At 38.5% G+C, this 118,760-nt stretch overlaps 4 protein-coding genes and 1 long non-coding RNA gene across 5 annotated transcripts; 3 read left to right on the top strand and 2 right to left on the bottom strand.

Annotated features, from left to right (window-relative positions):
• The first annotated feature begins 18,147 nt into the window (after window positions 1-18,147).
• Window positions 18,148-23,939, top strand: LOC123666012 (zinc finger protein 649-like). Its single transcript, XM_045600225.1, has 3 exons — window positions 18,148-18,339; window positions 20,819-20,932; window positions 22,711-23,939. The coding sequence occupies exons 1-3, from the start codon at window positions 18,148-18,150 to the stop codon at window positions 22,933-22,935; spliced, it is 531 nt and encodes a 176-aa protein (XP_045456181.1). The 3' UTR covers window positions 22,936-23,939.
• Window positions 23,940-27,769: 3,830 nt separating this feature from the next.
• Window positions 27,770-29,905, top strand: LOC123666146. Its single transcript, XR_006745156.1, has 2 exons — window positions 27,770-29,348; window positions 29,697-29,905. It is a non-coding gene; the product is annotated as an uncharacterized LOC123666146 (long non-coding RNA).
• Window positions 29,906-35,559: 5,654 nt separating this feature from the next.
• Window positions 35,560-49,232, bottom strand: LOC123666249 (E3 ubiquitin-protein ligase Rnf220). Its single transcript, XM_045600423.1, has 9 exons — window positions 48,884-49,232; window positions 47,831-47,850; window positions 46,043-46,249; window positions 44,802-44,933; window positions 43,889-43,960; window positions 43,071-43,175; window positions 41,969-42,034; window positions 36,733-36,807; window positions 35,560-35,765 (listed from the first exon to the last, which is right to left on the bottom strand). The coding sequence occupies exons 1-9, from the start codon at window positions 49,230-49,232 to the stop codon at window positions 35,673-35,675; spliced, it is 1,119 nt and encodes a 372-aa protein (XP_045456379.1). The 3' UTR covers window positions 35,560-35,672.
• Window positions 49,233-51,683: 2,451 nt separating this feature from the next.
• LOC123666010 (dynein axonemal light chain 1-like) lies at window positions 51,684-61,726 on the bottom strand. The gene is made up of 6 exons (XM_045600224.1): window positions 61,706-61,726; window positions 58,756-58,934; window positions 57,329-57,440; window positions 54,257-54,403; window positions 52,327-52,497; window positions 51,684-51,763 (listed from the first exon to the last, which is right to left on the bottom strand). Exons 1-6 carry the CDS (start codon window positions 61,724-61,726, stop codon window positions 51,710-51,712), a joined length of 684 nt encoding a protein of 227 aa, XP_045456180.1. The 3' UTR covers window positions 51,684-51,709.
• Window positions 61,727-63,528: 1,802 nt separating this feature from the next.
• LOC123666248 (zinc finger protein 235-like) lies at window positions 63,529-69,132 on the top strand. Its single transcript, XM_045600422.1, has 7 exons — window positions 63,529-63,805; window positions 64,190-64,248; window positions 65,342-65,503; window positions 66,374-66,547; window positions 66,885-66,955; window positions 67,544-67,721; window positions 67,989-69,132. The coding sequence occupies exons 2-7, from the start codon at window positions 64,195-64,197 to the stop codon at window positions 68,568-68,570; spliced, it is 1,221 nt and encodes a 406-aa protein (XP_045456378.1). The 5' UTR covers window positions 63,529-63,805; window positions 64,190-64,194; the 3' UTR covers window positions 68,571-69,132.
• The last annotated feature ends 49,628 nt before the right edge of the window (window positions 69,133-118,760 follow it).

The raw sequence follows: 118,760 nt of genomic DNA, 5'->3' as shown, positions 1-118,760 counted from the left end.
CTAGACCACGTTAAACATTTTTATGGCCAATATAAACGCATACCATGTGCGGGGATCGAACCCGCAACCGCCAGAACAACATACACAAGCTGTAGCCGTTGTGTTGTTGTTTTTATCATCAAAATATTTTTTATTATCTGTGAGGTGGACATATTCTCTTGTGCTCTGAATGAATTCACAAGGGCTGCTTTATTTATTATATGTTATGGTTCGTGGTTGTTTTTGGTTACGATATTTTAGTATTATATGTACTATCGCATTAGGTAATAAGCCTGCAATGGTAGTATATTTATGGCAATAAATAAATAAATAAAATGATATAAATTTACACAACAAGCAATGAAACAATAACTAATTACATGTGCCTTACAGTAACTAACAGAACCCAACCGGATTGCAATTTCGATATCAAAATACACAAAAACCATCATCCTGAAAATATTTTGTGCACTTGCCCCTCAATCAAAACAGTGTTTGTTACTAAATACCTGGGTATTATGGTCGATCATAGATTGTCCTGGCTACCACATGTAGAATTAGTGTCTGGTAGACTTAGAAAGCTTATGTGGATTTTTAAAACTCTCAGGCATGTGGCTTGCCAAAGGCTGTTGAAACAGATACTACGCCTTAGAACAGACAGTCATTACATATTGTATTACAGTATGGGGTGCTGCCTCGAAAACTCATTTAATTGTGTTGGAGAGAGCACAGCGAGCACTTTTGAAGGTTATTTATTTTTAAAAACGCCAATATTCGACCACTAGCCTTTACACAACATCGGAGGTATTATCAGTCAGAAAACTTTACATTCAGCATACAGTTTTAAGGAAGCATACCTCCTCAGATTACAATATAGTAAATTTTAAGAAGAGAAGAAAGGATAATGTTTTTGCCACTAAACGTACTCACTCACAATTCGCTCAGTGTCAGTTCGGATATATGTCATCGTTTTTATATAATACTATCAATAAATTCCTAAATATTCATCCGTTGACACGTAAATGTAGAAATAAGTTATCGAGTTGGCTTAAAACCTTAGATTACGACCAGATAGAAAATCTTCTGAATAAAATAAAATCAGGCTGAACCATGTACACGCACACGCATACGTTCAATTACGCACATACAAGCGCGCACGCACGCGCACACGCACACAAACACCCATACACAAACACACACACGCACACGCACACACACGCGTACACACACACACATGTATATTTATGTATGAATATTTAACTACTTCTTTATTTCTTTATTGTATATATATGTATTGTATGAATTAGCGCTAAGTACTGTTTTTCCTTGTATTTAGTTTATAATGGAAGAGCGACTCCATCTGGCTCAGGTGCTTTCTGCGCCTAATTGAGGGAGTCAATCACAATGTGTAAAATAACTCGATGGTACTGAAATAAATATTTTTTTTCATTTTCATTTTTTTTCATATCATTTTTTGAAAATTGAAAAAATATCAAACTTAAAAAGTAACGGAGGATCAAAAAAGACTTAAAGTAACACACAAATAAAAAAAAACAGTCGAATTGAGAACATCCTCCGTTTTTAGTCATTTTAAAATCGGTTTCTTTTAACGTTTTAGATGGTTATAAATGTGAAAGGTAAGGGTGAATAATTCTAAAATTCGGTTTTTATAAAAAAAAGAAAAAAAATCTTTTATATTCGCCAAACAGCAGTGAAGCAGCGTTGTGGATTAAGCTCCGAGCCTTCTCCTACACGGAGCCTTTGCCCAGCGGTGGGATGTTACAGGCTAAAGCGTAAAAGATATATTTTTTTAATCAATTTAAAACCTAAATGTAAGAGAGAGTTTTTTTAAGAAAATGTTTGAGCAGAGGAATTAGCTAGGCAGTGAATCGGTATCATAATTAAGAATACTAGTAGTCACCCAGTAGTCGAAATTCGACCATAATTAATTTAAGTTATAAGTTTGAACATTATTAAGGTTCTGTTGTCAAAGACTACTTCTATAATAATAAACAAAAGAGTATAAATGCGTGTGTGTGTCAAATACATAGTAGTGTGTGTAATGTTTTTTTTTTAAATTGATTAAATGTTTTTTTATCTATAATTTAAAAATTATCTTAGCATTCAGCACTCCTATATCTTAATATATGTCGGCGCTTGCGCTGTTGTACGCAATCAGCAAGGAATTTATAAACAAAAGATGCACCGATCATGCCACCTAGCACATCGTTAGATAGTCACCTACCCTCATACTATTACTCGAGTTATTCTGACGAGTATAAAACGAACGGTGCAAGCGCTAAGGCAGTCTTGGCTCTGGCTCGGCACGGTGCACTTGTTGTATCCTGCAAGTAACTTAACCTAGACTCTTTCAATAATTAATTTGTGCAAACGAATTAATTGTTTGATATTATATTACGATCTATAATTTGGCTAGGCGTGGGGAGCAACTCGAGCAGTGAATATGAGCGTTGATTTACATCTCAAAGTCACAAGTCCTAGGAACTGCTCTGAGTTTCTCCCTCTGCAACACGATGGACCCGGCACCCACACGGTGAACCCATCGAATGCTAAGAAGTTCGTCTCCGAAGGAGCATCCGCGCAATTTTCGTAAAAATTGGTACAAAGTTTTTGCTTCACAAAAACCTGTATATATATATATATATTCACGTAATTATATATATATTATATTCTCAACTAATTAATGTTTGGTCAAGTTTTGATTGACAATCAAACACTATGTTTCACAGATAAGCGGACCACATGAGTGCAAGCTATGTCACCTCCGCTACTTAACACTCAAATCCCTAAGGGCTCACACCTCCTCTACTCACTCGAGACGCTACTCCTGCAATATCTGCTCTCACCGCTCTCATACGAAGTAAGTTTTATTAATACCCCCCCCCCCCCCCTCCTTTAACGGTATACAAATATATTATGTTTGTGGTCTATAGATGTAAAACATACGAGTATACGTGTACACTTACAGAAGATCACAGCTTAATAATACTGCTCTCAAAGTGTGAATTGTACCTATTTATTTCTAACCCATAAAATACTTTTTGGAACGAAGTTCCTTAAGGGACGTTGCAGAAGGGTACCCTGGCTGGCAAAAAACCGTCCGTAAACGTCAAAAAAGCGTAAGATTATTATATAGTATAGTCATGTATGATGGCTGTACTTAATGTATGTCTAATGTATAGTCTACGTGAAAACTGTTATTATTATTGTAGTTTGATATGATTTTATTATATATTTTTATAAATTATTGTTAATAAAATAATGGTGTTAAGATAATTTTGTAAAGATTTTTTTTTAATTTTTATCGATAAAAAATCGTAATAAAAAATGTATACCCGAATAATTATTTTCTTTGTACCTCGAATAGAACTTGAAATTAATAGTGTTACGAACACACAAAGAAACTAGCGCCATCTAGCGGCAACCATTGAAACCACACAAAGACAGCGATAGCATAAAACTCTCTACTCAATACTAGATGGCGTTAGAGGAAGTACTGTGCAACTATATAGAAGTATAGTCTCGAAAACCGGGTACATGCGCGAACTTTCCAGAATGGTCTGGGCCTCGTGTCAGCCGATATAAATAGCCGCAGGTAGGCGAGCGAGTGCAGTTCAGTTTGAGCGATCTTCGAGGCGACTTCAAGAGTGAAAACTAGTGATCAAGAGTGGTACCAGTGAAACCTACGACATTGGCTACGACTGAGGACATTGTTAGTGTTTAGTGATTGAACCTAGTGCTTTGTGTTGGACCTAGTGCTTGTGAATAAAGTCTTGTAAAGAGTCAGCAGGTCTTTCTCTCCAAATCCTTCGAACCCTAACACGTAACAACTGGTGTCGGAAGTGAGATTTGGAGATGCCATTGACTCCGAGAGAAGACTTTAAGGACTTCAAGGGCGTCAGGACAAGGGCGCAACGAGCTGCGGAGACCACACCTACTGGGGACCAAGCTCCGCCCACCGTGGACCAAGCCCCGCCCACTGACCCCACCTATCATGCCCCGCCCACTGACCACACCCACCAGGCCCCTCCCACTCGGGGTCAGGCTCCGCCCACTCAGAGTCAGGCCCCGCCCACTCGGGCTCAGGTCCCGCCCACTCAGAGTCAGGCCCCGCCCACTCAGACTCAGGCCCCGCCTACTCAGGCTCAGGCCCCGCCCACCATGTCTCAAGCCCCGCCCACTGGATCCGCCCACTGGATCCGCCCACCTTACCACGCCCACCAGCGACACCGTAGCTTCTACAGACTCTCAAGTGGCTCTTCAGTTAGGAACTTTAATTAAATTAATGGAGCTGCAAAGGGCTGAAATACGTGCTCTTCAAGAATCACAAGAGCAAACAAGTTTCAAATTGCAAGAATCACAAGAGCAACAAAAGGCTGAAATTCGTGGTGCTTTGCAAGAACTACAAGAGCAACAAGTTTCAAATTGCAAGAATCACAAGAGCAACAAAAGGCTGAAATTCGTGGTGCTTTGCAAGAATTACAGGAGCAAACAAGTTTAAAATTGCAAGAATTACAAGAGCAACAAAAAGAGCTCCAAGAGAAAACGCTTTGGGCTGTAAAAGATGTTAGTGACGCGGTGACTAAGCTTCGAAAAGATGACGACGTAGTGGAAGAACGAGTTACCGGGTTAGGATTGGATGTTGAAAATGTGAAAACCGTCCTCACTGAACTAAAGAAGAGAGTAGTACGCCTTGAAACCATAGGAATTGCGATGTCTAGTGGAACTACCGGAGTGGCGCAAGGACCAAAAGTGAAAGTGCCGCCATACGACGGCATTACTTCGTGGAACGCTTATCGTCGACAATTTTTTTTTTTTTTTTTTTTTTTTATTATTACCATACAAACATGTAACAAAAGTACAATTTACACATTCACAAAAAAAACCAATTAGGTTTACATAGGAATATGTCGTTCAACAATCATTCGCAACACAAAAATCACAATGCAGTTCTTAATCAAAACAAAACAACATAATTATGACGGTAGTATTAAAAGAAATCCGACTCAGTAAATACAAAAAAAAAAAAAAATTTACATATACCCACAAACATGTTAAATATACAAAGACAATATTGATACAGGCTGTTATAGCTTTTTCAAGAAATGCATCTTAAGTATGTATTTTATATTTGTTGGAGTTATATTATTTCTTAATTCTAGATCAAGATCGTTGACTAAAACCGGAATGAGATAGGCGCTGGTGCGTTTGCCGTATATATTTTTGATTTTAGGTATATTTAATTTTTTGTTTGTGACTTGACGTGTGGCAATTTTGTGTTCCTTTAACTCTTGAATATCTTATAATCTTGAATATCCAAATTGAAGAATTGTTCTTTAAGTAAATTGTAATTTACAAGGTCGTGAACGGGAAGTGTTTTACAGATTTTGAATAATAGATTATCATTATTAGCGCAGTCCATTTTAATTTTAGGCGGTACAATGTTTTTAATTATTCTTATTTGCAATCGATGAATACTATTTAGATAAGTGCGATACGTACGTCCATAACTACTGAGCCCGTATGACAAGACAGAGGTTATAAAGGCATTATAAATAAGCAAGCGTGTGTGGAAAGAAATACGGTTTTTTATTATTACGATGTTGGCTAAAAATGCTCTTAATTTTTCACATATACGATTAATATGTGGTTGCCAGTTTAAGTTGCGATCTATTACAAGACCAAGATATGTGTGGTTGTCTACGACCTCAATGGGTTGGCAATCATTCGGACAAGTCATAGATAATTGATGGTTATGAAGGCAGGAGTGACAACGGGATATTAATTTTTTTTGAAGAATGTCTCTTTTATGAGGTGAGCTAATGTGGACTAATTTTGTTTTTTGCGCATTTAGAACCAATCCTGCATCGTGGCACCATCTGCAGAGAGCGTCGAAATCTATCTGTAATTTTTCCATTGCTTCATTTATATTACTATCGGCAACGAGTAAGCAGGTATCATCCGCAAATTGAAAGGTGGTGCAGTGCGTCAGCGTTCTACTAATATCATTGACGTACGCCAGAAAGTGAACAGGCCCGAGGACTGAGCCCTGGGCTGTACCCTCAGTAACTTTCATGTCCTTGCTATACCAATTTTGTATCTTAACACTTAAGTACCGCTCCTTCAGATAATTGCTACACCATTCCAAAGGATAACCCTGTATTCCTGTATTATTTAAACTTTTAATGAGCTTTTGGTGGTCAAGGGTATCGAAAGCCCGAGAGAAGTCTATGAAAAGTGCAAGAACCTGTTTCTTATCGTTAAGATTATAATTGATATAGTCTGTGAATTTGGACAGAAGCATCGTTGTACTCTTACCTGGCTGGAATCCATACTGATGTTTGTTGATTATGTTATTGTTTTTGTAGTAGGTGTGAATCTGGTCGCAAACAAATTTTTCGACAATTTTATCAATAGAAGACAATAGGGTAATGGGCCGATAGTTACTGACGTCGTCTTTTTTACCCTTTTTAAATATTGGACGCACACAACCTTTTTTTAATTCATTAGGGTATATTTTTGAATATAGTGACGTATTAATAAGATTGGCTATAGCTATTGATATCTTGTCGCTGATATTCTTGATGTCTATCATTCTAACTGCGTCTATCCCAGGTGCCTTATGTGCGTTCTGCTTCATAATTATTTTATGCACTTTAGCTGGAGTAGCTTTTATAAATCGAAAGCATGTAACGGGTTTACTCTTAGAATAGTCATCAGGCATTAGTTTTGAGCTACATTTAGGAAGTATATTTTTGACCGCGAGACTGAATTCTTCTGCAAATTTATTAGCAATTTGTTTTGGTCGGAGATTTTGAGCTTCAAATGCTTTCAATATTGCCTGGTCCAAAGACAAGTTTATTCTTCCATAGATCTCATTAATAATTTGCCAAATTTTGCGACTATTATTAAAATTGCTTTTGATTTTATTCTTGAAATACGAATTTCTATAGTATTCCGTCACCTTATGTAACTTATTTCGCGTTTTTTTATATTCGTTTAGAAGAATAAAGTTTTTAGGATCTTTTTTCCACCTGTTGTAAAGCCTATCTTTTTTATCAGATAGTCGAACTATATTTTTATTGACCCATGGGGCCACTATTTTATTTTGAATCTTGTTGGTTTTATGCATTTGCGACTTTGCATAAGCAACCGAAAAAGCGTTTTTTATAAAAAAATAAATTTCATCGGGAGATTGCATTAAGTTAGTTTTTTTCCACTCGACCTTTTTTAATTCCTCTATTAATACTTTATTATTAAAAAATATCGTACGACTTTTGCTTTTATAAGAATCACGCTGTATAATATGTTTACTATAGCAGGCAAATACAATTGCGCGGTGGTCGGCCAGTGTGGTGTCGACAGCCGCAGTGACTGGTTCCACTGATGCCGGTCGCACGAAAATATGATCGATACATGACATTGTTACTTTGTTTAGACGTTTTTCAATACGTGTGTAATCGGTTATTCCACATAGTAATCCGAAACTACTAAGCATGTCGAGATATGATTCTGTTACAGTAGATGAATTTTTTAGATCTATATTCGTGTCGCCTAACATTACGAGATTATCATCTTTATTAATTTTGGAAAGTAATGAATGCATTTCTTTGACAAACATTGACATGTTTGTGCAGGGTGGTCTATAAACAGCACATACGGTTATGGTTTGATTGCAGAGTGTTTTAATTGTACCGGTTATGTTTTCAAATGTATATGACTTTATGAGTCGTTGAGTGAATTTAAGGTAGTTTTTAACGTAAATTATAATTCCACCGCCTTTTTTGTTAGTACGGAGATGTGATTGTATTCTATAGCCCGGAATATTGAACAAATGGCATAATGAGTTTGATATACCCACTTCGCTAACAATTATTATATCTATGGGATGTATAGCACAATGCACAATAAATAATAGTTTCGTAAAGTTTTTTTTAATGGATCGAATGTTAATATGAATACAAGTTAGACTAATTCTGCTTAATTTAAGTTGATCAAAAAATGAATTGACTGTTACACAATTTAATAATTCGTTTACTTGAGTGAAAGTTTTCATTTATTATTCAAACGGAAACAAAAACAAATAAAAGCTTAACACCTTACTCTAATAAAAAAAACAAGACAGTTAATGGTGATTCGTAACACAGTTCCTAATGCTCTGGTTCTTGGTTCTTATTACATTTTAATAATTTTATGTCTTCCATGGAGCGAATAGTGTGTATTTTACTACCACTAGACTGACGAGCATAGATTCTGCCTTCTTTACACCAGATAAATTGGAATGAGTCGCTTAGAGCTCGTTTGGTATTGTAGAGGAGAGACTTCGTCTGTAAAGTAAGAGACTCGCGGATAAAAATGCTATCACAAGCATTAGAAGAAGGGGCATCGCCGAGAACATCTCGAACCTTCAGTTTAAACTTTCTACTCGCCGCAATCCATTCCTCTCGGGATGCTTTGGTTTTCATTTCCACTACAATCGGGCCGGGTTGATCTCTGCGGGCTGGTAGACGTCTAGCGGTTTGTATTTCTCCGACGTCTACCTCCAGTTTTTCACCTATATTTTTTACCACTTGCAGTACATTTCTATCAGAAGTTGATTCCGGTAGGCCTGATATCTCAAGTGTACTTGCCAGGAATTTTTGATTAATATCCTGAATCTGCTGTTCCAGAGAAGCAACTCGGAGTTCGAGATTCTTGTTTTTGTTTATGAGGTCTATGTTTTTATTTTCTAATAATTTAATTTTGTTTTCCTGTTTTTGTAATGATTGTTCCATGACAGTAACTTGTTCGTTGGTAAATTCTATGGATGAATGTATATTTCCTAGTTCAGCCCTGATGATTTTTTGCATCTCATGACCTAAGTCGTCCAGTAGTTTTTTAACGTCGATTGTCGCGGCTGGAATTTTTGACTCGGAACAGTAGTCATCTTCGCTGTCGGACTCTTCTCTAGGAACAAAGAATGACGAGCGTCTTGATATATTATTTAGGCAGTCACTACAGCTCCACTCCAGTGCATTTGAATTGCGTAGCGAAATAATTTGCTTATTACTTAGTTTTGCACAGTCGGGAGTAGCATGTACAATTTTGTTACATCTACTGCACTCCAGACCTGGTTGCTTTTTCGTTATATTTTTATTGCAACTTTTGCACTTTTTTAAAACCATTGTTAAAGATCTCACTTTAAGTAGGTAGTCGTATTTCACTGTTATAGCTGCGCGCAAACTAGTGTCACCAACGGCGAATGACAGTGAACTGAAATGAATTCCAGACTGTTGCTACTGCCAACGGATGGACGGAAGAGCAATGCCTGACCGCTCTCACTGTTGCGCTCAGAGGGCAAGCTTTGTCTGTCCTGGAAGCACTGCCAGGAAATGGGTTCCAAGACTTGATGGAGGCACTTGAATCCCGATACGGGGAGCGACACCTGGAGCACGTATTCCGTGCCCAACTGCGTGACAGAGTCCAACGTTCAGGAGAAGGACTACAACAATGGGCGTTGGAAATCGAAAAACTCGTCAGGAAGTCATACCCAGGAGCCGACACCAAGATGGTAAACACGAATATTGTTCAAGCATTTGTCGACGGAATCAAAGACCTGGAGGTCAGGGCTGCAGTGAGGCTTCGTCACCATACCTCGATAAAAGAAGCATTGGCGCATGCTTTGGAGGTCGAAGCTGTTCGCCATGACATACGGCAGACCCATAAGATCCGCGTGGTCTCTGAGGAAGTCAAGGAGGTTAAGGCTCCTACGAAAAAAAGTGCTGGAGTTATGTGCTACAAGTGCAGCGAGAAGGGCCATCTTCAGCTCAACTGTCCGCAGAAGAAGACCCAGATAGCAAGGATGAAGAGGATCGAGGAACAAATAGAGGAGCTGAAGAAGCAAGGGGCTTCGCCTCCTGCCCGGGATCAGGAGTATGACTTCAAGACGAAACACCACAGCGGTAAGATGCATGGAAATGCCGACGCACTCTCACGAAGGCCGTGTTCGGAAGTCTGCAAACATTGTATTAAGCAGGATTCTAATGAAGTAGCATTAAAACTAACGAGAACAAGTGCTTTGGGTGTCTGGGAGAATGATGCTATGAGGGAAGCTCAAGAAAGAGATGAAGACCTTCGGCACATCATAACATGGAAGAAACGGGGTGACGTAAAACCAATTTGGAGTGAGGTTGCACCCACTGGCGCTGTCACTAAGGCGTACTGGGCTCAATGGGACAGTCTGATACTTCAAAACGGAATACTCTACCGGGAATGGGAGAAGACTAACGGCAGAGAGTTCCACCTTCAGATAATTGTCCCAAGAACGAGAGTACCAGATGTTCTCCGTGAAATACATGATGGCGTATCAGGAGGACATCTAGGTGTCAAGAGGACGTTAACAAAAGTGCGAGAACGATTCTACTGGTTGCATTGTCGAGATGATGTACAGGATTGGTGCCGCAAATGTACTACTTGCGCTGCTGTAAAAGGACCACAGACCAGGAGCCGTGGGAATCTGCGGTTGTATAACGTCGGTGCACCGTGGGAACGAATTGCAGTTGACGTAGCGGGGCCATTTCCTGTAACGGAATCGGGAAACAAGTATTTTTGGGGTCGTCATGGACTACTTCACCAAATGGCCCGAAGCGTTCGCCATACCAAACCAAGAAGCTACAGCAGTCGCTTCTAAGTTAGTCGCAGAAGTGATATGTCGTTTTGGCGTGCCTCTAGAAATCCATTCCGATCAGGGCAGGAACTTCGAATCGCAAGTATTCCAGGAAGTGTGCAGAATTTTGGGCATGCATAAGACGAGGACCACCCCGTACCATCCACAGTCTGATGGAATGGTTGAGAGATTTAACCAGACCCTTGAGAGGCATTTGGCGAAATTGGTAGACGACAAACAAAAAGATTGGGACAAGTATATACCACTCTTCCTTCTGTCGTACCGAACCGCCGAGCATGAGAGCATAAAAGCTACCCCGGCGTATGTCAATTACGGTAGAGAATTACGAATACCAATAGACCTATTGACTGGAGGGGCACCGGAGGGACCAAATACCGTACAAGACTATGTCAGCGATTTAAGGGAAAAATTGCACTATATACACGCCTTGGTTCGGGAAAATGGGTTACAGTCAAGCGAGAACATTAAAACCAGATACGACCGGAAATCGAACACGAGCGGCTACAAGGAAGGGTCACTGGTGTGGCTGCATAACCCAACCCGCCGGAAAGGGAAATCTCCAAAGTTGCAGACCAAGTGGGAGGGTCCTTACAAAGTGGTTACCCGGCTGAATGATGTGACTTACAGGATTCAAAAGCAACCAAGAGGGACATTCAAAGTGGTACACATAGACCGTCTGGCGCGTTACCATGGCAGTAACAACGATGCTCGGGACGAGCATCTCTAAGAGGGGAGTAGTTTTACGAACACACAAAGAAACTAGCGCCATCTAGCGGCAACCATTGAAACCACACAAAGACAGCGATAGCATAAAACTCTCTACTCAATACTAGATGGCGTTAGAGGAAGTACTGTGGAACTATATAGAAGTATAGTCTCGAAAACCGGGTACATGCGCGAACTTTCCAGAATGGTCTGGGCCTCGTGTCAGCCGATATAAATAGCCGCAGGTAGGCGAGCGAGTGCAGTTCAGTTTGAGCGATCTGCGAGGCGACTTCAAGAGTGAAAACTAGTGATCAAGAGTGGTACCAGTGAAACCTACGACATTGGCTACGACTGAGGACATTGTTAGTGCTTAGTGATTGAACCTAGTGCTTTGTGTTGGACCTAGTGCTTGTGAATAAAGTCTTGAAAAGAGTCAGCAGGTCTTTCTCTCCAAATCCTTCGAACCCTAACACGTAACAATAGTTTATAATAAGGAAACTCGTTCCTATCTGGTGTCCCACGACACCACTCGGTTTTTATTTTTCAAGTAGTGTCGTGCTTTTGTGGTGAGTAAGGTAGCTTTTTGTTCTTTATAGTGCTACAAGGGTCTACAGACTAAGGTATCAGCTTACCATCAGGCGGACCGTTCGCTTATCAGCCAGCTTTGTAAATATAAATAAAAATTATTTTAATATTTCACAGGCATCAAGCGAAAGCTCACGAACAATGGCACAATGGACACACATACCCTTGCAAGCCCTGCGGGCGAACCTTCAGGTAATTATAATATTTATTTCACGTTGCTAACTTCTTCGTCGATAAGCTAACTTCAGGCTGTCGTTTTGTCGTGACGGTGTGCGCGCGCATCGTAAAAATGTACTCTCATCATTTTTCCCTAACGCGCCAAATGAAGGATAGCTTAAAAAATTGATAAAATAGTACCTAATTATTATATAACGATATCTTAGGATCTTTTTTTATATCACCTTTATTATTTTTTTATTTTTTTATATCACCAGGTCGGCAAACAAGCGTTCGGCTCACCTGATGGTAAGAGATTACCGTAGCTTATAGACACCTACAATACCAGAAGCATCGAAAGCGCGTTGCCGACCCAATCCCCAATCTACTACTACTAGAGGTACTACCCCAGTCGGGCTGCTCCATATTTTGAGCAGGAAATTCCTGCTGTGCCCTACCTCAGTTTATTATGGTTCGACTTTTGTACATTAGAACTGTGAACCAGACTGTTCGCAGAGTTCGCTCGCGATCAGAATAAATAGAACTGTTGATTCATAGAAATAAGGGAATTCTTTTATTAAACGGATGCGAACCTTACAGTCGAATACCAAATTTATAATAAAATATGATGAATAAATACCTCATTATCGCTTCGCTTTAGCCTATAATATCTCACTGCTGGCCATATGCCTCTTTCCACATGTACCACGCTACTCCAATACAGGCTGGCGGATCTATACTATGAGTAACGACGCTATCAGGTGTACACGATAACAACCGAGACCGACGGTTTAACGTGCTCTCCGAGGCACGGCAGGGAGACCCACCAGGACTGCACCGTTTTGTGTTATTCTTTATTGTTAAAAAAAAGTCACATTTTTCCTTACCCAGACCACGGCACCCAGACCACGGCAAAAATCTGTATGGCCAATAGAGATATTTGCCATGTGCAGGGATCGAACCTGCTACCGGCAACGCAACAACCACAAACCAGTGCTGTGACCGTTGCGCCAACGCGTCGTCAATTTATTTATTTATTTTCATGGAAACAGTATATAATATGTTTTAATAAATAGCACATATTTAGAAAATTATCATCGAAACAGTTTCCAAATATTGAAACAGTCCCAAAGATTGAAACAGTCCCAAAGATTGAAATAGTTTCTAAAGATTGACACATAGCACGATTAAAATTTTGAAACTCCCCGATATTTCGGCGTCACGCTGGCACCAAGTGTGGCAGTTTAAAAATGAAAATCGTGGTAAGTTCAGTGGATATAAAGGTGTTCAAAACCTGTCCCCGGTGCGCAGCAAGCCGACGTCGTACCTGTCGCACGTGCGCGCGCGGCACGCCGGCGACCACGTGTGTCGCGAGTGCGGGGACAGCTTCGCGCGCCGGCACGGCCTGCTCATGCACGTCGCCAAGACGCACCGGAGCGCGCCCGACGTACGTACTACACTACACACTACACATACACACTACACACTACACGCCGGCGACCACGTGTGTCGCGAGTGCGGGGACAGCTTCGCGCGCCGGCACGGCCTGCTCATGCACGTCGCCAAGACGCACCGGAGCGCGCCCGACGTACGTACTACACTACACACTACACATACACACTACACACTACACGCCGGCGACCACGTGTGTCGCGAGTGCGGGGACAGCTTCGCGCGCCGGCACGGCCTGCTCATGCACGTCGCCAAGACGCACCGGAGCGCGCCCGACGTACGTACTACACTACACACTACACACTACACGCCGGCGACCACGTGTGTCGCGAGTGCGGGGACAGCTTCGCGCGCCGGCACGGCCTGCTCATGCACGTCGCCAAGACGCACCGGAGCGCGCCCGACGTACGTACTACACTACACACTACACATACACACTACACACTACACGCCGGCGACCACGTGTGTCGCGAGTGCGGGGACAGCTTCGCGCGCCGGCACGGCCTGCTCATGCACGTCGCCAAGACGCACCGGAGCGCGCCCGACGTACGTACTACACTACACACTACACATACACACTACACACTACACGCCGGCGACCACGTGTGTCGCGAGTGCGGGGACAGCTTCGCGCGCCGGCACGGCCTGCTCATGCACGTCGCCAAGACGCACCGGAGCGCGCCCGACGTACGTACTACACTACACACTACACATACACACTACACACTACACGCCGGCGACCACGTGTGTCGCGAGTGCGGGGACAGCTTCGCGCGCCGGCACGGCCTGCTCATGCACGTCGCCAAGACGCACCGGAGCGCGCCCGACGTACGTACTACACTACACACTACACATACACACTACACACTACACGCCGGCGACCACGTGTGTCGCGAGTGCGGGGACAGCTTCGCGCGCCGGCACGGCCTGCTCATGCACGTCGCCAAGACGCACCGGAGCGCGCCCGACGTACGTACTACACTACACACTACACATACACACTACACACTACACGCCGGCGACCACGTGTGTCGCGAGTGCGGGGACAGCTTCGCGCGCCGGCACGGCCTGCTCATGCACGTCGCCAAGACGCACCGGAGCGCGCCCGACGTACGTACTACACTACACACTACACATACACACTACACACTACACGCCGGCGACCACGTGTGTCGCGAGTGCGGGGACAGCTTCGCGCGCCGGCACGGCCTGCTCATGCACGTCGCCAAGACGCACCGGAGCGCGCCCGACGTACGTACTACACTACACACTACACATACACACTACACACTACACGCCGGCGACCACGTGTGTCGCGAGTGCGGGGACAGCTTCGCGCGCCGGCACGGCCTGCTCATGCACGTCGCCAAGACGCACCGGAGCGCGCCCGACGTACGTACTACACTACACACTACACATACACACTACACACTACACGCCGGCGACCACGTGTGTCGCGAGTGCGGGGACAGCTTCGCGCGCCGGCACGGCCTGCTCATGCACGTCGCCAAGACGCACCGGAGCGCGCCCGACGTACGTACTACACTACACACTACACATACACACTACACACTACACGCCGGCGACCACGTGTGTCGCGAGTGCGGGGACAGCTTCGCGCGCCGGCACGGCCTGCTCATGCACGTCGCCAAGACGCACCGGAGCGCGCCCGACGTACGTACTACACTACACACTACACATACACACTACACACTACACGCCGGCGACCACGTGTGTCGCGAGTGCGGGGACAGCTTCGCGCGCCGGCACGGCCTGCTCATGCACGTCGCCAAGACGCACCGGAGCGCGCCCGACGTACGTACTACACTACACACTACACATACACACTACACACTACACGCCGGCGACCACGTGTGTCGCGAGTGCGGGGACAGCTTCGCGCGCCGGCACGGCCTGCTCATGCACGTCGCCAAGACGCACCGGAGCGCGCCCGACGTACGTACTACACTACACACTACACATACACACTACACACTACACGCCGGCGACCACGTGTGTCGCGAGTGCGGGGACAGCTTCGCGCGCCGGCACGGCCTGCTCATGCACGTCGCCAAGACGCACCGGAGCGCGCCCGACGTACGTACTACACTACACACTACACATACACACTACACACTACACGCCGGCGACCACGTGTGTCGCGAGTGCGGGGACAGCTTCGCGCGCCGGCACGGCCTGCTCATGCACGTCGCCAAGACGCACCGGAGCGCGCCCGACGTACGTACTACACTACACACTACACATACACACTACACACTACACGCCGGCGACCACGTGTGTCGCGAGTGCGGGGACAGCTTCGCGCGCCGGCACGGCCTGCTCATGCACGTCGCCAAGACGCACCGGAGCGCGCCCGACGTACGTACTACACTACACACTACACATACACACTACACACTACACGCCGGCGACCACGTGTGTCGCGAGTGCGGGGACAGCTTCGCGCGCCGGCACGGCCTGCTCATGCACGTCGCCAAGACGCACCGGAGCGCGCCCGACGTACGTACTACACTACACACTACACATACACACTACACACTACACGCCGGCGACCACGTGTGTCGCGAGTGCGGGGACAGCTTCGCGCGCCGGCACGGCCTGCTCATGCACGTCGCCAAGACGCACCGGAGCGCGCCCGACGTACGTACTACACTACACACTACACATACACACTACACACTACACGCCGGCGACCACGTGTGTCGCGAGTGCGGGGACAGCTTCGCGCGCCGGCACGGCCTGCTCATGCACGTCGCCAAGACGCACCGGAGCGCGCCCGACGTACGTACTACACTACACACTACACATACACACTACACACTACACGCCGGCGACCACGTGTGTCGCGAGTGCGGGGACAGCTTCGCGCGCCGGCACGGCCTGCTCATGCACGTCGCCAAGACGCACCGGAGCGCGCCCGACGTACGTACTACACTACACACTACACATACACACTACACACTACACGCCGGCGACCACGTGTGTCGCGAGTGCGGGGACAGCTTCGCGCGCCGGCACGGCCTGCTCATGCACGTCGCCAAGACGCACCGGAGCGCGCCCGACGTACGTACTACACTACACACTATACACTAAACTGAAACTAATTGAAAAATTTCTTCAAAAATCGCGACAACTCAATCATATATACTAATACGCTAAAATTAAGATGTTTGCCTCCCTTTTTAGAAAAAACCTCACAATTACTCCACATAAATTATACATCATTTTATAGATAATTGCTTCATCATCATCATTCAGCCTACTACAGTCCACTGCTGGACATATGCCTCCACAAGTTCGTGCCAAAAAATGGCGTAAACTCGTGTGTTTTGCCCATAGTCACCACGCTGGGCAGGCGGGCTGGTGACCGCGGGCTGGCTTTGTCGACATATATTTTGTTTTATTTTATTTTATAGCCCTCTCCTATAGATGTTTCACATCTTTTTGTACATATTGCTAACGATCTTTCCAGAAGCCTAAACCAGAACCCGCCCCGGACGGATTCTGTTCAGAATGCAACATACAGTTTTCATCATCCGAAGCGAGAACAAGACACATTTTGATATCAAAACGACACGCCATTTTTAAGGATAATGAGTAAGTATTTAATACCAATAGAAGAATAGTGACCACCTGGGAACACCGCATGACGGCTTTTTGTTTTTTTCAATTCGTTTTTGTTTTTTTTTTATTCAGTTTGCCAATGAAGTTTCAATTCCGACACGTGTACTTTGTACGCACGCTAATTTTTAACCCCCGACGCAAAAAGAGGGGGGTTATAAGTTTGATGTGTCTGTCTGTCTGTGGCTTCGTAGCTCGCGAACGGATGAAGCGATTTCAATTTTTTTTTTGTATGAAAGGTGATATACTGGTGAGTGTTTTTAGATATTTTGATGAAAATCGGTTTAGTAGCTTAAAAGTTGTGGGAAGTGAAAGTGGTGATGAATAATCGAATGTATGCAAATATAATCTAGTGGGGTCTCAAATGAAAGCGCATCACGTGCACATTACAAAATAATGTGTTAAAAAAAAAGTTCAACAAAGTTTTTTCAGGGCTCAACCGATGTTGAGCCCTGGAAAAACTCTGGGGGTAAAAGTAGGGAAATACCCAATATCTGCAAATATATGTGGTGGGGAGAAACAAAATCTACATTATAATAAGTGTACCTGTAAAAAGTATAAAATAAAAATTTAAAAAAACCCCGACGCAATAACCTGAGCTGCCTTTAAAAAGTAAAATATAATTAAAGAAACTCAATCTTAAAGTACTTAAGTATGAACGAGTATTAATAATTCTAAAAAAAAATACATCGCGGTGGGGGACCGCTCACGACACCCGCGGGAACGCGGGCGTCTTAAGAGGCGACTAAGGGACAACACAGTTCCACTACCACTTTGGAATATATAAAGCCGACCGATGGCGGGATAACCATCCAACTGCTGGCTTTGAAATACACAGGCCGAAGACGGGCAGCGTCTTCAATACACATGATTTCACGCCATTTTTGGCGCGAACTTCTAGAGACCTATGTCCAGCAGTGGACTGCGATAAGGCTGAAGTGATGAATTATCCAGAGACTAAATCGTATCGAAGAGATACACAGCGAGTCCACGATCCCCGCAGGCCGCAGTGCTCGCTGTGCGGCGCGGCGGTGCCGGCGGCGGGGCGCGCGGAGCACGCGCGGCGGCACGTGCGCGCGCTGGCGGCGCCGCGCGCCCGCGCCGCGCCCGCGCTGCTGCTGGCCTGCGCGCAGGTAACGGGCTCGGTACTGGGGGGGTGGGTGCTGGGAGGTGCGGCTCTGACGGTACTAGCCACTGGTAGGTACGGTACTGGCGGTACTGGTCACGGGCGGAAACGATACTGACGGTATTGATCACTGGTGAGTACGATTTTTTTTTTTTAAATATATAGACTAGCGCTTGACTGCGATCTCACCTGAAGGCAAGTGAAGATGCAGCCTAAGGTGGTGCGCGCTTGCCTAGAAGATGCCTATTCACTCTTGATTTAAAGATACCCAAGTTATAGTTCGTTGGAAAAACGGAAGCCGGAAGGGCATTCCAAATTGGAGACGGTACTGACCACTGGAAGGTACGGTAAGATGGTACTAATTACTGGTAGGTACGGTACTGAACGCTGGTAGGTACGGTACTGACCGCTGGTAGGTACGGCTCTCTCTCTCCGCGCGCAGGTAACGGGCTCTGGTAGACTGGTACTGTGGGTGGTGGGCGCTGGGAGGTGCGGCTCTGACGGTACTAGCCACTGGTAGGTACGGTACTGGCGGTACTGGTCACGGGCGGAAACGATACTGACGGTATTGATCACTGGTGAGTACGATTTTTTTTTTTTTTAAATATATAGACTAGCGCTTGACTGCGATCTCACCTGAAGGCAAGTGAAGATGCAGCCTAAGGTGGTGCGCGCTTGCCTAGAAGATGCCTATTCACTCTTGATTTAAAGATACCCAAGTTATAGTTCGTTGGAAAAACGGAAGCCGGAAGGGCATTCCAAATTGGAGACGGTACTGACCACTGGAAGGTACGGTAAGATGGTACTAATTACTGGTAGGTACGGTACTGAACGCTGGTAGGTACGGTACTGACCGCTGGTAGGTACGGCTCTCTCTCTCCGCGCGCAGGTAACGGGCTCTGGTAGACTGGTACTGTGGGTGGTGGGCGCTGGGAGCTGCGGCTCTGACGGTACTAGCCACTGGTAGGTACGGTACTGGCGGTACTGGTCACGGGCGGAAACGATACTGACGGTATTGATCACTGGTGAGTACGATTTTTTTTTTTTTAAATATATAGACTAGCGCTTGACTGCGATCTCACCTGAAGGCAAGTGAAGATGCAGCCTAAGGTGGTGCGCGCTTGCCTAGAAGATGCCTATTCACTCTTGATTTAAAGATACCCAAGTTATAGTTCGTTGGAAAAACGGAAGCCGGAAGGGCATTCCAAATTGGAGACGGTACTGACCACTGGAAGGTACGGTAAGATGGTACTAATTACTGGTAGGTACGGTACTGAACGCTGGTAGGTACGGTACTGACCGCTGGTAGGTACGGCTCTCTCTCTCCGCGCGCAGGTAACGGGCTCTGGTAGACTGGTACTGTGGGTGGTGGGCGCTGGGAGCTGCGGCTCTGACGGTACTAGCCACTGGTAGGTACGGTACTGGCGGTACTGGTCACGGGCGGAAACGATACTGACGGTATTGATCACTGGTGAGTACGATTTTTTTTTTTTAAATATATAGACTAGCGCTTGACTGCGATCTCACCTGAAGGCAAGTGAAGATGCAGCCTAAGGTGGTGCGCGCTTGCCTAGAAGATGCCTATTCACTCTTGATTTAAAGATACCCAAGTTATAGTTCGTTGGAAAAACGGAAGCCGGAAGGGCATTCCAAATTGGAGACGGTACTGACCACTGGAAGGTACGGTAAGATGGTACTAATTACTGGTAGGTACGGTACTGAACGCTGGTAGGTACGGTACTGACCGCTGGTAGGTACGGTACTGACCGCTGGTAGGTACGATCCATACGAAACTAATCTTCATTTATTTATTGATTTATTTAAGTAAATTACATTTGCATAGAATATACAGTATTTGCTAGTAGGACCCAAACTAAGCTACGCTTGTATTTTGGGCCGACATAATAGCTACAGGTTACCACGAAAATCGACGCATGCAGGATACATTTTGATAATTGAGTGGATATACATAAATACATAAAAGTATAACTAGTAAGGGAATATAAATTTAAAGAATCTAACACGTAACAACTCACAAACACTATTACTGATGGAAGTAATAACACTTGCTTATTATTACTATTAATACTGGTGACTGTCAATGTAATACTGAAAAAAAAAATTATAATAACGTTTTCAAATCAGAAAACATAATGAAAAAAAACCCTAGAGTCGCTATTTGGTTGTCAATAATTTTCTCTACTGATCAGTATCATTATCATTACATAGTATAAAAGAAAATCGCTGTCCCTATGTATGCTTAGATCTTTAAAACTACGCAACGGATTTTGTTGTGTTTTTTTTTAAATATATAGAGTGATTCAAGAAGAAGGTTTATATGTATAATACATGCATAATATGGTAGAGAAACGCTGATAATAATTAGTAGTATCAGCATTGCATCCGTGTGAAGCCGGGGCGGGTCGCTTGTAAAAAAAATGTAATTTACTTATATTGGAACCAATAAACAATATCTATATTTCCAGTGTGAAGCCACATTCCCTAGTCGAGCTAAACTACAGAACCACGTCAAGAGGATACATCTGGGTTTGAAGTACAACAAGAATATCGTATGTGAAATATGTGGGAAGAATTGTACCGTAAGTATAACAGACGACATTTTTGTACTACACGGGTGGTAAGTAGGTTCGCTGTGTGGCTACGGCAGTATAGAATATAGCCACCCTCTCTCTTGCCGTAGGTGTCGTAAAAGGTGACTAAGGGAGAGAGGGGGAGAAAAAAAGTTGCACTACCACCCTGGTACAAGAAGGTAAAAGAATAAAAGGCTTACACTCAGAGGCGTCTCATTGGTTAATATGTTTAACACCGGCAGCGACCACTGGCTATTGTGGGGCACTCTGAACATATGCCTCCGAAAAGAGCGGGCCCGCTTGATAAAATCTACTCTCTCACTTCCCTTCAGCCTGTAATATCACACTGCTGGGCATAGGCCTCTTTCCCCATGTAAGAGAAGGATCAGAGCTTCATCTGCCACGCTGCTCTAACGCGGGTTGGCGGATATATTCCCTATTACGAGTAACGATCGCTATCAGGTGTACGTGATAACCACCGGGACCGACGGCTTAACGTGCTCTCCGAGGCACAATGGGGAGACCCACAATGTCAACCCACAAAGTCATACCGAGACCGGTATTGATCGATAGTACCCTTCTCGAAGTTATGCAGGCTTATGTCTACTTAGGCCTTACCATCCAAGTAGAACGAAATAACTTGGAGAAGGAAGCCGATAAGAGAATTCAGTTTGGCTGGGCGGCGTTTGGCAGGCTTCGTTGAGTCTTACCTTCGAAGGTTCCGCAATGCCTGATAACAAAATCTTCGAGCAATGCGTCCTGCCTGTTCTAACATAAGGTGTCGAGACGTGGACACTAACGAAGGAACCAGTCCACAAGCTTCAAACCGCTCAACGTGCAATGGAACAGGCTATACTTGGGGTCTCTCTAACCGATAAGATTAGAAATGAGACTCCGCGAGAGAACGAAAGTAACCAACATAACCCACAAAATTACCAAGTTGAAGTAGCAGTGGGCAGGTCACTTGTGTCGCAAAACCTGTGACTACTGTAATAAACGTGTCCTGGAGTAGAGATCGCGTGTTCGCAAACCTAGTTTGGACGTTCTCCGGTCCGCTGGACCGACGATCTACGTAAGATTACCGGTGGTGAATGGCTGAGGATTGCGGAAATCCGGGATGTTCTGGCGCAAACTTGGGGGACATATGTCCAGCAGTGGAGTGCGATAGGCTGAAAAGTGTGAGACAGAAAATGGCAAACAAGCGTACAGTCCATCTGATGATAAGTGGTTGCTGCAAGTCAATGAACGCTTGAAACATAAGGATCCTACTCCCGTTGTCCACACACCAAACCCCGAGGGTCTCTGACTAACTTACTCACCACAGGAACACAACACTACGGTGTTATTTAGATGCGATCTTTTGTAAGGATGTGTATTTACAGTCAGGCTGTTCCAGATTATGTGTGAGGTATCTTCGTATTTGTCCTGTAGGATTCGTTTGTGTACTATTTCGATGACGCGCTGACGCAATGGTCACAGCATTGGCTGTTGCGCTAGCGGTCGCGGGTTCGATCTCCGCACATGACAAACTTTTCTATAGGCCATACAGATGTATGTCGTGGTCTGGGCGTTTTTACTTGTTTATTGTGTGTGTTTCTGGATATAGGAGTAAATCCTACTGGGGGCCGTTGAGTGTGAAGCGTTTATTTATTTTTAGCAGCATGGAAGATTTAGCTCCTTCACTTCTTTTACATGGAGAAAGTGAGAGGCTGAATCGTGTAAATTTACGAAACACGGACAAATAAACCTATTCCTATTGAATCGTAAATCGAGTTGTGTCTCCCCAGTCGAACGCGACGCTGCGCTACCACCAGCGCCGCCACACCGGCGAGAAGCCCTTCCCCTGCGACAAGTGCGCCGCGCGCTTCATCAGCCGCGAGCAGCTGCGCATCCACGCGCGCACGCACTCCGGCGAGCGGCCCTACGGCTGCGCGCTCTGCGGGCAGCGGTTCAGTCAGAAGCCCGCGCTCAACAGGCACTACCGGGTGAGCGCTCTACACACAGACAGATAAGTGAACACACTCCGGCGAGCGGCCCTACGGCTGCGCGCTCTGCGGGCAGCGGTTCAGTCAGAAGCCCGCGCTCAACAGGCACTACCGGGTGAGCGCTCTACACACAGACAGATAAGTGAACACACTCCGGCGAGCGGCCCTACGGCTGCGCGCTCTGCGGGCAGCGGTTCAGTCAGAAGCCCGCGCTCAACAGGCACTACCGGGTGAGCGCTCTACACACAGACAGATAAGTGAACACACTCCGGCGAGCGGCCCTACGGCTGCGCGCTCTGCGGGCAGCGGTTCAGTCAGAAGCCCGCGCTCAACAGGCACTACCGGGTGAGCGCTCTACACACAGACAGATAAGTGAACACACTCCGGCGAGCGGCCCTACGGCTGCGCGCTCTGCGGGCAGCGGTTCAGTCAGAAGCCCGCGCTCAACAGGCACTACCGGGTGAGCGCTCTACACACAGACAGATAAGTGAACACACTCCGGCGAGCGGCCCTACGGCTGCGCGCTCTGCGGGCAGCGGTTCAGTCAGAAGCCCGCGCTCAACAGGCACTACCGGGTGAGCGCTCTACACACAGACAGATAAGTGAACACACTCCGGCGAGCGGCCCTACGGCTGCGCGCTCTGCGGGCAGCGGTTCAGTCAGAAGCCCGCGCTCAACAGGCACTACCGGGTGAGCGCTCTACACACAGACAGATAAGTGAACACACTCCGGCGAGCGGCCCTACGGCTGCGCGCTCTGCGGGCAGCGGTTCAGTCAGAAGCCCGCGCTCAACAGGCACTACCGGGTGAGCGCTCTACACACAGACAGATAAGTGAACACACTCCGGCGAGCGGCCCTACGGCTGCGCGCTCTGCGGGCAGCGGTTCAGTCAGAAGCCCGCGCTCAACAGGCACTACCGGGTGAGCGCTCTACACACAGACAGATAAGTGAACACACTCCGGCGAGCGGCCCTACGGCTGCGCGCTCTGCGGGCAGCGGTTCAGTCAGAAGCCCGCGCTCAACAGGCACTACCGGGTGAGCGCTCTACACACAGACAGATAAGTGAACACACTCCGGCGAGCGGCCCTACGGCTGCGCGCTCTGCGGGCAGCGGTTCAGTCAGAAGCCCGCGCTCACAGGCACTACCGGGTGAGCGCTCTACACACAGACAGATAAGTGAACACACTCCGGCGAGCGGCCCTACGGCTGCGCGCTCTGCGGGCAGCGGTTCAGTCAGAAGCCCGCGCTCAACAGGCACTACCGGGTGAGCGCTCTACACACAGACAGATAAGTGAACACACTCCGGCGAGCGGCCCTACGGCTGCGCGCTCTGCGGGCAGCGGTTCAGTCAGAAGCCCGCGCTCAACAGGCACTACCGGGTGAGCGCTCTACACACAGACAGATAAGTGAACACACTCCGGCGAGCGGCCCTACGGCTGCGCGCTCTGCGGGCAGCGGTTCAGTCAGAAGCCCGCGCTCAACAGGCACTACCGGGTGAGCGCTCTACACACAGACAGATAAGTGAACACACTCCGGCGAGCGGCCCTACGGCTGCGCGCTCTGCGGGCAGCGGTTCAGTCAGAAGCCCGCGCTCAACAGGCACTACCGGGTGAGCGCTCTACACACAGACAGATAAGTGAACACACTCCGGCGAGCGGCCCTACGGCTGCGCGCTCTGCGGGCAGCGGTTCAGTCAGAAGCCCGCGCTCAACAGGCACTACCGGGTGAGCGCTCTACACACAGACAGATAAGTGAACACACTCCGGCGAGCGGCCCTACGGCTGCGCGCTCTGCGGGCAGCGGTTCAGTCAGAAGCCCGCGCTCAACAGGCACTACCGGGTGAGCGCTCTACACACAGACAGATAAGTGAACACACTCCGGCGAGCGGCCCTACGGCTGCGCGCTCTGCGGGCAGCGGTTCAGTCAGAAGCCCGCGCTCAACAGGCACTACCGGGTGAGCGCTCTACACACAGACAGATAAGTGAACACACTCCGGCGAGCGGCCCTACGGCTGCGCGCTCTGCGGGCAGCGGTTCAGTCAGAAGCCCGCGCTCAACAGGCACTACCGGGTGAGCGCTCTACACACAGACAGATAAGTGAACACACTCCGGCGAGCGGCCCTACGGCTGCGCGCTCTGCGGGCAGCGGTTCAGTCAGAAGCCCGCGCTCAACAGGCACTACCGGGTGAGCGCTCTACACACAGACAGATAAGTGAACACACTCCGGCGAGCGGCCCTACGGCTGCGCGCTCTGCGGGCAGCGGTTCAGTCAGAAGCCCGCGCTCAACAGGCACTACCGGGTGAGCGCTCTACACACAGACAGATAAGTGAACACACTCCGGCGAGCGGCCCTACGGCTGCGCGCTCTGCGGGCAGCGGTTCAGTCAGAAGCCCGCGCTCAACAGGCACTACCGGGTGAGCGCTCTACACACAGACAGATAAGTGAACACACTCCGGCGAGCGGCCCTACGGCTGCGCGCTCTGCGGGCAGCGGTTCAGTCAGAAGCCCGCGCTCAACAGGCACTACCGGGTGAGCGCTCTACACACAGACAGATAAGTGAACACACTCCGGCGAGCGGCCCTACGGCTGCGCGCTCTGCGGGCAGCGGTTCAGTCAGAAGCCCGCGCTCAACAGGCACTACCGGGTGAGCGCTCTACACACAGACAGATAAGTGAACACACTCCGGCGAGCGGCCCTACGGCTGCGCGCTCTGCGGGCAGCGGTTCAGTCAGAAGCCCGCGCTCAACAGGCACTACCGGGTGAGCGCTCTACACACAGACAGATAAGTGAACACACTCCGGCGAGCGGCCCTACGGCTGCGCGCTCTGCGGGCAGCGGTTCAGTCAGAAGCCCGCGCTCAACAGGCACTACCGGGTGAGCGCTCTACACACAGACAGATAAGTGAACACACTCCGGCGAGCGGCCCTACGGCTGCGCGCTCTGCGGGCAGCGGTTCAGTCAGAAGCCCGCGCTCAACAGGCACTACCGGGTGAGCGCTCTACACACAGACAGATAAGTGAACACACTCCGGCGAGCGGCCCTACGGCTGCGCGCTCTGCGGGCAGCGGTTCAGTCAGAAGCCCGCGCTCAACAGGCACTACCGGGTGAGCGCTCTACACACAGACAGATAAGTGAACACACTCCGGCGAGCGGCCCTACGGCTGCGCGCTCTGCGGGCAGCGGTTCAGTCAGAAGCCCGCGCTCAACAGGCACTACCGGGTGAGCGCTCTACACACAGACAGATAAGTGAACACACTCCGGCGAGCGGCCCTACGGCTGCGCGCTCTGCGGGCAGCGGTTCAGTCAGAAGCCCGCGCTCAACAGGCACTACCGGGTGAGCGCTCTACACACAGACAGATAAGTGAACACCACTCCGGCGAGCGGCCCTACGGCTGCGCGCTCTGCGGGCAGCGGTTCAGTCAGAAGCCCGCGCTCAACAGGCACTACCGGGTGAGCGCTCTACACACAGACAGATAAGTGAACACACTCCGGCGAGCGGCCCTACGGCTGCGCGCTCTGCGGGCAGCGGTTCAGTCAGAAGCCCGCGCTCAACAGGCACTACCGGGTGAGCGCTCTACACACAGACAGATAAGTGAACACACTCCGGCGAGCGGCCCTACGGCTGCGCGCTCTGCGGGCAGCGGTTCAGTCAGAAGCCCGCGCTCAACAGGCACTACCGGGTGAGCGCTCTACACACAGACAGATAAGTGAACACACTCCGGCGAGCGGCCCTACGGCTGCGCGCTCTGCGGGCAGCGGTTCAGTCAGAAGCCCGCGCTCAACAGGCACTACCGGGTGAGCGCTCTACACACAGACAGATAAGTGAACACACTCCGGCGAGCGGCCCTACGGCTGCGCGCTCTGCGGGCAGCGGTTCAGTCAGAAGCCCGCGCTCAACAGGCACTACCGGGTGAGCGCTCTACACACAGACAGATAAGTGAACACACTCCGGCGAGCGGCCCTACGGCTGCGCGCTCTGCGGGCAGCGGTTCAGTCAGAAGCCCGCGCTCAACAGGCACTACCGGGTGAGCGCTCTACACACAGACAGATAAGTGAACACACTCCGGCGAGCGGCCCTACGGCTGCGCGCTCTGCGGGCAGCGGTTCAGTCAGAAGCCCGCGCTCAACAGGCACTACCGGGTGAGCGCTCTACACACAGACAGATAAGTGAACACACTCCGGCGAGCGGCCCTACGGCTGCGCGCTCTGCGGGCAGCGGTTCAGTCAGAAGCCCGCGCTCAACAGGCACTACCGGGTGAGCGCTCTACACACAGACAGATAAGTGAACACACTCCGGCGAGCGGCCCTACGGCTGCGCGCTCTGCGGGCAGCGGTTCAGTCAGAAGCCCGCGCTCAACAGGCACTACCGGGTGAGCGCTCTACACACAGACAGATAAGTGAACACACTCCGGCGAGCGGCCCTACGGCTGCGCGCTCTGCGGGCAGCGGTTCAGTCAGAAGCCCGCGCTCAACAGGCACTACCGGGTGAGCGCTCTACACACAGACAGATAAGTGAACACACTCCGGCGAGCGGCCCTACGGCTGCGCGCTCTGCGGGCAGCGGTTCAGTCAGAAGCCCGCGCTCAACAGGCACTACCGGGTGAGCGCTCTACACACAGACAGATAAGTGAACACACTCCGCGAGCGGCCCTAACGGCTGCGCGCTCTGCGGGCAGCGGTTCAGTCAGAAGCCCGCGCTCAACAGGCACTACCGGGTGAGCGCTCTACACACAGACAGATAAGTGAACACACTCCGGCGAGCCGCCCTACGGCTGCGCGCTCTGCGGGCAGCGGTTCAGTCAGAAGCCCGCGCTCAACAGGCACTACCGGGTGAGCGCTCTACACACAGACAGATAAGTGAACACACTCCGGCGAGCGGCCCTACGGCTGCGCGCTCTGCGGGCAGCGGTTCAGTCAGAAGCCCGCGCTCAACAGGCACTACCGGGTGAGCGCTCTACACACAGACAGATAAGTGAACACACTCCGGCGAGCGGCCCTACGGCTGCGCGCTCTGCGGGCAGCGGTTCAGTCAGAAGCCCGCGCTCAACAGGCACTACCGGGTGAGCGCTCTACACACAGACAGATAAGTGAACACACTCCGGCGAGCGGCCCTACGGCTGCGCGCTCTGCGGGCAGCGGTTCAGTCAGAAGCCCGCGCTCAACAGGCACTACCGGGTGAGCGCTCTACACACAGACAGATAAGTGAACACACTCCGGCGAGCGGCCCTACGGCTGCGCGCTCTGCGGGCAGCGGTTCAGTCAGAAGCCCGCGCTCAACAGGCACTACCGGGTGAGCGCTCTACACACAGACAGATAAGTGAACACACTCCGGCGAGCGGCCCTACGGCTGCGCGCTCTGCGGGCAGCGGTTCAGTCAGAAGCCCGCGCTCAACAGGCACTACCGGGTGAGCGCTCTACACACAGACAGATAAGTGAACACACTCCGGCGAGCGGCCCTACGGCTGCGCGCTCTGCGGGCAGCGGTTCAGTCAGAAGCCCGCGCTCAACAGGCACTACCGGGTGAGCGCTCTACACACAGACAGATAAGTGAACACACTCCGGCGAGCGGCCCTACGGCTGCGCGCTCTGCGGGCAGCGGTTCAGTCAGAAGCCCGCGCTCAACAGGCACTACCGGGTGAGCGCTCTACACACAGACAGATAAGTGAACACACTCCGGCGAGCGGCCCTACGGCTGCGCGCTCTGCGGGCAGCGGTTCAGTCAGAAGCCCGCGCTCAACAGGCACTACCGGGTGAGCGCTCTACACACAGACAGATAAGTGAACACACTCCGGCGAGCGGCCCTACGGCTGCGCGCTCTGCGGGCAGCGGTTCAGTCAGAAGCCCGCGCTCAACAGGCACTACCGGGTGAGCGCTCTACACACAGACAGATAAGTGAACACACTCCGGCGAGCGGCCCTACGGCTGCGCGCTCTGCGGGCAGCGGTTCAGTCAGAAGCCCGCGCTCAACAGGCACTACCGGGTGAGCGCTCTACACACAGACAGATAAGTGAACACACTCCGGCGAGCGGCCCTACGGCTGCGCGCTCTGCGGGCAGCGGTTCAGTCAGAAGCCCGCGCTCAACAGGCACTACCGGGTGAGCGCTCTACACACAGACAGATAAGTGAACACACTCCGGCGAGCGGCCCTACGGCTGCGCGCTCTGCGGGCAGCGGTTCAGTCAGAAGCCCGCGCTCAACAGGCACTACCGGGTGAGCGCTCTACACACAGACAGATAAGTGAACACACTCCGGCGAGCGGCCCTACGGCTGCGCGCTCTGCGGGCAGCGGTTCAGTCAGAAGCCCGCGCTCAACAGGCACTACCGGGTGAGCGCTCTACACACAGACAGATAAGTGAACACACTCCGGCGAGCGGCCCTACGGCTGCGCGCTCTGCGGGCAGCGGTTCAGTCAGAAGCCCGCGCTCAACAGGCACTACCGGGTGAGCGCTCTACACACAGACAGATAAGTGAATACACTCCTAAATTGCGAATTTTCGTAATCGGTTTTGCGCTTCTAGAAAAAACAACAAACCCGCGATCAAACTTTACCTCTGTATTGTCAAGTCTTAGATGGAGCTAGTATATCATGGTTTATAAGACATTCCTATGTGTCACTCGTAATCACGCCTATGTATGACAACACTTATCTTGCCATTTGATGATTCCCAAAATATTCAATTAAAGTAGAAGATACAAATTGATTTATTTACAACTACCTTCCATTATTCCCCCAATATTTAAAGAAATTTTTGAATAAGTCCTAATGATGAATTTTGCTGTCACTTTAGGTCCACACGGGGGCGAAGCCCTATGAGTGTCACGTCTGCAACAAGCCCTTCAGTCAGTCCAATTCGCTCAAAACACACATACGGACGGTGCATTTGCGACTGCCTCCGAACAAAAAGAAGAAAGATACTCAAGATGCAGAGAAAGTTAATACAGAAGTTTTGTAAATATATTGTACCTAAATGTAAATAAATTATTTTATTGTATGTAACTTATTCGTTATTATTTGAATCCTATAATTTTCGCGCAAAAAATGTCGCAATGAAAAACTTCGTTTTTACCCGACTGCAAAGGGTTTTAGATTAAGCTATTTAGCTGGTGAAGTAATGATAAGATCTTCGCTATCTCCACTGACTCTTTATTAAAGAATAATAATAATATAAAAATAACAACATGTACCTACGTAGTAAAAAATAAAATAAAATAGAATTAATAAATTGTATAATAAAATAAAATATAAAGAAGAATTCTAAATACAAATTCTTGATATTTATCATAAAATATTTTTATAAACAAAATAAAAACTAATTATTTCCATATAAAAAGTATATATGTAGATAGGCCACAGGGTTATTTCTTACTAATATTACATACAATTATATAAATTAATTAATTTAATTATTAATTTAAATATTAATATTACATACAAAGATATAAATGTTTGTATGTAATATTCTTTATTACCTATATCTACATAACCGCTGAACGAATTTACATAATTGAGGTATCGTTAGATTCGTCTTAGCAGCCCAGGTGTTCTTAGATAGGTGACGTTAAAAATCAAACAGCGCAACGACCATGCAACGACGCATATTTGGATGTTGTTGTTATTATGTTAATAACCATGCTATAAGCTAGCTTCACACTATAAAAATCACGCAATATAAGTAACTAAGCCGATAAACATAATTAAATGAATATAAGTAGACAAGACAATCTTAAATCAGCGCAATCTATGAGATTTTTCTGTAGATATGAAATGTAAAGAAGAAACGGGTAAATGAATGTTGTTTTAAAAGGTATAATCGTAGGTATTTTTGGTGCTGTATAGCGTTCACGCAGACGACGTCGCGGGCAGCAGCTATTTATTATTATTTTGTTTGATTTATTTTATTTTACGGTATTTGTTATTTTCTAAAATACTAAATTTCCTAAATACTTTTTTATATAAAAAAAATCAAGAACTAGAAAATATATATAAATACGACTTTTTTTTAACCGACTTCCAAAAAGGAGGAGGTTCTCAATTCGACTGTATTTTTTTTTTATGTATGTTACATCAGAACTTTTGACCTGGTAGACCGATTTCGACAAATTTTGTTTTAATCGAAAGGTGGTATGTGCCAATTGGTCCCATTTAAATTTATTTGAGATCTAACAACTACTTTTCGAGTTATATCTAATAATGCGTTTTTACTTGACGCTTTTTTCGTCGACCTACGTTGTACTATACCGCGTAACTTTTTACTGGATGTACCGATTTTGATAATTCTGTTTTTGTTGGAAAGGAGATATCCCTAGTTTAGTACCATGATAAGGAAACCGGGATCTGATGATGGGATCCCAGAGAAATCGAGGGAATTTCTTGAAAATCCGCAATAACTTTTTACTGGTTGTACCGATTTTAATAATTTTTAATTTAATCGAAAGCTGATGTTTGTCATGTGGTCACATATAAATTTTATCGAGATCTGATAACTACTTTTTGAGTAATCTTTGATAACGCGTAGTTGCTTGACTATTTTTTCGTCGATCTACGTTGTATTACTTGTCGATGTAATTGAAGTCGGTTTTTTTTTTCGTTTGCGAGCAAACACAATTATTTCAAAGAATACTTGGGGTGTGATCTAAAATCCATACCGAAGCCAAAAATATGTAGAATTTTTGTCTGTTTGTCTGTATGTATGTCCGGGATAAACTCAAAAAATACCGCATGGATTTACTTCAAATTTGGCACGAATATTATTAAGAAGTCGGGTCAACATATAGGCTACATATTATCATGCTATCACCTACCGGGAACGAGCAGTGAACCTTTATTTCCTCAACGCATTCTGTAACAACGTGTAATCTAACGACGCATATTTGAATGTTGTTGTTATTATGTTAATAACCATGCTATAAGCTAGCTTCACACTATAAATAAAGACATTCTGTAGTTTATTTAGTATCAGCATTGCACCCGTGCGAAGTCGGGCTCGCTAGTATTATAGATATATAATGCGTTTTCAATTGACTATTTTTTCGTCGACCTATACGTTGTATTATATCGCATAACTTTTACTAGGATTACCGATTTTAATGATTTTTAATTTAATCGAAAGCCAATGTTTATCATAATTATGGTCACATTTAAATTTCCTCGAGATCTGATTACAACTTTTAGAGTAATCTTTGATAACGCGTATTTACTTGACTATTTTTTTCGTCTACTTACCTTGTATTACTTGTTGATGTAATTGAAGTCGGATTTTTTTCGTTTGCGAGGAAACACAATTATTATTGACTTAAGCAATCACCTATTTGCTTAAAGTCAGGGTTACGTTGCGGTGATCAGATCTCTCTCTGGGCTTGCTATCAGTTCTCTTGATCCTAAAAAAATACTTAATCAACCAAATGATGTAAACTCTTTTAATAAATTGAACCGATAACGTCAATTGTCTAACTAATGAGACATAAATAAAATAATTAAAAAAAAAAAACCCGCCTGCGTGAAGAACAACTATTATACTAACAACTTCTATTGAAAATCAACTGAAAAGGCTGGAACAAGATAAAAATTCAATAATTACACAAAGCCAGCGAAGTAAATCGAAACAATATCAAACATTATGTACTGTACCCTTAAAAGTATCAATACGATAGTTCTTCGAAGTTTTATGCAACATCGTACTTAATATGCAGCCTGAGGCATGAAATTGAAGGATAAGTCAAATCATTCTCTCTTTGTGCACGACTTGTCCATGTAAATTGACGTCTGTTTTTTTGTTTTAGACCAAACACAAATACTGTCACGTATTTGAGTTGTTTTTAGGGTTCCGTGGTAAAAAGGAAAAAACGGAACCTGTAAGGGGCCTTAGACTAAATGAGAAATAAAACGAGTGGACTGTTAAGTAGGTGTATATTTTGCCGTACAAGAATAAATAGAAAAAACGTGCGTCGCGGGTGGTGTCTCGAAGCCAGCTGCCGTGCTACCAGATTCCGCCCGCCACCCGCTGTACCCCCGTCGCAGTGCGCGCGCAATATCGCTCGAATAGAACCCTTATAGGATCACTTCTTGGTGACGGATATTATGTACAATCGAGGAGTGTAATTTATGGATAGGTTAGTGTACTTTTTTTTTTTTTGTATAACGAAACTGTCGTTAAACGTTGTACTTTTTAAGTTAGATAGGTTAGGGTTAAATTACACTCCTCGATTGTACATTACCATGGTGACTGGTACAGGTCTTTTATACCTTTTTTGAGCACCAGTCCTTCGTAGTTATATCATTAATAACATAAAAATTGTATCAATATGATTGTGATGGAAATCGCTTCAGCCTGTAATATCCCACTACTGGGCAAAGGCCTCTTTCCCCACGTAGGAGAAGGTTCAGAGCTTAATCCACCACGCTGCTCCAATGCGGGTTGGCGGATATATTCCCTACTATGAGTAACGATCGCTATCAGGTGTACATGAGTACACGATAACAACCGGGACCGATGGCTTAACGTGCTCTCCGAGGGACGGTGGGGAGACCCACTAGGAGTGCAGAAACACCCAGACCACGGCAAACACCTGTATGGCCAATACAAATGTTTGTCATGTGCGGGGATCGAACCCGCAACCGCCAGCGCAACAGGAACAGCGTGATGGAAAATAAATCATTATTTTTACTCGTACTTTGTTGTCCGTCTGTCTGTCAGACCCTTTTTCTCAGGAACACGTGGAGGTATAAAGCTTAAATTCACATCAAATAATCAGATACTATCCCTTGGAGCAGAGAAAAAATCAACTTCTAAGCCAACTCAATCAAAAGACAGCCGTTTGTGTTGCTAATTTTCGACACTCGCAAGGGAATCAAAACCTACAGGTTACTTCCCGTGAACTCAGAATCTTTAAATTTGGTACAAAGCAACTTCTTATAGCACAGATAAAGGAAAAATTGCGAAACGCATAAATTTGTAGTTACATCGTATAATAAAAATATTTCTAAAAAAAATTTTTTTGTACGGTACCATCGGTGCAAGAGTCCGACTCGCTCCAGTCTAAATACTAACACAAAAGCTAGAACTAAATTAAAACAACATAATTAAATAGAAAAAATACCATTTATTTACACAGTAAACGATCTAACCTAACTTATTATATTATTGTACATACCTTATCGCAGGCATATTCTCAGAAAAGAAATCAATAAAATGGCCTGAAGTGATAATAGTCTGCAAACTACGTGATATTTTAATCGGCCCATTATTTTGTCGGCCTGTGTATTTCAAAGCCAGCAGTTGGATGGTTATCCCGCCATCGGTCGGCTTCTTAAGTTCCAAGATGGTTGTGGAACCTTGTTATCCCTTAGTCGCCTCTTACGACACCCACGGGAAGAGAGGGGGTGGCTAAAAACTTTAGTGCCGTAGCCACACAGCACACAGCAGCAGCAGGCCGAAGACGGGCAGCAGCGTCTTCGGTGCGACAAAGCCAGTACTGCGGTCACCAACCCGCCTGCCCAGCGTGGGGACTATGGGCAACACACATGAGTTCACGTTGTTTTAGGCGTAAACTTGTGGAGGCCTATGTCCAGCAGTGGACTATAGGCTGTAATGATTATTTTGTCGTCAGCATATTCATTGTAGGATCAGGCTGAATAACGTCTAAACTTTTTACGTTACAGCGTTTTTTAAAAGGCCCGACGTTTCGGATACTTTACAGAAACCACGGTCACGGGAGAATTATTATTATTGCAAGGCATACAAACGTGACTTTTTTGTTTTTTTTTCCTCGTTCTGAACAAATCTGTCGATAATTTATAATTTACATAACTCGTTTTTTCGTTGTCATCATTTTTAATATTTCACTCAATCTTTAGGAGTGTAAATGCTGACAGTAGACCAAGATATAATAAAATACCATCTGATAGTCTGAGAATACTATCACACTCAAAACCACAACTTATAAACTACAGATACAAATAATATTTATAATATTATGACCTACAAAAAAAAATTTTCCACAAAAGGCATTAAATTAGACCATGTATACTATATACCATTTATACTATATGTCGTCGGTGCTGTCTTTTCTGTACTTCTCTATGGCGTGGAAGCTTGACGCTGACAGGAGCCATGTCTAAAAAACTGGAAGCGTTCGAGATGTGGGTGTACAGACGTATGCTAAGAATTTCTCGGAGGGACCGCGTACGAAACACCACCGTGCTACAAAGAATGGGGAAGGCCACAGAGATACAACCATAAAGAGGAGGAAAATGGAATATTTTGGACACGTGATGCGCAACACCAAAAAATATGAACTCCTTCAACTTATCATTCGGGGGAAAGTAGCAGGCAGAAGGAGGCCTGGCCGCAGAAGGATATCGTGGCTAAAGAACTTGCGCCAGTGGTTCGGGAAGAGTACAAGATCACTTTTTAGAGCAGCGGTCTCAAAAGTAGAAATCGCTCTAATGATTGGCCAACCTTCGTAAGGAGACGGAACCTTAAGAAGAAGAAGATTTATAATATATCTTATATATAAAATAATCATGTCACAAGAAATGTAAAACCATATAAGAACAACAATATGTGCTTAATGGAACATATACATAAGGAAAGTATGGGTAACTAGGTGACTCGTTAATGGGGTGGTCTAAACCATGTCTTACAAACAGTATGTAGTGTATGTGGCTTAATTTAATTCCTATCGCTTGTATACAATCTGTATAATATACAAATAACATATAAAACAAATATTAGAGTCATAAATTGAGCTATAAGTACTATGTTTCACATGTATATTCTTCTCAGATGGTCTGCGGTGGTGATAGCGTTGCACTGCGGACATATTTTCTTAGCACGCAGTGATTGTAACCAGCACACCTGCAAAATTATTAATAAAATATTGGTTATTTATCTGCCAGAACGCAGTGGAGCAGCCTGGTGGATTAAGCTGCGATCCTTCTCCATGGAGAAAGAGGCCTGTACCCAGCTATGGGATGTTACAGGTTTGAATAGTTAATAATTTCTTTTGTAAGAGTTTTCTGGTAGAAATATATTTGTCTAGGAAATAATGTGTAAGATTTGCGAAAATTGTGATTTTTTTCCATGGCCTTAGAATGTCGTCACATACTTAAAAGCCTATTTAATAATAAATAAAAACACATTTCGAAATAATAAAATGTTCCAAAGGCTTTTTCCCATTATGTTGTTTTTAACCGACTTCCAAAAAAAAGTTCTCATTTCCAATATTTTTTTTATATATGTTATATCATAACTTTACTGTGTATACCGATTTTAATTATTCTATATCTAATCGAAAGCTGGTGGATAGTTATGTTTGCGAGCAAATACTATATAAGCTTTTTTGATGTCATATTTGTTGGGGAATCACTGAAAGTGTGACCACGTGACGTCCCTCTTAGATGGAGGGGTATAAAAGGGTAAAATGTGTCAGTTATTGTCGGTATGTCGATACAAGCGACCTCTGTCCGTTTATATTTTTTTAGTAATGACCAACATATCATATAATAAATAAATATATATATATAGCTCCATTCCATTATAATACACATATAAATAAATATATATATATATATATATTACACCCAGACTCGGGGTCGGAATTGAACCCACAACCCCCGAAGCAGAGAGCAGTGTCACTACAAACTGCGCCAACGGGCTAGTCAAATAAATCAAATATACTAAAACCTTCTCCGAAATAAGCTGCATCTACGTACGAGTATAAGTATTATTTCCGTCGGTTCAGTAGTTTTCGCAGTATAACCAAACAAGAAAACCAGCTCTCTATTTGTTAGTATAGATATTTAACTTTAAACACACTCCTTACCTCACAGTATACATGCCAACACTGGATCGAGACAGCTGGGGATACATATGGCCCTAGGCATATGAGACATTTTGCCTGAAAACAAAAAAAAAATTAATATTTATATATTCTTTATGACATACAAATCACATATACATTAAAACGAGGAAGAATATGGTTTTCTTGGTTCTTTTGTATTGAAAAAAATCACAAAAACTACTAAACGGATTTTGAAAATTCTTTCACCGGGATGTCTTCACTCCCAGGGGAAAGCAAGGGGTGAGAAATGGACTTTGTAATGAGACTTTATTTATTGTACACCACCACCACACAGAGTATTTTGATACAAAATTGTGAAGTAAAAAGTAAAGTGCTAAATGAGGCGGTCTTATCGCTTGATATTGATTTCTTTCAGGCGACCTTAGTGTTAGAATTTAGAGGAAAAACAGTAGGTAGGTGTAATATAAACGTTAATCACACAGAAAAGACACATACTATAAAAAAGTGTGGGTGTGTACACACGTAAGAAGACTTCATTGCCTAGCTAACTTCTTCTTCGTCGACTAGCTAACTTTAGGTGTCGGTTTTTTTTCGTGACGGTGTGCGCGCGCACAATAAAAATCTACTGTCATTATTTTTCTTATCGCGCCAAGAGAAGTAGAACTTCAAATATACAACTATATCTAATATCAAGAGACAGATAATAGGATTAGAAAAGTTTTTTTAATAATACTTTGAACTTAACAAATGTGTAAGGGTGACGCATCCCACAAAATAATCGCCTTAAAGGAAAAAAACGTCTATAATATTTGGTTTTATCACTACATAGTATAAAACAAAGTCGCTTTCTCTATGCTTATGTATGCTTAAATCTTTAAAACTACGCAACGGTTTTTTTTTTAAGAGGAAAGTTTATATGTATATACATGCATAATATAATAGAGGAACACTGATAGTTTTTGCAAGAGTGCGAAGCCGGGGCCGATCGCTAGTTATTAATAATAATTAGAACTATATTACAATGATAATGTGGCAACAATATCAGAAGTAACGAGATTAGCATCTGTAACCGAACTAGGCATAGCCTGTATTTTGGCTATCAGCACTATTTCCTCCCAGTAATTATTTATTATACAATAATAGGTGCCAAGAAATTTATTATTAACTAGCTGACCCGGCGAACTTCGTATCGCCTAACAGTGACTTTTAAGTATTATTACAAATCTTTTGTATGGGAGTATAGAAAAGTGTTATTTTTAGACTTTTTCAGGAAATTTAAATTTTTTTTTTTTAGAATTTTTCTCTCCGTAAGAACCATCCTCGTACTTCAAGGAATATTTTAAAAAAAGAATTAGCGAAATCGGTCCAACCGTTCTCGAGTTTTGCGCTTAGCAACACATTCAGCGACTCATTTTTATAAGAAGATATACCATTTCCTCTAAGCTAAGATTGCCTGTAAGAGACCGCTCTTTAGCGATAAAGTCGCCTTTTCTACTTATTTTCTATTTTTTTTTTTCTTATTATGTCCCTTATTTTGGTGTACATAAAGAGTTGTCATATATTCAACTGAGGTAGAGTACAACAGGAAATTTCCTGCTCAAAATATGGAGCAGCTCGACTGGGGTAGTACCTCGACCTTACAGAAGATAAGAGCTCAATAATTCTGCTTTCAGGCAGTTTTGTGTTCCTGTTGGTGAGTAAGGCGACCAGAACCCCAGGGGGAATTAGAGATAGGGTCGGCAACGCGCTTGCGATGCTTCTGGTGTTGCAGGTGTCTATAAGCTACGGTAAGCGCTTACCATCAGGTGGACCCTACACTTATTTGACGACCTAGTTATATATATATATACTAGCTGTGCCCGCGGCTTCGCCCGCGTTGAAATCAGTTTGTCACAAAGTTTTCCCGGCAAACTTCCAGTGAAACTCTCATCAAAATCGGCTTTGCCGTTCCGTAAACCTTCCTCTTGAAGCCCTCTCTCCATTTGTGAAACCGCATGAAAATCCGTTAAGTAGATTTTGAGGGAATCGGTCACATACGCTTTTGGGAACTTTGTTTTATAATACACTAACTGTTGCCCGCGACTACGTCCGCGTGGTTATGAAGATATGCATTACTATTAAGATGCTTAACGCAAATTATTTTTTTATTTCAGTCACTTGAAATGCTTATCACTCTGAGTAACATTTTCAAAGGCACAATTTAGTATAATTTAATAGTTATTTTTATAAAACCTCTCTATACACCACATTTTTAGTTTTATTTTCAGGCTGCAGTATGAATAACCTATCAGGCGAACTTGTTGCTACTGTATATGTTTCATACAAACTATCAACCCCAATTAAACCCCCTTAGCGATGGAATATCGCAAAATCCGTTCTTAGCGGACGTCTACTAACTATAATCTGCCAAATTTCATCTTTGTCCATCTTGGATGGATGGACCATCCAGCGGTTTTTAAACGGTTTTATTTAGCTCACCCCGTTTGTTTTATTTTTTATTTATTTATTATTCTTGGGTACAAATTTAGTAATTCAAATTTCACCCTCTTCCTGTCAACCGATTAATCTGAAATTTTGTATACACTTTGGATTTTGGTGACAATACAATTATGTTTATTCATTATCATTATAAATTCAAGATGGCCGCCGCTACAAAATGGCGGATAATTTATGTTTTATTAATCCCATCAATATGGGTATCACATGAAAGGGCTCAACAAGCAGAATACAATATACTATAAAAAATTAAAATCCAAGATGGCGGCCGCTACAAAATGGCGGATAACGTAGGTTTTATCGATCCCATCAATATGGATATCAAATGAAAGTGCTCAACCAGTATAATCAATGTACTATATAAAATTAAAATCCAAGATGGCGGCCTCTACAAAATGGCGGATAACTTAGGTTTTATCAATCCTATCAACATGGGTATCAAATGAAAGGTCTCAACAAGTAGAATACAATTTACTATGCAAAATTGAAATCTAAGCTGGCCGCCGCTACCAAATGTCTGATAACAATTTTTTATCAATCCCACCAATATGGGTATCAAATAAAAGGGCTTGACAAGAAGAATACAGTGCACTATACAACCTCAATATTTAAGATGGGCCTTGCAATAATGAAGCACTAAATGAATTAAACAGAATGCGAAATAAAAACTAAAAACTAGAAAATAAAAATAAGTAAAAAATCTTTTTAAGTTAAACGGTTTTATGTTAAACATACATTGCAATGTTTAAGATAAATGTACTAAAAACCAAAAAATAATAAAATAGATACAGTCGTGGGAATTATAAACATATGCATAGACTAGACTAAAATAAAACCGTGGGGCACGTCAATTGTCCTATCTGCAACCAAACCTATCTGCAAAATTTCAAGTTTGTAGCTGTTATAGTTTCAGAGATTTCGTGATGAGTGAGTCAAGCTACAATACCCCATTTTAACCCCAAAAGGGAGTTGATTTCTAAAGATACATTATTTGAACACCTTCTCAACATCTATAGAGCATACATTTTAAACTTCAAGTCTCTTACTTCAAAAACATAGGACTTTCATACAAACTTCCAACCCCCGTTTTATCACCTTAGGGGTCGAGTTTCATAAAATTCGTTCTTAGCAAATGTATATGCCCTATAAGGAACCTACTTGCCAATTTTCAAATTTGTAGCTGTTATAGTTTCGGAGATTTCGTGATGAGTAAGTAAACCTGCCATCCCCCGTTTTAACCCCAAAAGGGAGTTGATTTCTAAAGATTCATTATTTGAACACCTTCTCATCATCTATAAGGTATACATTTTAAATTTCAAGTCTCTTACTTCAAAAACATGGGACTTGCATACAAACTTCCAACCCCCTTTTACCCCCTTAAGGGTCGAATTTTGTAAAATTCGTTCTTAGCGGATGTTTACGCCCTATAAGGAGCCTTTCTGCCAAATTTCAAGTTTGTAACTGTTATAGTTTCGGAGATTTCGTGATCAGTGAGCCGACCTACTATCCCCCGTTTCAACCCAAAAAGGGGTTGATTTCTAAAAATACATTATTTGGACACCTTTTCACCATCTATCTATAGAGCTTACATTTGAAATTTCAAGTCTCTTACGTCAAAAACATGGGACTCTCATACAAACTTCCAACCCTCATTTTACCCCCTTAGGGGTTGAGTTTCGTAAAATCCGTTCTTAGCGGATGTCTACGTCCTATAAGGAGCCTACTTGCCAAATTTCAAGTTTGTAGGTGTTATAGTTTCGGAGATTTCGTGATGAATGACCTTTCGCGTTTATATATATTATAGATATATATTAGCTGACCCCGCAAACGTTGTTTTGCCATATATGTTATTAACCCGCTTAATCCCCCCCCCTCTTATAACTTAGAGGTATGAAAAATAGATGTTGGCCGATTCTCAGACCTACCCGATATGCCCACAAAATTTTATTAAAATCGTTCGAGCCGTTTCCGAGGAGTTCAATGTTTAACACCATGACACGAGAATTTTATATATTAGACTACCTGACCCGGCGAACTTCGTATCACCTAACACAAACTTTATCGTATGGTATTAAAGTTCAAATTGACTTTTAAGTATTATCACAAATCTTTTGTATGGGAGTATAGAAAAGTGTTGTTTTTAGACTTTTTCAGGAAATTTTAATTTTTTTTTTTTAGAATTTTTCTCTCCGTAAGAACCATCCTCGTACTTCAAGGAATATTTTAAAAAAAGAATTAGCGAAATCGGTCCAACCGTTCTCGAGTTTTGCGCTTAGCAACACATTCAGCGACTCATTTTTATATTATAGATAGAGATTATTCAAATTTGTCCTTCGAGTATAAAGAACCAGTTGGTATAAATAGTACACAGTACACAAGTTAGAGAATGTGTGGACTTTGTGTAGATGTAGTACTCTATTATTACACCTCTAAGTATTTTCGTCGAATGGCTGGTGGCTTTTGAAATGAACAAAAGGTAAAATTTTTACACACCCTCAGACAAGCTATACTTTACACTGTGTAATCTACGCGGGCAAAGCCGCGGTCTGAACGCTAGTCTAAATCTCGAAACTACTGCACCGGTTTAAAGGCTATATTTGACTTCGATTAATGAACGTGATATTTTTATTGCAAAATAAAAATAAAAAATATGGCGCTACGACGTTCGCCAGGTATCTAGTAGATGTGGTTTAATTTATTGTGACTTTTTTGTTTGGTAGATTCATCTGTAGCATGCCAATGTTTCGCCTTGAATACTTACTTCTAAAGAGGAATTCTGCTTCTTTTCTAGTTCTTTAATTTTCTCCTTTAGCGCTTGTATTCTAGTCTGGAAAAAAAATATACATAATTTTCAATACAGTTAAATATGCTAGAATTCATATAATTTTGTATGATTGAATACACTATATTGATGAAATTCTCATTTTATTACTCATCACTTCAGCCTATCGCAGTCCACTGCTAGACATAGGCCTCCCCAAGTTCACACCAAAAACGGTGTGAACTCATGTGTGTTACCCATAGTCAGCACGCTGGGCAGGCGGGTTGGTGACCGCAGGGCTGGCTTTGTCGCACCGAAGACGCTGCTGCCCGTCTTCAATCTGTGCATTTCAAAGCCAACAGTTGGATGGTTATCCCGCCATCAGTCGGCTTTTTAAGTTCCAAGGTGATAGTTGAACTGTGTTATCCCTTAGTCGCCTTTTACGATACCCACGGGAAGAGAGGTGGTGGCTATATTCTTTACTGCCGTAGCCACACAGCATATTTTTTTACTTGTCAATTTAAATTGCATTTTTTTTTTGTTCGATAACAAATACAATTTTTTTTATATGTATTTTGAATTATATGAATTTAATTTACTTTATTTATGTGCACTGTATATAATATGTAGTTTTAATAATTAATTTTATCAATATTTTCTCTATTTTTGGAATTTGTCTATAAAAGAACAATATCACTGATAGGCAGCCTTTGCACTTTTTTAAGTTATAATATTGTTATTTTCCTTGTGTGGTGTAAAATGCTTAAAATCATCATAAGGACCAAGTTTTATGAATGAAAAAATTAATTTTTGATTTCTGACATCAGCATAGTCAAAATGTCTCGCTCAAATCTTGATCAGCACAATGTTCCTTAACTTGACAGAAGATCACAGCCAAATAATATAGCTCTCAACGAGTGTTGTATTTTTGTGCGGAGTAAGGTATCCAGAACCATGAGAGAGCCAGGGGTAGGTCCTGTATTCATCAGTTACGGTAATGCCTTACTATGTGGCGTACTGTACATCTGTTGGTAACCCTAATATAAAATGACTCATGAATTGAGCATTAGCAATAATTTTATTAAAGGTTTGTGTATTTTACCTCAGCACTTGCTTCTACTATTCCATTTGGTTTCAACACTGGTACATCTATACTATTATCAGTAGGTTGTCCGTTCGTCTCATCATCCGCAGCCGGTATTACAGCCTGAAATATAACAAAAACATTATACATTAAAAAGGGACCGTCGATAAAAACTTCAAGCGGAATTTTACCGTTTTGGGCCAGTGACCTTTCAGTGACCTCTAACAAATATTACGGCACAAAAGCTAGACTCTCTCCTATACAAGATATATGAAAAAATCTTCCCTGTCATATATCGTCACGCTAAGCTAAGAACCCCAACATTTTGATATTAATTTTATTAATGTTTATAATAATGACTATTTATGTAAAAAGCGTCATCCATGACATGATCTTAAGACGAAAAATAATATATTTTTATTAATCACTTGACAAAAAGGAGAAGTGTTGATAAGATTGACGATAATTACTTGTCTATGGAATCGTCGACTTGGAGAATAAGCTGGTGAATGCGTGACGAGAGCGTTGCGAAAAGTGTGACGCAATACGAACGGAAGTTGAGAGAGATATAAGTTAATGAAGAAAGAGAGTTACGTTTTGTAAGTAAAACTACTTCAGTCGTCTGGTCTGAAGCACACTAGTTTTTTTTTTTTCGTTGTTACATTTTCTGTATTATCTGTCTTATTTTCTGGTTGTCCTGTCTGGTGTCCGTCGTGACATATTAAATCTGACAGAACAATTCGCTGCGGTCGTTCAGAAGCTATGCGCGTACATACATTTCGGCGAATAATTTTTAATAGTTTATATTCATAAAGACGAGTGTTTAGACCACTTACATCAGGCGCTATCCTCGATGGCGAGTATTGCGGCGGTCCGTACAGCTCGGTGTCCTCGTCGCCGTCTACCACCTGGAAAACGATCATAATTCATAACCAATTCAAACTAAATACAGGAACGATGAGTATTTGTGAATGTGAGTGTTACGACGTGTTGGCACAGCGGTCACAGCACTGGTTTGTGGCTGTTGCGCTGGCGGTTGCGGGTTCGATCCACACACATGACAAACATTTGTATAGGCCATACATATGTTTACCGTGGTCTGGATGTTTATGCACTTCTTGTGGGTCTCCCCACCGTGCATCGGAGAGCACGTTAAGCCGTCAGTCCTGGTTGTTATCATCAATATCTGATAGCGATCGTTACTCATAGTAGGGAACATATCCGCCAACCCTTATTGGAGCAGCGTGGTTGATTTAGCTCTGATCCTTTTTTTTATGTCACTAGGTCGGCAAACAAGCGTACGGCTCACCTGGTGGTAAGCGATTACCGTAGCTTATAGACGCCTGCAACACCAGAAGCATCGCAAGCGCGTTGCCGACCCAATCCCCAATCCCCCCAGGAGCTCTGGTCACCTTACTCACCAACAGGAACACAATACTGCTTGAAAACAGTATTATTTAGCTGTGATCTTCTGTAAGGTCGAGGTACTACCCCAGTCGGGCTGCTCCATATTTTGAGCAGGAAATTCCTGCTGTTCCCTTCCTCCTAAGAAAGCAAAGAGACCTATGCCCAGCGGTAGGATATTACAGGCTGAAGCGTAGCGCATGTGAGCGAGCGTGCAAGCGCGCATGTGTTCATGGGCCGGGACGTGTGTTCGTGTGCGAGTGTCACGTGTGTGTCGCGTGCGGGTCACGTGCGGGTCACGTGTGGGTCACGTGCGGGTAACGTGCGGGTCACGTGTGTCCTCACCAGCGCTCGGTCGCTGGAGGCGCGGCGCACGGCGGTGGCGGGGCGCGCGTCGGAGCGCTGCAGCGCCGCCGCGCGCACGCGCCACTCGCCGCACCACTGGTACTCGGCGCCGAAGCCCGCCGGCTCGTCGTTCTGACCACACACATTCGTAAGTTACTCCTTCAGAAACGATAAGGCGTAGCCGTGGTGTGAAATAAGTACGGGGAGTAAAACGGAGTGAAACGGTAACTTAAACCTGCCTTAGAGTGGCCGCGCAACGTCTCTTGCGAGATGCTATATTTTTTAATATCACAGCATTGATTGCTGTTAATAAGGAGTAAGCTCCGATCGAACTGTGCTCTAGACTAGAGCCTGCTTCAACCCGCAAATATAGCACCAAGAAGACACAATAATCAGATTTCACTATACAACACCAGACTCTTCAAGTCCGAACTTGCAGAGCACAACTTAACTTTGACCAGCGTGCCTGAAGAGCCGAAGGCGGAGGAACTGGAGAGGATGTAAAGCGTCTCCATATCGTTAAATAATCAAACTTGCGAACGCACAATACTTCAAAAGGGGGCGTGAAAAGACGACCCACAACCACCTTGGTGGTTAACGGACCTGGCTAGGATAATATTAAAAAAAGATGATTCCACATGGTAATAACTATGTCGTCCCTCGTCACATTTGGGCTGGCTTTGTGGCTGCTACTCGAAAAAGGACAATAATATAAGAAAAAAAATTCTCAAGTTGTGGGGGGTACAGATTGATATATCCTGCTCAAAATCTGAAGTTGGCCGTCTGGGAATGTACCTTAACCTCACAAAATATCACAACTAAAGAACACTGCTTAGTGCTGCTAGTAGTGTTGCGTTCCTGTGGTGAGGAAGGTAGCCAGAGCTCCTGGGAAGAGTCGACGGTAAGGTCGGAAACGCGCTTGTGACGCTCCTGGTGTTGCAAGGGTCTGCGGTAACCGCTTGCCATCATGTGGACTGTACACTTGTTTGCCAACTTAATTGTCAAAAACAAAAAAACCAGTGTGCTTTATACCACACGACCGAAGTAAAATTTACGAAACGTAAATCTCTCTCCTTCTATCTTCACTACATTTCACTCTCAACTTCCGTTCGCCTCACCCGATCTATCGGGTGAGGCGAATTATCACTATGCGTAACGCTCTCGTCACGCATTCACCAGCTTACTCCCCAAGTCAAGAGTGTGTAATTTTACTTTAAAAACTTTATAGATTGCGCAATTACCTCAACATCAATACTGCCTTCTTCAGAACTGGTGTCCGGTATATCCTCGTCCATCTCAGCGCCCGTTCGTTTAAGGCAACGTAACGCATGCCTATGAAGTCTGGACACTGGCAGTGAAGCATTGCAGACAGGACACTCGCCCTGCTGCGGAGGAGGACTCGAACGGCGTCGCGCTCGGAGTCTCTTTAGACGATTTGAGTGTACCCTCTGGAAACAAAATGAATCACGTATCATTCAACTACACGAATTTATTATGATGTTCTAGATATTTGAATGATCAACTACTATTTGTTAATTTTGAAAAAGTTGATTGTATAGATTTTTTATTCCTGACACAAACTGAGGTAGGGCACAGCAGGAATCCTGCTCAAAGTATGTAGCAGCCCAACTGGGGTAGCACCTCGACCTTACAGAAGATCACAGCTAAATAATACTGTTTTCAAGCAGTATTGTGTTCCTGTTGGTAAGTAAGGTGACCTGAGCTCCTACAATGCTTCTGGTGTTGCAGGCGTCTAGAAGCTGCGATAATCTCTTACCATTAGGTGAGTCGTTTGCCGACCTAGACAAAAAAAAAATGGAGGGTCTTGTGTCTGTCTGTTGCAGTATCAATTTCATATTGTTTACAATATTACCTACAACATACGTAAGGATAAGCCATTAGAATATAAGTAACATTTTATTGAGGTAAAATAACACACAGCAGGAATCCTGCTCAAATCTGGAGCAGCCCATCCGGGGTAGCACCTCAACCTTACTAAAAATTACAGCTGCACAACACACACACTGAACTATTGTTATGTTCCTGCTGTGAGGAAAGTGATCAGAGCTCTGAAGGAGGTTCAATAATTTCGGAGCGTCTATTGCTTGTATAGGTTACAGTATTTGCTTACTATCAGGTGGGTTGTACTATTTTTTGCTGACCTAGTTTTATAAAAAAGTAGAGGAATACAATTTATGTACTTTTGCACTTAATATCTGAGTATTGGCTGTTGGCCTAAATTAGCAGATATGTATACGTTCACTGTACACACTAATACTACTTTTTATATAAACTTTACTCGCAAAAGAAAAAAAAAACGACTTCAATTACATCTACAAGTAATAAAATGTAGGCTGATAAAAAAAAAATTTAGTAAATCCACATTATAAAAGATTACACAAAATGTAGTCATCAGATCTCGATCAAATTCAAATGGAACCACAAGACACGCATCAGCTTACGATTAGAATAAGAATCAATAAAATCGGTGCATCCGTTGAAAAGTCATGCGGTATAATATGACATAGCTGGATGAATCTGTTCGACTTCACAAAAAGAGGAAGTCCTCAATTCAATGGTAATTATTTATTTTTATGAATGTTTTGTGTAAATTTTTTTTATCAAAAGGTGGTGCTTGTCATATAGTCCCATTTAAATTTAATTGAGATTTGACAAGTAATTTTCGAGTTATATTTAATAATGCTTATTTTCTTGCCTATTTTCTCATCCAGCTACATAGTATTATGCCTCATAAGTTTTTACTGGTTGTACCGATTTTGATGATTCCTTTTTTAATCAAAAGCTGATGCTGGTCATGTGATGTCATTTAAATTTGATCTAGACCTAATAAGTACTTATTGAGTAATCTTACATAACTATTTTTACATTTATCGACGCTGTATTACTTGTCGATTTAATTAAGTTGGTTTTATTTTTCATTAGCGAGCAAACACAATTACTAATAGATATTATATATCACGCAAAAAAGGCGCACCAAGACGTCGAGTTACGGAAAAGAGCCCGTGAACAACAACATAGATATTATATTGTACTAACAATATCAATTTTAAACTAAACATTTTACATATTAAATTAGACTATTCCTCAATGTATATACATTATTTATCCATTACATTAAAAAAAAAAATATGATGAATATAAAAAAAAAAAGAAATAACACAAGCATTCAGTTTGTAACCTTAGGAACGGACCGTAAATGTCTTAGAATGTGTTTTGATGTATAAAATGTATTTATGGTGTACAATAACATAAAAATAAAACAGACTGCATGTTATTTTAATATTCATCTATGGAACTTCAATCCTTGTTGAACTCAATAAAATGAAGAAATAATTGGTAACTAATATAATAATGAAGAAAGAACTAATATAACTGCAAGGGATACAGGAGTTAATAATTGTTTACAGGCAAACGAAGAAAAACCGACTTCAATTATATCGAAAAGTAATACAACATAGGTAGATGAAAAAATAGTCAAGTAAATATGCATTATCAAGGTTACTCCAAAAGTTGTAATCAGATCTCGATAAACATCGGCTTTCGATTAAATTAAAAATCATCAAAATCGGTACACCCAGTAAAAAGTAATGCAGATTTTCGAGTTTCCCTCGATTTTTCTAGGATCCCATCATCAGATCCTGGTTTCCTTATCATGGTACCAAACTAGGGATATCTCCTTTCCAACAAAAAAAGAATTATCAAAATCGGTTCAGAAAAGACTGAGTTATCCCCGAATATACATTAAAAAATATATATATATATACGGTCGAATTGAGTAACCTCCTTTTTTGAAGTCGGTTAAAAAAAGAAAAGCTATGTTTGAACTATAAATTATTCATTTTAATAATTATATTTTATAACATAATAATAATATGATGTAGAATTACTTTTAACAAATTATTTCCTAAAAATATTCACTACTAAACTAAAAATAAAGATTTTTATGACATTTGTTTCAATCCAAAAATAATATGTACTGATAAAGATTTAGTAAACACAGAATAATAAAATTAATTTAAGAATGTACGTGTTTTTTTTTTTTAGTATAATGGGTTTGTTTACCTGATAAACATCGCTACCCAAACAGCCACTCACGTCCACATCGCCTTGATCCGCACTAGAACTAGATCCAGGCATCGGATTAGAGCTGCCCGGGCTATTAGCGCTCAATTTACGCTTAGAACCACCACAAGAAAGTTTATTTAGTCTATCCACTTCCAAACCTAAGTGACTCTCTAATTCGCCTTGACGTATAGTACAGCTACACACAGGACAATTAGGCAGTTCAGATACTTTCTTCCTACTCCTAACACTATTTAAAATTATATTATCGTCAAAAAGCAAACCGAAATTCGAATTTGGAACCGCATTCGAACTTCCTTCCATGTTATACATAACTACGGGTAGCATTTCAAATGTTTGTTGTTGGTTCACAGTTGAAAATCTAATAACATCACGATTTACGGCGTATTAAATTATTATTGAATGGTTTAACACTGTTTATGAGAGTTCGATGGTGATGTACGAACTCATCTTGTTTGCACCGACGTCATTATTTACGTAATATAGCCTAATTATTGAAAACGAAACAATAATAAATAAACGCTAAGTGGTTTTTTTATTGGACGAGAATTGACATTTCGTAAAGACTGTCATCTGTCATTTTAGTACGTCCACAGACGTACCGTTCATTTCTGCTTTTGTCTATGATTTGTCTTTAGAGTAAAGCCTGTCCAAAAACGTATTACATATTGTAAACGTATTGTAAGCTCTTTGTATTTGTAAAAACTTATCTTGTTAATAATTATGTTGCTGATTTGATTCAAACTATAACTACTAAAATAAACGACTTTACAAGGAATGCTGGCAATTTTTTGTTTCTATTACACGTACTATATATTTACAAACTATGTGTAGGTCAATTTACTTACAGAAAAAAATATTTATTGTTATCCCACTAAATAAATGGCCGTAATAATTATCAAAAATATTTATAATTATTGAAAAGAAAAATAGTGTCGCTGTTGAATCACATTTGGATTACCTGAACATCACTTATTAAATCATGATGCTTTAAAGTACTGTAGTTTTAATATAAATTTCGCTGATTGCGTATATATCACTTAAATTTTAACTGGCTAACAAAAATGAAAAATGTCGTCGACTCGTATAGACCTGTATATTTCTCATAAGCTAATTACTTAACTTAAAATATTATCACATGGAGTTGAGTTTAATTGTGGAACAGTAAAAATTATATCTAGAAACATATGAAAAATAAAAGTTACAAAGTAGTTTAATTCAGAGTAGTCTGTACATTTACAGCCGTTTTAAGTCTAGCGAGTGCGACACTTTCAATAAATTTGATTAAGATTTTAGAAGAGTATGTATAGTAAATAATAATGTATTGCTTAATCTATATATTAATACGCGACACAAAAACTTTGCACCCCTTTTTATTAAAATTACGCGAACGGAGGAGAATGTAAACGCAAGCTTATAGTTTATATAGATGGAGTACAGAATGCCAATATATTTTGTTTAATTCCTGGAAATCTATACCTTATATTTCAGATATCGGAGCTGGGGAATCATTTATACAACATTAGATATGCCCCGCAATTTCATCCACGTTAATTTGAGGATGAAATTATTGAACATTACTGTAAAACTCGGGCGACTTACATCTCCATGAAGAATAATATTGTTCATAAATAAATCCTTGTGATTAATAACGCTATTATTTAGATAAAGTCATATCATGTCTATAACACTACCTTCGCAAATAGTACATTATTTTAGAACAAACTTGATTACCATAAAAAAATGCTATGTATAATAAACTAGCTGACCCGGCGAACTTCGTATCGCCTAACACAAACTTTATCGTATGGTATTAAAGTTCAAATTGACTTTTAAGTATTATCACAAATCTTTTGTATGGGAGTATAGAAAAGTGTTGTTTTTAGATTTTTTCAGGAAATTTAAAATTTTTTTTTTTTTAGAACTTTTCTCTCCGTAAGAACCATCCTCGTACTTCAAGGAATATTTTAAAAAAAGAATTAGCGAAATCGGTCCAACCGTTCTCGAGTTTTGCGCTTAGCAACACATTCAGCGACTCATTTTTATATTATAGATTAACCCTTGTAGATAGAAATATGCTGGTGCGGACTTTTTTTTAGAATTTGTAATTGCGATCAACTCTATTACATAGTTTTTGGGTAGATTTAACCATTTATGTAAAGGACGCAACAGAAACTCTCAAAAAAAAAGTGCGTGCGTACAAAGTACACATGTCAGAAGTGAAATTTCTTTGGCAAACTAATTTTTAGGTATCGTTTATATTTATACATATCTAAAGCTTAAGATTTCCGTTCCATCGCCATCTAGTTAGTTTGCAATGTAATACTAACGATATTAATGTAACGACCTTTGTAGTTTCTATAGTGTACGCTAGGTGGCTCTGTTGTTCGACAAAAAACGTTGCACATCTTCGTGACGCTAATATTATTATTATTGTTGCGTTTCATCCGTAAAAAAATTACCCTTATGCGCCTAAAGAAGTTTCACTTCAAAAATATTTTTTTAACGTCTTCGTGACATTTTCTAGAAATGCTCAGCTCCTATTGTCGCGAGTTGATATATACTGTATAGCCTTTCTCGATAACGGACCATTCACCATACACAGAATTTCTCCATTCTCACTAACAGTTATGAGTACATGATGAACAAATAAAATATATATTATTTATATTAAAATATATACCATACCATATTTTTAAAAATTTTAAATTCCTTTTTCAAATACATTTTATCGTACTTAATGGCGTAAAACTAAGATTTAGGAAATAAAACACTATATATCTTAACAATTTATTATATAACTTCTAATCATTTGTTTCTGCACTTACAAGAGTTTCAACTGCATCTCCTCCATCGGGCTGAAAGTAAATATTAGTTATCAAGAAAAATATTCTCATCAAATTCAAATACGCATGAAAATACAAAGGATGAAAGTAAATAAAACCAGTTAAAAAAAAAACTACTTTTGCTCTTCAAACTATATCAATAACATTTACTAGTTTCAATTGTAGATTTTTTGACGATTTTTGTGGCAACGATACAAATAAATAAAATTGGAGTGTCTGTTTGTAATATAAAAATAACCGCTTATCACTAAATGCATATGAATGTATACACAGTACATATACCAAAAAAAAAAAGTTTTTACAATTTTTGTCTGGCTGTCTGCCTTTTTGTTCTGGCTAATCTCTGAAACGGCTAGACCGATTTTGAGGGAACTTTCACTGGCAGATAGCTAATGTAGTAAGAAGTAATTATGGCTATTTTATTTCAGAAATATATTTATTTTATAACACTGCGAACTGAACAATAACTTTTTTGTTAAATTCCACGCGGAAAGTGTGTTTATGTCATGTGTGTTTCTAGACGCGGGACATTAGTCCTATTTAAGGTCATTAAAAATATATGTTAGTGTAATCACCTCCAAATCAGCAACCGTTAGGGGCGGTTCATCTTCTCTCAATACAGTTTCTCCATCGAGCTTTTTGAGTGCTGGTAACCGTCTCGCCGCTTCCGACCTCCATACCTCTAGTTCACATCCATCGTAAAGGGTATTACCGACGAAGAGCAGGTCTTCGAGGTTCGGCAATTCCTGTCATATAAAATTAGCAAAAACTACATATTCACGTAAAATAGATATGGCCGTACGAAACTTGTCAAGTCAGCTAGAATCTACATGTTAATACGTAAAGCAAAAACTTTGTACCCCTTTTTACAAAAATTGCGTGGATGGAGTTGTGTGAAATTTCACACACTTATAGTTTATATAGAGAAGGAGTTCAGAATACTAATATATTTCTTTTAATTATGCATAAAAATATATTCAATCGATAAAAAAAAAAAACATTACACATTACCATGTATTTTACACACACGCATATTATAGTCTTTTGTTGATTGTCAAAGTTGAACAAAATTGAAATTTTTTAAAAAAGGTTCTTTATTTTCATTATTTTTTATTTTCATAATTTTGTTTATTTTCTTTAATTTAAATTTTTAATTATGGACGAATTTCGACCTCTGGGCGACCACTAGTTTGCTTAATAAGGCTATCGTTAGCGTTACAAATAAGGCCATCCTAATGGTAAGCGGGTACTGTAGCCCATTTACGCCGCAGTTGAACAGAAAGACTGATTAAATTTCGACCTCTTCTCGTATGGGAGTAGTCGAAGGTAGTTTTATCAGGTCGATTCGCAGTTACAAACCACCGTTTAATCCACCTGATGGTAAAAGATCACTGTAGCTTATGGATGTCTGCAACACCACCATCATTATAAATCTGGAGCAGCCCGACCGAGGTAGTACCTTACAGAAGATCACAGCTAAATAATACTGTTTTCAAGCAGTATTGTGTTCCTGTTGGTGAGTAAGGTGACCAGAGCTCCTGGGGGGGGGATTGGGGATTGGGTCAGCAATGCGCTTGCGATGCTTCTGGTGTTGCAGGCGTCTATAAGCTACGGTAATCTCTTACCATCAGGTGAGCTGTACGCTTGTTTGCCGACCTAGTAATATAAAAAAAAGCACGCTTCCGACCTTACTAACCTACCTTACAGGAACATAACACTACTTAAGAGCGCTATTATTTAGTTTCCTCCACTTCCCACTTCCCCAGACTGGCCGTAGACTTTGAGTACAATATATCCTGATATACCCTACCACAATATAATTATTTTACATACAGGATGTTCGACTCGTAACCAGGGCTTCGTAACGATACGATCGAATAAAAATAAATAAAAGTAGGTACCAACTTTTACGTACCATACAAATACCGGATAGCGTTATAAATTAATGCCACGTCCTATTGCCGGTTTTATCAATCGGCAAGAGCGGCAACACCTAAGAGGTGACGGTAAATCATCTTTATTTAGTGACGTCAGAGGTAACGTTATCGGTATCGTTATCAAGCCTTACTTTTAACTACGTTCCTTCAAATAGAGGGACGTAAAAAAAATTTTTTTTAACCATTTGTAAATTTGACTTTGTTCAAATAGACGATGTACTAATAGACTCGTTCTGAATGATATCTTTTGTAAGCACATAAACACGCCAACGACGAAAACAGCTAAAGAACTGCGTATTGGGAATATTTTTTTTAATGTTATTCATTATAAATAATACAGCTAAAGAATTGCGTATTGGGAAGAATTATTTTTCTCATAGAATGTTATTCGTTATAAATTTTAGCCGTGATTACGTCCCTATTCGACGGTTATGCAGTAGTAATTTGTAAGATATATGATGTAGATATATATTTAGAAAAAATAAAATTTTAAAAAGCTAGGAATTTTACCTCCCATTTGAAGGAACGCACTTAGGAGTCGAATACCCTATACCTGTATTTTAGGTACCTGTAATTTATTGAATTCGCTCCATTCTTTAACTAAATTGTTGCTCATGTATAAAACTTTCAAATTTCTCAACACGTTGATCCCCTTCAATTTTTCAACTAAATTGTATGAAATCCATAATTCCTCCAGCGTGTCTCCGAGTGATTCCTTAATTTAAAGAATAGATACATATATTAGTATATCAGTGAATTATTAACATGGTCGAAAAATGAAACTTGGTAGTGTCCGGTGCATGGCAGCACCATCGAACAATGTAGGTAATGAACCAAGACATAGCGAACAAATTATTAAAACGAACATTATGGCAGTTGTGTGGTATTTCTTTATGATTCACATGATGTCTAACGACAGTGATAATAACGCTGTCTTCGACAAATATACATCTATACTAATACGTATTATAAAGCTGAAGAGTTTGTTTCTTTGTTTGTTTGAACACGCTAATCTCAGGAACTACTGGTCCGATTTGAAAAATTCTTTCAGTGCTAGATAGCCCATTTATCGAGAAAGGCTATCGGCATATATATATATATATATATATATATATATATATATATATATATATATATATATATATATATTATCACGCTAAGATCAATAGGAGCAGAGCACCATTGAAGAATGTTTCAAAATCGGGATATTTTTTCCTTTTGAGAGCTCTCCCTGCGTGCGCTGCGTAAACAGTTAAAGTTTCGCAAATGATTAAAGTAAGCGTTAGCAAAAGTAGCTATTCCATGCAGACAAAGTCGCGGGCAGAAGCTAGTCAGTTATAACGTGTTTCGATAGCGTGGTTAGGAAAATTAGACCCTGTTTCACTATTCGCTGATAAATCTATCCGACATATAACAGGATCCAACGGTTAACAATTAAGTAACATAACAGAACAGTAAACCATCCAACTCCACAAGAATTTTATTTATATATATTTAAAGCATTAAAATAACTTTATTGAAAAATGAACTTTACTAAATTTAATTTTTATTACACATTGCAATGATTACACTTTGTTTACAAGTTTATGTGATTCAGGGGGCATCCATTAATTACGTGAGCTCAGAATGGGAGGGGAGGTTCCGATGAAATCTTACCAAATCTCATTTAAACCGAGGGGGGATAATCGAAAATCTCTCGTCAACGTTTAACTGAGGTAGGGCACAGCAGGAATTTCCTGCTCAAAATATGGAGCAGCCCGACTGGGGTAGTACCTCGACCTTACAGAAGATCACAGCAAAATAATACTGTTTTTAAGCAGTATTGTGTTCCTGTTGGTGAGTAAGGTGACCAGAGCTTCCGGGGGGGGGGGGGATTGGGGATTGGGTCGGCAACGCGCTTGCGATGCTTCTGGTGTTGAAGTGTCTATAAGCTACGGTAATCGCTTACCATCAGGTGAGCCGTACGCTTGTTTGCCGACCTAGAGACATAAAAAAAACGTCAACTTCGAAAAATATGAAATAGTACATAGGTATATAAATTTTTTTTTGTGTTCACTTTGCCCGCTAAAATCAATCTCATGGCTGTTAGAATCATTTAGTTTTTGCTTTAATTTTATTAATTTAGTTAAATTAACTATAATATACTTGAATAGTTTATTATTTCCCGTCAATTTCTATTATATTCAGCGTCAATCTCGCGTAAGGGTAGAGGGGTCCAGGCAAATCTCACTAAATCTCATCTAAGGGGGAGAGGGGTCTAAACAGATCGAAAAATAGCTTACGTAGGTAATTAATGGATGTCTCCTTACTAGTGTTCAATCTAGACTGATTAGTTTCTTCAAATATTACAATTTTAGGACTATAACAATTCTATTCAAAGCAGCACTAAGTACCCAAATAATTAACTACATACATACATATACATATAATCACGCCTCTTTCCCGTAGGGGTAGGCAGAGACCACTTCTTTCCACTTGCTACGATCCTTACATACTTGTTTCGCTTCATCCACTTTCATTATTCCCTTCATACATGCTCGTCGGTTTAGGGTACTCTTGACCTGGCCTTTTTTCAAGACGTCGCCGATTTGGTCTTGAAATGTCCGCCTAGGTCTACCCCTTCCAACACTTCCACTCACACTCGCCTTATACACTTTTTTCGTCAGTCGTTCTTCATTCATTCTCTCGACATGACCAAACCATCTCAGTATACCTTTCTCAATTTTTGTCACTACATCTTCTTTCAGACCACACCGTTTCTTTATCTCACTATTTCTCATCCTGTCACTCAGTTTAACTCCTATCATGCTTCTTAACGCTCTCATCTCAACTGCATTTATTCTGCTTTCATGTCTCTTCTGCCATACCCAACTTTCACTTCCGTACATGAGTGTCGGAAGCAACACCCCCTCATGCACAGCCAAACGAGCCTTTTTAGACACCTTCCGACTGCTCATAAAGGAGTTCAAAGCTCCGTTCACCATGTTTCCTGCATTCACTCTTCTTTCAATATCACTCTCACACTTTCCATCTCTTGTAAACTTCGAACCCAGATACACAAACTCATTCACCTGTTCAATTTGTTCATCTCCAATCACGATATTACAGTCTGTCACTACCTCATCTCTTTCAAACACCATCACTTTCGTCTTCTTTACATTCATCTTCATTCCCTTTCTAACAAAAGCTCCACTCATAGCAGTTACCATCTCCTGCAACTCCTCGGCCGAGGACGCAAGTAATACTTGGTCATCAGCATAGAGAAGACATTTGACGAGTAACTCACCCATTCTCAACCCACTTTCATTCTCTTTTAACTCTGTCAAGCAATTGTCCATGAACAAGTTAAACAGCCACGGTGACGCTACACATCCCTGTCTAACACCTTTTTCGATATTAAACCATTCAGTGTATGCCCCGTTTATCCTCACACAAGCACTAGAATCCCTATAAAGAGATTGTAGTGCTCGCATGAGTGCGCCGCTCACACCGTACACGGACAATGCTGACCACAATTCATTCCTCACCACTCTATCATAGGCCTTTTCCAGATCCACGAACGCGCAATAGACCTTTTATTACATAACTACAATACACTTTTAGAAGCTATTACACCAAACGAATGAATTAGGGCACTTACCATTCCCGAGAACGATTTGATATAATTCCTACCGAGCGATAAAATCCTCAATTTCTTTAAACTATTCAATCCCGTTACTTTCTCAATCATATTCGTTGATAAACTTAGTTTCCTGGATATGAGATGGTATTTTTTGTAAAAGTTCGATACATTATATTGTATTATAATTCATTATATTATGTTACGCTATATTGTATTATTTTATATTATTACTAGCTGATCCCGTAAACGTTGTTTTGCCATATATGTTATAAAGCCTCTTATTAGCCCCACCCCCCCTTATAACTTAGGGGTATCAAAAATAGATGTTGTTCGATTCTCAGACCTACCCCATATGGACGCAAAATTTCATGAGAATCAGTCAAGCCGCTTCGGAGGAGTTTAACTACAAACACCGCGACATGAGAATTTTATATCTTATACTACTAAACGAGCAATTCTTGTATGTATATATATAATCTGAATTTCGGAAACGGATAAAACGATTTTCACGAATTTAGTATGCAGGGAATTTCGGGGGAGATAAATAAACTTAGCTAGGACTTATTTTTAGGAAATGTCGTTTTATCCCAATTTTTAGACAATGAAAAATATCGTTAGAATACAAAGGTAAATTTCGCGACTGTTAGTAAAATTGTAATAGCTCAAGTAGGAAATCGACCGATTGCGATCGAAAAGACCATGATTCAATTCTCCGTCTATTATTATTTTTTCTATTTTTTCTAATTGCACTCGTTATTTTTTATTTAATAATATATGTAAAATTGAAAAAACTATTATTCATATTTTATAATTATTATTTTTAATTATATTTTTTATTTTAATCTTTTTAAATTTATTTATATTTTTTATCACTGTCGGAAAAAAAATATTATTCATATTTTATAAATAATGATTTCCAAGAAACATGATTTACTAAAAACACCGAGCTAAGCTCGGTCACCCAGGTACTTAGATATTGTATTATTAGTACTATGTTATGATATGTAATGTTATAGTATACCTACCTATAATTTGTTTTTTATTTTATTTTACACCTACACACTATACTTTCTTGCACATATCAAGGCTGGCTGGTAGAAAATGCATTAACGTTAAGCCCGCCTTTTGTACACACTTGTATTAGTATAGTTATTGTACAATGAAGAATTTAAATAAATAAATAATAAATACTTTGACGCTTTAACTAATACGGTATTTACCACAATTATTATATAAAACCTAGTATAAAAGCGTAGAAAGAGACCGGAAAAAATTAAAAACTTATATGCCTTTAATAGTGTAATTTTTATTAACTCAAATTATAGGAAAATTTGATAAGATTTATAGCCAAAATAGGATGCTGTGAATAAAACATTTTTTCTTGACGTTTCTTCTTTTTTTCAAATTTTTCAATTGCAAATTTAGATTATTATTTTTTTACTTACTCGCAATTCACAAGGCATGACAGAGTGTTGTCCATCTTTTCGATAGGTGGCCACTGAAAAGTTAAACAAACTTCAGTGGCCTGACTCGCATTTTGGCCAGTTTTTTCTTCCCATCGCTTGATTGCCTCTTTGATTGTTGTGGCTTTTGTAGCCATTATAACTGAAGTCAACTTATTATGCTAAGCGATTAAATTTGGTTTTTTGTTTTCACGTTTTTGGTTCACGTCTTGTTTGTACTATGGAGACGGTATCGACCAAACGCTGAGTACATACAGTATCGAAGAAGAAAAAAGTCAAAATTAGGTATACGGAAAAACGGCGGGATATTTCAACGCGCGCGGTTGTTGGAACGAAGTTCCTTACGGCAGGCTTGACATTTGGCTGGGCAACCGAACTGAAAAAAATCTGATACTAAAACCGTAAGAAAAATATATAACGGAAGTGACGTAATATCAGACACACGACTGTATAATATGACGTTTGTAAAACTAAAATATTACTAGTAAACTTTTTTTTTAAATTTCTCGTATTTATGTAATTTTATACTGTCGACAAAAATAAATAAAGACACGTTTTTTTACTTAATAGTTTGTTTTATTATTATTATTATTATTTTGTTTGATTTATTTTATTTTACGGTATTTGTTATTTTCAAAAATACTAAATATCCTAAATAGTTTTATGTACATAATTAAAAACCAATCAACAAAATAAAAAAAAAATTAAGAACTAGAAAATATATAAAAAATTCAACTTTTTTTTGGAACGAAGTTCCTTACGGCATTACTACTACGGCAGGCTTGATATTTGGCTGGGCGACCGAACTGAAAAAAATGTGATACTAAAACCGTAAGAAAAATATATAACGGAAGTGACGTAATATCAGTCACACGACTTGTATAATATGACGTTTGTAAAACTAAAATATTACTAGTAAACTTTTTTTTTTTTAATATTAATGTAATTTTATACTGTCGACAAAAATAAATAAAGACGTTTTTTTATATCACTTAATAGTTTGAATTATTATTATTATTATTATTTTCTTTGACTTGAAATCAAGAACTAGAAAATATATATAAAATTCAACATTTTTTTTCGGAAGGAACTTCGTTCTTACCTGGTGTCCCATGACACCACATATTTTTTTTTCAAATTGTGTTGCTTCTATACTATCCGAAGGAACTTCGTTCCTACCTGGTGTCCCATGACACCACATAATTTTTTATTTAGTGTTTCATTTATTAATTTTTTTTTTTTCTATTTTATTCATTCAGAACAGTTTTCTATAATATTTTTTTATGAATTGATTTTATATGTATCTAATTAGTTAGGAAACTCGTGGTTGGTAAGTTTTTTTTTTTGTATACGTTATACTAGCTGTCCGGACAGACTTAGTTCTATCATGTTTTTTTATTTATTTATTTATGGACTACACTTAGTTCATTGCCAATGACGAGTAGGCATTAATAAAAATGTTCAAAAATTGAGGATAACGGACAAGAGGAATTTATGACAGGATTCAGAACAGGATAGGAACAAAATAATATATTTTATGATGAAAAGGAAGATAAATAAAAAAAAGCATATATGATATATGATATTAAATGTTTATATTATTAAGAAATATAATCCAATACAATTTTATATGAGTACTAGCCGACCCGTGCTCACTTCGTTGGGCGTTAATTATTATTATATTAACCAATTAACATACTTTAAAGAACAATTTTTATAGCACTTAAATAAATAATATGTTGCTTGCGTGTATTTATTTTAAATTACAGAACCAAATGACATACTTTAAAGAAAAAAAATTATAGCATTTAAATAAATAATATGTTGCTCTAACGCCATCTATCAAAAATCGAGAAAGCGTCGTCGATAGACTAAAATAAAACTAAATTAATAACGTCGAAAGGCTAATAAATTGTTTTCTAATAGCGATAGATGGCGCTAGTTTATTTACCATTTTGATATTATATTTTAATCTTTTTCTTATTTACTGAATGTTTTGTTCAGTTACAATAAAATATAGCCTATGTCACTCCTGAATAGTGTAGCTTTCTGGTAGTGAAAGAATTTTCATGATCGGATCAGTATTTGCGAAGATTACCCCCTACATATAAACAAAGTTATAAACTTTACCTCTTTATAATATTAGTATAGATATCATATTTATTTCGTTTCAAATATTAGTAGAAATATGAGAAATATATACAGACACAAAACATATGTTATGTACACTTATAGCTAAAATAGAAAGTTCAAAACTATGTACGAGAAAGACTACTTCGCCAAAACCATCTAGCCTATCTTCTCTGATAGTATTATAATTTCGAAACCTAAAATTATTACTTGGCCTAAGCCAAGTTTCTGAGATAGAAAATAAAAAAAAGTTTATAATTATTGAACAAATAAATTATATTGTTTTTTTTTTTTATATTAATTACACTTCTAGCTTTCTACTGTATTATTATCTGGGAACTGTTCTGACGGTAAACTTTTTTTGTTTTCTAAACAACTCTGTAATAGTGAAAGCACATCTGAACTTTTGGTAAAATCATTTTTAGAGTTAATACTATCTATTGCAGTTGTATTTTTGTCAAATTCATTGAATGAAATTTTTTTAATTATATTTTTTTTTGATCATGTAAATAATAAATAATAAATATCTACACAATATACACACGGCCGTCTGTTCCTAAAGTAAGCAACTTAATGCTTGTGTTATAGGTAACAGCCGACGTTTTCTTTTCCATAAACATACTTATAAATGATACATATATATAAATGTAGAAATAAATATATATTACACCCAGACTCGGGGTGGGAATCGAACCCACAACCCTCGAAGCAGAAAGGAGGGTCACTACAAACTGCGCCAACGGGCTATTCATGTAATAGCTAGCGGGCTAGCGACACATGTAATATTGAAGATGACTATTACTGTTGTCAATGTTCCGGTCATCGTATGGCAAACAGTAAATCTTGTCCAGAACTTAAGAGACGACAAGAAATAAAACCTTACATATCCCAAAATTGTGTTTCTTATCAAGAAACAAGTAAAATTTTCCCTATACTTATTAAATCACTAGCTGACCTGGCGAACTTCGTATCACCTTATTTTTTTCTGAAATATAATAATAACATAATATATCAAAATAAAATATAGCCTATCTTTTAAGTTGGATCAAACTGCACACGGTGTGCAAATTTGACTAAAATCGGTTAAGTAGTTTAGGAGTCCATTGAGGACAAACATTGTGACACGAGATTTATATATATTAAGATTTGCTAAAGTCTTGTCCAGTCCTCAAATAAAATTACCGTTTCAAAATCTTAATACTCCAACTTCTTATTCTCCACAAAAATCTTACAAGAAAACAGTAATATCTAAATCTTTCCGTTCATTAAAAGTCAGAAAAAGTTATGAAAAAACTGCACATGACAATATCATTAAAGAATTTTCCTTTAACCATATAGATAAAAATTATAGTCCAATTACAAATGATACTCCCTCAACACAAGAAGCAACAAAAAAAAGGTATTAAATATTATATCTTCATTAGAAACATTTGGCCAGACCAATAATAATATACCGCCCCCTTAATGGAATTAATTTTATTTTTATTCAAAATAAATAATGACCAATAAAATTATACAATGGAATGCTAGAAGTATATTAAATAAGAAGAGTGATCTAATTTACTTATTAAATACCTAAATATAAACCATTTTTATTTTCATTATGTCAAACTTGGCTTAGACCAGGGTTCTACATTAAATATTAAAAATTACAATACTGTCAGAGATGACAGATTAGATGGATATGGTCGTGAATCTCATTTAGAAAGACCTTTTAATATATTATTACTATATTATTATTTATTTTCGCCATTCCTGTACATACTCTTATTTCTATTTTAGCTATTATTGTAAATACAATTTGTTTTGTTTTTGTACATGTTTCACATATTTCTATTAATACATTTTATTTATGAATTTAGTAGGAGGTGCTCTAGTATCATTTCAAGATTGAGACTTGCCATACTTTTACACCTGCTCATCTTCCTAAGCTTAAAATTATTAACGACTCTTCTTGTTTGTGTGGCTGTGAAACAGGCGAGGCAAATAATTTTATGGTTCTGTATCCATAATCAGTCCATTCATCTTTCTGTCATCAGGCTGTATCTCAAGAATAGCGATAGCTAGACAGCTTAAATTTTTACAAATTGTGTATTTCTGGTACTACGGATTTTTTTTATTTATTATATCTATTTTTTGCTTGATATCAATAAAGGGTAACACGCAGGCACTTGAAATATTCACAAAATACTTAGTTGTATATATTTACTTTAATAATAAATAATAAAATGAAAATAAAAAAATATTTAGACAAAAAAAATTGTCTAGATATTTTACCTAGTAAATGGTGTACAATAAAGCGTTTTATTATTGTTATTATTATGTCATAAATATCCTATATCTATTCCTGCCCTAAGTGATTCCTAAATTTTGCTTCTCACGTTCCTCTAAATACATAAACAGATTTTCCCCGTTTGATAATGGCAATTGGGAAATGTACTATGTACGAGAATTGCCAGAACAGATAAAAGTAGGCATATATTTGTTAACAGTTTAATAATTTAATTAAGTATAATCAGTGCATAATCCCTTAACATAACCCTTAAAATAAATTATTAATATTAAGAAGATTGATTTATCAAACATGTTTTTATACATTCTGTCGTAAAGTGCAATGGTCTGTCAATCTATATTTATGTATATAAATGTATGTAATATTTGATCTTGAGTCATAAAATGGCGGATTATTTTATAAAGAATCGTTGTATTTAAAGAAATCTGTATTGGTTTCCGTATTTTGCATAAATATTTTCCTAAAATATCTATAAGTAATGCGGCAACTGTCATGTCAAATTGACATTTTTAATTTTTTTTAAGCGCCATAGTTCTGCATTTTTCTTTCTTTTTCTTTTTTTTAAGTTAAAAAACAAACGCCAATCTATTCCCATACATTTTATCGAAGGTGAATATTATAATTTTATACATTTTCAATAATATTATTACAGCAGTTATAGAAATAATGAAGTTTTTAATAAAAGATTATTAAATATGTGAAAAATCAATATTAATGAAATTTTGTGTAAATTTGTAATGCCCACGCCAGCTCTCATGCCGCAACTTAAAAAAAAAGTTTTGTCAGTTGTTTTTCCCGCTATTATTTCGATTTTTTTAAGATTTCTTATTATATTTTGGATATTTTATTAATGTGGAATTAGTGAGTAGTTTTAAATGAGTTACTTTGTGAAGTGATGTACAAAATTAAAATAGAGTACATAGAACTATATTAGTGCTTTTATCTTTAAAAAAACGTCAAAAATTTAATATTTGGCAATTAAAATTGTTACAGTGAAAATGACTACACGAAATATAAGACAAGTAAATGTGATACCATTACAAAATATCAAAGTAAGTATTATTTTAAAATATCGTAATAAAGATTCAAAAATAAATTAAAAATATTTTAAGGTTTGCAATTAGCAAAACCTAAATTCAATTAACTCTTTGGACTCATGCATGATATTTTTTATTTAGATATAGTATTTTTGTGAATAACATTTAATTAAGAAATTATAATTCATCTGAACAGACTTACAGACAAATATTTATCCAGTAAAGTTTTCTAATTTTCATTCTGATATCAACTGAGTTTAGTCTGAAATACGATAATTATATAAATGTGATTTTCTAATTAGTTAAAATACTAATTAATTATGTTTGGCATCACATTAGTATAAAAATTACTAGCTGACCCAGCAAACATTGTTTTGCCATATATATTATTAACTCTCTGTATCCCCCCCCTTGTAACTTAGGGGTATGAATACTAAATGTTGTTCGATTCTTAAACCTACCCAATATGCACACAAAATTTCATGAGAATCGGTCAAGCTGTTTCGGAGGAGTTTAACTACAAACACCGCGACACGAGAATTTTAATATATTAGATTTAAAACCTTATCATCACTATTTTCATACACTAAGTTTGTCTTTAAATTTCATTTTACTCAATGTAAGTTGATTTGCCATAATAACATATAAATAATTTAGTAAGATACATTTGAGTAGCCTGTTAGTGTAGTTTGTAGTGGCCCTGCTTTCTGTTCTGCGGTTATAGGTTCAATACTCACCTGAGTCTGGGTGTAATATTTGTATTTATCTCTGTATTATTTTCATGGCTGAGGATATTCAGACACTAGTGTGACTCCAGTGGTAACCGATATGCACACAAAAATTCATAAAAACAGACCAGCCGTTTCAGAGGAGTATTGTAACTAACATTGTGACACAAGAATTTTTATATATAAGATTTTTCACTGAATTATTTACTCAATCATAAAAAAATATAGCCTGTGTCAGTCCTGAATAGTGTAGCTTTCTGTTAGTGAAAGAATTTTCATGATCGGATCAGTTTTTGCGAAGATTACCCCCTTACAAACAAAGTTAAAAACTTTACCTGTAAAATTAGTATAGATACTAATGTGAACATATAATATCGCAGAAAGAAAGGCATGTCGACCAAGAAGATGAAGATACAGTGTCGTGCAGGATCTGCAGCAAAGGGTTTATAACAGAGATTGCGTTGACAAACCATGCTCGAGTGGAGCACATTGACGAGTACATGGCTGGTCAGGATCTGTGCGTTAGGAAGTATGTGAACCAGGTGAATAGCAGTATTTAAAAAAAAATCTTTTATTGTCAAGGAACATATGCTCATAGTCGGTTAGTCCAATATAATTACTTAAAAACTACGTTAGTAAAATAAAATACAAACAAAAACATACAAACAAAAAATTAAAAAAAAAGCTACCACGGGGAGATTGATCCAGTCACATTTTGTACATGTAACTTGATAAACCTCCCCATGGTCGGCCCGTCCAGTCTTTCTGAAAATAATTTTTGGATGCTTTTAGCGCTAACAACTTTATATACAAACTTATTTTATATACATAATATAGATTGACTGGAAATTCTTTATGGTGAAATAGGAAATTAGTTCTGTATTACTGTAATTACCTAAAAATGGCTTAAGAAAGTTTGGCTTGAAGAAACGCTCGCTCGTTTCAGCTTGTAATATCCCACTGCTGGCCATAGGCGTCTTTCCCCATGTAGAAAAAGAATCAGAGCTTAATCCACTACGCTGTTCGAATACGGGTACCTTCCCTACTATGAGTAACGATCGCTATCAGGTGCATTTATATGTAGGATTAATAATTAAGTCTGCAATCTTTTTGATGTCCCATATAAATATATTTTTCTTTCTTTCTCATTTCAAAATCTGCTAAAAATTGAAATATACTAAAAACTAGTCAATCGTCGAACTTAGAATGTAGCACCATACTTTTTTCTGCCAAATTTTCTGTTCGATTCTTTTTAAACATCCCATTATAAACACTTGTATGAGTGAAATAAATTGTACATACCTTGTCATGACAAATACGAACCGAAAAAAAAAACCCTTTCGGTCCAATCGTTCGCAAATTTGTAACATTTATTACATATTACATTATTACATAGATATAATAATTTTCAGAAGAGAAAGTTTACAGAGGATGAGAAACGCGAAATTTGTATAAAAACAGAAGAGATGATATCATCAATGAAGCCAATAAATATAACCAGCCTGGCGTCTAATGACGTCAGCTACATGATTATAAAGACCAATGGGCAGCCCGAGATCAAGAAATTGAAGCAGGAAAAAGTCAAGGTATATTATGTAGCTGAATTTGATTTTTCCAAAATATACTTTTATAGAGGTAGTGCACAGCGGACATGTCCTTGCTTTAAGGTTGGAGCAGCCCAGGGGAAGTACCTCAACGCTATAGAGGATCACAGATAAACAGCGCTCAAGTAGTTTTGAGCTCGTGGGGGTCGAGGGTAGGCTTGACAACGCGCTTGCGATGCTTCTGGTGTCGCAAGTGTCTTTAGATTATGGTAACTGCCTACCATCAAGTGGTCCGTCTTGCTTGCTGCATTAAAAGCGTAAAAATTTGCTTGGGGTAAAGTATTAAAGTAATTTTGTAATTTTATTTTTTTATTTTTAGGTAGTCAAAGAACCGAAACCAGAAAAGATAGTCAAAACAGTAGTCAAAGAAAAAGAAGTCAAAGCTATAAGGTAAATAAATATACTCTTTATTTATTTATTTATTCTTAATGTACACCGAAATACAGACACATATAAAGAAAGATACAATAGAAGATGTACAAAGGCGATCTTATCGCCAAATAGCGATCTCTTCCAGATAACCTTTTGGTACAGGACACGATACAGTAGCAGCGGTTAAGGTGTGCACAAATTAAGGAGTAAAGATCAATTATAAATAGATAAAAACTACGATGTGATAAACTTACATAATTATTAAAAAAAAGAAAAAAAAGAAAAAAAGAAGGGAGCACTTCAGCCTATCGTATACAAGCATGTTAAGAGATGGCCCTAGGACATGGGTAACTCAACCGTAATGTGTTAGCTTTCAATCAGCTCATGAGTCACGATGTTGATCTGGAGCTGTGAATCGGTTTGCAAAACAGATAAGTTTGATTGTTTGTAATTAATAATACTCAAAAAAATTGAACGATTTAAAAATTCTTGCTGCGTAGCATTCTATGTTAGACCGTGTTCTAGCGCCCCGGGTCAGTAAAGTTTTCCGCCGGTAAGGGAGGATTCCGAACGGTATAATTGATGCCCTTCAATGAACTGTTCCAGCGGTCCGTTCGAGTGCTTGCAGCCGTCCCCGCTGGGCGGCGCGGCGCTGTGCCACCAGATGTTCCTGTCGTGCTGCGAGTACTCCGCGCACCTGCGGGACGAGCACCCGCGCCGCCGCCGCCCGCCGCGCTGCCAGGTGTGCGAGCGGCCGCTGGGGGAGCACGCGCACTGCTGCCAGGTGCTGGGCTCGTGTGTGTGTGAGGGACAGGTGTGCGAGCGGCCGCTGGGGGAGCACGCGCACTGCTGCCAGGTGCTGGGCTCGTGTGTGTGTGAGGGACAGGTGTGCGAGCGGCCGCTGGGGGAGCGCACGTACACGTGTGTATGTGTGTGTGTGTGTGTGTGTCTGTTTATTTAACCTGTAAAATGACGATTTAAAAGTGTTCTTTAAGCATACTCGAATAATATAATTTTATTTGGTTTATTCGATTGTTGTTATTCTTTTCAGGTGTGCGGCATGGGATTCGAAACTTCCAAAGAACTGTCGGATCACAGTCAAACGGCTCACATCAAACTAAAACCATTCCAATGTTCGATATGCCAGAAAAGGTTCACCCAACAAAGCGGAGTCCAGCAGCACATGCGAATGCACACCGGAGACAAGCCGTTCGCGTGCACTTTCTGCCCGAAGGCCTTCACCCAAAAGTCAGGTCTCGATCAACACCTACGTATACACACCAAGGTCAAGCCATACAAATGCATCATTTGCAGCAAGACTTTTGCTCAATCGGTTCATTTGCAGCAACACATGAGGACACACACCAACGTGGCTCCGTTTCAGTGTGGAATATGTCAGCAGCGTTTCAAACAGAGCAGTCATTTGAACTATCATCTGAAGTACCATAACCCGGCAAACATGACGGACGAACAAAAAGCGCGGTACGCGAGGCTAGTGCAGCTGATGGGGCACAAAATTGTTGAAATTGACGTCAACAATGATTTGCTACTGGAGCAAGTCCAAAGTGAAGACATAGCGACGTCTATTGTCGATATTGATTTTTCCGTGGAAAAAATAATTGAACAGAACTGAAGGTTTACGTTCTACCCTCTATATTATTGAGGCTTCTCTTTATCGTACTGAGAATAACTAAGAGGCCGTGCGTTAAACACATTATGCGGAATTTACCGTTTTGAACCCCTTTCTCCTTGTCACGCTAAGGCACTTTCGGTGACCAACAAATATTGCGTCACAAGAGGTTCTTCCCCTATAGATGTAATGTAAATCTGTCGCAGCTTAATCCCTGCGTGTTTCCCTTGGGCTAAAGCGGGTCTTGGTCCGGGGCGGCATTCTGCGAAGGGTAGCGCCAGCCGAGCATGGGCATTAGGGATGTGAAAAAAATAATCGAATTTTATTTCGGCTTTTTGGCTTTTTTTATCGGCTGGCTTTTTTTACTTTTCTATTGTAAAAATCAGTCGAAATATTCACCTAAAATATACGATTATTTATTGTCATTTCCCTAATAAATACGTTGCTTTATAATTTTACCCTTAACTTATGGGGTGGCAAATTAAAATCGTCCGCGACGAACTGAATCTTAAAATACGCCACGGAATCCGCTTCGCTGCTCCACTGCGGGTTTGCGAATATATTTTATGATATTAGCTTAACGTGCTCTCCGAGGCACAGAGGGGAGACCTACGAGGACGGACATCCAGGAAATAAATTTTTGCGTGTTTTGACGTACACATTATTATGAATGAAATTATTTTGCAAGCATCAAACTCAATTTAGCACTAAAAGCAATGAACTATGTGTTGAATAATTTTATACCCATTTCATGTTCGACTGTGTCAAATAGCAGCATATTATAGTAATGTGTTCAAATCGCTGTAGTTTCTAAATATATCAAGATTATTCTAGAAGCACGAAAATTTCGCTTTATATAACGGCTAATAATAGTTTAAATAGATTTTAATTTTATTTAATGTACATAATTTTAGATGTATAATTGTATCTTTAGTTTTTTATAAAGTTTTTTTATTAATGTGATTAATAAAGGCCTCCCTATGGAATGCTCCTTTTATTATTTTTTATTTTTGTTTAAAAATTAACATTTGTATGCATTACATACCACAGACGATTTTTCAGTACAAGTACAAATCGACAGTCCAGTTGGCACGCGTTAAAAAAAGTTATAAGTAAAAAAAATTGAATTAGAGGGAAGTAATAAGAGAAATAATTTTTTCTAACGCGATGAACTAAAATCTGATACAGATAAAAAAAATATTTAAGAAATGGTTAGCTATTAAAAGTAACTAGTTCTAGAGAAAAAAAAAATTAAATGCAGACCATTCGGAAAAGTAATTTAATACAAGTAAATCTAAAGTTAACACAAATTAATCTTTATAAACCAGGAATAAACATACATCCTTACACTGTTTTTATACATTAACAATATTCTTTCAAACATCAAACATAAACTCGTTATATTGCTGATTGATAATAATTGTGTTTGCTCGCAAACGAAAAAAAAACCGACTTCAATTACATCGACAAGTAATACAACGTAGATCGACGAAAAAATAGTCAAGCAACTACGCGTTATCAAAGATTACTCAAAAAGTAGTTATCAGATCTCGATAAAAATTATATGTGACCACATGATAAACATCAGCTTTCGATTAAATTAAAAATTATCAAAATCGGTACACCCAGTAAAAAGTTATTGCGGATTTTCGAGAGTTCCCCTAGATTTCTCTGGGATCCCATCATCAGATCCTCGTTTCCTTATCACGGTACCAAACTAGGGATATCCCCTTTCCAACAAAAAAAGAATTATCAAAATCGGTACATCCAGTAAAAAGTTATGCGGTATAATACAACGTAGGTCGGCGAAAAAAGCGTCAAGTAAAAACGCATTATTAGATATAACTCGAAAAGTAGTTGTTAGATCTCAAATAAATTTAAATGGGACCAATTGGCACACACCACCTTTCGATTAAAACAAAATTTGTCGAAATCGGTCTACCCAGTCAAAAGTTCTGATGTAACATACATAAAAAAAAAAAAAAAAAAAAAAAAAATACAGTCGAATTGAGAACCTCCTCCTTTTTTGGAAGTCGGTTAAAAAATATATTTAAACTACTCGAAATACTACTAGCATAAAAAAATCATTTAAAAAAACTACACAAGGGTTCGATTTACTTCTGGCACATGGGTGGAGGTTAACTAAGGTCACTTATCTTTGTGCGAAAACTAGACACGTGGCTAGTCCATAAATTCAAAGAAACCTTCCACCGCCGCGTGGTCTACCGTAGGCCAGGGCTTGCACACGCCGAGATAAAAAATTGTCTTCCTTGCCAGAGAATAGATTCAAGGGTGCTAAAGTGTTCTTGATGGTCAAGGATGTTGATCGGAACTATTGTAATATTAGGCGTATTTGTTGGTCGTAAAGTTGGGGTCCTAGCGGCCAACCCACCAGTCCGGCCACGTTGTATCACCACCAACAACTATCCGCACGTGTCCGCCATGCCAAGGACCCTGGAAGGTCACACAGAAAAAGTGAGCCCTTCCGTAGTCAACCCCCAATGTCTCTGGGTTGACACGGAAATGGTTCACAAAAAAAAGCACATCCTAACAAAATTTAATTAAAATAAAAAATACACTTTAGAACAATTAAAAATAATCTTATAAAAACCTACACACATTTAAAAATCAACACAAAAGCAAGCTAGATATTACAATTAAATAAGAGTGTGTAATATGACAACGACTCACCCAACAAAATTGCACCCTGAACCTGACCGAGGCTGAAGACCAAGGAAAAGGAAGGAGCCGTACAGCGATAGCGCTTAAATAGTGCGAGCCTAACCCACACCGCGGAGTCCCCACCAAAGGTTGCTTACGCAGCCCTACTCACAAGAACAACTTACAGCGCTAACGCCTAGCAAATAAGAAAAGCAATCCGACGGAACGAAAATAATTGTTTATAAATAATTGTGTTTGCTCGCAAACGAAAAAAAAACGACTTCAATTACATCGACGAGTATTACAGCGTAGATCGACGAATAGTCAAGTAACTACGCGTTATCAAACATTACTCAAAAAGTAGTTATCAGATCTCAATAAAATTACCACATGACAAACATCAGCTTTCGATTAAATTAAAAATTATTAAAATCGGTACACCCGGTAAAGTTATTGCGGATTATCAAGAGTTTCCCTCGATTTCTCTGGGATCCCATCATCAGATCCTGGTTTCCTAAAGAATTATCAAAATCGGTACATCCACACCTACACCTACATACTTACTTACACCTACATTCTTTATAAAAGGGAAAATGGCAGGAATGGCATATCAGGATATTACTGCTCCTGTATTCAAGGGAGGAGAACATTGGGCTGTTGCGCCCACGTTATGAGCGTTTTATATTACTTAGGGTGGGCTAAACATGAGGAGCAGTTCACGCATCCCGCATCATTTTTGGATCATATCGTGTTAGACATTGAGAATCGATGACTTTTAAGCGTAGTTATTAAAATGACAAGTACATTCATATCGTGTTTTTAGTTCTATCATCCTATTATCTTGTAAAAGTAGTTGGGATAGTAGAGAAGTTGCCATAAAAATATCATTATATACACTCTTAAACCACAACTACATCTGTTTACTGTTCCTTTTACTAATACATTATGTTACCTCTAAAATCTCGAGTAGCAATGTGGCGCAGATGTTAAAATTCGAATAACAATTTCACACATATAGCCACTGATTTCGATGATGCCCCCTATGTAATACTAGCTGTGCCCGCGGCTTCGCCCGCGTTGAAATTAGTGTGTCACAAAGTTTTCCCGGTAAATTTCCAGTGAAACTCTCATCAAAATCTTAACGAATGAAGATATGCATTACTATTAAGATGGTGAATGCAATTTTTTTTTTATTTCAGTCACTTGAAATGCTTATCAAACTGAGTAACTTTTTAAAAGGCCGATGTAGTATAATTTAATAGTTATTTTTATAAAACCTCTCTATACACCACATTTTTAGTTTTGTTTTCAGGCTGTATATGTTTCATACAAACTATCAACCCCAATTAAATCCCCTTAGCGGTGGAATATCGTAAGATCCGTTCTTAGCGGACGTCTGCTAACTATAATCTACCTCCCTGCCAAATTTTATCTTTGTCCAACCTGGATGGATAGCCCATCCAGCGGTTTTTGAGTTCTCGTGATGCGTGAGTTATTTACCTTTTTCTTTTATATATATAGATAACGATGCATTATTTGGACACCTTCTCACCATCTAAAGAGCGTACATTTTATATTTCAAGTCTCTTACTTCAAAAACATAGGACTCTCATACAAACTTCCAACCCCCGTTTTATCCCCTTAGGGGTCGAGTTTCGTAAAATCATCTCTTAACGGATGTTTACGCCCTATAAGGAACCTACCTGCCAAATTTCAAGTTTGTAGCTGTTATAGTTTCGGATATTTCGTGATCAGTGAGTCAACCTACCATTCCCCGTTTTAACCCCAAAAGGGGGTTGATTTCTAAAGATACATTATTTGTACGCCTTCTTATCATCTATAGAGTATACATTTTAAATTTCAAGTCTCTTACTTCAAAAACATAGGACTTTCATACAAAATTGCAACCCCCGTTTTACCCCCTTAGGGGTCGAGTTTCGTAAAATTATCTCTTAGTGAATGTTTACGCCTTATAAGAAACCTACCTGCCAAATTTCAAGTTTGTAGGTGTTTTATTTTCGGAGATTTCGTGATCAGTGAGTCAACCTACCATCCCCCGTTTTAACCCCAAAAGGGGGTTGATTTCTTACGATACATTATTTGTACGCCTTCTTATCATCTATAGAGCTTACATTTTAAATTTCAAGTCTCTTACTTCAAAAAAATAGGATTTTCATACAAAATTGCAACCCCCGTTTTACCCCCTTAGGGGTCGAGTTTCGTAAAACCCCTTCTTAGCGGATGCCTATGTCTTATAAGGAGCCTACCTGCCAAATTTCAAGTTTGTAGGTGTTATAGTTTCGGAGATTTCGTGATGAGTGAGTGACCTTTCGCTTTTATATATATTATAGATTTAATTACTTATTTTTTTTTACCTATATTTTGAGTTACATTTCTTTTGCGCCGGGCCTGGGTTTTTTTGAGCATTGTCTTTTACCAGAATTAAGAGAAGGAGAAATTGTTAAAATACAGGATGAGAATTGCAAGAAACCTCATGAGAGTGGTATAGTGTTAGGTAAAGGAAGTGGTCCTAGATCATACCAAGTAAGGAATGAATCAGGAAATATTTTAACTAGGAATAGGAGAATTTTAATTAAAGGAGGAAAGTATTATGACAAGAGCAGGGTAGAAGATCAAGGAAGTTGTGAAGAGAGTGAAAGACAAGAAGTAGAAAGACATTTATGATTCAAGAACGGAACATACAAACTAATGTAATACCTAGAGAGAACTATAATGGTTCGTCAGGACAAGTAAATTATAATAATGATACATATGGTAGTAAAACATCAAGATCAGGTAGATTGATTAAAAGACCAAGCTATCTTAAAGATTTTGTTTAATTCATAAGTACATGAATACTGATGATTGAATAAGTTTGTATCTTCATATGACTAATTGTAACTAAAAATAAAATAAAATAAGAGTCTTCATACCTTGTTTATATAAAGCTAACATTAATAAATAATTGTTTATATATTATCTTTTGCTATATTATATTATATATATAGTTATAGTTTGGTTCATATGTAATAATGTGAATATGTTTGTTAGTAATTACTTAGCTTGCAAAGTAGCTTGAATTGTAAACTTTAATGTTCCTATAGTAAATACAAAAGTCAGTGTAGTTCATTATAAATTAATCTCAAGTAAATAATTTAAAAGGGAAGGTTGTTATATACATGCTAGTCGATGGTTAAATATTGTTGACAGTTTATAGTAGACATTAATCCAGAGACTTCGGTAGAAGGACAGAGAGAGCACCCACTGTCTGATTAAGCTTGTAATGTAAGTTTAATTAAACTTATAAATCTGTTGAAGACACTAAGGATGTTTAATTAATAAGCACATAACACATATGACTCGCAAATTTCTAATAATTTTCTTAACCCTCCTCTCTCAGCAGCACCATGTCGTCAGCGTAGCTTAAATTATTGACGCATTTTCCATCGATATAACATCCTAAATAAACGCTGCTGAGACCCTCAATCAGCTGATTAATGTAGAAATTAAAAAGGGTGGGGGAACTAAGTTCACCCTGCCTCACACCACACGTAAGGGTATACTCATCCGACACGGCACCCACCCACCTAACCCGATTTTTTTGGTGCTTATACCAAAATTTTAAGAGTTCGGTACATTCCGCCGGCATACCCGTGCCTCTCAGCTTCTCCCACAGGAGCTCATAATTTACCGAAAATCGAAAGCTTTGGATAGGTTTAAAAAGCAAGCATACACCGGCGTTTTCTTCTGAGTACAATACTTGACAGTATGCTTAAGACTGAAAATAGCACTTTCTGTAGAAACGCCTGGCCTGAACCCGAATTGAGCATCGTCAAGTTCGACATACCTACCGATGTAGTCGTTAAGCAAACTGTCAAGTATTTTTGCAGCTGTAGCTGCAAGCGATATAGGCCGGCAGTTGCTCGTGTCAGACGTGTCACCCGTCTTATTTTTAACAACAGGTACTACAATTGTACGCATTAACGCTTCTGGTAAATAGGTATGTCTCAGACTACAGTTGAAAAGTATCGCAAGTAAAACAGTAACAGTAAAAAGTTTGATCAAGATTTATGTAATCATAGTAATAAATTAACGTAAATAGTCTAAAGTAGGTCGGTAAACTTAATCGAAAAGCATAAGAAAAAAGAACTGCGGTATCTTCGATGACTACCTCGCTGGGTCCCAGCGCTGCCTGCAGGCAGCTATATTCCGGAGTCTGCCGGAGTATGGCGACGTACGGTGTCCCGGTTTGGGCGGATCGCCTCGCGCGAAGATCATAGCGGGGAGGGTGATTCGGGGGTATCGTACGGTATCGTGGGCTGCAGCTACTGCTCTAGCTGGAGACCCCCCGTGGGAGCTCGTGGCGGAGGTCCTTGCCGAGACCTACTCATACGTCTTGGGTAGGAGGGCTCTCGGTGAGAACCCCACGTTGGACGGGATCCTACGGGTGCGCCGGATGGGGCAAGAAGCATTAATGCGGAGGTGGGGGGAGGACCTGGCGGAGCAGCCATATGGCACACGCGTAACGGTTGCGTTGCGCCCGGTCTTTGAGCGGTGGATGCGCCGTAAGCGCAAGCCTTCCGTCTGACGCAAGTTCTCAACGGGCACGGCTGCTTTGGTGAATACTTGTGTCGGACGGCCCAAAAGGAGCCGACGACTGGATGTCACGATTGTGGCGCGGCGGTGGACTCTGCCCAGCACACTCTCGAGCTGTGCCCGAGATGGGCGGCGCTGCGTCGCGATCTGACGACAGTCCTCGGAGGAGACTTGTCATTGCCGAGCGTCATCACCGCGATGCTCGGCGACGACGAGTCCTGGACGGCGATGGTTTCATTCTGCGAGACAGTAATGTTCCAGAAGGAGAACGACGGGCGGATGAGACATGGCGTCGTCGGGATTGTTCAGAGGTGAGCCGGACAGTCCCCATGGAGGAGAAGTCTGGCCTTTTCGCCGAGGCCAGCCGGTCGCTGGAAGGATCCTGTTGCCTGCAGATCCAGGACCCTTCAATTAAAGCGGCTGAAGGCTCCCGCAGGGGTTTGGTTGGTAGTGCACCCCCAAGTGTTGAAGCCGACATACGGTCTAGGACTGCCTACCCGGGCGTCCTCGATATCACCCGTAAATGGGTTCGCCTGCGATAACAAAAAAAAAATCTTCGATGACTACTGAAAACAATCATGAGACAATAGTACTAAACCATATATTTAATGTAAACATTCACAATCTGTGTAATCTAAAGACATAATAATCAACCGACATTGACTTTCCATAGGTTAGTTAACCATGGTTAATTAGCATTGAATAGTCATGTGTTCCTAAGCTAAAACCGATAACAATATTTTCATGGTTTAATTAAATCGTAGTAATTCTACATGGCAAAAATCAAAGAGCAACACGGAGGAGAGTAGCCATAGCGTTTTTTGCCGATACAAAACTGTCTGTCATTTTTATGCGTGGGTAAATCACTGACACGCACACTATTTAATTCCCATACAAAAATAATCGTCTGTCACTACGAAACTCACACATAGTAAATTAAAAACACACTTAAATTTTTCACACACATAGATACATTCTGTGTCATTACAGTATAATGACCGCAACTACACTGACAAGCTGCTTACAGCCGTGGTTGTAACAACTGTTGATACGCATTATTGATAAATTCAAGTACTCGGTCGGGGAAAAATTAGGTTTTTAAAATGATACAAAAATAGGGTGTTATTATAGAGATGGACTTTATTTATTATGTACTACAATAATTATCATGTCAGAAATAAACTAAATGTTTTTATTATATAATTTTAAAAACCAGTGACAGTAGTATCCATTGCAGGTTTTTAAAATGGATTAGTTTTCTATAAATATAACGAATACATTTTTGTGGGTTTTCTTTTTTCATTAAGAAAGAAATGCTTGTGCCGGTATATTTTTCATTATTAATCTTGCCAATTCTACACTTGAAAGTCAGAGGTGAGGTTGAAATGATTTGAGCAAATGACACTATTTCTTGTAGGTTAGTTTGTTATTACAAAAAAATGGAACCGAATTATTATCACTGGTTACGGTTGATGAAGTATCGGTTAAAATAGGTAATGAATGCACTAATGGATCGCTGTGGCAACGGGTGGTGTGAATTTTTAAGCCTTTGCGGCCTCTAAACAACTCTCCGTTAGTGCATTCTGGACAAGTGAAAAGTTCCGGTTGAGATACATTGGTTGTTTTAAAACTATTTGACATAATATCGCACTAAACAATGTACACTTAAATAAATACACATAAAGTCACTATAATGGCGTTGCTGCGGCGTCGGCAGCAAGGAGACCCGCTGCACCCGGCTGCCTGCCTCAGGCCGCCGTCATTGCTCGGCAACGCCACGCTCAGGAAACCTGAAAAAGAAAAAACGTTTAAAAACATCTTGTAATTTATATAATAGTTCCGATATTGTCGGAATTATTTTATGCAATTTGATGTCAATTTAATAAAGAAATATGATCGAAATAATAAAATATAAAAATAAAAATTAGAGAGAATATTTTTGAAGTTGACATCAAATTGACCTTAAAATAATTGTGTTTGCTCGCAAACGAAAAAAAAAAACCGACTTCATTAACATCGACGAGTAATACAACGTAGATCGACGAAAAAATAGTCAAGTCTACGCGTTATCAAAGATTACTCAAAAAGTAGTGATCAGATCTCAATAAAATTTATATGTGACCACATGACAAACATCAGCTTTCGATTAAATTAAAAATTATCAAAATCGGTACACCCAGTAAAAAGTTATTGCGGATTTCCTAGAGTTTCCCTCGATTTTTCTGGAATCCCATCATCAGATCCTGGTTTCCTTATCATGGTACTAAACTAGGGATATATTGTTTCCAACAAAAAAAAGAATTATTAAAATCGGTACATCCAGTAGAAAGTTATGCGGTATAATACAACGTAGGTCGACGAAAAAAGCGTCAAGTAATAACGCATTATTAGACATAACTCGAAAAGTAGTTGTTAGATCTCAAATAAATTTAAATGGGACCAATTGGCACACACTACCTTTCGATTAAAAAAACATTTGTTGAAATCGGTCCACACGGTCAAAAGTTCTGATGTAACATAAAAATACAGTCGAATTGAGAACCTCCTCCTTTTTTTGGAAGTCGGTTAAAAAACAAAAAGTAAAAGAGTAAAACTTCTGTATGCACGCTTGACTTGGGTAGTAATCTGGTGAATCTGGAACACACTAGTTTTTTTATTTTATTTTAATTGTCAATACTTTTTTATTTTTTTTAAGATCAACTATGTAGCTTATTCTCGGTAAATTCGGCGGTAGTTTTACATTAAATTTTATTTGTTTTGGGCAATACGGGTGCAAAATGTTGTTGTTGTTGTTGTTGTTGTTGTTGTTGTTGTTGTTGTTGTTGTTGTTGTTGTTGTTGTTGTTGTTGTTGTTGTTGTTGTTGTTGTTGTTGTTGTTGTTGTTGTTGTTGTTGTTGTTGTTGTTGTTGTTGTTGTTGTTGTTGTTGTTGTTGTTGTTGTTGTTGTTGTTGTTGTTGTTGTTGTTGTTGTTGTTGTTGTTGTTGTTGTTGTTGTTGTTGTTGTTGTTGTTGTTGTTGTTGTTGTTGTTGTTGTTGTTGTTGTTGTTGTTGTTGTTGTTGTTGTTGTTGTTGTTGTTGTTGTTGTTGTTGTTGTTGTTGTTGTTGTTGTTGTTGTTGTTGTTGTTGTTGTTGTTGTTGTTGTTGTTGTTGTTGTTGTTGTTGTTGTTGTTGTTGTTGTTGTTGTTGTTGTTGTTGTTGTTGTTGTTGTTGTTGTTGTTGTTGTTGTTGTTGTTGTTGTTGTTGTTGTTGTTGTTGTTGTTGTTGTTGTTGTTGTTGTTGTTGTTGTTGTTGTTGTTGTTGTTGTTGTTGTTGTTGTTGTTGTTGTTGTTGTTGTTGTTGTTGTTGTTGTTGTTGTTGTTGTTGTTGTTGTTGTTGTTGTTGTTGTTGTTGTTGTTGTTGTTGTTGTTGTTGTTGTTGTTGTTGTTGTTGTTGTTGTTGTTGTTGTTGTTGTTGTTGTTGTTGTTGTTGTTGTTGTTGTTGTTGTTGTTGTTGTTGTTGTTGTTGTTGTTGTTGTTGTTGTTGTTGTTGTTGTTGTTGTTGTTGTTGTTGTTGTTGTTGTTGTTGTTGTTGTTGTTGTTGTTGTTGTTGTTGTTGTTGTTGTTGTTGTTAAAGGAAACGTTTACTTTGCGCAGTCGGAAACTTTTACAATGCGATTATTACTATTTATTTCAAAACAATGAATATTTTGGTGGATATACATAATATTGTTATAAATATACTGCGACGCGATCGTTAATATGTCCACCTTTTGGAAAACATCCCGTAGGGAGACTTGAGCTCCAAGCCCTTACCAACAAGCAAATTACCGCCCGTCCCGCGAAGTAAGCTCCGATGAGCGACCGCAGGTAGCGCGGGATGCCATGGTATGCCAGCGCAGCCTTCACCGTCTCCCAGGGCAGAGTTGAACGCGTTAGACACGTCAGACGAGACCGCCCGCTTTCACGGACCTGCCGACACGTTTTCTAGGATAGTTATCGAACAGGATCTACTCCTTACCTGTCGTGACCCGTCCCATACTCGCCACTGATGCGCGTTAGCTTCACCAGTGGTTGTCTCGTCGAAGCGCTCGTTCCCTGGAAGAAAAAAGATATGACGTCGTGGGTAGAAGACCCGTGAACAACACCGCCCTTCTCGGGCTTCCCGTTTTCGCCGCCCTTCGTGGGCATAACCTCCACTCCGCCCTTCACGGGCTGCTCACCGGAAACACCAGGAACACATACGTGCGTCATCGGCAAAACGGAGGTGGGAAAAGTATTCGCCGTTGATAATAAAATCAATAAATTATTACTTATTTTGCTAGAACATGGTATACGGGTTGTCAAATTTAACACTTTCATGCGAACAACGTATGTGTACGTCATATATTGGTAGATATGATATGGCACAACGTACTATAACGTTCAGCAAAACCCCGATTTATTGAGCACAACGTAATGGTTCGGTGCCTGGCCATACTAATGTTTAAAAGTTTGGTTGCTGTGCCACAACATATCGAATTCTAAAAATTGTAGTGCTACGCCGCACCGATTTAATTTTGCCTTCTTTGATGGCATTCAGTCCTGATACAGTACCTACTTTTTTAGCGCACAACGTCACTATACGTCGTTTCGCCTAAGAAGTTTTATTACTTCACTCGACTTGTGCGCCTCGCGGGGGTAGTGCGTGCGCCGATTCTGTGTTTGCGTAGAATATTGACGTAAAATACATGTAAAATGAGCTAAAAAAGGGATCTTCTTTGAAAATCTTAGAACTTTCGTTATCACGAGGAATCACCCCACAGACCCTTTTGTTGACGATGGAGAATTTGGATCGGATGCTGATTACGACTTGACGATTGACGACGTCTAGGAACGTCAGCGCAAATACTAAAAATTTTTTTATTATTAATATTTATATATATAAATAATTTAAATACTAATATCATTAGCTATTTGCACAACGTCATTAGACGTCGCTCGAATATATATGAAAAAATGATGTGCAATATCGCATAGAGCTACAATATTGACTTGTTCGCGTGAAAGTGTTAATAGTTAGGCAACATATTCTAACGATCTTCGGTGTGCAAATATTAGTTAAATGTCGGTGTGCAAATATTAGTTAAACGTAACATAAATAGTTTATCTTAAATGTCAATAATCAAAACAAATATGAACATGAATTAATTAATAACAAAATCCATGTCACATAATATGGTCATTTAAGTAGTCATTAACATGATAATGATAAATGATGTCGACCTTTCCAGTCCAGAAACTCGAAAGCGTCCTCCGAGGCGGCGGTAAACAGCTTCGGAAATAACATCCCCTTGCCTCACGCCTCGCTGAAGTGGTATTGGCTTCGAGCTCTGATCCTGTATTCAGACTAACATTGTGGCGTTAGGTACACAAGTAAATATCTACACAATATACACACGGTCGTCTGTTCCTAAAGTAAGCAACTTAATGCTTGTGTTATAGGTAACAGCCGACATATTTTTTTCCATAAACATACTTGTAAATAATACATAGTAGCGACCCGCTCCGGCTTCGCACGGGTATAAAATATAATTATAGCCCATGTCATCCATACTGCCCGTGGCCCGTTCGCGTTAACTTCAGAGTAAAAGCCGGCCGGAACCGCCGCAAACGCCACGTACCGCAATTTTTAAATCTGTAATATCTTCGAAAATATTTATTTAAATCATATGCTGTAAGGGCCATATAGATCTATATTAAATCAACAATGTATTTAAGTTATTTACTTAGATAAGGATTAATGCAGTATTGGTTAAAATCGCTTTGAAAATTAGCCATTATTTGTCGTAAAAAGTAAATGACAAAAAAATGTTATTGTAGGATATCCATAAGAAATAGACACATACCATAGCGGAGTTTTCTGTAGACCTTTTCAATGTGTACAATACTCAGTACATTATTTTGATAAATTTCGTAGGGTTCAGGCTGCGTTTGCAATGTAAGCGGAAAACATTTAATTATTTACGACATCCACTATTTAATGGATGTTATTATACCTTTATATGTATAATAACATCAAGGTTTATACCAACACAAGGTTTATACCTTCCTCTTCAATCACTATCTATTAAAAAAACCCGCATCAAAATCCGTTGCGTAGTTTTAAAGATTTAAACATACATAGGGACAGAGAAAGCGACATTGCTTTATACTATGTAATGATGATATATAAACATAGAAATAAATATATATTACACCCCGCCCCGGGGTGGGAATCGAACCCACAACCCTCGGAACAGAAAGCAGGGTCACTACAAACTGCGCCAACGGGCTAGTCAAATACCTTATGCAATAAACTTAAGCAAGTATAAGTACCTCAGCACCTCGACGTATCGCAGTCCACTTGGCACCTCTGAGAGCCTGTAGCACAGCGCATGTCCACTTGGCACCTCTGGAGAGCCTGTAGCACAGCCCGTGTCCCAATCGAATCAAAGTCCACAAACGCTAAGCATAATGGCAAATTATACTCCTCGGTCTTCTGTGTAAAACAAAAGAACAGCACCACCTCGCTTCCACTCCATGCCGTTGGCGTTTTGTATATTCGGTCGTAATATAAGAAAGTAACAATTAATTGGTTTGCACAAATTAATTGTTGAAAGAGTCTAGGTTAAGCTACTAGCAGGATACACCAAGTGCACCGTGCCGAGCCAGAGCCAAGACTGCCTTAGCCGCGGTTGTTCCGGACGTTTTATACACGTCAGAATGACTCGAGTACTAGAATGAATGAGGGTAGGTGAATATCGAACGATGTGCTAGGTGGCGTGATCGGTGCATCTGTTGTTTATACATCTGTTGCTAATTACCTACGACGGCACAGCCGATATATACAGATCTTTTTCTATTTATAATAGTTCACTATAGTTTAGTATTACTAATTTTTTAGGTTTGTGATCCTAATGATAAATGGTTATAATAGCCTATAAAAGCTTACAACATTAGGATTACAAGGGCGTTGAAAGCCATACTCACCACAGGAACACATAACAAACACTACTTGAGGTTAATTTATTTCTTTTTTTCATCTACAGGTGAAATGATTTTGTTACAATTTAAAATATTTTATACGTTTTTTATAAAAATATATTTTTAATAAGTAGTGATTTTGACTATTTTTGGTGCTATGGATCCGTGTTTACTTTTTAATGAATTGTTTGTTAAATTAAATTTATTTTATAAAATGTATTTAGATTACATTTTATTTTATTTTTTTCATATTTATTGTAAGCAAATAATCGTTTGAGAAGATAGACAAGTTTACGGGAGCGCGAAAGGGCTTTTTAAAAAAATATTACATTAATTAAACTAAAACTATTTAATTAAAAATTAATTAAAATTACAGTGGACACGTCCGAACAGAATTACATGCTCTGGATTAATCGTTGATTTAATTCTAATTAAACTTTCTCAAGACATATGATCCCAAAGCATGAGACAACGTGAGAAATCATTTGTTATTCCTATTCCGCTGATTAAGCATTTACTTGTATTGTTCTCATGCTTTGGTCCAACATAACTCTTCCCCCCTTAAGTTCGAAACCGTCGGAAGAATTTGACTTCTGAAGGTTTCGACCCTTGCTTAAAATTTTATTCTTAACACTTTTTATAACTAAAATTAAACAAATAGTAATTAATATAAGATATAAAATTAGAGTTCCTACACTGACACTGTTAACTTTTATTATTGATTTAATTTCACTTTCACTTTCACTTTCACTTGAACTTTTTATTTTTAAGGCCGCAGATAGATACTTTATGTCATCCAAATTAATTCCCTTAATATCAATCGGATCGACAGGAATAGGGATTTCCTTCTTTGGCTGAGGTAAATTAATAATAGGTGTCACCTTGTATTCAAATTTTTCCAATGTGTGTTGAAGATAATATAAATGAAGATCATTAAGTAGAATCTCGCAGCCAGGATCTATTTGAACGAGATAAGTTCCCATCATAGATGTTTTTGTTATATCGTTTCCACATTTGTAAGACATTACTTCCTTATTTCGTGAATATATTATCCAACGGGCAGAAGAAAGACGTTGTGCTTTAACTTCTTCGATATGAACTACTCGTCTATGGCATTAAGTCATTGTGAAACTGCATCAATTGTTCCATACACGTTATCGTTGAGTAAGGGATAAAATTATGTTCAGTGCATATGTACTGATTATCGCCGAACACATGTTGACACGGAGACGCGACCGGCAAGTACTTCGAACCTTTCACCATAAGGAAGGGATATTCGGGAATAATAATGAAAGTTTTGTTTTTAATTTGATCAAAAATAGGCAATGAATAAATTTTATAATAGTTATACGTATTATTATCTGTAAGGGGAACTTCTATTATAAATGTTATCTGGTTTCCTTTTACATACGCCTTAACAGACAATGTTCGCTCTATTTTAATTATATTACTTTTTGTTACAGGATACAATAAACTATGATATTTTTCTATAGAAGAAAATATGTAAAACAATTCAGTAGAATTAATTATTGATTGATGTAGCACACAAATTTTACTAAAGGCTAAGGCTGTCTCAATTTCACTGAGTGTTATATATATTGAACGGAAATTATTAATAAACGTACTATATATACTCAAAACATAAGTGGAATATATTGAGTTTTCTTCTTTTGTCACTATGTCTTTCGACATACTTTCTACGCGTTTTAAACGTTCATTAATAATTAAAGAATTGTTATATAAAATTTCTGTACTATTAATAGAATAATCCAACATTTTGGAAACCAGGGTAATTTTATTATCGATTAAATTTTGTTTGTTATATAATTTGTTAATAAGATTATCATAGTAAAGCGCGTCTTCGTGATCTAAGTTACCAGTTATCGATTTTATAATAGAACCTACGGGATTAAGCAAACCTCTTCGAAATCTTTGTGTTGGTGCTATCTGTTTTGCCTTTTCTATAGTTATATCTTTTAAATATTCTACCTGTATTTTCATATTACTAAATTCATACATATAAGGTTTATCTGTATTAATTACTCTATTAAAACCACTATACTTATTTATTTTAAACTCTAAATCGACAAAAATAGAACTTAAATCTAATACTTTTATAATTAACCACTTATTTTCTTGTTTATAGGCCTGACCTTGTTTGACAGGTAACAGGCCTGGGTTACCTTCAATCTTTTGAAGTTGAAGGGATTGGGTCTCCTTCATCATCGCCAGGGCGATTAAACACAACCTGTGGAGGTCGTTTTTTTTTTTTTAATGGAACCTTAGTTCTCCGCTTTCTAATCTTTACAGGCACTAAATTACGATTAATTATACGTTTGATACATTCTTTTATATTAATAGTACCTTTCTTAAATAAGGAAATTATTATATTTGCAAAATCTTTCCTATGTTCCTGGTGTTCAAAATATATAAAATATTTAATTTTGGGCCGGATATACTCTTTAAGGAATTGTTTTATTAATTGTAAATTATTTAAGGGTAAGAAAACTTCAAGGATTTTCTGTTTTGATCTTATTAAATCTTTAACCTGAATTTCGTTTTTAAGCCACGAAAATACTAATATCTGATTAGACTTAGTATTGATAGCTTCATGTAAAATTGGAATACTAAAAGAATCACGTTCTACATTTGAGTGGACTGTCTCAATACTAGTGCTAGAATCAGAATGATCTGGAGGTTCGATTTCAGATAAATCTCTAGGACTTGCTGATATTGTCGCCTCCGAGTCAGTTCCAGTCAAAGTTCTAGAATCGTCTGTATTACATTTTGGGGATAATTCTAACATTGTGTCTGTCTCTGTCACGTCACGTAAGTGTTCTTGGAGTTGAGATTCTCTATCATCAACATTTACTGACAAAGAAGTATTATCATCTGACTCTATTGCATTTAAGTTTATACATATGGAAAAATTTTCTTCCTGTTCATCATTATCAAAGTCACTAGAATTTCCTTCGTCAGTCAGCTCGTCTATTTGTTCTATATTGTATGTTACGTCATACATGTTGTAGTTATAATCATGAATATATGTTTTATTAATCGGGAAACTCGGTTTATTATTAGTTACCGTTCTCCTTGAAACGTCATTTAGTCCTTGTCCGTCTGGTCTAAAATTATGCTTATAACCAAATTGTGTCGGGGGTTTATAATGATTATTATTAAATGAAGGACGATACCCTAATTGTTGTACAGGACGATGTCCGTACTGAGGATTAACTCTTGGTGTTGGTATTTGTGGTTCTTTCGGAATTTCATCTTTGAATTGATAAAAATTTGGACTAAAGCCTGTAAGCATTGGCATATGTGCCTTTTGATTTCCTTGAGGTATTCCAAATTTATATTGAGGTTGTTGATTGTATGAATTAAATGGCATAGGTATATTAGGTTTAGTAGCAAAATTTAATTTTGAATTTAATAAATTTGAAAATTCGTTACGTTTATTATACTGTTCGTAAAAGTTTAATTCTTCTAAAACAATACTTAACGCAGATTCTAACGATGTCGGTGATTTTAATCTAACTATTCTAACCATATTTTCGGGTAAATTATAAAGAAAAACGTTAAGGGATGTATTATTGTAAATGACTATTTTACTTTGCCTAATATCCTCGTTTAATATTTGATTAACCTTAGATAATAAAACAGAACGCACTGATTGAATTCTATTACAAAAATCAAGGTAACTTTCTCCTGATTTTATTTTTAAATTTTCTAATTCTATTGCGATACATTCTTCGCTTCGCGGATCTCCAAAATGTTGTATTAATAAATCTTTAAATTCACTCCATGAAACAATATCCTCACGCTCACTGATAAGCGCGGCAGCGTCATCGACTAAGCGACTCGTGATACTATGCATAATATAGATATTTTGCTCCTCACTGCCTTGAAATTTATTGATTACATATTCACATTTTCTTATAAATAAGTTTAATTGACGTTTATCGCCACCAAAAAGAGGAATCAATTTTAATATTTCGTTTGGAATCAGAGTTATTTGTTCCATTTTTTTTTTTTATTGTTAATGAAAAATTTTATAACTAAAATTATTAATTTTACACACAAATTATGATAATAATATTTCAATGATTTTGAATTGAAATATTAAATTAATATATTAAACAATTTATTCACATTATTTTTTATCACAAGTACAATTTTTAATATTTAAATTAATTATTAACAAAAATACATAAGAAAACCAGAAAACGTTATAATAGGAGAAGTCTTATCCCAAAATAACAAGAGACAGAAGGAAGGTGAAAAGTTCTACTCACCAACCGGTCACCAGCATCGCCAGCTCCTGGACTCCTCGATCACTGTCTTATTTATTTGGTTCGGGATTGTTTCTTACAGACCTTCGAAAGCCCAATTATTCGCTGATTTTGAAGACGAATTCTTAAGAACGAAGGCTGTAATTATTTTGAAACAATCCTACCGGCTGCGCCAGACAAGTTTACGGGAGCGCGAAAGGGCTTTTTAAAAAAATATTACATTAATTAAACAAAAACTATTTAATCAAAAATTAATTAAAACTACAGTGGACACGTCCGAACAGAATTACATGCTCTGGATTAATCGTTGATTTAATTCTAATTAAACTTTCTCAAGACATATGATCCCAAAGCATGAGACAACGTGAGATATCATTTGTTATTCCTATTCCGCTGATTAAGCATTTACTTGTACTGTTCTCATGCCTTGGTCCAACATAACTAGATTGCCTTTTTATTTGTTAAATACGGATTGTCAAAAGCATTTGTTTCCTTTCGTTGGCTATAGTTTGTTGGCATTTTGAAAAGGGCAGTCATTTTATATCAACGGCACAGACTAGAGGTCGGATAAAGAAATTGCAATAGTAATGTTGAACAACTGGATTTTGTTATTTCTCAACAATTCAGAAGTGGAATCAGGACCCAAGTTAAGGTATGAAAAAAAAAGATTTTTTTTTATGACTATAAGTTTTAAGCTTTTTGGATCTTCGTAATGAATTTTGTATATTGTAACGTTATACGTACATTATTTATATTATTACATTAAAATATGCTTAAATTTAATGTTTAAAATATATAAAATGTCTTTTAAAAAACATTATTAATTTATTATAATTAAATCTTACATTAAAATCTAATGTATTCAACAATAATGGTTAATAGTAATATGTATCACCTCTAAAATTGATTTTTACATAGTCATGTTAAAAGATTTCATCCTTATTTAATTCTACCCTCAGTTTTTAATTTTTTTAATGATTGTAAATTTCATTATACATTCTTCAACCGATTTCTCAAAAATGTTAATCTCCGTTTCTGATTGTCATGATTCCACGGCATTACTGCTACAATTCAGTGCTTCTTTTATAACACAGTGCCGCGGATGTTCGTAAATAGTGCTGGACCGCTTATTAATTATGTTTTGATGGCGCGTTCCAGAGTTCGACGTTCGGGTTACCAAGTTGAACGGTTTTACCCAACACTTTCACCTCAACGACGAGAGTGCTCTCCGCCGGGTATTTTTGGTCACCCGTTCCTGCCACCTCCGGTCGATAGCGGATTCTTGCCACGCGACTCCCGGGTTCACCATCTCATCATCACCAGCACGACGAGACGCAGGAGAGTACCTGAACCGACCACTTTGGAACTTGTGTGAATTAAGGGCTCAACTCCGCCCATATAAGTAAATTTTTCTTTTACCTCACCGAGTTGTTTATTTAATAAATCTTTTCAATGCATGGTACTTTGGTTTTTCATTTCCGTCCTTAAACCAGGGGCACCATGAGAATATAAGGTTGAATTGGATGTTTTCTATAAAGTTACATTAGATAAATAATTTAATCAGTTTTTAGTATACATTACCCACATATATTTAACATTTTATTGGGTTAGGAATTTTACTAAGTATTAAAGATTATTGAAATTAAGGGATAATTAGAATTATTAATTATTATGTATCCCAGCAATAATTTTACGTGTAGTTATTTACAAGACAAGTGTGCTTATCGATAGAGGTCATGTGTACCTAGCGAGTCATATGAGCTCTTGGTATTTAGAAGCCAAGTGCGCTTATCGACAGAGGTCATATGTACCTAGCGAGCCAAGTGAGCTCGTTTTTAAACGGTTTTATTTAGCTCACCCTGTTTGTTTTATTTTTTATTTATTATTTATTCTTGGGTCAAATTTAGTAATTCAAATTTCACCCTCTTCCTGTCAACGGATTAATCTGAAATTTTGTATACACTTTGGATTTTGGTGACAATACAATTATGTTTATTCATTATCATTATAAATTCAAGATGGCCGCCGCTACAAAATGGCGGATAATTTATGTTTTATTAATCTCATCAATATGGGTATCAAATGAAAGGTCTCAACAAGCAGAATACAATATACTATAAAAAATTGAAATCCAAGATGGCGGCCGCTACAAAATGGCGGATAACGTAGGTGTTATCAATCCCATCAATATGGGTATCAAATAAAAGGGCTCAACAAGCAAAATACAATATAATATAAAAAATTGAAATACAAGATGGCGGCCGCTACAAAATGGCGGATAACGTAGGTTTTATCGATCCCATCAATATGGGTATCAAATGAAAGTGCTCAACCAGTATAATCAATGTACTATATAAAATTAAAATCCAAGATGGCGGCCTCTACAAAATGGCGGATAACTTAGGTTTTATCAATCCCATCAACATGGGTATCAAATGAAAGGTAGGTAACAAGTAGAATACAATTTACTATGCAAAATTGAAATCTAAGCTGGCCGCCGCTACCAAATGTCTGATAACAATTTTTTATCAATCCCACCAATATGGGTATCAAATAGAAGGGCTTGACAAGAAGAATACAGTGCACTATACAACCTCAATATTTAAGATGGGCCTTGCAATAATGAAGCACTAAATGAATTAAACAGAATGCGAAATAAAAACTAAAAACTAGAAAATAAAAATAGGTAAAAAAACTTTTTAAGTTAAACGGTTTTATGTTAAACATACATTGCAATGTTTAAGATAAATGTACTAAAAACCAAAAAATAATAAAATAGATACAGTCGTGGGAATTATAAACATATATGCATAGACTAGACTAAAATAAAACCGTGGGGCACGTCAATTGTCTACAAATTATCGACTTAATGTGCGATAGAAGAATCGTTTAATTCGTCGTTAAAATAGGCAGTTGGCCCGCAGACGGTGAGGAAATTACTTACTATTTTCTTGCTCATGGAAATTCCAATAGTTATACACTCCATGTAAATAAAAGAGATGTTTCAACTAGTTTATCGTTGGACATTCACACTGCTGGCTGGCGAGGAATCGTTTCACTGCTCGTAGTTTGTCTTTAATCGACAAAACATATGATAAAAGTACTACTCGCTCACCACTATGAAACCCTAACTAACTCGCTTATAATCGAGCTTGCTAGCTTGTTTCCACATTCTAGCCCTACTTATCACACGTCCATCGTTGTCGGTTGAACAACTGCCTAATTATAGTGTAACATTACAAAACAAACATTTTAATCAACGATTGTAGACAATTGACGTGCCCCACGGTTTTATTTTAGTCTAGTCTATGCATATGTTTATAATTCCCACGACTGTATCTATTTTATTATTTTTTGGTTTTTAGTACATTTATCTTAAACATTGCAATGTATGTTTAACATAAAACCGTTTAACTTAAAAAGTTTTTTTACCTATTTTTACATACTCCTGTTCGAAAATAATGTGTGAAAGTTGTGGAACGGGGCATGAGTGCACTTCCCGCAGCACAGCAACTAAGGTGGAGTCGGACGCGGAGCTCTGAGGTATTGTAAGAACTCTAAATAACAAAAGTCTAACCTCAAAACTTTAACCACGATAGCTCCGTAACCACTGGGTTCACACAATAATAGTGCTACCAGGGGTTAATTCATTCCTCCTCGTTCTCCTTTACCTAACCCCTAAAATCAAAACCCTATAAATTAGAGACCGATTGTATAGATCATAGCCCAAATGTGTTTTTTGCTCTTATCAATAACAAGCTAAATCTATCAAATTAATGAAATTTTAAAAGGATTTATGTGTATTGAGAAATATTTTACGTACATCTCTTATTTAGTTTTTAACCGACTTCCAAAAAAGGAGGAGGTTCTCAATTCGACTGTATTTTTTTTTTTTTTTTTTTTATGTATGTTACATCAGAACTTTTGACCGGGTAGACCGATTTCGACAAATTTTGTTTTAATCGAAAGGTGGTGTGTGCCGATTGGTCCCATTTAAATTTATTTGAGATCTAACAACTACTTTTCGAGTTATATCTAATAATGCGTTTTTACTTGACGCTTTTTTCGTCGACCAACGTTGTATTATACCGCATAACTTTCTACTGAATGTACCGATTTTGATAATTCTTTTTTTGTTGGAAAGGGGATATCTCTAGTTTGGTACCGTGATAAGGAAACCAGGATCTGATGATGGGATCCCAGAGAAATCGAGGGAAACTCTCGAAAATCCGTAATAACTTTTTACTGGGTGTACCGATTTTGATAATTTTTAATTTAATCGAAAGCTGATGTTTACCATATGGTCACATATAAATTTTATCGAGATCTGATAACTACTTTTTGAGTAATCTTTGATAACGCGTAGTTGCTTGACTATATTTTCGTCGATCTACGTTGTATTACTTGTCGATGTAATTGAAGTCTGTTTTTTTTTCGTTTGCGAGCAAACACAATTATTATTTTAATTATACGAATCTAATATTGATTTTGTTTTGTGGCAATGAACTCCGACAAAGTGATGACTCCTGAGGAGGAGCGCCAAGGTCAAGGAGAAATCAAAGGAAGCGAAATTCCGCGACTAAGACCGGTAAGGTGCGGTCTGGGACTAAATCAAAGAGGAGGCGCGGACTGGCGCCCAGCCCGTCCGCGTTCAGCAGTGAATATTCGAGTGACGACAGGTCAGTTAAAACAAACTAGCAACTGGACCACAAAAGAGGTACCGCAACTATTTAATTCCCTACAAGAAAATAAAAATACGTCAAATAAGATAATATAAATATAAGTAATAATCGTTATAATATAATTCATCATTACAGCCTGTACAGTCCACTGCTGGACATAGGTCTCCACAAGTTGACGCCAAAAATAACGTGAACTCATGTGTTTTGCCCATAGTCACCACGCTGGGCAGGCGGGTTGGTGACCGCAGTACTGGCTTTGTCGCACCGAAGACGCTGCTGCTCGTCTTCGGCCTGTATATTTCAAAGCCAGCAGTTGGATGGTTATCCCGCAATCGGTCGGCTTCTTAAGTTCCAAGGTGGTTGTGGAACCCTGTTATCCCTTAGTCGCCTCTTACGACACCCACGGGAAGAGAGGGGGTGGCTAAATTCTTTAGTGCCGTAGCCACACAGCATAATATAATTATCTATAATCTAAAATTATTGATAGTTGGATTAAGAAAGTAAATGAATATGATGCCATTTACGAATGAAATGAGAAGCAGACCATGCATTTTACTTTACAAAAACTTTCTGGCTAGGCAAAGTAGGAAAGAGGTGGTTTGATCGTCTTCCAAGTGTTAAGAGGGCGTTTCCTAACAAGCAAAATTATGGTCAGCTTCTTGAAGAGATGTTAGCCTGAATCACTAGGAATAATGAAAATTTACACGAATATTTTACGAAAGGAGTTCTGATGAGGACTTTTTGAGTAAGCTTTGACCAGCGCGTATTGACTACACTATTTTTTCTATCTTCGTTGTATTACCTACGAATTTACTTTTTATATTAATTTATTCCTTATTAATCCCCCTACAAGGAAAAAGAGGCCTATTCCCAGCAGTGGGACATTATAGGCTGTATCGTGTTATATTAATTTGCTATATTACGATATATAAATAAATATATTTAAATATTTTTAGTGATGTATTTTAATTTTACCCGATTATAAAAAGGAAAGATTTGATTGTTTGTTTGTTTGCATTGACTAAATTCCGAAACTAGTGAACTGAAAATTCTTTTACTGTTGGGAAGCTACACTGTCCGCTGGTGACATAGGCTATATTATATTTTCAAAAAAAAATATGGAAAAAAATATTTTGAAATTTTTGTTTAATACCTGTGGTTTACCAACAAAACCGTCTCAAGTAATGTAAAAAATGTGTGTGCGCGCGTGTGCGCATGTGTGCTCGTGTGCGCGTGTATGCGTGTGTGCGCGTCCGTGCGTGTGCGCTTGCGTGCGTGTTTCTGTCGAATTTGCGACGTCACTTCCCTGACGCCATGCAGTCCTCGACATGGTGTCTTAATTTGGGGTGTTTTGTCCACGGAAGCTATTTTATTTCACTCCTACCCTCCGCTCATATGAGCGGCGAGCATTCTCATATCTGCTGATGGAGACGCTCCCGGTAGCAGCCCCGGGTGTGTGTGTGTGTCTCAGTTGACTCACGACTGAAGTTTGTTCCTTAAGAACGATTGCCATGATAAACATTTAAATATTGATTTTTTCTTTGAAATGAATCAAATTATAATTAATTAAAACAATAAAACTCTTAAATCAAAATATGATTGGCGCTTGCTATTCGTATCGGCCAGTGGCGTGCATAAAGTTTTTACACAGGGCAGGTAGTCAAAAAAAATAATATGAACAGCCACACTGCACTTACTTTCTCGCAATTTTTTCCTAATTTATTTCAATCTTGTTGGGAATAGAGGCTTTTAGATAATTTCAAGAACAGACAAGTAAATTATTGGACACGTAAAGTGCATTTATACTAATAATGCAGGCATACAAATGCACGTACAGCAACTAACTGATACGTATCAAACAAATCAGTTACTGGATAGACATAGTGAACTCATAAGGCCGGCACTCTGATAATTTCGTTTGTGTCAAACATAGGAAATCATTGATAACGAAAATCATTGATAACGACATTGTATGCTTAATGAAAGTATCTACTTGTTAATTCATTAATAAATGAAAAATTATAACGTCATTGTTATTTATGTGTTAAATCGATACGCCTGAACAATTTTTAATTTATCCGTAAAATCGAACGTGTTGAGTTTGGAAGCACTATTTACTTTCATCAAACACACATCTCCGTTACATATTTCACAAGTAAACTTATTCATCACTAATATATTAATATTTTCACTAATAACAAGAACGCACAAACGAAAAATTATAATTGTGTTTGCTCGCAAACGAAAAAAAAAAACCGACTTCAATTACATCGACAAGTAATACAACGTAGATCGACGAAAAAATAGTCAAGCAACTACGCGTTATCAAAGATTACTCAAAAAGTAGTCATCAGATCTCAATAAAATTTATATGTGACCACATGATAAACATCAGCTTTCGATTAAATTAAAAATTATCAAAATCGGTACACCCAGTAAAAAGTTATTGCGGATTTTTGAAAGTTTCCCTCGATTTATCTGAGATCCCATCATCAGATCCTGCTTTCCTTATCATGGTATCAAACTAGGGATATCCCCTTTCCAACAAAAAAAGAATTATCAAAATCGGTACATCCAGTAGAAAGTTATGCGGTATAATACAACGTAGGTCGACGAAAAAAGCGTCAAGTAAAAACGCATTATTAGATCTAACTCGAAAAGTTGTTGTTAGTTCTCAAATAAATTTAAATGGATGTAACATACATAATACAGTCGAATTGAGAACCTCCTCCTTTTTTGGAGTCGGTTAAAAAGTGAATTGTCGTCTGTGGAATGTTGCGATTACGCGACCGTGTCAAATATCATAATTATTAGAACAAACGGTATCGAACTCAAGACAATTTAATTTGACAGGCTTAGGCTTCTTAGGCTGTGCCTAATTTCGTTGTTAACCGACCAATGTTAAAAACACAATACTTTGTTCGTATTCCATATGACGCGCGCGACATTATAAAATTCTAGGATTATAATATAATGTCTTACTGTCATTGCTAACATTTGTTATGCGATTATAGGCAGAAGTTTCATAAAAGGCCCGTCGTCGATGCGCACGAAGCGCTGATATCGCATATATGACGGCGGGTTTTTTTGAAGCGGATTTAAATTGAATTATGATTTATGTATTTTTCAAAAATATGTATTCAAAAATAATCATGTTATATGTATATATCATTTTTAGTAACATGCCAAGGTAGGCAGTGTCTTTCTGGCTATATGAAATGCACGCTACGGGTATCGGCACATGATTTAATCCTCTATTAAAGAAAATAATAACAATCATCACGTAGACTTTACAGACGCTGTGTAGACGTAGTCTTCAGACATAGACTATTGCCTACAATAATCTTACGCATTTTTTAACGTTATGGACGTTTTTTGCCGGCTAGGGTATCCCTCCGCAACGCCCAATAGGGGGATTCCGTTGCAAAATTGAAATGAAAACACAGCCTACTACACAGAAATAATCTAACTTTCATTTGGTGAAAGAATTTCGAAAATTAGTTTAGCAGTTATAAAGTCACAAAATATATATTTTTATAATAATAATCGCTTTATTCTGTTTGCTTGTAAATGAAAATGAATTGACTCTCATTACCTCGACGAGGAATACGACGTAGGTAGGCGGTAAAACAGTTAATTAAATACGCATTATAATTCACTCACACTCACTTCAGCCTATCGCAGTCCACTGCTGAACATAGGCCTCCCCAAGTTCGCGCCACACATCCCGGTCTTCCGCAATCCTCATCCAGCCTACACCGGCAATCTTACGTAGATCGTCGGTCCAACGGGCCGGAGGACGTCCCACACTGCGTTTGCCAAGACGCGGTCTCCACTCTAGGACCCGTCTACTCCAACGGCCATCGGTCCTGCGACTTGCTAATTCTGTGGGCTATGTCGGTTACTTTCGTTCTCTCGAGGATAGTCTCATTTCTAATCCTGTCTTTGAGAGAGACCCCAAGCATAGCCCGTTCCATTGCACGTTGAGCGACTTTAAACTTGTGGACCAGTCCCTTGGTCAGTGTCCACGTCTCGGCTCCGTATGTTAACACAGGCAGGACGCATTGCTCGAAAACTTTTGTCTTCAAGCATTGCGGAATCTTCGAAATGAAGACTCGACGGAGTCTGCCAAACGCCGCCCAGCCCAACCGAATCCTCCTATCGGCCTCCTTCTCGAAGTTGTTGCGGCCTAGTTGGATAGTATGGCCTAGGTAAATATAATCCTGAACAACTTCGAGAAGGGTACCATCGACCGATACCGGTATCGGTATGACATGGTTGTTAAACATAACTTTCGTCTTATCCAAGTTCATACAGAGACCGACACGTCGGGAGGACTCGTTTAGGCCGGCCAGCATTTGGCCTAACTCATCCAGCGTCTCCGCAAAGATGACAATATCGTCGGCGAAACGAAGGTGAGAGATGAATTCACCGTTGACGTTGATGCCCCGTTCCCCCCAATCCAAGGTCTTAAAAACATCCTCTAGCGCAGTGGTAAACAGTTTCGGTGATATTACATCCCCCTGTCTTACCCCGCGCCGGAGGGAAATAGGTCTTGTTCTTTGGTCATTGACATGAACGGTCATCGTCGCCGCGTCGTACATAGATTTTAGTACCTCGATATATCGCCAGTCGATATGACATCTCTGCAGAGAGTCCAGGACAGCCCAGGTCTCGACAGAGTCGAAGGCTTTCTCGTAGTCCACAAATGCCATACACAGTGGTTGATTATATTCTTCCGTCTTTTGGATAATCTGCCGAACAGTATGGATGTGGTCCACGGTGCTGTAGCCATTTCGAAACCCAGCCTGCTCTGGTGGTTGGAATTCGACGAGTCTTCTGGCGAGACGATTCGTAACAACCCTCGAAAACAGCTTATAGACGTGGCTCAGAAGTGAGATCGGTCTGTAATTCTTTAACAGAGACTTATCGCCTCTCTTAAAGAACAGCACCACCACACTCCTGGACCACGCCTCCGGCGTGGTACCTCGGTGGATGACGGCGTTAAATAGTCTTGCCATGGCTTTCAGGACAGGTCGCCCTGCGGCTTTAAGGAGTTCAGTGGTAACTCCGTCATCCCCCGGGGCTCTCCCGTTTTTAAGCTGCCCGAGCGCTGCACCAATCTCATCCTCTTCGAAGTCCGGGATACACTCCGAATAATGGCGCAACAATGGTGCCCGTGGATCTTCGGTGTCCCAAGTCGCAGGCTTGCGTGCGATCGACGAGTACAGCTGTCCATAAAAATTCTCAACCTCTTCTCGGACCTGAGGGCGAGAGCAGACGGTTCTGCCATCTACTGTTTTAAGCTTCGCAAGAAGGCTTCTCCCCAATGGTCTTTGGAAAACTTTGGACCCCCTATTCTGCTCAATCAGAGTAGCAACCTCTCTCGTATTTGAGCAGCGGAGGTCTCGGCGAATAATTTTCCGTACCCTCTTGGAAAGAGCCCTCTGTTCTGGCGAAGCAGCCGGCAACTCGCGCCTCTGCCGCATCAGATCCAAGGCTTCGGGAGAAAGTTTGGACTGCTTCGTTGGCTTTGTTGGTGGAAAGTGCCTGCGACCCAGTGTACACACCGTCTTCACCACGTAGTCGGTTATCTCGTCCACGTCGCTAGTAGTTTCCAGCGAATCGAATCGGTTTTGGAGTTCCAATTGGAACTGCTCGGAGCCACATAGTATTTGGGGCAGCGTAGGTCGGAGAGTAGATTTCATCAAGCGGGGACGCTCCTTTCGGAGACATATATTCAGAGTGCCCCGTACTAGCCGGTGGTCGCTGCCGGTGTTAAACCTGTTAACCACTGAGACATCTCTGAATATATGCCTTTTATCCGCTATGATGAAATCTATCTCGTTCTTCGTCACAGTATCGGGGCTTTGCCAAGTCCACCTCCTTTGGGGCTTCTTCTCAAAAAATGAGTTCATTAAGAAGAGCCCCTCCGATTCGAGAAAGTTGACAAGCATCTGCCCCCTGCGATTCCTGTGCCCCAATCCGTGTGGTCCGATGCTCGATCCGTCGCGGTCTTGTACTCCCACTTTAGCGTTGAAGTCTCCCATAACAACGCTGTAGAAGGTCGAAGTAGTGCCATGTATGGCCCTTGCAATGTCTTCATACAAGGCTTCGACATCATCGTCAGAGTGTGCCGAGGTCGGCGCATATGCCTGTATCACTTTCAGGGAGTACCTGTCAGTGAGTTTAAGTACAAGGTATGCTACCCGTGTCGACACACTGCTTACTTCCACAACGTTGCTAGTGAGAGTCTTGTGGACCAGAAAACCGACGCCACCTTGGGAAAGTCCATCACCTTCACGGAAGTAGAACAAGTGCCCGGAGTCCAGGATCATCGTGTCCTCACCCTGTCTTCGGACTTCAAACAACCCCAGTATGCTCCACTTAATGTGACTAAGTTCTACCTCAAGTTATAATTAAATTAATTTAATTATTATAAATTAAAACTTTCTTGTCAGATCTCGGTCTATTTTAAATGGGACCGCAAAAAAAACCCTATTTTTTTAACCGAATTAAAAAAGGAGGGGGCTCTCAATTCGATTGTATTTTTTTATGTATGTTACCTCAGAACTTTTGACTGGGTGGACTGATTTCGATGATTTTTGTTTTAATCGAAAAGTGGCGTGTGTTATGTGGTTCCATTTAAATTTAATTGCGATCTAAAAAGTAATTTTTGATTGTTATCTAATAATGCGTATTTACTTGACTATTTTCGTCGACTTACGTGGTATTATACATCATAACTTTTTACAGGTGTAGTGATTTTAATGATTTTTATTTTAATCAAAAGCTGATGCTTGTTTTGTGATATCATTTAAATTTAATCGAGATCTAGTAAATACTTCTTGAGTAACCTTTGATAAAGCGTATTTACTTGACTAGTTTTTCCTCTACGTACGGTGTGTTACTTTTCGATGTAATTGAAGTCGGTTTTTTCTTCATTTGTGAGCAAACACAATTATTATTAAAAAAGAATATAAAATTGGTAGGTATATCTTGTAAGCAATTATGAATAAACAAAAAACTTCAGTCAAATAGAGCCTCCTCTTTTTTAAGTCGGTTAAAAACGACAATAACGTATACGACAAATTCGCAAATATGAATAGGCTTTATAAAATCAATATATAACGCGGGCGAAGATGCGGGCTAAAGATAGTTACGTAATATTACCAAATATCGTAATACCAGCTTAGTTTTATGTAAAATATATTTACAAGAAAAAGTAGTCTTAAATTAACATGACAATATAAATAAACCAATTGATCATACTTTTCTAAAAGAATGTAATTAGAATGTTGTATCTATATTTTTTTAAACTGTCTATCTTTCATTGCGAGAAGTTGAACTATGTCTGACATATTGATTGGCTGTTTAGCGCATGCGCGGAAGTTTTACAACCATTAATAAAGCTGACTTAAGTCTTTGCGGACGTCCGGAAAGCAAATTAAAAAAAAAACAACCACATACAAGAAAAAGAACAGATTATAATAATATTGTATAATAAAAAAATGTTCTGTTTGTCACCGTGAATAATTTAAAAAATTTAAGTAATTTTTATTGATAGTTTTCGATTGAAGTGTCATTTGAAAATAGTAAAAACGGCTACCTTAAAGTTATATCAAGCAAAACCAATGCATTTAGCGGCGAATGCCGTACGCGACACGAGAATTGTTTTGAGGCTTGAATCCACCGAATCTGAGGACCATTTTCATAGTATTTGTTCTTCAATACCAGCGCCCCCGGATATTGAGCCATGTCACTGCCGAGAGAATTTATTTTTAACGAGGTAAGTGATTTTTTTATATATTTGTTACTGGCTTCATAATGAAATACAAAAAAAAAAAAACAAGTCTTTTTTATCTGTTCTTGTTGTTTATATTTTTTTAAAGTAAAACGAAATTGACATAATTGTCTGCATGCAAACGAAAATAAAATCGATTTCAATTAGGCTTATCGGTAGTAAAACGTAGGTAGACGAAAAAATAGTCAAGTAAATACGTATTATTAGAGATAGATCAAAAAGTACTTATCAGATCTCGATATAATTTAAATCAAACCATTTGACAAGCGTCAGCTTTCGAATAAAAAAAGAATTAACGAAATCGTTTCACCCAGTAAAAAGTAATGAGATGACACTTAAAAAATACAGATGAACTGAGAATCTTCTTTTTTGATGTCGGTTACAATTAATGTTTTATAGCTGTATTATTATAATATCTGCATTTTTTTATGTTTTGATGAAAAAAGGTAAATGGTAATTCTCAAAAAAGTGGCACGGTTTTTATAAATTTATTATTTTTAAGAATTGTGTAATAATTTTATTTTGTAATTGAATCGCTTAAAAAAGTATACAATATCGATTATTTCTTTATAAAAATCGGATCCTAATACAGTGCTTATATAAAACTGATGACAGGGTCGTAAATTTGAGTATAAATTAATAAGAAATTGAGTAAGGAGACCACACGAGTGAAGTAAAACTTCTTTAGCTCCATCTAACTTACATCTCACTCTCTACTTCCGTTCGCCCGATCACACTTTACGTAACGCTATAGTCAAGCATTCACCAGCTTACACCCCAAGTCAAGCGTATGTAAAGAACTTTCTTTAAAAAACGCTCTTTACAGGTTAAAAGTAAATTGTACTGGTTATTGAGAAAAAGCTGAGAGATCAAAGAAGATCATATGGCAATATACTTTCAGAAAATCAACCACTGGTTCCGTATGTACCCATGCAGCTTCTTTGTCACGTCTGGCATTTACCCTAAAATCGAAACAATACTATTTTTTCCATTAACTAATTTGAAATATTGATACACATTGACTGTCAAGAAGCTTGCCAATTTTATATTTTAACTGAGGTAGGACACAGCAGGAAATGTCCTGCTCAAAATCTGGAGCACCCCGACTGGGGAAGTACCTTGATCTTACAGAAGATTACAGGTAAATAATACTGTTTGTAAGCAGTAATTCTTATGCACCTGTTGGTGAGTAAGGTGACCAGAGGTCCTTGCTCCTAGAGTAATTTAAAAAAAGTTTACTAGTAATATTTTAGTTTTACAAACGTCATATGACTGATATTACGTGACTGATATTACGTCACTTCCGTTATATATTTTTCTTACGGTTTTAGTATCACATTTTTTTCAGTTCGCTCTCCCAGCCAAATGTCAAGCTTGCCGTAAGGAACTTCATTCCAATAATGAAAATAAAGAAACTTTTTTAAAAAATTTCAATTTTACTACCTACATACTTTGATAATCAACAAAAAAATATAATAAGCGTGTGTGTCAAATACATGGTAGTGTGTGTAATGTTTTTTGTTGATTTAATGTACTTTTTATGCATAATAAAAAAAAAAATATAAGCAATCTGCACGTCTTCTCTATATAAACTATAAGTGTGCGAAATTTCACACCCCTCCGTCCACGCAATTTTCGTAAAAAGGGGTACAAATTTACTTCACGTATTATTAAAATAATACTATATTTTGGTAAAAAGGCTTTGTAAAAAAAGGTGTTATGGCACTCTAGGAGATTTCCAATCAATTTTTGTCATCGAGATTGGTTGGTTGGATTTCAATACGTATAAACGAACGGTCCAGGTGCCAGTAACAGATTCACATGACCAATTTCCGCCCAATCGAAACTTCGTAAAATGCGTTAGAGATTTATCTTATGAATATTCGCGATTGTCAGCTGTGACTACGTGGGTGGGGCGGCCAGTCAGCAGCCTCCCACGCATGGAAAAAAATAATAAATTTAAAATAAAATTCATATTTAAGGGATTATTATATATACACCATTTACACCATTACACCCATTACAAAAAAAAAAGCCAAACGGTATCAATCCCTTTCCAACAAACAAACAAATCCATTTTCCAACTTCAATTACTTATCTATTATAAATATAAAAAAAATTATGTGGTGTCATGGGACACCAGGTAGGAACGAAGTTCCTTCGGATAGTATAGAAGCAAAACAATTTGAAAAAAAAATTCATTACAGCCTATACAGTCCACTGCTGGACATAAGCCTCCACAAGTTTACGCCAAAAATAACGTGAACTCATGTGTTTTGCCCATAGTCACCACGCTGGGCAGGCGGGTTGGTGACCGCAGTACTGGCTTTGTCGCACCGAAGACGCTGCTGCCCGTCTTCGGCCTGTGTATTTCAAAGCCAGCAGTTGGATGGTTATCCCGCCATCGGTCGGCTTCTTAAGTTCCAAGGTGGTTGTGGAACCTTGTTATTCCTCAGTCGCCTCTTACGACACCCACGGGAAGAGAGGGGGTGGGTGGCTAAATTCTTTAGTGCCGTAGCCACACAGAAAAAAAAATTGCTTAATATTAATTAAAAATCCGAAAAAAAGTTGTGTCATTAAATGAGTAAAATTCGCGTAAACATTAGAAAACAAATTGCTTAATTTTATATATATTATATTTTCTAGTTCATGTTTTTTATTTTTTATTTTACTGATTAGTTTTGAATTAAGTACATAAAATTATTTAAGAAATTTAGTATTTTAGAAATTAACAAATACCGTAAAAAAGTCAAACAAAAAAAAGTAATAATAATAATTCAAACTATTAAATGAAATAAAAAAACATGCATCTTTATTTATTTCTGTCGATAGAATAAAATTACATAAATAGTTTCAAAAAAAGTTTATTAGTTTTATAGGTAATTTTTATTAATCAATTCTCATCATTAAATTCTATTACTGAAACTATTGGCCTGTGTTGACTATATAAAATAAGATATATATGCTTGCGATTCTATTTTGTGCAAATATCTTTAAAAAAAAATATCAATAGTAGTACCATATCTCGCTGTCGATTCTTTTTGATTGTTGTTAATACTTAAGTTAAATTTTTCTAAAAGAAATGTTATTAGTGGTTCCGATTTTTCATCTGCAAAATTGACGTTAAAGTCACCAGACAAAGTCATCGGAAGCTCATGGAAATTTTCACCATGTATTCAGAAACCTCTTCAGTATGTTCTTTCAACAAAAACGTTCTTTCTTCTGTACGTCTAACATTCATATTGTCAGTATTTTTTAAGATTATGTCCATATTTGGTGTCTAAAATATTAGTAGCTTGTTGATTTCTTTTTCGTTGCTAGAACTCGTTTTGGCTCTGTGCATTAGTTTTGGAACTTTCTCGGCTCTAAAAATATTCAACATTATAGTATAATTATTAATATTATAATGATAAAAATACAATAAACGATGTATTAAGAGTGTAGAATACATATTATATACACATTTACATACATTATTATGTACATATTACATTAGAATACCTAATCCTTATTGCAAATGCAGTACTTGCAAAATGGTGCGTGGTTTGGAGATAAATGCGATAAACATATTTCTTAATTTTATTATCACAATCAAATTTTAGTTTCTTAATTCATATTTATAATTAATCTACAAAAATTGTTTCAGAAACAATTTTTATTATAGTTTTTAAATATATTATCATAATTAAATTATTAAATCATTTTATTTTATTTTTAAATTATTTTTTTAAATTATATTTTTTTTTATTATTTTTAAACATATTATTTTCATTTTTTAAACATATACCATTACTCATCAAGTTACCATTCTTTTGAAATATACAATCTCAACAGACAACTATTTAAAATATTTTATAGAAACTTAAATGAAATTGAAAATATGTAGTCAACTTCCAAATTCTATTGGTCTACAATTCTAAATTATAGTATCGAAACTAAATTATGTATTAAAGTTATTATCACGATCAAGATGGATTCATTGTTAATTATTAATGTAATCAGTCTCATCTCTCATAGGTTATTTTTTTTTTAATTTAATTCATGTTATGTTTTTCACTTCAATATATTTTTATTTTTACTTATTTTTTGTTATATGTTCAGTAACAATTATTTAAAATGAACTGAAATATTAAATATTTTTCGTATATAACAGTAAATAAGTAAAAATAAAATATATTTAAGTAAAATCATAACATGAAATAAGGCTGTATGGTCTTAGACCTTTGCCTTTATAGTTATTAGACAAAAACAATGAATTAATGCTTACATTTCTTTGGAGCGAAACGATAAGTTGCGCGCCATTTTTTTAAAGGATCTGTCTCTCAGTCATTAAACATCAGATCGTGTATCGTTTGTTAAAAAAACCGTGTGAAAACGTTAAATTAACGTTTGAAATTTTAAAATCATGTGCGAAATATGAAAATAACATGTGAAAGCTACGGAACGGAGCATGAGTAACGTAAGTTGTATCGTTTGTTGATCTTGGAGTCGAGATAGTTTGTACGTACTCCTGTTTGAAAATAGCTTGTGATAATTGTGTTTGCTCGCAAACGAAAAAAAAACCGACTTCAATTACATCGACAAGTAATACAACGTAGATCGACGAAAAAATAGTCAAGCAACTACGCGTTATCAAAGATTACTCAAATAGTAGTTATCAGATCTCGATAAAATTTATATGTGACCATATGATAAACATCAGCTTTCGATTAAATTAAAAATTATCAAAATCGGTACACCCAGAAAAAAGTTATTACGGATTTTCGAGAGTTTCTCTCGATTTCTCTGGGATCCCATCATCAGATCCTGGTTTCCTTATCACGGTACCAAACTAGGGATATTCCCTTTCCAACAAAAAAAGAATTATCAAAATCGGTATATGCAATAGAAAGTTATGCGGTATAATACAACGTAGGTCGACGAAAAAAGCGTCAAGTAAAAACGCATTATTAGATATAACTCGAAAAGTAGTTGTTAGATCTCAAATAAATTTAAATGGGACCAATTGGCACACAGTACCTTTCGATTGAAACAAAATTTGTCGAAATCGGTCTACCCGGTCAAAAGTTCTGATGTAACATACATAAAAAAAAAAAAAAAAAAAAAAAAAAATACAGTCGAATTGAGAACCTCCTCCTTTTTTGGAAGTCGGTTAAAAATAACGTGTTCAATGTGAAAATAGCGTATGAAAGCTGCTAAATTCTTCTTCTAATCTCAAAACTTCAGCCATGGATATCTCCATAGCCATGAGGTCCCGAAGTGTGGCAGTGGTACCGGGGGTAGCGTCTGCCACCAAATGTTGCCCCAAAATCCCGAAATTTGAAGGTTCTTAATTTAAAGCTTTACCAATAGTAGGGCAGAGTTTTATACACAATATTAATTATTAACCATGTACATTACCTATATTTATAAACTAATAATTACGTATTTAATTTGGCGCTAATTAATTTTTAACTATTATCACACACCCAGTTTAATTTAAGTCCCTTGTTAGTTCACTTGCCACTGTTAACCGACTTCCAAAAAAGGAGGAGGTTCTCAATTCGACTGTATTTTTTTTTAAATGTATGTTACTTCAGAACTTTTGACTGGGTGGAGCCATTTCGACAAATTTCCTTTTGATCGAAAGGTGGTGTATGTCATTTGGTCCCATTTAAATTTATTTGAGATCTAACTACTACTTTTTGAGTTATATCTAATAATGCGTTTTTACTTGACGCTTTTTTCGTCGACCTACGTTGTATTATACCGCATAACTTTCTACTGGATGTACCGATTTTGATAATTCTTTTTTTATTGGAAAGGAGATATTTCTAGTTTGGTACCATGATAAGGAAACCAGGATTTGATGATGGGATCCCAGAGAAATCGAGGGAAACTCTCGAAAATCCGCAATAACTTTTTACTGGGTGTACCAATTTTGATAATTTTTAATTTAATCGAAAGCTGATGTTCATCATGTAGTCGTCACATATAAATTTTATCGAGATCTGATAACTTTTTGAGTAATCTTTGATAACGCGTAGTTACTTAACTATTTTTTCGTCGATCTACGTTGTATTACTCGTCGATGTAATTGAAGTCGGTTTTTTTTTTCGTTTGCGAGAAAACACAATTATTACTATATTTAATATCGCATTGAAGACTTAAAAACTACGAAAATAAACGTGTTTACTTGTTTTAATTAATATTTTTAAAATTTTTAATATGTCAATTATGTCATTTCAACATATTTTTTAACCGACTTCCAAAAAAGGAGGAGGTTCTCAATTCGACTGTATTTTTTTTTAATGTATATTACATCAGAACTTTTGACTGGGTGGAGCGATTTCGAGAAATTTTCTTTTAATCGAAAGGTGGTGTGTGCCAATTGGTCCCATTTAAATTTATTTGAGATCTAATAACTACTTTTCGAGCTATATCTAATAATGCGTTTTTACTTGACGCTTTTTTCGTCGAGCTACGTTGTATTATACCGTATAACTTTATACTGAATGTACCGATTTTAATAATTCTTTTTTGTTTGAAAGTAGATATCCCAAGTTTAGTACCATGATAAGGAAACCAGGATCTGATGATGGGATCCCAGAGAAATTGATGGAAATTCTTGAAAATCTGCAATAACTTTTTATTGCGTGTACCGATTTTGATAATTTTTTTTTTGTTGAAAAGGGGATATCCCTGGCTTGGTACCATGATAAGAAAACCAGGATCTGATGATGGGATCCCAGAGATATCGAGGGAACTTCTTGAAAATCCGCAATAACTTTTAACTGGGTGTACCGATTTTAATAATTTTTAATTTAATCGAAAGCTGATGTTTGTCATGTGGTCACATATAAAATTTATTGAGATCTGATAACTACTTTTTGAGTAATCTTTGATAACGCGCAGTTACTTGACTATTTTTTCGTCGATCTACGTTGTACTACTCGTCGATGTAATTGAAGTTGGTTTTTTTTTCGTTTGTGAGCAAACACAATTATTATAAGGCAAATAGGGATGTGGTGATTATATTCTTAGAGGTGAATTAGTATAATTGAATGAATAAAATTAATATTTTTATCTTTTATTTTTATTTATTTTTAAAATAAAATAAAAATAAAATAAAATAAAACAAAATGAACGATAAAATAGGCCGTGTCCTTCACCTATATTTGAAATTTTCACGAACTACAATCTGTTTATAAGTTATAAAACAATGTTACCGTAAAGCGATTTGTTATTAAGTTTTTAAATATATATTTTTTTATGTTGAGCAAAATATGCTTACAAAATATTACAAATGTCAATTTTTTATAGTAGTGTTTATTGTAAAGGTTATCTGAATATTAACAACATTTAATATAAAATAATTTAACCCGACCGTAAACCCGATATATATATGTTCGGGTATACGGTCGAATTGAGTAACCTACTACTTTTTCGAAGTCGGTTAAAAATCAAATTAAGTTGTAAAGATGCTATTAGTTTATTATTTTATTGCGTAACTTTCTTACTATTCGTGGGCAATAGGTTACATGATTCTTCCAATGTTGGGGAGGATATTGCACCTGTCATCATTACAGCCTATCACAGTCTGCTGGACATAGGCCTCCACAAGTTTACGCCAAAAATAGCGTGAACTCATGTGTTTTGCCCACATGTGTTGGGCAGGCGAGTTGGTGACCGCAGGGCTGGCTTTGTCGCACCGAAGACGCTGCTGCCCGTCTTCGGCCTGTGTGTTTCAAAGCCAGTGGTTGGATGGTTATCCCGCCACCGGTCGGCTTTTTAAGTTTCAATGTGGTAGCGGAACTGTGTTATCCCTTAGTCGCCTCTTACGCCACCCACGGGAAGAGAGGGGGTGGCTAAATTCTTTAGTACCGTAGCCACACAGTACTTGTAATCACTCACATTTTTTTTTTCACTTACATGCAACATGCGTCTTTCCATTACTGTGGAAGAAAGCTCTTGTCATACCCTTACCTTTTTAGGTTACCTCTAATCCTACTAGCCCTTCTCAATTTCGACCTATATTTATTCGCGATCGAATCGATTTTAAGGTCACGATGCGAGTCGACATTACGCACGTACCACGGCGAGTGCGTGGCGGTGCGTAGAAACTTATTTTGAATGATCTGAAGCCTGTAGATGAAAGTCAGCTTGACATGGGTGAAGATTAGGAACGCGTAGGTCATTATCGGTCGTACGCAGGCGTTGTATAATGTCGTCTTATTCCTAAAAGACATTTTACTCCGCCAACAACGTGTGCAATCGACCTAGGACGAACGCTGCCCTGTTTTGGACCCAGTTTCAGATGGGGGCTTTGAAAGTAAGCTTACTGTAGAGTATGACGCCTAGGTGTACTTTGTTTCCTTTTGCCAAGGAGTTTATATTAGCTCAGATAGGAAATCGGCCGGTAGGCGCCGACAAGAACACCCCGGTTCAAATCCTCACGTCTCCAGATCAACATTCACAGATCCAGATTTTTCTCTTTTTTTTTCTAAATACACTCGTGATTTTTTATTTAAATAACCAGTTCATATTTCTTATTATAATGTCGGTAAGAACGAAAAATATTATTCATATTTTACCAATATGTAATTCGTATTTAAATATGATTTCCAAAACACGATTTACTAAAAATTCCGAGCTAAGCTCGGTCACCCAAGTACTATGATTTAAAAAATGTTACCTTGTTTTTGGTGTGGTATAAATTGATAAGTCGGTGACGTAACGCTTGAATGCTTGAGCATATTATGGCTTTAAGTCATGCATAAAACAGTGACCAAACCAAGAAATTTTTAGAGCTTTTTTTGAGTAAATTTTACGTGTTTTTACTTGGAACATGGGTCGTCAGACTATAAAATTTTTAGTAAATAATGTTTATAAATAAATTATAGTTTGATTAAAAAATGCTATAACTATTTCTTGAACAAAATAAATATTCCTAGCTAGCGGCAGACCCAGTCCTGTCTTCCGAGCTTTCAAACTCGTTTTGTCGAGTTTTCTGATATTTTCTATTTTTCCCACACACAAAATTCTAAATATTAGAAATGAATGAAAAATAATGAATGAAATTGGTAAAATTCGTACTCAAATAATGGCGTGACCCAGGGAAATTAGGATTCATTTTCTACGTATGGATTATATTGAAAAGCAAAGATTGTCCATGTGCTTGCAGGTCTCTGTGGAATAGAATTATGTAGTAATATAGTAATGAGTTTGTTTTCATCAGTGGCGTATTTACAAATAGGCTGAGTAGGCTGAGACTAGGGCAGCAATTTCAACTTTATTATGTAAAAAGGTCAGCCGCAATATATCTTCTCTTGAATATTTTATGGAATTATGGAACGGGTGGCTTTAAAAAAAGTCCAGCCAAAATAATCAAGACTATCATATTCCAAATTTTGGTCGTTGGCACGTTCAAATGGATGTATCCGCGTCTAATACTAAACATTTTTTAATATTATATCAAAAATGAACCGTTCCATTTGATATGATATTAAAAAACTATATTAAAAAATGTTTAGAATTTCATGTGTGGGTAACACAAAAATAAAAATCGTACAATTTAAAAATAGCATGGTGTCGTCTTCTGATTGATGATTCGATATTTAAAAAAAATTATAAAAAATATTGAGAGTTTATTGAGATCTGATGAGTACTTTTTGATCTCTAATAATGTGTGTTTTCTACATGAATCAGTTGATGTAATTGTAGTTTGTTTCGTTTCCAAGTAAACACAATTGGTTTCAAAGAAAATCAAGTCCAATATTATTTGTTTGAAGTAGTATTCAGAAGCACATTTATAATTGTAAATCTAATAATAATGTTAATAAGTGAAGCAAAAACTTTGTACCCCTTTTTACGAAAATAGCGCCAGAATACTATAAAATTTCGCATACTTATCTTAATATATATAAATCTCGTGTCACAATGTTTGTCCTCAATGGACTCCTAAACTACTTAACCGATTTTAGTCAAATTTGCACACCGTGTGCAGTTTGATCCAACTTAAAAGATAGGCTATATTTTATTTTGATATATTATGTTATTATTATATTTCAGAAAAAAATAAGGTGATACGAAGTTCGCCAGGTCAGCTAGTAGTTTATATAGAGAAAGAGTGCAGAATGCTAATATAAATATTTTTAAATATGCACAAAAAATACATTTAGTCAATAAATAAAAAAAAACATAACACACATACCATGTATTTAACACACATGCATAATTGCATATACATATAGGTACTCTTTTGTTTATTATTATAGAAATATAGTCTTTGACAAAAGAAACTTCAAAATTATAATTTATAGTAGATTAGTAGCCAAGGGCTGTAAGGCATCAATTGCAGCCCGAGATATTTAGGCGCCCTCGCTGCGCTCCTGCGCCTATAGTTCTAAGGTGCAATTGATGCTTACACCCGAGCTAACTATTCTGCTTTACATCTCGATTGTGAGGTAAGTAGAAAAAAACCGGCATTACAAGTATAAGTTTTCTATTCCCGCCTTTTTTCATTAAAAAGAATCAAGTAAAGAACTTTTAATTTTTTTTTTCAAGATCGAAATTGAGCTTCGCCGTTCGATATTTAAAATTGATGACTATTATACTCACACGAAGACAAGGCTGAATAGCAAAGCGACCTCTTTGGTCATTGGACTGAATGCATGATGTCTATTGCCAGTATGATGGTTAGATGTACGCAAACTTCTTGAAAGAAAGAAGTGTTTTTTTTTTAATTAATTACCGCCCTAGGGCTTTTCTAGCTACATTATTACCCTAGAGCGCTAATTACAAGCGCTCACCTACAAGCCCCATTTGAAGGTAATAAGAACCTACTTAACGAACATGAAAGATATAAAATTAATTATCTTCGAATTCCGACCACTGAGCGAACACTAGTCGTCACATAATTTTGTTTGCACACAAACGAAAAAAAAAAACCGACTTCAATACATCGACAAGTAATACAACGTAGATCGACGAAAAAATAGTCAAGTAACTACACGTTATCAAAGATTACTTAAAAAGTAGTTATCAGATCTCGATAAAATTTAAATGTGACCACATGATGAACATCAGCTTTTCATTAAATTAAAAATTATCAAAATCGAAACACCCAGTAAAAAGTTATTGCAGATTTTCGAGAGTTTCCCTCGATTTCTCTGGGATCCCATCATCAGATCCTGGTTTCCTTATCATGGTACTAAACTAGAGATATCCCCTTTCTAACAAAGAATTATCCAAATCGGTATATCCAGTAGAAAGTTTGCGGTATAATACAACGTAGGTCGACGAAAAAAGCGTCAAGTAAAAACGCATTATTAGATATAACTCGAAAAGTCCACCCGGTCAAAAGTTCTGATGTAACATACAGCAAAAAAAAAAAAAAAAAAAAAAATACAGTCGAATTGAGAACCTCCTCATTTTTTGGAAGTCGGTTAAAAATAATAGGCTCGTTTAGACATTTGACAAATACCTTAGAACGTAACTTGGTACGAAAATGTTAGAAACAACAAAATAATTATTAATAACAAAATAATTTTTAACAAAAAAAAAACCGACTTCAAAAAGGAAACTAAAAAGTGAAAAATAAATTTACTTAGTACAAAGTAATTCGTATTTTGATTTAGTTAATCAGAAATGATTAAATAAATATTTTATAATTTTGAAGTCGGTGCCAAGTAAAACCATAACTACTCTAGTATCTACTCATAAGTTGTATTCAGTTTTCTTTCATAATTTGTTTCATTGACTATTAGGTTGAATACTGTTATTATTCTGTTATTGTTTTGACATATCTAATAATATTTTTTGTACTTGTTTGTTGTGTGTGTGTTGTTTGTATTCGTTATTGTAGCCAGGTTGTTGTTATAGTATTTACTTGGCACCAACTTCAAAATTATAAAATATTTATTTAATCATTTCTGATTAACTAAATCAAAATACGAATTACTTTGTACTAAGTAAATTTATTTTTCACTTTTTAGTTTCCTTTTTGAAGTCGGTTTTTTTTTTGTTAAAAATTATTTTATTTTACAATTTTTAGTGATGGGTAGACCTAACAAGGAAGCTTTTTCTCTTATGTCAGGGGTTCGGAAACATACACAATATACAAGCACAAACACCCAGATCATGACAAACATCTGTATAACCAATACAAATGTCTGTCGTGCGCGAGGATTGAACCCACTAACGTCAGCGCAACAGCCGGTGCTGTGACCGCTGCGCTAATGCGTCGACATACTATGAGTAAAGTTCGCTATCAGGTGTACGTAATAACAACCGGGACTGACAGCCTAGCGTATTCTCCGAGGCTAGGTTGGGAGAACCACAAGGATTAACAACTAGACCAAAAATAAATATTTATATAAATATAAATATCCAATCCGAGCTGGAATAGAACCCGCGACCGTCGGTGTTTAGGCGCCGCCGACACGGCACATGCACCATTATATCAAAGTGGTCGTCAAACAGCGAAAGGTAACTGCTGTAAATTGTTGAGAAATTCCCTCGAGTGTTTATGGGCTCCATCATCAAACCTGGTCCTGCGACACAGATGATCACACAGCAGGTAATTGCTATAAATCGTTGAAAAGTTCCCTCGACTATCTTTCGTAACCCTCATCAGACTGAAATGGCACTTATAACTCATACAGGTGCAAAGTTCTCATCAATAGAAACGAATTAAGTTCAAAAAGCAGGTAATTGCTATAAATTCTTAAAGAGTTCCCTCGACTATCTTTCGTCTCCATCATCAGATTTTAATGGCACTTGTAACTCATATAGGTGCAAAGTTCTCATCAATAGAAACAAATTAAGTTCAAAAAGCAGGTAATTGCTATAAATTCTTAAAGAGTTCCCTCGACTATCTTTCGTCTCCATCATCAGATTTTAATGGCACTTGTAACTCATATAGGTGCAAAGTTCTCATCAATAGAAACAAATTAAGTTCAAACAGCAGGTAATTGCTATAAGTCGTTGAAGAGTACCCTCGACTATCTTTCGTCTCCATCATCAGACTGAAATGGCACTTATAACTCATATATATGCAAAGTTCTCATCAATAGAAACGAATTAAGTTCAAACAGCAGGTAATTGCTACAAGTCGTTGAAGAGTACCCTCGACTATTTTTCGTCTCCATCATCAGACTGAAATGGCACTTATAACTCATATATATGCAAAGTTCTCATCAATAGAAACGAATTAAGTTCAAACAGCAGGTAATTGCTACAAGTCGTTGAAGAGTACCCTCGACTATTTTTCGTCTCCATCATCAGACTGAAATGGCATTTATAACTCATATATATGCAAAGTTCTCATCAATAGAAACGAATTAAGTTTAAACAGCAGGTAATTGCTATAAATCGTTAAAGAGTTCCCTCGACTAACTTTTGTCTCCATCATCAGACTGTAATGGCACTTATAATTCATACAGGTGCAAAGTTCTCATCAATAGAAACGAATTAAGTTCAAAAAGCAGGTAATTGCTATAAATTGGTGAAGAGTTCCCTCGACTATCTCTCTTCTCCATCATCAGATCGACTCCAGACCTTTATTAAATAGTAGTGCTTTACAGTACCTAATGAAAACATGATTAAATTTACTAGTCACCCTTACAATTTTTGAAAGTTTCCCTCGATTTCTCTGGGATCCCATCATCAGATCATGGTTTCCTTATCATGGTACCAAACTATGAATATCTCCTTTCCAACAAAAAAAGAATTATCAAAATCGGTTCATAAACGAAGAAGTTATCTCCGAACATACATAAAAAAAAAAAAAATATATACGGTCGAATTGAGTAACCTCCTTCTTTTTTTGAAGTCGGTTAATAAGGTGTTTTTAAAATATACGTACATATTTTATCGCGTTAAATAATATATTATTTACAAATTATAATTATCTTAAATCGTCGCTTTTAATAACTTTATTATAGTTAAGAGCCATTTCACAATTTTACGCTCTGCAAGTTTAGGTAAATTTAGTCGCATCGCGCGAGTCGTACGAGCCGCGCGATCTTTGTGCTAGTACGTATAGTGTGACAACCAAAAGACCATCGTGATCATTTTCTGATGTATAATAAAAATTATAACTATGGTATAAAATGTTTTTTACATAATTAATTTGTTAAAAATTTCAAGTATGTTATATAACAACAGTCAATAAATTTAAAATAAAATTTAAAAAATCAATTTTATGAAACAATTTTTTTAAATTGATTTAGTTTTTTCAGTTTACGAATGAATCTAATATTTACGATATGAATAAAAAAGCATTTAATGACATCGACACCGACAAACATATTAATTAACAAATAACAAGACAAACAGATTGAAATGCCTATTTGTATTGATAGTGTGAGAAAAGAAAATTAAATTATACATTTGTTTACAGAAATTATCATTATATTATTTTACAGTCATTTTCGTAATATGTTTATTTTATTTATATTTTATTACGAAAGTATCAAATGCGTTTTATCCGCTATAACAACAGGCGCTTGGCGCGTGTGAGCGAAAGAGACGGCTGCGCAGAATTTGGCGTGGACCTTACCTCTAAGAGCGCTAGCGCTCGACTGATTTACCGGGCTTGATGCGTGGCAATATATACTATCTTTTTATTATTTAATATAAAATGTATTAAAAATAATTACATCTTTTAATTATTTTTTTTGTATTCCTTAATGATGTAAGTTTACTTTGATGAAGATAGTTCGTTAAAATTTCTTAGTTTTCTAAGAGAAATATCGCTTTTAAAATTGTACTTATTTGGAAAATATTCGTAACTTTAAATATTTTTTTATCGTTTAATAGAGATACAAATGGAATAAAAATCTATGATAGTGGACAACAAAATTATATTCTACATATTATGATATTTTTTTAAAATGGTTTCAACGTAGATGTTATTGAAAAGTAGGACTTCAAAGTATACATTGCGACCGTTTACCCAGGGAGGAGGCTGATGAAAAGGTTAATAATTTTATACACATAATATAAATAAAAATTCTGATCTGACTATGGACTACAACAAAGGTTGCTCTATTATATTTCAAGAATATAAATTACATTATTACATCCAACACTGAGATTAACGACGTCAAAATATTACAATTTCGCGGATTGTTACCGATTTTTGTGAAATGGCTCTTAACTAGCTGCCCGGACAGACTTCGTTCTGTCAATAGTAATTTTTTTTTTGTATTAACACCTTCCGTGGGCCTTAAGGAACATACAAAAAAATAAATTAGCCGAGCCATTCTCGAGTTATGCGCTTAACAACATTCATTTTTATTTATGGAAAAGTAAGGTACTTGGTTATTTAAAAAGTAACGAAATAACCAAACGAAAAGAAGAAAGTAAACTGAAAGGTTTCTTACACCACCTACTAAGTATGAAAATAATTAATTAAAACTAACAATAGCATAATAATAGGAACCAATAGCAAGATTTAATGCCGAACAGCAATACCCGTAGTAAGCCGATGACAGTCGATATACGCAATGCGTTCAGTTGCTACCAAAGTCTGTTTACTATGGCGGATCGCGCGCTACATCGCCCGGTTTATATAGCTTGAGCAGGCGGTCGAGCGATGCGGGGCAGAGGGGATGGACTCGCCGTAGGCATCTCAATGCTCGCCAAGCATTAAAAATGTTTCGCTACTAATTACTTCTAACAACGATATCTCAAAAACTATTCATCTGATTGATTTAGTGTAAAGACCAATTTTAATCTGCATTAAATGACTAAGCTAACTAACATATTCATTTGGATAAGGATTAATACCGAACTAAAGAAAATAGCTTTGAAAATAACGTAATGTTTTTAATTAAAAATGTTAACATAAAAGTGGTTATTGTAAGTCAACCGTAAGAGATAGAGATATGCTATCGCGGACTTTTTTGTAGCATTTTTATAGATTTTGAATTCTCTAGTACATTACTTAACTGTATCTTTGCTAGTTTACGCGGCGTTCGCGTGGAAAGTTCCCATTTGGCGAGATTTTTTGCGACCTCTTCAACATTTGTCGCCGTATTTCAGCTAATTTACATAAAAGCATAATAAATTATATACCTAAACCTTCCTCAAGAATTACTCTTTCTATTGTTGAAAACCGTATAAAAATCCGTTCAGTAGTTTTCGAGTTTATCGCGTTCAGACAGACAGGAGGACAGACAGGAGGACAGAAAGACGCGGCCGGGGGACTTATTTTTATAATAAGTATAGATCTGAAGCTACCGTCGATTTAATTATCCCAAAGTAACATAAATATCAACTAAAGAATACTAGAGGCACGTGGGTTACCTAATGATGCCTCTTTTTAATTAGTTTGAGTTGTTTTAATATTTCACTTTTATTGTTACCATCGACGCCTACATTTTGGGCTGTGATAAGAGTATTACCTCACGAAGAGGACAATGACCTATGAATCGTGCATGGACTTTTCGCGGGCGATACATAGTTCACGATGTTAACCGGGCGCGTGAATGTGGCGCGAGCTTGATGATAACTTGTTTAAGTAAATCTTTAATCTTCGGGCTCGGTGTACCCACAAACCAAGAGACGTAATAAACTACGGTTCAGCCCGTAATATCCCACTTCTGGGCATAGGCCTCTTTCCCCATGCAGGAGAAGGATCAGAGCTTAATCCACTACGCTGCTCCAATGCGGGTTGGCGGATATATTCCGTACTATGAGTAGCGATCGCTACCATGTGTACATGATAACAACCGGGACCGACGGCTTAACGTGCTCTCTGAAGCTCGCTGGGGAGACCTACAAAGACTACACAAATACCCAGACGACGGCAAACATCTGTATGGCCAATAGACAAATTACTGCCGTGGTCAGGTAAAAAGGCAGTATCCGTTTTTTACTGCTTTTAAAAAGTAACGCCATTACATGTCTTTTATGATTACAATTGTAATATATATAACTAAGCCTACTTCATTAAACCCGTATTAGATACAATATATTTATTTCGAACAAATACAAAATTACGAACTTGGTTTTTTCTATTTTTTTACCTTTATCTTAATTTTAGCACCAGTTAGATGATTATGGAACGGAACAGATCACTGGCGATCGATGACAGAATGCGCACTCTACGGTCAAAGACCCAGACAGCTTGAGTAAGCTACATCTCGAGATTTGTCTGACTCAAGCTATTTACGATAGCTTCAAATAGAACAGTCAGACCGTCCACATATTACCAGCTATATGGCATTAATAAGCTTCCGCAGTATGCGTAGCTCTTGAATTAAAATTATTTTTAATTGCAGTCACGTATCATTCTATTTTTAAAAATAGTCCATGACCTAAAAGCTCTATCAGAATCTAGGTCATAGTTGCATTGAACTGAGAAAATACTAACATAGCCAGAATATTCGAATGGTGTCGTTCATTGCAGTTTTGTCTGCTCCAGTAGGTCACTTCGGTGCATTATATTGACTCTATGAAGAAATATATTAATATAGTTATTAAAATAAATTAAATATTATATTAATAAATATTATAATATAATATTTTGCGTCACTCTCTTTCCTGTCGCACACCTCTAAAGAACTCGACCGATTTTTATAAAATTTTTGGTGTATATTTTGTAGATATAATCGTAGAATAAGGTCGTAAAGTATATGATGATTAGGGCGTCTCTATCCGGAATTTCAGAAGTTATACTTCTTTTGGCGCGCTAAGGAAAAATGATGATACTAAATTTTTACGATGCGCGCGCGCGATGCGACCGTCACAAATAACCGACACCCTGGAGCTAGCTAGTCAACGAAGAAGTTAGCAACGTGAAATTAGCTGACCAATGAAGTATAACTTCTTACGTGCGTATATAAGTCTAGACACAGATACACACTAACACAGACTTTTTAACCGACTTTCAAAAAAGGAGGAAGTTCTCAATTGGATTGTATTTTTTTTATGTATGTTACATCAGAACTTTTGACTGGGTGGACCGATGTCGATAATTCTTTTTTTAATCGAAAGGTGATGTCGAAGCATGTTTTTTGGTCCTGTTTAAATGTATTTCAGACCTAACTACTACTTTTCGAGTTGTATAAAATAATCCGTTTTTACTTGACTATTTTTTCGTCGACCTACGTTGTACTATATCGCATAACTTTTTGCTGGGTGTACGATTTTGATGATTCTTAATTTAATCGAAAGCCGATATTTTTCATGTGGTCACATTTATATTTTATCGAAATCTGATTACAACTTTTTGAGTAATCTTTGATAATGCGTACTTACTTGACTATTTTTTCGTCTACCTACGTTATATTACTTGTCGATGTAATTGAAGTCGGTATTTTTTCGTTTGCGAGCAAATACAATAATTTTTCTATTAAAATTTGTTTTGACACGTTTGACAGTCACAAGAAGGGATAACGTTTATCGAGTCAGCTAACATAGGTTTATAATTCAATAATTGGAAGTTCATTTCAAGTGTAGTTTATTTAAATTTAGGTTTTCATTATAAAATGTCTCATATTCCCGTAACTTGACATAACCACGTCAAGGTAATAATTAAAGTGCAGTAGTTAGTAATGGTTAATTAGAACGCCACGTTGAAACCCGCCATTATGGCCTGAAGCTGGCCTAAGTGACAGTAATGATTCACCGTTCCGAATCGACTATAGATACATACAATTCTTCCAACAGAGTTACTTCATACTTCATAGTCTTGGACATTCAATACCTAAGGAAATCAAAAAAAAAAAAAAAATTAGGAATTAGGAAAATTTTGAAGTAAAAATTTATTTTATTTTTTAATTATACGAGCCGAGCTGGGGTGAACTGGCTGGCTGAGCTGAGAGAGAAATATCAATCAAAGTTGAGGTTACATAAAAAACATTTCTGATTTAGCCATTAATTCTAGTTACATTCGAAAATAACTATGTCTGTCAGGATTTTGTAGCCGTTTTTCTGAGAAATTACGTTAAAATCGTCATAATTTCATAACATTTTTCGAAGACTGTCGTACGGGCAATACGGTTATTGTAGGTGTAGGTGTGGTATCGTGCACGGTACGAAGGCTGTATCGATCGCTTCCGTTGTCTGGTACGTAGCAATGACCGAACCGTCTGAAACTAGCTTTATTTCAATTTCATCAAATGAATTCTGAATCATTTAATTGTTGTTATGTAATAAAACACGATTTCAATCGATAATAAATCAAAT

This window comes from Melitaea cinxia, chromosome 25, assembly GCF_905220565.1.
Source record: "Melitaea cinxia chromosome 25, ilMelCinx1.1, whole genome shotgun sequence".
Lineage (NCBI taxonomy): Eukaryota > Metazoa > Arthropoda > Insecta > Lepidoptera > Nymphalidae > Melitaea > Melitaea cinxia.
The sequence above is the reverse complement of the archived record's forward strand: the minus strand, read 5'-3'. Positions and strand labels throughout refer to the sequence as shown.

Coding starts and splice junctions, on each gene's coding strand:
- LOC123666248 (XM_045600422.1), top strand. CDS start 64,195: ATGACTACACGAAATATAAGACAAGTAAATGTGATACCATTACAAAAT. Junction 64,249..65,341: donor TACCATTACAAAATATCAAA/GTAAGTATTATT, acceptor ATAATATCGCAG/AAAGAAAGGCATGTCGACCA. Junction 66,548..66,884: donor TGAAGCAGGAAAAAGTCAAG/GTATATTATGTA, acceptor TTTTATTTTTAG/GTAGTCAAAGAACCGAAACC.
- LOC123666010 (XM_045600224.1), bottom strand. CDS start 61,726: ATGACCGGAACATTGACAACA. Junction 57,441..58,755: donor TCATGCCTTGTGAATTGCGA/GTAAGTAAAAAA, acceptor TCTCATATCCAG/GAAACTAAGTTTATCAACGA. Junction 52,498..54,256: donor GCGAATTCAATAAATTACAG/GTACCTAAAATA, acceptor TTTATATGACAG/GAATTGCCGAACCTCGAAGA.
- LOC123666012 (XM_045600225.1), top strand. CDS start 18,148: ATGAATTATCCAGAGACTAAATCGTATCGAAGAGATACACAGCGAGTC. Junction 18,340..20,818: donor TGCTGCTGGCCTGCGCGCAG/GTAACGGGCTCG, acceptor CTATATTTCCAG/TGTGAAGCCACATTCCCTAG. Junction 20,933..22,710: donor TATGTGGGAAGAATTGTACC/GTAAGTATAACA, acceptor GTGTCTCCCCAG/TCGAACGCGACGCTGCGCTA.
- LOC123666249 (XM_045600423.1), bottom strand. CDS start 49,232: ATGCTACCCGTAGTTATGTATAACATGGAAGGAAGTTCGAATGCGGTT. Junction 46,250..47,830: donor AATATAATATCTATGTTGTT/GTTCACGGGCTC, acceptor TTTTGTTTCCAG/AGGGTACACTCAAATCGTCT. Junction 44,934..46,042: donor AAGGCAGTATTGATGTTGAG/GTAATTGCGCAA, acceptor GTGTGTGGTCAG/AACGACGAGCCGGCGGGCTT.